Here is a 144,179-nt window from a genome sequence, read left to right on the forward strand (position 1 = left end):
TCCTCAACTCATCAAAGTGATAATGCACTGAGCCTTTGAGGGCAACCAAAGGTAGAGAGAAATATTTCCCTCCGGAAACAATGCTGGGAGGGGAGAATAGAGGTCCACACCCTGTAGGGGAGCATCCAAGGAAGGCAGCAAGATACCAGGGGTCTTGAAGGTACATTTAAGGAAGTGAAACCACAAAGATGGATACCTTAAAAGTGGCAGCAGGAAGAGACCTTCAAAATGGAGGAGGAGTAAGACGTGGAGATCATTTTCCTTCCCACAAATACATCAGAAATACATCGACGTGTGAAACAACTCCTACATAAACACCTACTGAACGCTGGCAGAAGACCTCAGACTTCCCAAAAGATGCCCTCAGGCGGCCTACATGCAGAGGCGGGGCCCATGAAAGCTGAACCCCAGGAGCTGTGCAAACAAAGAAGAGAAAGGGAAATTTCTCCCAGCAGCCTCAGGAGCAGCGGAATAAACCTCCACAATCAACTTGATGTACGCTGCATCTGTGGAATACCTGAATAGACAACGAATCATCCCAAAATTGAAGCAGTGGACTTTGGGAGCAACTGTAGACTTGGGGTTGGCTGTATGTGACCAACTGGTTTCTGGTTTTATGTTTATCTTAGTTTAGTATTTAGAGTTTATGATCATTGGTAGATTTCTTTATTGACTTGGTTGCTCTCTTCCTTTTCTTTCTTTTCTTTTATATATAGATTTTTTTTTCCTTTTTTTCTTTTTGTGAGTGCTGTATGTGTATGCTCCTTTGTGTGATTTTGTCTGTATAGCTTTGCTTTTACCATTTGTCCTAGGGATCTGTCTGTCCTTTTTGTTGTTGTTGTTAGTATAGTATTTAGCACTTGTTATCATTGGGGGATTTGTTTTTCAGTCTGGTTGCTATCACCTTTCTTCCTTTTTTCTTTTTTTTTTATTACTTTTTAAAAAATTTTTAATAATTTTTTTATTTTAATAATTTTATTTCCTTTTTTTTTTCTTTTTATTTTATTTAATAACTTTTTTCTTTCTATTTTCTTTTTATTTTCTTTCTCCCTTTTCCTCTGAGCCATGTGGCTGACAGGGTCTTGGTGCTCCGGCCAGGTGTCAGGCCTCTTCCTCTGAGGTGGGAGAGCCGAGTTCAGGCCACTGGTCCACCAGAGACCTCCTGGCTCCACGTAATATCAAATGGCAAAAGTACTCCCAGAGAGCTCCATCTGAACACTAAGACCCAGCTCCACTCAACGACCAGCAAGCTACAGTGCTAGACACCCTATGCCAAACAACTAGCAAGACAGAAATACAACCCCACCCATTAGCAGACAGGCTGCCTAAAATCATAATAAGGTCACAAACACCCCAAAACACACAACCAGATGCAGACCTGCCCACCAAAAAGACAAGATCCAGGCTCATCCACCAGAACACAGGCACCAGTCCCCTCCACCAGGAAGCCTACACAACCCACTGAACAAACCTTAGCTACAGGGATCAGACACAAAAAACAAATGGAACTACGAAACTGCAGCCTGTGAAAAGGAGACCCCAAACACAATAAGTTAATAAGCAAAATGAGAACACAGAGAAACATACAGCAGATGAAGGAGCAAGGTAAAAACCCACCAGACCAAACAAATGAAGAGGAAATAGGCAGTCTACCTGAAAAAGACTTCAGAGTAATTATAGTAAAGATGATCCAAAATCTTGGAAATAGAATGGAGAAAATACAAGAAACATTTAACAAGGACCTAGAAGAACTAAAGAGCAAACAAACAATGATGAATAACACCATTAATAAAATTAAAAATTCTCCAGAAGGAATCAATATCAGAATAACTGAGACAGAAGAACTGATAAGTGACCTGGAAGATAAAATAGTGGAAATAACTACTGCAGAGAAGAATAAAGAAAAAAGAATGAAAAGAATTGAGGACAGTCTTAGAGACCTCTGGGACAATATTAAACACACCAACATTCGAATTATAGGGGTCCCAGAAGAAGAAGAGGAAAGAAAAGGTTTGAGAAAATATTTGAAGAGATTATTGTAGAAAACTTCCCTAATACGGGAAAGGAAAAAGTCAATCAAGTGCAGGAAGCACAGAGAGACCCATACAGGATAAATCCAAGGAGAAATATGCCAAGACACATATTAATGAAACTATCAAAAATTAAATACAAACAAAAACTATTAAAAACAGCAAGGGAAAAACAACAAATAACATACAAGGGAATCCCCATAAGGTTAAGAGCTGATCTTTCAGCAGAAACTCTGCAAGCCAGAAGGGACTGGCAGGGCACATTTAAAGTGATGAAAGGGAAAAACCTACAACCAAGACTACCCAGAAAGGATTTCATTCAGATCGGATGGAGAAATTAAAACTTTTACAGACAAGCAAAAGCTAAGAGAATTCAGCACCACCGAATCAGCTTTACAAAAATGCTAAAGGAACTTCTCTAGGCAGGAAACACAAGAGAAGGAAAAGACTTATAATAACAAACCGAAAACAATTAAGGAAATGGTAATAGGAATATACATATCAATAATTACCTTAAATGTAAATGGATTAAATGCTCCAACCAAAAGACACAGACTGGCTGAATGGATGCAAAAACAAGAACAGTATATATGCTCTCTACGAGAGACCCACTTCAGACCTAAGGACACATACAGACTGAAAGTGAGGGGGTGGAAAAAGATATTCCATGCAAATGGAAATCAAAAGAAAGCTGGAGTAGCAATTCTCACATCAGACAAAATAAACTTTAAACAGAGTATTACAAGAGACAAAGAAGGACACTACATAATGATCAAGGGATCAATCCAAGAAGAAGATATAACAATTGTAAATATTTATGCATCCAACATAGAAGCACCTCAAAACAAAAGGTAAATGCTAACAGCCATAAAAGGGGAAATCGACAGTAACACAATCATAGTAGGGGGCTTTAACACCTCACTTTCACCAGTGGACAGATCATCTAAAATGAAAATAAATAAGGAAACACAAGCTTTAAAAGATACATTAAACAAGATGGAATTAATTGATATTTATATGACATTCCATCCAAAAACAACAGAATACACTTTCTTCTCAAGTGCTCATGGAACATTCTCCAGGATAGATCATATCTTGGGTCACAAATCAAGCCTTGGTAAGTTTAAGAAATTTGAAATAGTATCAAGTATCTTTTCTGACCACAATGCTATGAGACTAGATATCAATTACAGGAAAAAATCTGTAACAAATACAAACACATGGAGGCTAAACAATACACTACTTAATAACCAAGAGATCAGTGAAGAAATCAAAGAGGAAATCAAAAAATACCTAGAAACAAATGACAATGAAAAAAAGACGACCCAAAACCTATGGGATGCAGCAAAAGCAGTTCTAAGAGGGAAGTTTATAGCAATACAACCCTACCTCAAGAAACAAGAAACACCTCAAATAAACAACCTAACCTTTCACCTACAGTAATTAGAGAAAGAACAAAAAACCCTCAAAGTTAGCAGAAGGAAAGAAATCATAAAGATCAGATAAGAAATAAATGAAAAAAAAATGAAGGAAATGATAGCAAAGAGCAATAAAACTAAAAGCTGGTTCTTTGAGAAGGTAAACAAAATTGATAAATCATTAGCCAGACTCACCAAGAAAAAAAGGGAGAAGACTCAAATCAATAGAATTAGAAGTGAAAAAGAAGTAACAACAGACACTGCAGAAATACAAAGGATCATGAGAGATTACTACAAGCAACTATATGCCAATAAAATGGACAACCTGGAAGAAATGGACACATTCTTAGAAAAGCACACCCTTCCAAGACTGAACCAGGAAGAAACAGAAAATATAGACAGACCAATCACAAGCACTGAAATCGAGACTGTGATTAAAAATCATCCGACAAACAAAAGGCCAGGAACAGATGGTTTCACAGCCGAATTCTATCAAACATTTACAGAAGAGCTAACACCTATCCTCCTCAAATTCTTCCAAAATATAGCAGAGGAAGAAACATTCCCAAACTCATTCTACGGGGCCACCAAAACCCTGATACCGAACCAGACAAAGATGTCACAAAGAAAGAAAACTACAGGCCAGTATCACTGATAAACATAGATGCAAAAATCCTCAACAAAATACTAACAAACAGAATCCAACAGCACATTAAAAGGATCATACACCATGATTAAGTGGGGTTTATCCCAGGAATGTAAGGATTCTTTAATATACGCAAATCAATCAATGTGATAAACCATATTAACAAATTGAAGGAGAAATACCACAGGATCATCTCAATAGACACAGAGAAAGCTTTTAACAAAATTCTACACCCATTTATGATAAAAACCCTCCAGAAAGTAGGCATAGAGGGAACCTACCTCAACATAATAAAGGCCATATATGACAAACCCACAGCCAACATTATTCTCAATGGTGAACAACTGAAACCATTTCCTCTATGATCAGGAACAATACAAGGTTGTCCACTCTCACCATTATTATCCAACATAGTTTTGGAAGTTTTAGACACAGCAGTCAGAGAAGAAAAAGAAATAAAAGGAATCCAAATAGGAAAAGAAGAAGTAAAGCTGTCACTGTTTGCAGATGACATGATACTATACATAGAGAATCCTAAAGACACTACCAGAAAACTACTAGAGCTAATCAATGAATTTGGTGAAGTAGCAGGATACAAAATTAATGCACAGAAATCTCTTACATTCCTATACACTAGTGAGGAAAAATCTGAAAGAGAAATTAAGGAAACACTCCCATTCACCACTGCAACGGAAAGAATAAAATACCTAGGAATAAATCTACCTAGGGAGACAAAAGACCCGAATGCAGAAAACTATAAGAAACTGATGAAAGAAATTAAGGATGATACAAACACATAGAGAGATGTACCATGTTCTTGGATTGGAAGAATCAACATTGTGAAAATGACTATACTACCCAAAGCAATCTACAGATTCAGTGCAATCCCTAACAAACTACCAATGGCATTTTTCACAGAACTAGGACAAAAAATTTCACAATTTGTATGGAAACACAAAAGACCCTGCATAGCCAAAACAATCTTGAAAAAGAAAAATGGAGATGGAGGAATCAGGCTCCCTGACTTCAGACTACACTACAAAGCTACAATCATCCAGACTATGGTACTGGCACAAAAACAGAAATATAGTTAAATGGAACAGGATAGAAAGCCCAGAGATAAACCCACGCACCTATGGTCACCTTATTTTTGCAAAAGGAGGCAAGAATATACAATGGAGAAAAGACAGCCTCTTCAATAAGTGGTGCTGGGAGAACTGGACAGCCACATGTAAAAGAATGAAATGAGAACACTCCCTAACACCATACACAAAAATAAACTCAATGGATTAAAGACCTAAATGTAAGGCCAGACACTATAAAACTCTTAGAGGAATACATAGGCAGAACACTCTTTGACATAAATCACACGGACACGCGGAGGGGAAGGGTAAGCTGGGACGAAGTGAGAGTGGCAAGGCCTTTATATACTACCAAATGTAAAACCGATAGCTAGTGGAAAGCAGCCGCATAGCACAGGGAGATCAGCTAGTTGCTTTGTGACCACCTAGAGGGGTGGGATAGGGAGGGTGGGAGGGAGGCGCAAGAGGGAGGAGATATGGGGATATATGTATATGTATAGCTGATTCACTTTGTTATAAAGCAGGAACTAACACACCATTGTAAAGCAGTTATACTCCAATAAAGATGTTAAAAAAAAAAAAAAGTACAGTGAAGCAGACCCTCCTGGCTTCAAGGTTTATCCACTGAGGGGCTCAGTGACAATGAGGATGGGCTGGACGTAAAAGACCCTGGCAATATTTCCCAGGTAACACATAGCCTTCTGGGTTACTTAGAGAGGGGAGAGTTCCAGGTAATGATTAGGGATGAATTTTCCAGCAGCCTATCCAGATGGATGTTCTGAGGCTGATTTCAAGAAAATTAAGAAGTGGTCATTTTCTTTCATGCCAGAAGTATGGACTGAGGCTCTGACCTGCTACAAAGGCCTCCACTGATCAGTGTGGCCTGAGCCAGGAATATACAGCCTTCCTTTTATCTTTGCAAGGGAGAAACTGGCTGATACAGGGTTCTTCAGCTTGATTTTTCCTTATGGAAAAGCAGACTTTATAGATACACACAGAGTGCCGCAAGTCTAGGATTTAGGGTTTGAATCCTGAAGTTATGTGGCCTTGGGCAACTCGCTATATCTCTCTGAGCCCCAAGTCACTAAAATGCCATCACCTCACAGGGCTGTGCAGAAAATGAAATAATTTCAAGTGTAAGAAAATGCTATGTGAAATGAAAAGTCATAACATTAACACTTTTTTCCCCATGAAATGGAGAAAAGAGTCAAAATTAATTTCAATTTTACTTTCTAGATCTGCCTATAAAGCCAGTTTAGAGTGAGCCATAAAGATATCTGTTTATCAATGTATATGCTCAATATCATGCAGAGGATGGAAGGTCTCTCTGTTCATCCCTGTAGTTTTTGCAGTAATGAAGGCAACTTGATGCAAAGCACCGGGGGCAAACCAGCTCCAAACTACATCCCCATGCTCCCACTCCCACTACTTCGTTATATGGACTATATTATTTAAGGTAGGCCAACATCTGGGACATACAAATCCCAAAGTTTCAGTGCATTAACACTGCAGAAGCTTATTTCTTGATCACGTAGTCATTTAACATAGGTCCAGGTGGGAGGAGGATGGAGGGATGGGTGCTGTGCTCTATGCAGTCATTCACGAACGCAGGCTGCCAATGAGACTCCACCATCTTCAACATGTAGCTTCCAAGCTACATGACATTGACATCCAGTCGGTAGACAGGAAGAGACAGTGAGTGCATAAGATACATACTCAATTCTTAAACATCTCAACCTGGAAGTGATACATACATTACTTCTACTAACATTCTGTAGGTGAGAGCTAATCACATGGTCCCACATAGATGGCCAGGAGGGTGCAGGGACCAAGATATGTAGTCCTTGATTTCCCAACCACTTCCCAGGAGCAATTTTATATTATGAAAGGAGATTAAGGAGCAAAAAGTTTCAGTGGGTAGCTAACCATCTCTGCCACATACTCAAAAATCTGATCTACTGACTTGACACTTCAGATTCTCCTTGACATTCTCCAAAGATACAATATTCTCCCTCCCATTTTCCCATTCTTGTACCTTTGATTTTACTACTTCATCTATGTGGAGTGCCTTTTCCTCCCTGTACCTATCAATATAAATCCTTCAAGCCCAGCTCAGTTCTGACCTCCTCCATGAAGTCCTCCCGATCCATTCTGTAGGAAGTAATTTCTCCCATCTCTGACTTTCATATCTTTCTGTACCTTCCATTATGGTACTGGTGGTCTACTTCACATTTTGTATCTATTTATCCAAATCAGCCCCTTTACTGAATCACGAGCTCTTAGAGAATGAGGTCTGTCTCCTTCATCTGTCTGTCCTTTGCAGGATTCAGTATCATGCATGGCATGTAGTGGGTGCTCCATATATGATGGCTAAAGTGATCCTTCATGGGCCTGAAGCCACTCTTATACTTCACTTGCTTGAGGGAAGATCCCTGCCTGTGAAAAAATGAGGGCAAGAATGGCTATGGCTATCCCTTCACCATTCAAAGGGGGAAAAAAAAAAAAAAAAAAAAAACCTTGTAAATTCCATCTCAGCTATTTCTACTTTGTCCACTCAAGGCAGCAGGTACTTCCTGACATGCAATTCAAAGCTGCCTTTTATGCAGTATAATTAGAGCATTTTGAGTGACTGGGCTTCTATTTTACTCCATCACAGATACCCAGGTAGCTAAAAGACAACCTCAAGACCACCAAACAATCAGAACCAGGGTCAGCAGCCTGTGCAGGAAGAATGAATGAGTCATTCTCCAGAGCACAGCTCCCCACATGTTTGGCCAAGAAAATAAGATTTGTTTTATTTGTTCAGATAAGTCATTTGGGAAGCCCTGATTAGTCATACTTTTAGCATTTAAATAAATGCTCTAAATCAAGAGAGAATTTGGTAAATAAATAATTGTGGTATATCCCCATGATAGAATTTTCTATTTTTATTTTAACAGATGATGTATTTACACCTCAAGGAACTAAAATAAGAAGAACAAACTAAACCCAAAGTTGGCAGATGGAAGGAAATAATAAAGATTAGAACAGAAAAAAATTAGATAGAAAATTAAAAAACAACAGAAAAAAAAATCAACTTAAGAGATGGTTTTTTTGAAAAGTTCAGTAAAATTGACAAATCCTTAGCTAGACTACCTAAGAAAAAAGAGAAGAAACTCATAATAAAAATCAGAAATGAAAAAGAGACATTTTAACTGATGCCACAGAAATAAAAAGAATTATAAGAGACTTCTATAAACATTTATATACCAACAAATTGGACAACCTAAAAGAAATGGATAAATTCCTAGAAATATACAAGCTAACAAGAATGAATCATAAAGAAACAGAAAATCTGAACAGACCAAAAATGAGTAAAAAGACTGAATCAGTACTTAAACCCCACCCCCAAAATAATAAAAGTCCAAGACCAGACAGCTTCACTGGTGAATTCTACCAAACATCTAAAGAAGAATTAATACCATTCTTCTCAAGCTCTTCCAAAAAACTGAATAGAAGGGAACACTCCCAAACTAATTTTATAAGACCAGCATTACCCTGATACCAAAGCCAGAAAAAGACACCACAAGAAAAAAACTTACAAGCCAGTATCCCTGATGAACATAGATGAAAAAATCCTCAATACTAGCAAGATGAATTCAGCAACACCCTCACACCCATTAGGATGGCTGCTATCAAAAAAACAAACAAAAAATCCAGAAAATAACAAATGTTGGCAAGAATGCAGAGAAATTGGAAAACTTGCATACTTGATGGGAATGAAAATGGTGTGGCTCCTATGGAAAACAATATAGAGGTTTCTCAAAAAATTAAAAATAGAGTTACCATATGATCTAGGAATCCCACTTCTTTTATATACCCAAAAGAATTGAAGACAAGATCTTGAAGAGATATTTGCACACGTATATTCATTGTAACACTATTCACAATACCCAAGAGGTGAAAGTAATCTAAATGTCCACTGACAGTTGACTGGATAAAGAAAATGTGGTGTACACCTACAGTGGAATATTATTCAGCCTTAAAAAAGAAGGAAATCCTGCCACAGGCTACAACATGGGTGAATCTTGAGGACATTATTCTAAGTGAAATAAACTAGTTGCAAGAAGTCCAAAACTGCATGATTCCTCTTAGGTGAGGTGTCTAAAATAGTCAAACTCTTAGAAATAGAAAGTAGAATGGTGGTTATTAGGGGCTTAGAGGAGGGAGAAAAGGGAATGTGTTATTCAATGGGTAATTCTTCAAGATGAAAAAGTTCTAAAGATCTGTTACACAACAAAGTGTATGTAGTTACCACTACTTTACTGTACATTTAAAAATGGTTAAGATGGTAAGAAAAAAAATAGTGATGTATATTTATTGAGATACTGATGATACATTATTATGAAAAGAAAGTTACAAAATAGGATATGTAATACAATCCCACTTTTGTAAATATATGTATATATGATATATGTATACTTATATTTCATGCATATATATTTATAATACATATATTGTATGTATGCTTATGTATTTTATACATATATGTACATATGTGTATTTTATATTTATATATTTATATATATATATATCTTTATATGTTATATACAATAGAGTATCAGCACAATCTGACAGATTTCATGTGTATCTGATCTGTCATTTTATCCCTAGTGCTCAGCACTTAGATGGCTAGAAATATTTGATAAATGAATAAGAGTATGTGCTATAAAAAAAAAAGACTGGAAAGTTATACATCAAAATATTAACAATGGTCATCTCTGTGTTGCAAGATATTTTGTATTTACCAATCTGTATTTCTAGAATCTTTTCTAATGAACAGTATTGTTTGTACTCAAAAAAAAGTAAGGTAATGGATGGAGAGGAAATGGTCTGAGTCCAGATGCATACATAGTGAAATGGTGAATTTTTAGTCCAAATACGTTTTACTTAAAATTCCCTGATAAAGTGTTTAAATTTCCTTTTTTTACTCAGAGGGAGAAGGAGAGCCCTAGAGACATAAAGTATGATGATAAGAGAGGGAGGTTATGTCTACATGGTAAGGTCAGGAGAGACCTTGAAGAAGAGGTGTTGCCAGAGACAAGTCTAGAAGGACATGTGGACTTTCAATGAGTAAACAGTAAGGAAATTCATTTCAAAAGGGAGACAAGACCAATAATGGCATGAACACTGGGATGTATGAGGTGGGCTTTCAGTGACAGATAGTTGGGGTAGACTTGGGTCTTTAAAAGAAATGAGATTAGAAGAAGGGTACTGTCTGATTGTAGATGGTTCTGCCTTTGGAAAGTTAGATTTTTGGACTTTGTTCTGTGGGTGGTAGACAGCTATCCGTAATTTGTTAACAGAGGTGTGGCTTGGTCAGAGGGCTGTTTTGCAAAGATTTACCTGCCAGCTATTTACAAGTGGCCTAAAATTGGAGAGACTGGTTAGAAAGCTCAGGCAATATCCCAGGTTTCAGGTGATAGAGACCTGGACCAGGGGAAGAGGAGAGGAGCAGAAATAGACAGCAAAGACAGATGTAAAAGACTGTGAAGAAAGAATCAATCAGACTTAGAGATCAGCTGTGGCAGCCCAGGAGGTTACAGGCCCAAAGAAAGCACTATGTACCCTCGCCTCCCCACCCCCACCCCCCACCCCGACCTGAGGTAAAATTATGTTAAAACAAACATCCGGAGCATCTTTTAAGGTGGAAAACAATTTCAAAAGGAGGTCTGTGTAAGCAGAAAGACCAGTCCAGGACTTTGGGTTTGTGGGGGGGGGTGGTTTGGAGAGGGGGGTGGGTAGGGAAGTTACTTTTTGTTTTCCAACTTTTTGGAGGGAGTGCTGTGGGGATCTGAAGGTAGAAAAGAATCAGACAATGGGGAGAGAAAGACTGAAGACTAAGAAGGGGCGGGATGCCTGAGATGGATCTCCCAGGCAGGAGCAGAGGAGGGGATCCAGAGTAAGGCAGAGAAAAGGGAAGACACCCCATCTCTTGAGTCTGAAAGAAAGATGAGAGGGTACAATTTTCTGAGACAGAAAAAAGTGGGGACTCTGAGCTCACATGCCATCAGATCATCTCCAGTTTTGCTGTAAAGGAGTTACAGAGGTTTCCCACCTTGCATGGAGGGGGTAAAAACTGAGCAGAAAAGAACGCATCTAAAGCACTAATGTGGAAAGGGCCTCGGAGAAGCACAAGATGAATAGAGTCAGACAGCTAGATTTGGCTGTAGAGTCAGGCTCACAGGACTCACCAACTTGAGTGGGTGCCATGGAGCCCAGGTCCCTTAGCAAGGATGGGCCAGGGCTGGGAAATGCTTGACAAGCCAGGAGAAAGTCATGGAAGGTTCAGGACACACAGAGGGCTGTTTAGGCTGAGATGGACAGATAGGAGGGGACCCAAGACTCGGGTGAAGAGAGAGGCTGACCGATAGAAAGTTGATCTGTTTTCAAACCCCAATCATAACCTTTACTGATTTAGGATGACAATGCTTCTTGCACAAGTCCTTAAACAGGATCATGGGGGAAGACAGGTCTCTGCAAAAATGGTAAAAAGGCCCCTTTGGCTGGGCATACTGAAGAGAGCAATGGTCTCATCAGAAATAGGAAATAGCATTGCATTGCTTATTAGAGCTTATTCTCCTCTGCCTTCAAGGAGACTGAAGAAACACCAGTAAACATATATGACAGTGGGGCCCCAGAGCGGCAAGAAATGTGGTAATCAGAAATATGTTTAGGCAAAGCCTATACGAAGTGATGAAATAAAAGAAGGCACTGGATGACTTACTACCAAAGAGCTGAGTGTCAAGCCAGAGATCTGAGCACACAGACTGACAGAGGCTCAGCACAAGAAGGAATCCCTATGTTTCACCCACAGTCCACGAGTGGTCTTAGGAGGGACATGTGAGGCATGTGCGATTCTCAGATTCATTCGATCTCAAATCTCATGATAGCTAAGACTAACTAGATACATTAAACTCAAGTTGATATTTTTAATAATAATAACAACATGTGTTAACATCTCTTGAGTGCTTTCTATTTGCCAGGATCTTTAAAGGCATTATCACATTAAATTCTCACAACAACCCATTTTCTGGGTAAGGAAATTGAGACTTAGAAAAATTAAAATTAACTTTCACAAGATCACAGAACTAATAAGTAGGAAGTCAGGATTTGAGTCCATGTCTTTGTAGAGCCAGAGCCCAAACTCTGAAACAGAAGGCTTTTCTGTGGTGACTGCAAGAAGGAAACACCGGTGAGGCCAAGAGGTGAGGGCTTTCCAGATAATTATGTGATAATTCAGGAGCCTCCTTGCCAGGGGCATCTGCAACACTCAGGTTACCCAGATATAGACCTAAAAGCAGTTTCTAAATCAGCTACAACTAAAAAGAAAAATTGATCGAAAAGCCTGTTTGGTAGAATAACTCTGGCAACATACCTAGCATCAAAGACAGCCCAGATTAAAAGGAGACAATGTTTAAAGAGCTTCCCAGACACACACCAGCAACCCTCACAAAGCCAGTCAGGACACACTTCAAGGTGATTCCATTTATCACCCTTCTCAAGAGATCCCAGTGTAGACCTCCTAATATCATCATATCCTCAGGACTACAGGTTCCCAGGTCACCGGCCTTTAATATTGGTCGTGACTGCGAGTTATTTGGAGTGTATGACACCTTGTATCAGCTGGGACTGGAGGAAACCAGGAGAGACAGATATGGGTTCAAACAGCATTTTTCCAGCAGCTTCTTACATATGTGTATTCTCCACCTGTGTGGAGAATCTTCCTGCTCCCCCCACCAATGTAGAGGAACAGGCCCAATCCACAGACCTCTTTTTAGGATCAAGAGGCCAGGTTTTTAGGAATGGATGCAAGCCAACATTTCATAACAATCAACAGACTAAGAATACTATGTGCCAAGGTCTGAGCTTGAGCCAGTGTGTCTCCATCTATGTAAGTAAGGAGGTAAGTAGAGATGGGCAACGATAATGGGATGAAACAAGGCAACAAGGCTCTGACATCGTTATGTAAATTTTTTATGGATCAGTTCTGCATTTAGTGTACATTAATTAAATATGTCCAATAATTTCCATTTTCATATACAACATTTTTTCTCCTAAATTCAGCTAAATAGATCTGTGAAGACAGAATTCTAGTCTGATTCATCATTCCCTCCCTCACCTACTGAGCTCAATACCTGGCACACAAGTATTGATAAATGTTAGTGTTTCTAAATGTAGCCTATTGCCTACTTTTTTCTTTTTTTTTTTTAACCAGAAATTGAAGTGTGGCAATCAAACCTCACATCTGAATCATACACAATCTAATCTACCTCAGTCTTTCTCCATGGTGCCATGAGTTGTTTGGACCAGGACCCAGGCCATCATTTTTAGGACCATAGTAAGAAGCCATGGTAAATAACACTATCTGTTTTAACATGACTGGCTCCACTGAGATTTTATACATTAAAAACTCTGAATTCTTTTGCAAATCATCTGAATCACACCTGAGAAAGCTATTTCTAACGGGCATAGCTTTCATGTAAATGGACCCTTTTAAAGAGTCATAATACTTCAGAGCCAAAAGCTTCATGTGAATTATCTAGTCCAGCCCCCTTATTCAGCAGATGGAGAAGCACAGGCCCAGGAAGACAGGGGTCTTGCCTGTGGTCACACATCTGGTTGGAGACAGGACCAGGATGAGAGGCCCTGCCCAGATCCGCATATTCTCCACTCTAACTCTTTTTCCTTCTTCAGGTCTCAACTTAAAGCCTTCACTGACCTCCACCTCTATCTAAATTAGATCCTCCTCCTACTCCCCTCATAGTGTTCTACATGTTTGTACATTTGTTTTTAAGATTCTGTGTTGAATGCCTGCCCTCTACCAGGACTATCCACTATCAGTAGCCTGCCAGGCACAGAATAGTCAATAAACATTTGTAGAATAAATGAATGAATGAATGAGTAAATAAATCCTCTCCAATGCTTTTCCCATTATACCATACAGCCTTCGTTTATTTATGTATCTAATGTATCCCTTTTACTTTTTCTGCCTATCCCCCAAAATTGCCTTTTCTGGCTATCCAGAAACATTGATAAGAAAACCTCAAAAATTAAAACAAAATAATTGAGAGCTTCTAGGCGTACTTGAAACAGAAGTTTTATAAATCATTTTCATGAACCCCCTCATTTCTCAAGAATTCAGACCATACTTTCTTGATCTTTTGGCACGCTGCCTAGCACATTGGAATGGCAAGTAGTAGGAAATCAAAAGGCATTTATTGAATAAAAGAATGAAGAAATTAACAAGACATGTACATTGTACATATGGCCAAATATTGGTAAATTATCTGAATGATAAGCTGAAATATCACCCAGAATTTTTTTATTTTACATATTCTCCAGGATGAGCCATCCGTGCCCTCCGGATGGAGCCACATTCTGAGAACTAGGCAGGAGGTTGATGGCACAGAGTTTGAACCGAAAGTGAGTACTCGGTCTCTGTTACAAGAGGTTAGGGGCCCTGTGTCCTCAAAAGTGAGAATAAGTTGGGGGTCACAGAAAGGACAAGGAGTACAACATCCCCTGCCTACCGCAGTAGCAGGGACTCTGAAGCCAGGCTGCTCCCCTCTCTTTGTCGAAACCCAGCCAACGCTGCAGCCCACTGGCCAAGCAGCAGCTGAAGAGAAGCCACCCACCGCTCCAACAGAGGCGCTGCACAGCCAATAGGGCAGCAGTGCGGTCCCCCGCACAGCCCAGCAGGCCTGACCTCAATGCCCTCCAAACAGAAAGCACTTTTCTGAATTTGAGAGAGAACGACTGCAACCACCCCTGTGGTAGCTTTAGGTTAAGTCCACGAAAGCAAGGGTTAACATAAAGTGCTGTGCCGTGAAAGCACTGCCTGTATTATGTTAAACCCCCTTTATAAAAGGAAAATCCAACTGTTGTGCAGAAAATCCCTACCCTTTCCGATCGATGCTTCCTACCACTAGGGCATCTAGTAATTTCTGATTCAGTCTCCTGTAGCCTTTACTTCAATGACAGGGCACAGCAGGCCAGGGGCAGACAGCAGCCAGGCTCCAAGGGGCAAACCCTCAGCCCTGCCAAAAGGTGTGAGTGTTGGGGGATGATGCACAAAGCAGAGGGGATGTCACTGTGGGTCGCCCTGGGACTCTTTTAAGCCATGCCCGGGTCCTCAATCATAGGCTCAAGAGTTCAAAGGGCTATTAGGCTGTTGGTCACTGATCTCATCTCAAGGTGATAGTCACCTCTGGCCTTTCGGCGGACAGCAAGCCCACTGTCCATCCATCTTGGAGCAGCTTGACACTGGATTCTCTACCCATTTTACAGCCAGTGAACATTCCCTATTGATTTATTGACCTGTGTCTGCCTGTGGAGGGAACTCGGAACAGACCCTGTGTGCACTCATAGCCTCCCGCATGGATTTTTTTCCCTCCTTTCTTTTCTCCTTTTTATCAAGGCATGTTAGCAGTCCAGGGTACAGCAGGAATTAGAGCGTGCAGGAGCACAATTTACTGGATGTGAATGTGCCCAGCTCCAGTAGGTTGGTCAAGTCTGCTTGTCTTTTCTTTCCTTTTCCCATTTTTAAAATTTTGTCTCAAACTCTGAAATACCCACCCCTCACTCATTCTTATTTTGTCCTGTGAGTCCCTCCTTTCCCTTACCTTTATTTGAAATAGTTCTTAAATCCAACACAGAACAAGCAGTGAGAAGGGGGTTAGGAGAACCAACAAATTCTTTTTCCCTATTGTCTGTTTGCTGTCACATCCCATTACAGGCGAGTACCTTATTTCCAAAAACGAAAGAGTTCCTCCTCACCCTTGGCTTTTGAATAAGCAATATTCAATTGCTTTGGATCATTTATAATTCAATTCTGAGTCATTCTGATTGTACCAGTTTCTCTTCTAGAAAAATTAAATTTTTCCAGCACACTCTTCCTTACTGGAATTTCATGAATGAGCACTGTGAAGTCATAAAATCTGTGTGGTCCTTAAGCTTTTTAATCAGCACAGCAAGGTTAAGAAATTGCCTATGAAGCAAATCTCTTTATTCAAAGGAGAGACAGAAAGTGCAAAATCCTTATAAACACCAAACATCTACAAGGTATAAGCTGCAACAACAGAAATCATTGGAACAACAGCTAGTGTGTCTTAAGCAGAGCACATGGCTATGCTTAGCAGTAATTACTTCCAAGCCATCTCAGATGGGATCTACAAATCACACCTCCAGATCCCACAGTTCTTACTGTCTTTGGAGTTTTCCGTGAAAGGAATCATTTATCTCCTGATAGTAATTAGATGGGAAGATGACTATGGTATTTTATAAGCAAAATATTGCATTGATCAGGACACTGGTTATCCAGGTCACGTTTACTCACAAATATATTTTCTCAAAAAATAATAACTTGTTTTGCTTGAAATAAACAAATTGTTACTCACCAAAGCAAAATTTCCCAAATAGACACACTTGAGGGTAAGGCTCCTTTAAATGCCTGCTATCCAGCTTCAGAGTTCTAGAAATTTCTGAACATGTATTGACTGATTTCAGACCCAGTAGCCCCATTTTAATTCTCCTCCCCCCAAAAAACCTCCTCATTTCACTTACAGCTATCAATTGTCCAAGACACCTAATGTGACCAATATAAGCTAGTTTCCTGTTTCTGTCTGCTTATTTAATCATATAGGTGTGTTACAAATTTTTGTCTTTTTTAATTACCTGTGTTTAATCTTTTTAAAATTTAATTGAACTCAAGATTCCAGTGACAATCAAAGTAAGCAAAGAATTAAAAACAAATCAAAAATGCAAATTAAAACAGGTTACCATTTTTTACCTATCAATTAGCAAAAAAATTTAATAATAATTCATAAGGCTGGTAAAATATGGTAAATAAAAATCATGTAGGTAGTATAAGTTGGTAAAACCATTTTAAAAAATAATTCAACAGCATATATCAATAGTCTTTAGAATGAATACATCCTTTTGATCTAATCTAAGAGACAACTTTAAACAATGAAAAATATTTATGCTAGAAGAGGTTTAAGCAGTAGCACATGAAAATAGCATAAAAAAGAGGAAAAAATTTCAAAAATATGGAATGATTAAGTTGTGGTATGGTCACTCAATGTAATGAACCATTACAAAGCATGAATGGCTGTGAAGAATGTAATAAAGAAAAATTCCTCTACTTTAATAATAAGTGTAGAGGACTACCAAATATCATCAACAACGTAATTATAACTAGATGAATGGAAGTGGGTACAGAAAAAAATACATTGGAAAGTAATTCCCTAAATGCCAGAAATAATGTTAGGTTGGAACTATAAGATAAATAATTATTTTCTCACCCCAATGTTCTTTCAACTTGCATATATAATATTTCTAATAAAAATAAGCATAAAGGGACTTCCCTGGTGGCTCAGTGGTTAAGTATCCCCCTGCCAATGCAGGGGACACGGGTTCATGCCCTGGTCCAGGAAGATCCCACATGCCGCGGAGCAACTAAGCCCGTGCGCCACAACTACTGAGCCCACGTGCCAAAACTACTGAAGCCCATGCACCTAGAGCCCATGCTCTGCAATGAAGACAAGCCACCTCAATGAGAAGCCCGTGTACCACAACGAAGAGGAGCCCCTGCTCGCTGCAACTAGAGAAACGAAGCAACGAAGACCCAACGCAGCCAAAAATGAATAAATAAATTTTAAAATATATATATATATAAGCATAAAAACTTGTAAAAAGTGTAATGACCACTTGCCTTTGAAATAATTTGGGATGGTTTTCAAACATGTAATGAAAGTTTCACATTTTGATTTGCCTAACGTATGGAACAGAGGTAGGGAACTGGGCTATTTGCTTTGGTAAAATGGTTTTGAAAGTTACTGGACTTTTTTCCCATAAGCAGTAGAAAACTTTTCACCAGTGGGCAGCCAGCAAACCAACAATAACACAGGGCTGACTAGGTATCTTGAGATTGTGTGGTGCAGTAAGAAAAGGCTTGTGGTCAAATATTCTGGATTCTAGACCCAATACTGCTATCAACTAATTGAGTAAAATATCACTCAGCTTCACACTTCAGTATTTTTTTTCCATTCAAACAGATAAAATCACTTTTAGTACATAAACCTAGAAGGTTATGATTGATCATTGGATAAAATACCTGACATTGGGTAAAATATCTGACATCACTCAGTTCCAGCTCTCACTTCTCCCCTCTAGAATAATAATTATTGATTTTTTCCACTCTTATTCTTGTTGGACTGGCCACTTTAAGTAGCCCCTCAGTTTCATCATCTAGAATGGTGCCAGTGTAGATGTCATTCACCCTTGTGGCAGGGTGGTTGTCCAGATTTCCACTACACATATCCAGACTGATGGCAAGCCCACCTCCTTCAGAGCGAAGTGCTGACCAATGGCACAGGCCCTAAGGGGGGTGTGACAGGAGGACAGGCTGAGTCAGTCCACTGACCTGCATATATCTGGAAACTGGGCTGCAAGAACAAACAAAAGTGAACTGTAAGCCGAGATGTCCCAGCAAGAAAACAAAGGTTAAAGCTAGGCATATCTTTAACAAGATGAAGTCAACAGTTGGACAGAACTTTCTACCTGGGATTCTCTTATGAGGAAGAGTCACAGTCATCAGACCCAAGTATCACATGAACATATTGTCCACAAAAATGACCAGAAGTCTAAGTGCACGTCCTCCTTGCCGAGAACAAATACCAATGCTTTTCCCTGAGCCCCCCTAAGAGTCCAGATGGTAAAGTAGCTTGTAAGAGCTACAGAGGCAAGTCTTAAACTGATTTCTTTATTCAACTAGCATTGATCAAACTCCACAAAGTGCTAAACAAAGAGGATGCAAAGAAGAATAGGCACAGTCCTGGTCTCTAAAGGTCTGCGGTCCATGGAAATATCCAAATGTTACACACTTAGCATCCTGTACAAGATCTAGTGCTTTCAATGCAGCGCTGCATTTAAACTTCCAGCAGCCGTTTGAGGTTTTGATTGGCATAGGCTGCCAGACTGAGAAAAGGACACAATTAAGACTAAAATAGCCTCCTCTGTTCATATTTGGGATAGGCAAATATTCAAAGAGCAAGAAGAAAATGGGCACAGAATGTGGCAAGTCCACAAAGTTGAAAGAGTATAAGAATTAGAGTGAATAAATCCCAGCATACTTTTCTCTTGTGCAAAGGAGGAAAGAAATGCATTTGCATGTTCCCCACCACAGTGTGTCCTGAGGGTCCCAAGTAAGAGTGCTAAGGAGAAGCAAAGTCCCTTGAGACTCTCAGTTCAGAAGGGAGGGTGTTTGCAATTCCTAAGTACTTCTTGTCCCAATTCCTCTGGCTGCAGGGTTCCAGCACCATCAGTCCCAGCCTTGAGGTCCAAAGAACCTAGAGTTAATAAGAGGAAGCTCCAGGAAGAGTCCTGAAGTTGACCCACTCAGCTGCAAATTTAGCACTTTTTTTTTTATCAAGTAGTCCAGCAATCACAAACCAGGAAACTTTTCCCAGGAGGCAGAGAGCCCTTTACCACCTCCATTCTGCTCAAACCAACTCCCTATCCTGCATCTTGTTGCCCTTGAGTAAAACCTATGGAAAAAAAAATCTTAAAACGTCAAAACTGGCATGGACTTTAGAAATCATTTTGTTCAGTCTCTCATTTTATAAGTAGAAAATGGAGGTCCACAAAGAGATCACACCTTGCCTAAAAGGCCACACTTTTTGTGACATGGGCCAAGGTAGACCTATCTACTCATACACATCCATGCATCCATTTGTACATGCCATCTCAGAGCAAGTGAGTGAGACACTAAGTCACTTGTCTAGACTGTATGTTTGTCATTTTAAGGACCACCTGTACTAAATATAAGTATTGTTTGTGCTGCAAAGGAAATGCAGTTGGGCATGTACTTCTCTTCCTTATTTGTATTGCAAATAAGATCGTGAAGACAAAAAGCAAACACTAATGTTATCTTAAAATGATTTCACCAGTGTTGGTATTGGTATTCCTCATTGATTAGAACTTGCTTTTGACTTATTCATGGATTAATGTTGCTTGTTAAAGAAAATAAAGCAGACTCCTAACCATCCAACATACCTGAGGTGCAATACTTACAGCTTTCAACGTTGTACTGGTTAGACAAGCTGGCCATGATACAAAGTCATTCAATCTTGCCACCTTTCTGCCAGACTCTTCCTGCATACACACACACACACACACACACACACACATATATATACAAACACACTTCTGGTCCCCTCTGTCCTGCCACTTGCTGATGCTATTTGCCAGGGAGTAAAGGTGTCAGTGAGCTCTGAAAATTGGATCACAGGGACAGCTCCACACTGGCCACAGTCATGCTGACGGCAAGACCGATCAATCAATACCCTGTGTGACACTTTCAGAATTCACTGGAAATGATGCCCTTTTCAAATGACACCCACATTTTATCCAGAGCAGCTCTAGTGGGGAAAAACACCATATCAATGTGTTTTTCTTAGATGTATTTGGTTCCAGTAAACTTTGTTGGTTAGGACCAGTAAGTGTATCTTCAACCTCCCTGCTCCTATCCCAGAGCCTTTGAACCAGGAGGAGATAAAATGTTAGGCAGCACGGCAAGCTGACATTTTTCTGAGCTGCTAAATCTCACATATAGCATAGAAGATGGCCACACTTTTTTCAGTGCAATAGGTCTTTAAAATTCTAGGTCTGTTGTGGACTTCCAGCACACCAGGCTCATAAAGAAAACATGGAAATTTCTTCCAGAATGAAAGCTTAAATTGCCAGGCTGCTGTTCTATATACTACTTTGAGGGAGTTGACCCTTACCTCTCCCCTACGATGCCAGGGGTGGGGGGCCAGGAGGGGTGGGGAGCACAAAGGCAATAGTTTGCTTTCTTTGCAGTAGGTGAGCAGCTAGCTAGGCCAGCCTAGAAAGTTAGCAATGCTGCCTAACCATACCATATGGGAAGCTCTGGTTTAACTGCTAAGTTCTAGTGAGCTGACAGATCATGCTCCCAACACATCCTAACATCAAGCAGCCCATTCAGGCCCTCAAGAGGAGAGGTTCCAAAGGGCCTTGAGGGACTGAAGAATTAGACAAGTGACTCTTCTGACTCTGGAGGACTCGGGAGGAAAGGGTGAGAGAAGAGAACAGACAGAAATAGGATTCCAGCTGCCACCATTTCAATAAAATTCCAGATAATAAGAGTTAATAGCAGTTATTCTCAACTTGAGCATGCTCCAAGATGACCTGGAGGGCTTGTTCAAACACAGGTTGCTGGGCCCCTTCCCCAGAGGTCTAGATTTAGTAGGTCTGGGGTGGGGCCTCCGACTTTGCATTTTTAACAGGCTTCCATGTGATACTGCTGCTGTTGCTCTGAGGACCACATTTTGAAGAGTACTGGTTTAGAGTACCTTTAAATTACCTACAAACCAAATAAACCCAGCTGTGTAAAGAGCACTTGCATTTTTTTATTTTATTGTGTTTATCAGGGTACATATGATAAAGCATCTCTTTAATGGAACCAATTTCTCAAAACGTTCTGGGAGTATTTGGTTGGTTGTTTTTTATTTTTGTTTCTTGTTTTGTCTTTTGTACTCGGCATTATGGAAGAACAAATGTGGACTGTGAATTTTCTTCTCTGACCATGACAATTCTGCAAACAAAACAGGCATGTGACTAGTCCTTGGCAGTTCAAGTTCCCCTTAAGGTTCAGGGAACAATCACTGGGACCTTTGGTATCCAGGTCAACTGAGTTAACCAGACGCTAGTCAATCACAGGGCTTTGGACTGTCACAATGAATGCGCAATCAATGGGCCATCCTGTTCAGTTGTTGAAACACAAAATCTAATGGCTGGTCATTTCAGGATCTGGTTATCATGAAATCTGAGTGAGCTTTCTTTAAATGGCCAAGTTCTCAAATATGAAGCAATTTGATTGGTCTCTCAGCCATTTTCTCCCTCAACCAATCAGGTTAATTATCAAGAACTACCAAAAAGTCCCTAAAATAAAACAATTAAGATAAATAATCCCCACCTTTCTAACAGGAGTTCAAAAATATTTTATAAGGAACCACTATTTTCTTTTTTTAGGAAATCAAATCTATGAGCACACAAATATTAAAACTGAATATAGAGTAACCCTCTCTAGTCATGAGTGTCCCTTTATAAAGAATTCCAATACCTGTGGATTTGCTTCTCAGCAGCTCTGCAGCAACTAGGAGAATTCAGTTACAATGTATGAGACTTATGATTCCCTCCAACTGGGGATAATTAGAAGAGAAAGTGTTGTAGGGAATAGGAAAAGGAGCACAAAAGACAGTAGAACATGGGCAGGAGTTTTTGCAATGTTTTTCTCTCTCTCTGAGGATATTGAGAGAAGGTAAAACCTATCTCAGAACTGCTCTCCTGTGCCCATTCAAAGGAAGGAAGCAAAGATACGAGTATGGGGGCTGAGCATAAAGCTAGCTGAGCAGAGGGACGCTCTAAGTCTCTGTGCCTCTATGTATTAGGGAGAGGAGGTGAGAAATAATTGGTTAATGAGAATGAGTTAAATAAAATTTTCCCTAAGGCTCAGAGTTTATTTGTTAGTTTATCTCTCTCCTCCATTTTTAACAACAAAGTCACTATACATTCCTAAATATAAATAGGACCTGAGATGAGACAGGCAAGAACTCTAAGCCACTATATCAGAAAAGACACTATATATCTGGATAGTGGGGAAGACACAAAGAAAAGCCCAAGAGGAAGGAGGTGATATCAATTTTTTAAAAGTGTTAAAACAATGGTAGAGGAAATCCTAAAATATTTTGCAGTAACCAAAGAGTGGCAAAAAAAATTAACTATGATGTAACTTTTATAACCAATTAATGATAAGCAGTATGTCATTGGTGTTCTCTTTACTTAATGGATTAATCTTACTATTTTATTTTCATCTCAAAATAGTTAAAATGATTTTGTGTGTGTCCACCCACTTTCTCAGTTCCCCGACTCTTTTTTTTCTTTTCCAGTTTTATTAAATACACCTAAGAATGATACTCATTTATTTATATGTTTTATTCCTTGATTAACACAGGTATATTTCTCACATTAGTGAGAAATTTTATGTGATTAAAATAATAAGATGTTAAAAAGTTGATGCTTAAATTGCTTAAAACTAAATTAAGATAATGTTTTAGACATGTATAAAATATTCAGCATTTCTAGAAGGACAAATATCTAATCTAAGATAAATAAGCTGGCATATTTCAAAATTTTAGTAGATGTACATTTTGGTCCATTCTAATGAATATTGACCAAACTCCCTTATTTTTTGTTTTATCATTTTTTAATCATTTGATATTTTTATAGATTATACTCCATATAAAATGCAGCCCTTTTGCCTATAAGATCATCTGATTCTCAACCATGAATCCTCCTACCTGGGGGCTTTCAATAACCTAATCCTTATGAATTTGGAAGCAACTCCTATGTTGTATAGGCAAGTCAACAAGGTCGATTACTGGAGCTTTGCACAGCACTGTATGAGGCAGGAGGTGGAGGAACAGGGAAGGACAGAAAAGACAGTAAGACATGCTCCTGGACCTTAAAGAGCTCACAATCTAGTGGTGAAGACAGATTAACAAACACCAAACTATAATTCCAGTAAGAAGTAAAGAAAAAGTGTCCAAAGTATTTTAGGACCACTTTTTGTGTGAGATTGGCAAGGAGGAAGGTTCCAGAAGTTTTCACAATGGAAGACACACTTAAACTGAACCTTGAAAAACAAACAAGACTTCCCCATGCTAGAAATAGGAGTAAGAGAAGGGAATATTCTAGTCAAAGTTTGTGACCTATTCAAAAAACCCCGCTGTATCAATTAGGGTTCACAGCCACCATGAGCATTATGGGCATAAGGAATTTGCTTTGAGAATCAGACCCTACACAAATGTGGGAGGAGCTGGGAACGTGAAGTCTGGTAGGGGCAGCCAGAAGATCAGAGAAAAAGTCATTAAACAGTCCACCTGAAGCACTGGCAAGGGAAGACAGCCAGAGCTTGCAGGGAAATGCAAGAAACCAATCCAGCCAGCCACCAAAGTGAAATGACAAAGGAGGAGCTTGTGGGCAGTACCAGGGAAAGCTACTGCCTTTTAAAAAGCCAAAATCTCCGTGCATCCACAGTCAGAAGTATGATAGCGGGCTTGAGGCCATTATGTGTCAGCAGGGCAGCAACTGGGAAAATGAGCTAGACATAGAGTGGAGGACCAGCAGAACCCATCAGGTTTTGCAACTGACCATGATCTGCTACTTCTCTCCTACCTCCCAAAGTTCATTCAAGCTCTTCTTTTGAACAACTGTAACCAGGAACTATACAGAGAGGGAGTTCTAGGAAATACAGTTCTTAGATTAACCAAGTTGATATAGCCTAATCCCAAAGTAGTTGTAAGAAGAAAAACTGGAAAGAGTGCTTTGAGACCAAATAACTTGTCCTCCGATTTGAAGAAACTGGGCAGTCCTTAAAAGTTTTAACAGTAGATTGCACATCCAATTTCTCTTTATAAAATATAACTTGAGCGGCTGTATGCCATATATCACAAATGGGGAATAGAGAGTGGATTCTTTCTTTTTCTTCCCAAAAAAGCAATCTATAAAAAGCAACAATGAAGCAACTTACTGCCACATTTCTTTGAGAGCAGGTTCTTTCACATCTCTGAGTTTACTCAAGTTATTTCCTCTCCCTGAATTTCAGTTCTTCTTGCCCATCCAGTGAAAAATTCTTCCTCCTCACAGATTTCTCTCAAACATCACCACTTCTGTGAAGTCTTCTCTGACTCCCCACTCAGAATTCTTTATTTCCCCCTCTGGTTTCCCATAACATCTTGTATATACTTCTATTGAAGCACTTTTCAAATTATGCTATAAGTTTCTGTTTTCATGTTTCTTTTTCTTCAGTTAAACATAAGGTCCTTGAGAAGAGGGACCATGTTTTATTAGTCATTGTATACCCAAGATCTGGTTCATAGCAAATGTTCAATAAACATGGAGTGAATAAATGAATGAATGTAACCCAGTGATGACATTAATGTAATAGTCTAGGTTAAAGATCCAGAAGGTTTGGATAAAAAGAGTGGCAATGGGGAGGCAGAGAGTGAGGAGTATCCATATAACATTTTAAAAACAAAATGGCAAAAATTTGGTACCAACTAGTGCAAGATGTAGGAGACAGACTCTGATAAATGCTATAAATGAAATAAAGTGTAAGGTTGTAGAGGGGATCATGGTTAAGTTTCAGCAAAGGGATGGAACTGTTATAACATTAAGAAAACTATAAGTCCATAAAGTAAAATATAGTCAAAGCACTATCCAACAAATGGGTCCTACTTATCAGGTAGTCAGACAACTAAGAGAAGTAAATAATACTATATATTAGAATTTTCTATAGGAAACATGAATTTCTAAATTTCCACCTCTATTCTCATTTTGTTTCACTTGGCAGCTATCAGCAGGCAACTTTAATGGAATCAAAAGAACTATAAAAATACATAATAACTTTTGTTGAAATTTTAGCATGAAGCATCTGGCATTGTTGGTTCACTACAGGTTTCCAAAATGGCTCCACACTGAACTGAGCAAGACAGCGGGCTCCTATTTATTTATTTACTTGTTTAGTTATTTATAGGCTGAATCTCTTTTCTCACAGGCTTGGGATTATATTCCAGCTCTGCTCCATATTAACTGAATGACAGATAATACCAAATTGCTTTCCAAAGTGATCATACCAATATACAATTTAGTGTATATGAGTTCCATTGCTCCATATCTCAAATAACACTAGGCATGTGCCAGTCCTATTAATTTTAGCCATTCAGGAAGAAGGCTATTAGTATCTTATGGTCTTAATTTACATTTCCCTGACTTTTAAGGAAATTGAGAAAACTTCACATATGTTTTGGCCATTTAAATTTTATATTTTATGGAATGCCTGTTCAAGTCTCCTACTTATATGTTTATTAGGTTGTTTTCCAGTTTCCTTTTCTTTTTCCTTTTCTTTTTTTTTTATATTTTGAATATAAGTCCTTCATCCATAATATTTGTTGCAAATACATCCTTATCTTTTAACTCTCTTATGATGGAAAAAAGTTTTAAATTTTAAAACAGCCATATTTGTCTTTTTTCTTTTATAATTAACACTTTTCCTACCTAGACCATATTCTCCTACATTATCTTCTAGACTGTTACTGTTTTACCTCTTACATTTACCTCTAAAATCTATCAGGAATGATGTTTTATATGGTATGATACAGGGGTCATTTCCTTTTTTTCCATGACTTTTTTATCCATATATCCCAGCCTAATTTATTGATAAGACTGAGCTTCCCAACTATTTTGGAGCATCACCTTCATAATAAATTTAATGATCATAAATGTGTAGTCTATTCCTGAACTTTCTGTTATATTCCACTATTTTATGTGCTTATAGCACATTGGCTTCTAACTTGTTCTTCATCAAGAGTGTTCTAGACTATTCTTGACTCTTTGAGTTTTCATATAAATTTTTTAATCAGCTTGTTTATTTCCAAAAAAAAAAAAAAAAAGTCTTTTTATTGAGATTGTTTTTTTGTTTTTTTTGCGGTACGTGGGCCTCTCACCGCCGTGGCCTCTCCCGTTGCGGAGCACAGGCTCCGGACGCGCAGGCTCAGCGGCCATGGCTCACGGGCCCAGCCGCTCCGCGGCATGTGGGATCTTCCCGGACTGGGGTACGAATCCGTGTCCCCTGCATTGGCAGGTGGACTCTCAACCACTGCGCCACCAGGGAAGCCCTCCTTTCATTTATTTGTATCTTCTTTTTAATTTTTGTCACTCATATTTTGAAGTTTTCTGTATAGATGTATTACACATAATTCTCACATTTTTTCCTAGATAATTAACATTTTAATGCTATTGTAAATAATATATTTTTATTCATTTTCTGTTTATTGCAGGTATATACAAGTATAAAATTGATTTTTCAACTTTGACCTTACATCCAGTAGCCTTGCTAAGGTCATTTATTAATTATAATAATTTATGTAGATTTTTCTGGATTTTTTTACATACAATCATTTCATCTTTGAACAACACCTTTGTTTCTCCCTTTCCAAACTGTATACTCTTTTTTCCCTTGTTCTTCCTGACTTTTTGCACTGGAGGGCATTTCCAATACAATACTGAAGAGAAGTAGTGATATGAGGGATCTTTATATTATTCCTGATTTCAAAGGGAAAACTTCTAACCATAAAGAATAGGTATTTTTATAGTTACCTTTGATAACATTAGGGAATTCTTCCTCTATTTCCTATTTGCTAAAATTTTTTGTTATCAACCAATATTAAATTTTATCAGATGTAATTTCTGAATCTATTGAAATGGTCACTTTTTTATCACTTATTCTAAGTGAATGATTCTTATTTCAAACGCTAAACCAATCTTTCCTTCCTTTTTATATATTTCTGGGTTTGGTTTGCTAATATTTTGATTGGGTCTTTTCTTAATTTCTATGAATCAGTGAGATAGGCCTTATGATCAACTTTAAAAATATGTCAGGAATGTTCTCTCTTTTGTGTAAGATTGGAGTTATTTTGTGCCTAAATATTTGATATAATTTACTGACTAGCCATCTGGTTTGGAGTTTTCTTTGTGGGAAAAGTTTTAATTATGAATTTTATTTCTTAATAGTTAAAAGACTATCCAGATTTTTTTCTGTCTTCTGATATCTTTTTAAATAAATTATAGTTTTTTAACAATATGTCTACTGTGCCCAAAGTTTCAAAAATATTGCTATAAAGTTATTCATAATAGGTTCTTGTTATCATTTTATTATCTGTAGGATCTGAGATAATCACTTTTTTATACTTGACCTTGATATCCCCCCCTCCCTCCCACCCTCCCTCCCTTCCTCTCTGCCTCACCAGGGACTTCTCAGTTTTATTAACCTCTTCTAAAACCAACTTTTGCCCATGCTGATCCTCTCTATTGTATGTTTGGTTTTTTGTTGTCTTCCTCTTCATTACTTTCTATTCTTATCTTATTATGTCATTCCTACTGCTTTCTTTGGTTTAATTTGCTGTTATTTCCCAACTTCTTAAGATGGATGCTTAACTCATTGATTTCAGCCTCCCACCTTTTCTAACATATGCACTTAAAGCTATAAATTTCCCAATAAGCAAAGCATAGGCTAATATCCTAAGTTTGGGTGTGTAAAATTTTCAAAGTCATTCAGTTCAAAATATTTTCAAACTTCCATCATGATTTCTTCTTAAACCCGTGGGTTATTACTTAGAAGCATATGCCTTAACTTCCTAAATATTGGGGAATTTTCTAGTTTCATTTTTGTTATTGATTTCTAGCTCTGATTTTTTTTCTTGTTTCACTCAGTGAGCTGATTCCAGTCCAGAACAAGTTTTTGTACTTCCAAGCTTACTGTCCAAATAATTCATGAGTGGATCCAGGTCACAGGTGAAATTCAAGTTCACAAACACATTTCAAAGCTGACCCTGAAGCCAGTATATCTCCCTAGCTTGAAGTTGCCTTAATAAATGGTGACTCCCAATGTGCAGGATTCTGGTGCTCAGAAGAGAAACTATTTTCCCACTCTAACTCCACCCACAAATGATTTCCTGGGCCAAAACCCCCAACATATAGGTGCTAGAATAGTGTCCTAATACCAGGCCCCTAGTACAGGGCCTCTGTGTGGCACAACTCCACAGGCAACCACCATAGGCATCATCTATATAGATGGTGCCCCCTGGAGTTGTGCAGGCACTCTCTATGCAGCCATCCACAGGAACCTACTCCTTTACCATGCTGTGCCTCAGCCAGAGGTACTCATATTTCTTAGCCAGAATGTCAGCTGTTCTAGGTCAGAAACTATGTGTAGTCAGGGTTCCAGATCTACAGGTTCAGCATCCATGGATATGGAGGGCTGACTGTACTTCACTATTTTATATATGGGACTTGAGGTCTTTGGATTTTGGTATCCTCGGGGATCGTGGGACCAATCAATCCTCAGTGGGTACCGAGGGACGGCTGATATATATATTAGCCCTTGTGTCAGCTGTGATATTTAGCTCAGTGCCTCGCACCTGTGTTCATAAAGTCTGTTGATGGATGAAGTAAAGGATGAATATCTGGACAGAGAGATTAATGATAGAAAAAAACTGGGCAATTTTATTTTCTCCTACAAAGACTGGGGCAGAAATTCAGTGGAACTTAAGGACCAAGATAATTTTTAAATAGAGGTGGAATAAATACAAATTTAAACCAAGTTTCAAGTATCATAGAAAGCCAGCATCTATGAAAAGGACAATAACAGTATAGTCACTGTCTGAAATAATAGTGCTTAAACCTATAAAAGCAAACATGTAAGCAAAACTAAGCTTTGGTTGAAAAGGCAGTTGGATTCAAATGAATTTAAAATGATGACATTTGGGACCGCAACCCTGATTACACAAACAATCATTTGGGCAACTCAGTTGTATAAATATCAGCCTGCTTGTTTAAAAATTAGACTGTTCCTAACCACTTTGACATGTTTCTTCATAGTAGGAAGTTTTGAAAAAAGAAAAAAAGTTAGGCATAACTGAATTCAAACTCAAGAAGATTGAGTTTGGTAAATCTGGGTAAGTAGCCTCACTTCTCTGAGTTTTTATCTTATCCTCGAAATATGAGGTTGTTCAGTCAATATTTCCTCTAGAATATTCTATAGAACCTCAGGCCAATAAAATGTTAACATGACAAAATAGGTTTGATGGCCCAATAAGTTTAGAAAATGCTAGCTTAAATAAAGTTAATTTGCTACAACATTTCTCAGTTATTAATACACTGTGAATCTCCAAAACTGGGATATGCTATACAGTGCTCTTTGGGTTTTTTTGTCTTGTTTTGTCTTGTTTTTCTCTATGGTATGACTTTGATTGATATAATAATAAATTTACAGATGAGGAAATGGAGGTAGAGAGAGGTCAAGGCCAACAGTTGGATAATACATTATCACATAGGATTTTTGCTATACACTGTAATGCCTACTAAATTTTGTATTAGTTCAGCTATGTAACTCATTTTATTTTATTTTTTTTGCTAGATCACCATTTATTTATTTTAATATCTTTATTGAAGTATAATTGCTTTACAATGTTGCTTTAGTTTCTGCTGTATAACAAAGTGAATCAGCTATATGTTTACATATATCCCCATATCCCCTCGCTCTTGCATCTCCCTCCCACCCTCCCTATCCCACCCCTCTAGGTGGTCAAAAAGCACCCAGCTGATCTCCCTGTGCTATGCAGCTTCTTAGCCTATCAGAACCTCAGAAATTATCTCCAGAAAAGAATGAGGGTCCTTTCTCAGGACATCTGAGGACTTTCCGAGTAGGGCATCAATGTTAATATTCCTTCCAAGGTTCCTCAAAGTGTGTGTGTGTATACATGCATACATGCATGTGCATATGCACACACATATGTGTATGTGCTATAAGAGATGTTAATAGGTTTAAAAAGTGATTCCCAAATAAGTCTGGGAAACACTGGGATCAAACACAGTTAAAGAATTTCTTTATCATTCTAAAGTGCATTGTAACTCTATAAGAGGCAAACATGCTATGTGGTATTTATGTGACCATTAGACTGTATAATATCTTGTAGAACTTGTGTTCCACAGAACACACTTTGGGAAATAGCAGTCCACTCCATAGAATTTAGGGTTTCCGTTAAGTGTAAGTCCTGAGAATGGAAGAAGAAAATATTTCTGAATCTGAGGGTAAACAAACTAAAGATCCTAGAATAATGGTTAGCAGAAACCAAGGTTGGAACATTTAAAAGCAGATGTAGGGCTTCCCTGGTGGCGCAGTGGTTGAGAGCCCGCCTGTCGATGCAGGGGACACGGGTTCGTGCCCCGGTCCGGGAAGATTCCACGTGCCGCAAAGCGGCTGGGCCCGTGAGCCATGGCCACTGAGCCTGCGCATCCGGAGACTGTGCTCCGCAACAGGAGAGGCCACAACAGTGAGAAGCCCGCGTACAGCAAAAAAAAAAAAAAAAAAAGCATATGTAAATTGTCATATATTACTGATGGGGGTATTCTATGAAAGGCAATTTGGCAAGTTATTCTACACATATACATGTACTTGTATTAAGTGATGTTTACACATGGTTATTAAATTCAGCATTGTTTGAAATAGCTAAAGATGAGAAAGTACCCATGTGTGTACATGATAGTTGTTAAACTATGGTACATACTTAGAATGAATTCTATGCAGCTGAAAATGTCAGTTAAGATATAGGTTAATAAGCTAGTGGGAAGCAGCCGCACAGCACAGGGAGAGCAGCTCGGTGCTTTGTGACCACCTAGAGGGGTGGGATAGGGAGGGTGGAAGGGAAGGAGATGCAAGAGGGAAGAGATATGGGGATATATGTATATGTATAGCTGATTCACTTTGTTATAAAGCAGAAACTAACACACCATTGTAAAGCAATTATGCTCCAAAAAAGATGTTTAAAAAAAAAGATATAGGTTAATAAATGTGACATCCTCAAAGACTGGACATGTCTTGCTAATTTTTTTAACTCAAGGACCTAACACAGGTCCTAAAATATTACAGGTGTTTCATAAATATTTGATGAATTTAAAAGTAAATAAAATGACTGAATAGATGACACTTCTAAAATTACAGCCCTCCATACCAATGAACTTACTTTCCAAATTTTCTTTTCTTGGGACCCAAATAATTGATCATTCAAAAAATTTATTGAGTACCTCTTATGTAGCATACATTACACTGGATATACAGAGATAAATCGGATAAACAGATCCTGCCCTTCAAGAACCCAACTCTCTTGTAAAAGAAGTTAATAGAAATAATAAAAGATAATAGAAAATAAAGCACAATGACTGGAGAAAACCATAATTCAAAAAGATACATGCACCCCAATGTTCACTGCAGCACTATTTACAATAGCCGAAACATGGAAGGAACCTAAATGTCCATCAACAGAGGAATGGATAAAGAAGATGTGGTACATATATACAATGGAATATTACTCAGCCATAAAAAAGAACAAAATAATACCATTTGCAGCAATATGGATGGACCTACAGATTGTCATACTGAGTGTAGTAAGACACAGAAAGACAAATATCATATGATACTGCTTATATGTGTGCAATCTAAAAAAAAGGGGGTACAAATGAACTTATTTACAAAACAGAATTAGAGTCATGGATGTAGAAAACTAACTTATGATTACCAAGGGATAAGGCAGGGAGGGATAAATTGGGAGATTGGGATTAACATATACACACTGCTATATATAAAATAGATAACTAATAAGAACCTGCTGTATATAGCACAGGGAACTCTACTCAGTACTCTGTAATGGCCTATAAAGGAAAAGAATCTTAAAAGAAAAAGAGTGGTTATACGTATAAACTGATTCACTTACCTGTACACCAGAAACTAACACAACATTGTAAATCAACTGTAATCCAACAAAAAAAAATTTTTTTAATTTTATTTACTTTTGGCTGCGTTGGGTCTTCATTGCTGAAGACCGCGGGCTTTCTCTAGTTGAAGTGAGCGGGGGCTACTCTTCGTTGCGGTGCACGGGCTTCTCATTGTGGTGGCTTCTCTTATTGCAGAGCACAGGACCTAGAGCTAGAGGGCTTCAGTAGTTGCGGCACGTGGGCTCAGTAGTTGTGGCTTGCAGGTTCTAGAGCACAGGCTCAGTAGTTGTGGCGCATGGGCTTAGCTGCTCTGCGGTATGTGGGACCTTCCCAGACCAGGGATCGAACCCAGGTGCCCTGCACTGGCAGGCAGATTCTTAACCACACTGCGCCACCAGGGAAGTCCCTCCAACAAATTTTTTTTAAAAAAAAGAAAGCACAATGAGAATCTGAGAAAAGAAGCCATTACCTGATCTTTTCAATCATTACCAAATTTCTAAAATACAAATATACAATGAAAGAATTAGGGAAGTTTCTAAAGAAGCACTATCTTCTTGAAATACTTTTGTCTACTTCTAAGTGACTAACTATAGCCCCTACCATCCTGCACAAGAAGTAGTGTCCAGTTATCAGAATGCTGTCCAGGGATCCAGAAGTGGAAAAGGAAGTCTAACTTCCAGTAGTATTCTTTTGCGGTGTGACTACTTTTATCTTTTTTGTCTCCCTTATCCCATCAACCCCTCCACAAAAACAAGCAACTGAACTGTTTTATGTTTATTGTCTCAGAGTAAATTTTATAAAAAGGGGTTTTCCTAACTCTAAACTCTAAAAACCTAAACTTGTAGGGAGGTGGAGAGGACTCCGGGCATGAAAAGCAATGTTGGAGAGAAGTGGGATCTGTGGAATGTGGGGGCTTCTGAGAGAGACCATAAAAAGTTTCCCCAGAGGAAGAGAAGGTAATGAAATTTAATGTTGGTCCCTGCTAGAGCCAGAGCCCTAACAGAGCTCAGGGAGCAGAGAGGGGAGGAATCATAATGAGTCCAAGCAGCCAACACTTTAGGGAGCCTCAAAGAGATCTCTGTGCTCCAGGACAGCAAAAATGAGTAGAATAGTAACAACACATAGGAGTAGCAGAGAGCCTCTAGGCTTGAAGGAGACATGAAAGAAAAAAAGAAAATCTCATGGGTGTCATGTGGTTCAATGTCAGTCAACCAGATGAAAAAATGGATATCTCAGCAGATAAATGTGTTGAACAGTATCGAAGTCCACAGGCCATCCTGCCATGCCCAGGTACCACATAACTATGCCCACAAAAATCTTAGACCCCATCACAAAACAAGGGAGGGGGATTATATTTCTGCCAAACAGCAAAATGGAGGCTCGAAAAAGATATTAAGCTGAGTTACAAGGAAAAAAATGAACAAAATTATGTGTCCACCTCGGTTGTGGACTGTCATAGAATCTGGCTACAGCTAGCTATACATGCCTGAGGATTCCTGCAGTGACCATGCCTCACATTCACACAAAGACTCCAAAAGTTCTGGTTTCAAACCAGTCCCAGGGGTCCCTCTGTGAATAGTCTCAGACATCACCTGGGCCTCAATATTATGGCCTTACTAAAGCTGACCTGCTTTCAACCAGGGGGTTCTCCTCCTTCAGAACAGCTCAGACACAATGAGTTGAGAACCAAAGTCACTCCCTCTCCAAGAATGTGGTCATTAGAGCTGTAACATCTGTCACCTTTGGGTGGTAATTAGAAAGGGGAAGTCAATAACAATAGTACATAACACTACTTTACCAAGATCTAAACAAGTTGCAGTATTGTTGAACACCTACTGATGAGTCCAAATATGCTACAGGCTACTGAGCACAAGGAGGGCTTTGATGGGAGGCTTTTCATTATTAATTTGATGGGGTGAGGTTTATAGACATCACCGCATACATTTTCATCTGTTACACGAGACCCAGCCTCTCGCAGCCATCAAATCTAATCAGCATCTTGTGGTGTGACAACCAAGGCTGGGGAGGATCCCTCAGAGGTCTGGGTCTGGGACTTGTAACTCCATGAATGGAAAAGAGCCAAGGCTTGTTTACTTTGCATAGCTCTTTTCCAAGTGTAGGAAATATTCTAGAAAAGCAAAAAAAAAAAAAAAAAAAAAAAAGAAATCTGTGATCTTTGGTAAAAAGAATCTCTGAGCTGGGAATCAAGAAGCCTAGGTTTTAGTTAAGCTCTGCTAGTAACTAGTTCTGTTCCTTGGGTACAGGCCTAATGTCACTTTACCTCTTTGGGCTGGAGTTTTTACATCTATAAATTGATAATCTCTTATGGTGAGCTTCAGGCACAATATTCTACGAATTTTCTCTCTTGGGGCATCTCTTCCAGTGTCAGTTTAAATAGCATCTATATGCTAGAATTTCCTATTTTATCTTCATCCCCAACCTCTCTCCTGAACTCCAAACTTATATGTACAACTGCCCCCTTGACAAGTTCATTTGGATGATATCTCAAACTTCACATATGCAAAACCAAACTCTTGCCTTCTCCCTAAAGCCTGCTTCTCCCCACCTCATCCCAATTTTACCCCAGTCTTTCTCATCGCAGTAAATGGCAAGTGCATTCAGGAGCTTTCCTTTGAATCCCCTTCCTCTCACACTCCAAATCTAATCCTTTAGCAAATTTTGTGGGCTCTACCTTTGAAATATGTCCATAATCTGACGCCCTCCACCTCAATATCCTAGTCTAAGTGCCCATCTTCTCTCAACCTGACTGGTGTCTGCTCCTCCACTCGTGTCCCTCCCTGGACTGTTCTCCACACACCAGCAAGAATGGTCACTCCTCTGTTCTTCCTTCAAATATCATTACAGTTTGCTCCTCACTTCCTTCAAGTTTTCAATCAATCAATCAAGCAAACTCACCTTATCAGAGAGGCCTTTCCTAATCATCCCATTAAAAATAGTATTTGTATTAATTTTTTATGCTGTGTAACAATTACCACAAACTAGTGGCTTAAAACAACATGCATTAATTTTCTCACAGTTTCTGTGGGTCAGGAGTGTGGGCACAGCTTACTCTCTCAAGGCTGCAATCAAGTATGGCTGGGCTACATCCTCATCAGAAGGTTTAACTGGGAAAGAAATCACTTTCAATTCATTTCCTGTGGCTCTATGGCTGAGATTCCTATTTTCTTACTTGCTGAAAGCTGGAGGCTGCTCTCAGCTCTAAGAGACTACCCTCAGTTCTTTGGCATGTGGTCCTTCCATAGGCAGTTCTTCTTCAAGGCCAGTCTGAGAATTTCTTCCTAACCTCTGGTAGGGCCAAGCTCCTCTTTTAAGGGTTTTTACCTGATTAAGTCAGTCCTGTACAGGATAATCTCCCTTCTGATAACTCAAAATCAACTGATTTGGGACCTTAATTACATCTTTAAAATGTGTCCTCCTTTGCCATAGAACATAATCTAATTATCCAAGTGGTACTCCATCATATTCATAGGTTCCAGCACACCTAAGTTGGGGGTGTGGGTGAGGAGTTATTATACAGTGTAACCAGAGGCAGGAATCTTGGGGACCATCTTATAATTCTGCCTATCGCAGCATTTCACCATAACCTTTATCCTATCTCTTTTTGTATCCTTTGCCCCCAGTATGTGATTTGCTTGTTCAGCTATTACTCTATTTCCCCTGAATAAATGAAAGACTCCTGTGAGCAAGAACTTTATACTGCTCACCGTCATTTCTCTGGCAACTAGAACAATATCTGGCATATAATCTGAGCTCAGTGAATATTTGTTGAATGAAAACATGAATGAATTAATTTAAACATAAATCTCTTTGACCCCTTCTCATCCCCAGAAGTCCAGTATATTATCTCCAATAGCTCATTATTCCTCTAACAGACACTGGTCAAAGCAAGTCAGTTTTAGTGAATACTTATTGAGCACTTACTCTTTACCAGCCACTTGAACACGCTACAGTTAATCCTCACAATAATCCTCTCTAAATCACACAATCTCTTCTGAGCCTGGCTGGTGGGAAATTGAATTTTAGGCATACTTTTGGGAGTCCTATATTCCTGTAGTGGGTACTAAGTATTTATCTTTTCCCTCCTTCTTCTGTTTACTAAAAAAACTCCTCAGTTTTAGCTGGGTACATGGTGACCTGATTACAGACCCCCTAACAGTTTTTCTTGAAGCTAGGTGTGGCTATAAACTAGGCTCAAGCCACTGCAATGTGAGACTGATGAGCACAACTTCATCTCCATAAAGACAAGGTCCCTTGCCCTGGACTTCTCTTTTTCCTTTTTGTTAGGGCTGGATCATAGACATGGAGGTGAGCTAGCTTCAACACTCCAGGACAAGGTCCTTAACCTGGGGTTGACAGATCTCCAAAGGGCCCATGGAAGGAATTCAGAAGGTCCAAGAATTTGGATGGGAAGTTACAACTTTATTTTCAATAACCTCTAATTGAAATTCAGTATTTTCTTTAATTATGAATGTAGGTAACAAACTACAGTAGTATTCACAAAATCTGTGACCTTGTCACCATCAGAACCCATAGATATTTCCATATCACACTACATTTATTCAGATATCATGAAATAATATGTTCATCATATTACTGAGCATCAATTATGCTCATCAATATTTTGAAACTAAAGTACTTACTGGACACCCCACTGGCTCTTGTTAATAATGAATAAGCATATGCATTAGTCTTTTCAAATTTGTCTTTTCTAATATCTTTATAATTGCATTTTATGATAATTTACTCCCTTTATAATCTTTCTACATATTTTTTATACAACTAAAACCATTTTTTTTGAGACAGAGCCCACACACTTCACCAGATTTCCCAAAAGGGCCATGGCATAAGATTTTAATATCCTGTTCTAAGGGATGGTGAGGTAATAAAATGGAAGGAATATGGACTTCTAAATGTCCTTGTAATACAGATCTCCTTATCAGACTTGAACAACTCACTTACTTCCAGATTATTTATTATAACAGAGAAAAAAATTTTTCTAATTTGTTTGAGCCTCTGTATTTTGAGGTCTCTGCATTATAGCAGCTGAGCTTATACCTTAGTTAACATCTCTCTCCTAAAGTCAAGATAGAGTCCTGGGGTGCCCTATGCTATACAAAGCACTTAGAAAAGGTTTTTCCAGTCTTCAGAATGTCGTGTTATAACTGATAAGCTCACTGTCTAAGTCTGTATAGTTCCTAGAAGACAGCAACAATGTACACTGGGACATTTTAATGCCTGCTGGTCCTAGAGTAATAGCTTTTAAGGTGTGGCCCATCCATCACCCCAGCCTTACTCATCAGAGGCCCCAGCAACTCCACTGAAAGGGAACACAGTAGTGTTCTTGACCTCAAGGAACTCACCAAACTCCACATTCTTCTTCGTCTCAAAAGGAACTCTCTAAAAGCCCTCCCTCCTCTTTAGCTTGGCCCACTTCTACCTCCCATATTTAATCATTGACCTCTATCTCCCCTACCCTTCTGCAATAATCCAAAACAATTCTCCTCAATGAGCTTAGGCTTCTGCAAACAAAATCCTGGTTGGGTACTGCCTGGAAACTTCTCTTTTTGCTGTATCCATCCCCCTTCACAAAATTTCCAGAGGCAGAGAACATAAAAGCTAGGTTGCCATCTTGTCATGGGGAAAGAAAAACTCCTAGAGCAGTGAGGAAAAGGTTATTATCTCATTATGTTACATGATAGCTACGGCAACAATCCAAATGCGAGGTCTTAAAAACTGATTCTGAGAAGTGATGAGAGTGGAAAGTGAAAGGAGGGTAGAGACTGAAGAGAATTTACGGAGGTGACTGGTTAGATATGGATGGATCATGGAAAAAGAGAAACCAGCGTTGGCTGCAGAGACTGAAGTTTAGGTGAGCAAAGAAGGATAAGTGAAAGAGAAACATAGGAAGGAAGACCAGTTTGAAGAAGACAACAGCTTTTAGATAAGTTGAGCTTGAAAATCCAAGTGAAAATTCCCAAGAGGTGTGGAATAAGAGCCCTGAGATCAGTATCTAGAGATGGTGAAAGAGGCCAAGAGAATGAAGGAGCTCTCTGAGGCAGATAATTAAGAAGGGGAAAAGAAGGCAACCTCTGATCCTTGAGCAACACTCACATTTAGTGAACAGAAGAAACCATTCAAAGAGACAGAAAAGAAACAATTAGAAAAGGAGGAATAAAGTTAGAATAGTGCAGTGTCACAGATAGCATGGACTTCAAGCAAAATGCATAGAGAAACTAAGGAAAGAACTGAGCAAAGGCCAGCGGATTTTGCAATGAAAAGATGGTTGATTAGCAGATAGCTTACTAATAATAGGTATCCATATAAATAAGACACCCAACTCTTAGAGGAAAACATAGGCAGAACACTCTATGACATAAATCACAGCAAGATCCTTTTTGACCCACCTCCTAAAGAAATGGAAATAAAAACAAAAATAAACAAATGGGACCTAATGAAACTTAAAAGCTTTTGCACAGCAAAGGAAACCATAAACAAGATGAAAAGACAACCCTCAGAATGGGAGAAGATATTTTCAAATGAAACAACTGACAAAGGATTAATCTCCAAAATTTACAAGCAGCTCATGCAGCTCAATACCAAAACAACAAACAACCCAATCCAAAAATGGGCAGAAGACCTAAATAGACATTTCTCTAAAGAAGATATACAGATTGCCAACAAACACATGAAAGAATGCTCAACAACATTAATCATTAGAGAAATGCAAATCAAAACTACAATGAGATATCATCTCACACCAGTAAAATGGCCCTCATCAAAAAATCTACAAACAATAAATGCTGGAGAGGGTGTGGAGAAAAGGGAACCCTCTTGCACTGTTGGTGGCAATATAAATTGATACAGACACTATGGAGAACAGTATGGAGGTTCCTTAAAAAACTAAAAATAGAACCACCATACAACCCACCAATCCCATCACTGAGCATATGCCCTGAGAAAACCATAATTCAAAAAGAGTCATGTACCACAATATTCATTGCAGCTCTATTTACAATATCCAGGACATAGAAGCAACCTAAGTGTCCATCGACAGATGAATGGATAAAGAAGATGTGGCACATATATACAATGGAATATTACTCAGCCATAAAAAGAAATGAAATTGAGTTATTTGTAGTGAGGTGGATGGAACTAGAGTCTGTCATACAGAGTGAAGTAAGTCAGAAAGAGAAAAACAAATACCGTGTGCTAACACATATATATGGAATCTAAAAAAAAAAAATGGTCATGCAGGATGAGAATAAAGACACAGACCTACTAGAGAATGGACATGAGGACACGGGAAGGGGGAAAAGGTAAGCTGGGACAAAGTGAGAGAGTGTCATGGACATATATGCACTACCAAATGTAAAACCTATAGCTAGTGGGAAGCAGCCGCATAGCACAGGGAGATCAGCTCGGTGCTTTGTGACCACCTAGAGGGGTGGGATCGGGAGGGTGGGAGGGAGATGCAAGAGGGAAGAGATATGGGGATATATCAGCATATGTATAGCTGATTCACTTTGTTATAAAGCAGAAACTAACACACCATTGTAAAGCAATTATGCTCCAATAAAGATGTTAAAAAAAAAATAAGACGTCCTGAGGTACAGATATTTCCAGGGACAGAGGCTGTCAAGATTCTTTTCAGAGATATAATGGAGCCACAATCTTCCTTTAACAACTTTTTCATTATTTCTGGCAAACTCACTACAAAAAATGTCTACTTGCTATTTATAATCATAAAATGTCCCTGTTTTGAAAAATATCTGCATCCCACAAGGCATCATTCAAAGGCAAATGGGCTTAGAATTATTAAATGTATTCCATTGGATCAATATCATGGAGAAAAGTTATTTTCATTTCACTTATCAGAAAACTGCACGTATTACATATAGCAGCTCTTAATATACGAAACATTTTCCCCCAAGCTGTTCAGATGAAGATATTTCCCCCCATTTTCATCCTATATTGAAGGAATAATGTAAGTCCTATTTAGGACACTAGCTAGTGCTTGCCTAAACCCTGCAAATGTTCACCCGCGATGGAATCAATAGATGGAATATAGAATTCATCTCACAGATGAATGACGCCTATTGGACCCTAGATTTTAATTCTGAGACAAGAGCCCAAACTGAAAAGCTAAAAGAAAAAGGGAAAAGGCGGGAAAAAGAGGAAAGAAAGAATTAAGTCCCTCTCTAGGTCAGAAACAAATAGAAGTATACATGTTTAGACAAAGGAAAAATTATGCAATTAACAATGCCCTCATAACCTTTCTGGTGAGCATGAATAAAACATTCACAGAAATTATACAGATTAAATATTGAGGTGCTGGATGCTGACACTCAGCACAAATAATGAAAGCTTTTACACTGATCCGTTATTTCCTTATTAAAAGATTTACAAAACTCAGAAAGAACGATGATCAGAGAAATTGAAGAAGCCTCTTTTCCCTACCATTAGCTCTGAAAGAAAAGGAAAATGACAAATTTAGGTTATGCTCAACTTGCCTAACATCTGGTCACTCAAAGCATTCTTATGGTTGCATGAATTTTTCAGTTTTCCTCCAGATATCTGGCAGCATTTGGATGCAGGCTTGTGTTCGGTCTCCACGTTCTGTTTTCATTAAAATCAATTGTGTTGTAGCTGGCTATGGGATCAGACCCTCAGCAGTAAATGGCACTGGGCAAGCTATGATCTGATACAAGTTTCTGGAAACTGAAATGAAGGAATCTTGTGATGTCCCTAATCACAGCGCCCATAGTGGTTATTGCACACTTTTCAACTTCCAGTCCCAAGATCTACTCTACCCTTTCAGCCATTGATATACATTGCTGAGATGGGAACTACCCAGCACTCACTTCCTCACCAACCCTTGACCTCCATATGTCTTTGCACCAATCCTTTCTTCCAGTCTCATAAAATGAGCCTCCCTTTCCCCTACCACAAATCCTCCCACCACTCAGCTTCTAGTTTTTCCTTTATCCATTCCTAAGGGATGATCATCATAGAGTCATCAATCTTTTTCAAGCATCTTTACTGGCTCCTTACCCTCTACTGCAAACATCCACTGGCTTCTCCCATTTTGGTTTTGGGGAAGGAAAGACCCTCCTTAATTTGCAGGGAGGCCTCAGTTACCTATGTATATTTCCAAATATTTCCATAGACCTCCTTTTCTTCTCTGTCAATATTTTCTAATAAGTAAACTACAATAGAAAGTAAGATAAATATCAGCATTAACAGTTCGAAAATAAAAAGAAAAAATCCCATTCATAAAATCAAGAAGAGCATTTAATATAAAGAAAAATTAACAAGAAAATATGCCTACAGGAAAAATATCACTTACTGACAGACATTTTTTAAATAAATGGACATGTATTCTGCGTGGGAAAAATGATTATCAAAAAATGTCCTCCAAATTGATGGAATTTAAATTGGAGAAGTTGTACTGGAGTGCATTTTGCTTATGCCCATCAAGAACCTTAAAAAGTTGACCATCTCTTTTTGACTCAGTAATACCATTTCTTGGAATCTATTTGACAGAATTACAGATCAAAATGTATGCGCATTTTGTATGTTCATGTGTATGTTTATTTCAGTCTTATTTATGACAGTAAAAAAAAAACTGGACACATCCTAAAATTCCAACAAAAGATGAATGATTAAGAAAATTTATGGCACATCTAAGCAATAAAATATTTGCCACTATTAAAACTCAAGTTGACTAAGTATACAGGGAAACACAGATATGAACTAGAATAAATTCAACTACATGAAACACTGTACAAAGTAATAGATAAATGTAGGCTAACATCTTAATAGAAATGGCCTCTGAGGAAAGGATTTATGATAACAAACTTTTTCTGTTTCTTGATACTTTTCCAGACTTCCCAACTTGTCTAAAATGAGCATATCTTATTTTTTAAATATAAAGTTAAGAAATTGGAAGAAAAATAAAAAGGAGAGGGTGAGGAGCTCCCAAAACAGTAGAGCTTTGTGTTAGGTACATGGTTTTGGCATCAAGCAAACCTGGTGTGAAGTCCTATTTCTGCCCTTTTCAGTTTTGTGACTTCGGGTAAGATACATCACCCTCTGGATCTCAGTTTCCTCCTTGGAAAAGGGAGGATAACAGTACTAACCCAAAGGTTATGATTAAATTACATCATTCATACCCTGGCTGTGTATAGTAAGTCCTCAAATTAGGCTGTTATTACTGCTAATTCCCTAATTCCCCTGCTGTTGGAACAGTCTCTTCCCTGCACGGATCCATCCCCTTCCCCCACTGCCAAACCCCCACCATTCCTTTTCTGAAAAAAAAAAAAAAAAAAAACTCTCATAAAGGGCAGGAGAGTAGATTATCTTTACAGAAGGAAAAAGACAGATGCACTTCCCATACTGACATGAGGTAGGCTTCTGGGGTTTGAGTGGTGGGTATCAAAGGACTGAGAAGGCAAGCAAAGAGGACTGAACTGTAAAATTCACCATCATTTCACATGGCTGCATGGGCCTGACCCTTCAAGGGAGAGCACAGAGACAGAATCTATAGTCGGCCTGGATGGGAATCCAGATTGACGGTTACTGAAACAGCCGTGGACCTACACTCTCATTTTTCGAAGGGAAAAGTGGTTCCTGTTCATATGACCTACCTTAGCCCTTCCACCCTCTGAGTGTTTATTCACAGACTTCCTCCTGCCCGGAGGAACCTCCCTTTACTCTCTACCTGATGCCATCATCCTTTAAGGACCAGCTCCAAACCATCTTTGCCCAGCAATCCTTCCCAGTCACCCAGCTCACTGGACTCCAACTTCCTTCACCTCTGCTTCCCACTGTGGGGACTATGGCCCCACCCTCAGGCCCTGACTGGCTCCCTGCTCTTGCCTGTTAATAAGCTGTTCCTTATGGCCTGTATCATTTCCCTGCTGGATCACAAGAAGTGATCTTCACTGTCAGTGCAACAGTGGGACACACAAAACAGGTGTTCAGGAAGACTTTGAATGAATAAACTAGGTTCCTGTTCAGGCTGAGATTAATAAAACATGTTCCGTGGGTAACCTCCCTTTTCTTCAATTTCCCACTTACAAGAGAATACAGAAGTAAGCCACCTTCTCCTCCATTTTTCATTCCAACAAAGAATCAGGACGCTGGTGGAGGTAAAACGTTCCTTCTTTTTTGTGACCTACAGCCCTGCAGTAGCTGCCTTGAATCATAGCCGACTATATGGATTTTTATTTTTGAATCTGCAGTACATACAAGTCTCCTCTCTCAGAAACCAGATATTGATCCCTGTCTCACTGGGTCTACACAAACTGGATAGCCTGAATCCAGGGATTGTCTCTTAAGGAACAAATTCAGTAAATTAAATAGAGTAGGTTGTTTTTTCCCCTACGCTATACCAAATAGCAAATTTGACTGTGTCTTTTGCTTTGTATCTAGTTTTTCTGGTGACGCAAAAATCAACAATACACAATGGTTGTAGGGAAGCCATTTTTTCATGGCTCACCAAAAAATGAGCCATAGGTGTAATTTTGCCAACTTTGCCATAGGTGTAATTGTGCCCCAAGGAAGCCCTATAATTGGGAGTATATATATAAAGAGAAGAGATAAAGAGAAAGAAGGCCAATCCAGTGACTGGTACACAGATCGGGAACAAACATCACAGATGTTGCCACCATGATAAGCAAGCCACAGTGCCTGCAAATATTTTTTGCACACCTCAGGATTTGCCAGATGCAGGGAACAAGACAGACATAGTACCTATCCTCAGAAGCTTTCAGTCTAGTGGGAAAGCTGAACCTTACATCTTCGTCACTATGACTATGATTTGGAGAGCCTAGGTGAAATAAAAAAAAAACTGTAGATATTCAGCCAGACCTAGCCTAGCCTGGAGAATAGTCTTTAAGGACTTACCATTTAAACATAACCCTGAAAGATGACTATAAGTCAGCTAGGTTAACTGGGACCAGAATGTGGGTGGGTGTTCAAAGGAAGAAAGATCATTCCTAAACAAGGAGCAGCATATACCAGGGTCCTGGGATAAAAGAAAGCATGACCTGTTTAAGAAACTGAGAGATGTCCTCAGGGGTCAAATGATACAAAAGCAAGGGAGAATTATTTTTCATTAAACCTGGGGAAAGAGAGGGAAGTGAGCCATGAGAGTCAAAACTAGAAAGGTAAGTAATTTAGAGACTACAGGATCAGGTAAAGAGTCTAAACTTTTTCCAAAATGCAAGAAGAAGGCACTTACGAGTTTTATGTTTGGCTGCTTTGGCTGCAATAAAGAGAACTGTTTAGAAAGGGAAAGGTATGGTTAAGGAGATGACTTAAGAGACTGTTGCTGTAGCCCAAGCAAGAGATAGTGGTGGCCTGGGTGGTATAGTGAGAGCAGACATGGAGAATGGACAGATTTGAGGAAGAGTTCTAAAACAGAGTCAATCCTCAGAATCACATTGCTCCCTCCTTTTACTGAGTTAACTTCCCAACTCGTCCCCACCCCCAGCCTCCTAAATCCCACTATTCACTAATACCCTGAGAATATGAAAGTGGGGAGAAAAGGTGTCCTTCCCTTCAGCCATGAAGCATTTTTGAGAACTTATCTATCACATTTCCAATATCAATTGGAAAGAGGCCCTCTGACATGAAACATGCATATCCCCACTTCCATATCAAATTAACCAATGGAGACCCTCAGTCTTTTAAAAGGAAATAAGTCAGTACCAGAACAGCTACAAGGTACCAGAAGTGAGCCTGAAAATTGAGTCCTCATTCCTCCAAGCCCAGGGTTATGTCTGCTTGACCGTCCAAAGGGAACGTGGTTGCCAGTGTCAGGCTGCCCTGAGGAGGTGGGAGGCTAACTGCCCTTCCCCTCTGCTTCTATAAAGCTCGAACCACTTCAGGACTAAAATAGACATTGATCATGGATTCTTAAGAGGACTTTTAAAAGAAAACAAGTAAGATGCTCCCTCCTATATTGTGTATTTTCCCTAAAAACCCTCTATGAAAGGTTTTTATTATCCAAGGTAGCTTTTTAGATATCACTCCAGCCCTAAGTGTATTTGTATTAAGATGCAGCTTATTTCTTGAGTCCCCCAGAACCTTGCCCTCTTGCTATTAGTACATTTACAACTCCTCACACTCACAACAGAACAAGGGAAGTCAAAGTAGATGAAAGGGACCAGATCCATTTGCTCCTAACCAGGCTCCTTAAGAGCCTCTTAGAGGATCCCAGGTTACAAAAATGTTCATCTTTTTCATTCACGAATACCTTTTTGAAGGCAGAGATGGGTCTATAAAATGAGACAAGAATAAAGTCTGTTTTTCCCACTGCCCCTTCTAGAATCCTTTCTTCAAAACGTTTTTATCTGCCAGCCACGAGAATGTATACATTTGTTCCCTGATGTATTTTAAACATACACCTGTTTCCCTGGAGAATATGGGTTTCTGTGGAAATCAACCTACTAAAAGGTGTGAACAGGGAAAGAACTTGATACTCTTGTTTTGAGGGACAGAGAGAAAAACAAGAGCTTTATGATCACATCTCTACCAGCAGAATTGCATGTACTTTCTCAGAAACTTTGTATTGGCTTCAAAGCCTTTTCAGGGACAATTGCTGGTTTCCATGACAACCACATCTATGCATCTAGCTCTCCCCCTGCACATTGGTGACACAGGACAGAGGAAGGCCACATGTGATGGATTGAGTTATGCATCAGTTACAATTATGGTTATTCAAGAAAGACCACAATTTACCCCATATCTTAAGACTTTAAGATGTTATGTAGTTGACATGATGCTATGGACAAAGCAGGAAGGCATGTAAAAATACAGATCTACTATAAGCTTGACTGTGAGCCTTATGTGACTTGATCTGTTTCTCACATCAAAATGCATTTTTTAGTGAGCCCCAGTGCCTGAATGCAAAATACATGAGTATTTAATTTCCCTTGATTTTTTTCCTTCTTTTTCTCAAAGGACTTTTTTCATTTTTAGAATGAAGCAATAATGAAAAATACATGAAACATGAGGATGACAGTCCTAATTCTGAGCTATTCTTCCAGTCATTCTAATGGAAATACTCTCTGAATTAGAGGATTCCTCATGAAAAACAGCTTTATGAGAAACATAAAATAGATTCTGGGAAAATTATTCTCTCCCAGGAATTTGACTGTTGATTTTTGTCCTGGTCATACAGAAAGAGCTACACAGTGGTGAAGCGTAGACACTCTTGTGTAGGGCAGAAGAGCTGGGCTCCATCCAGCTCTGTCACTTATGACTGTGAGGTCTTTGCAAGTTACTTAACATTTAAGTTCCAATTTCTCTTCTGTAAACTGGGAATAACAACTACTTCATAGGATTGCTGGGCTTAATCTAGTGTGCATAAAGAGCTTAGCATTGTGTCTCACAGATGTATTATTCATATTCATATTAACTTATCTTACTTATTATACTTCAGTGCAAGGAAGAATCTTCATGTACTTTTAGACTAGTATGATGAAATGCTGAAAGTTTTAATTATTATACCCATAATCCAGTTTTAAAGGATCCAGTTTTTCAGGATACCCTGTTAGTAAGTGAATGAAATACTTTATAAAATTCAATTCAAAAATATTATTTCAATTAAATTCTCAGAATAACTCCCCAAAATCATATTAAATTACCCAAATAATGGCTTCAGTTATCCACATTCCATTGCAAGAGACTTTAGATCTGTCAATGACATCTTAAAGTGTTGCTCTAAATTAGCATTTTAAAAATTTGTCTATTTGGACAAACTTTAACAGAGCAATACCAAGACTTTTGTTAATCCTGGGGAAATTTTGACTATCCAGCCCTTGAAGTCCCTTTATATTTCCTTTATGAATTTTGAAATATTTTAAAATGCCATAAAAGTAAAATAAGAGTCTGATTTAACAGTTTATTTTCTTAAAATCTAAACTTGTTATTGAAAGAGAATTCCATCATCCCTCCCAAACACCCTAAACCATATTTTGCTAAATTCAATTACTGAGGAAATTTCACTAGACTAAATCTGAATGCAAACTAAACAGAATTAACTATGGCCTATTCTCTCTGGCTAGAGTTAAGACTGAACAACTGGGCAGATTTATCACTAGATCTCAACCCTTGTTTAATGCAGTACCCACCACCAAACCAATTGCTTGTGTTTGTTTGTTTAGAATTATCTGGGCTTCAGTTGATTTGCTTTGACCACCAAAGCTGCCTTTTAATGCCTGCCAAGTTTCATCTGATAGACATCATGCAAGCTGTACCTCAACTCTGTCTTTTGGTTGTCCTGGAATATCCTGAAGTCCCTTCTGCCCTGTGTCTGGAGTACTTGGGTGCTCTGACCTCGTTGAGAGACTCACCACTTCTTTAACAGTCAAAACGGGATAACTGGAAAAATTCAATAAAGAGACTATTTACATGGGTGTGTACAGCATAAGGGAAACCATCAGGGATTGGTAAAGCATCCAAGGGATTGACCATTAATAGACCAAGGCCTGATGGAACAAGGAGAGGGGGCCATTTCCAGAACAGAAATTGTATCTGTAGCTTTGGAATGCCTCCCTGATCGAAGATATGGATTTCAATAAAAACAAGGACTGTCAACCCGTGGTCTCGACAGAGATAGCAGAGTAATACCCCGACCTTTCCCTTTCTCTTCCCACTCTCTCCTCTCCAGCCAGTGTCTTTATTAGCCAAATCCAGCCAGAAGCCACAGCACAAGAGAATCAGATGCATGCAGCCCATGGAGGTCAACATTTCGGAGCAAAATCCGGGGTTAAGAAAGGTCAAGAGTTGATCTGGAACGGCAAATGGAAATACTCAGCACAAAATTTTAGGATCCTCTCTGGTTGTCCACTTTCCCATGAGAACATCATTTGCAAGTAAGCCACTTTTTCAGAATCCAAACCAATTTTGCAAGCATCTATAAGGCAGATGTAATAGGGCACAGTTACCTTGCCTCCACATTTGTGAAGATCACCTTCTCCAATTTAGTGCTTGAAACAAGGTACAGAGACACTGAAAGTTAATTATTTCTTTAGTCAATCTACCTTCCTATTCTTTACATTAATTAGACACATGAGCACATACAAATGCATCAATGCAGGAGAAATGATCTCATCCGGTAAGAGTTTAAGCAACTTTCTGCAGAGATCTTTCTACTTTCTGCCTCCCTAAGAAGCGTGCAGAGAACATTCACATCTCCCTAGAAATTCTGAGTCAGCAGCCCAAAGCTTTACCCCATTTCCTATGAAAGTTTAGAAAGTACTTAGGAAAGCAATGCACATATGCTACTAGACCTGGGGAACATATATTGTGATCCAGAATTAAATGCAGTGAAAGATTTAGGACAAAATGCAAAAAAAAAAGGAAACTAGAATAAAACCTTTGTATATGAATCCCCCAAGGAACACTCAGGCCTGCTCTGAAGAGGACTGAGATCACTACACATAAGCAAAAAGGTTTCTAAGAGAACACAGGTATTTTTCCTATTGAGAGAGCCAAACTGATGTGACCTTTTATTTTTCCCTTGGAACTAAGATTTAAATGGCTTTAATTTAGACCTAACCCACTGGATATGTGTAATATGATTGACAGACAGGACCAATCATGCCCCAACAGCCCCTTGTAGAGAGAAGCAATGGCTGCTCAAAAGTAGTTCAAATTTTAGGGCTTCCCTGGTGGCGCAGTGGTTGAGAGTCCGCCTGCCGATGCGGGGGACACGGGTTCGTGCCCGGGTCCGGGAAGATCCCACATGTCGCAGAGCGGCTGGGCCCATGAGCCATGGCCGCTGAGCCTGTGCGTCCAGAACCTGTGCCCCACAATGGGAGAGGCCACAACAGTGAGAGGCCCGCGTACCGCAAAAAAAAAAAAAAAAAGTAGCTCAAATTTTATTTGTATCTAGCTCCAAGCTCAGAACTCTTTTTCTCCATCCCACTCCCACTCCACCCCAGATAGCTTCTTGGTATATCATTGCTTAATTCAGGGCCCTGGAAAGTATGAGACCTAAGTTAAAATATTTGCAGGTATCTTCCCCAATTTAAAAAACTGTATTTGTCCCTGAAAAGGCAGCCCCATAAGATGAGGCCCAAAGAAAGTCTTTGGTTAAAAGGAGAGAGTGTATGTGTCAATGTAGGCTCAACATGGGAGGCCATATATAATTTAATTTTTTCTTTCATTCAGAATCATGGTTAAATCATCATCACACCACTACCATGTAGAATTAGAGGACTTACCAGTCATGTGAGCATTTTGTTCATGGAAAAAAGATCTACCATCTGCTCAGATGATCTTTAAGCATATGAATTGTTCTTAATCAGCAACTCATAATACATGCACACCTGGCTCCTGCCAAAGCAACTAACTGTGAACTTCTAACCACTAGACTTTTACAACAAGCCCAATTATGAGATATTACACTTACTTCTCTTTTAGTATTGTGTCACTTCCACTGAATTATAATCCATCTGACCATCTAGCTGTTCAGTATTGCATCCCTGGGTAAATCACACAATTTAAAAGTTACCTTTCTTATCTTCTTAACCTCTCACAGAATAGTTTTCACTGAATTATGCCTTTGCCTTTTGCTTAAATAAAGACACTCTGTAGGTGAGGATGTGGAGAAAAGGGAACACTTGTGCACTGCTGGTGGGAATATAAATTGGTGCAGCCACTATGGAAAACAGTATGAAAGTTCCTCAAAAAATTAAAAATACAACTACCATATGATCCAGCAATTCTACTTCTGTGTGTTTATCCAGAGAAAATGAAAATGCTAATGTGAAAAGACATATGCACCCCCATGTTCACTGCAGCATCATTTACAATAGCCAAGATATGCAAACAACCTAAGAATCCATCAATGGACGGATGGATAAAGAAAATGTGCTGTGTATATATAAAATGGAATATTATTCAGCCATTAAAAAAAGATTGAAATCTTGCCATCTGTGACAATATGGATGGACCTTGAGGGCATTATGCATAGTGGAATCAGTCAGACAGAGAAAGACATACTGTATGATCTCACTTATATATGGAATCTTAAGAGAGAGAGCAAGAGAGAGAGAGAGCAGATTGGAGATTGCTAGAGGTGAGAGGGTGGGGTAGGGAGGTGAAATGGGTGAAGTAGGTCAAAAGGTAGAAACTTTCAGTTATAAAATAAATAAGTTGTGGGTAGCATGGTGACTATGGTTAATAATACTACATTGTATATCTGAAAGTTGCTAATAGATCTTAAAGGTTCTCATCACAAGAAAAAAATTTTTGTAACTGTGTCATAATGGTTGTTAACTAGACTCACTGTGGTGATCATTTTGTAATATATACAAATATCAAATCATTATGTTGTACACCTGAAACTAATATAATGTTATGTGTCAATTATACTTCAATTTAAAAAGACACAGTATCAAAAGCAAGTTTATGAAATCTATTACTTTTTTTCCAGAAAGTCATTAAGGACATTATCTATTTAATCACTCTGTGACTCCTATATGTAGACAAGGATGAGAACTATCTTTGAGACGTAAAGTAAGAAAAAGTTTTGTTTCCCCTAAAGAACAAGTATGCTCCATCCTCCCCACTCTCAATACTTTCTCTCCATGTGCAATGAGAGCATGTAACTGATGAGGAATCATTTTACTTTGGCTGCCAGGAAGCTTAGCACCAACTTCAGTGAACAAGTATAATATTTATATAGAACTCTAAGATCTGCATGTTTGTGCCCTAACTTTTACTCAGTCTTTATTTTCTATTATATTTATATATGGGGTAATTCTAATTTTAATTAAATTTTGTTGTATATATATTTTATAAGCCAATAAAATCTCTGAAAAGTGAGCTTCCCTGGTGGCGCAGTGGTTGAGAATCCGCCTGCTGATGCGGGGGACATGGGTTCGTGCCCCGGTCTGGGAAGATCCCACATGCCGCGGAGCAGCTGGGCCCGTGAGCCATGGCCGCTGAGCCTGGGCGTCCAGAACCTGTGCTCCACAATGGGAGAGGCCACAACAGTGAGAGGCCCGCGTACCGCGAAAAAAAAAAAAAAATCTCTGAGAAGTGAAGTAAGAGGTAGGAAAGTCAGGAAAAAATGGAAAATTAACCAAGCTTTATCAAACACATTTAGTGTAAAGGCAAGTGTTATGAGCTTATACCAACAGAAGACTTGTCATTCTTGTTCTCCACAGCCTGTTCACATAACCCTAAGAGTGAGACACCCTGATTCTGAACATCAGACTACTCAACTCTTCCTATTCCTTAATCTTTACAGTTGTAAAGGCATAGGCCAAGGTTTGCTGGCAGACACCTTCATTCAGCAACATTTACTGAGCAAATACTATGAGCAGGTGCAAGTACTGCAAAGAATAAGAAGTCAGTAGCATATTTCAGAACACAAACTCTGGAGCTGGTCTGCGTGGATACAAATCCTGTATCCACCACTAACAAGGTCTGAGAGTGTGAGCAAGTTATTCAATCTCTGTGCTTCATTTTCTTCATCTGTATGATAGGCTTAACAACAGTACTCATCTAATAGGGTTGTTGGGAGAGTCAAGAGAGTTGATGCTACAGAATGATGCCTAGCGGTAGCAGGTACTCTGTTAGCTCCTATTATTATCAAGAACAAAAAAATAAGACACATCTTGGCCCCAAGAACCTCAGTGTCTAGTAGGAAGACAGACACATAAACAGGATTTTTTTTTGTAAAAAGCAGTAAGTGCTTCACAAAGACAAGGACAAACTGTCAAGGTGCAAAAGACAGTGTCATTGTTACTGTGTCTGACAACCAGCTCATTCAAAAACTGTGCACAGCCCTTTTATTTACATTCTTGTCATTTTCTATATGCAATGTACATCCAAGAGAATTCTCTCCCTCAAATTCCAATCTAACAACATGTGGTAGTTAATATTTCATTGACATTTAATCTAATTGCCCATATGTAATAGCAACAATTATAATATTTTGCCCCTGACAGTTATGTTACCTGAATGTTATATAGCTTAAATTGGCCCACAAGCTATAACTGTCTTCAATTGCTGTCTATCTTCAATTTTCCTGAGTTGAGAACAAAATTTCAGCACCAGAGTCCACATTCTTTCACATGCAGACAAACCCACATGCACAAGGACATGTGTACACACAAAGCGGGTATCTGGGTGCCATAACTGAATCCACCCCTGCCCAGTAAATCTGCTATTATTATTTTTCATCATTTCAATCAACTGTGCAGCAATCAACTGGACTGCTCATGTGGCAGCCCAACCTGGTCATTAAGACAGATGTGATAATCAGGTCAACTGGGAGATATTCAGTTATTTTGCTCATTTAGAGATGACAGGAATCTCCAATGTCAAAAACTTTGCATCCCCTAGATAGACTTTACTCTTTTAAACCAGTATTCATTTTTCAGGCCATTCACATAATTGGGATCTAATTATCAAGTTCACTTAAAGCATCACTTTTTGAATTGAGCATACAGGATGTGCAATCAAAACTTGGAATGTGCGTGCTACATCTGCAGAGGCTCTCCTGTTAAATAATGCATTTGGAAAGAGGCGCCACTGAGACAAGGCTTTTTGGCTCCTGCATAAAGGGCTGAATTCTTATGGTGTTTAATTTCCCAATTCATGATTCCAAAGTCTGTGCAGCAGCAATGTCTAGTTAGCTGCATCTTCATGTCCTGCAAGGTAGTGGGTGCAGCTGGACAGCAGCAGGCTGCTGGTTCAGTTTGATTGTGTGGCCCAGCCTGAAGAGCCTCCTGGGACCAGCAGTGTTCTGCAAATTAAAGTCGGCCTGGCCTGAAGGTCAGCAGCCATCCCCCAGTAGTCACTCATTGTCCCAGCCCACTGCCCTTGAGAAATTGGTGCGCTGCAAAACATATTTGCTCAGATACAGAGAGAAAGCAATTCTTCACCTAATTACATCCATTTGGCTCTGAACAGATAGATCAGGTCTCTTTGTGGGGGGAACAAAGCAAAAAGAAAAGGGATGTTTATGTTTATTTGTTTGCTAAATCTCTCCAAAATTTTTGTAAGGAAGCTGTGTAGCTAAAATTAAATAATGAATGTTTATGCTTTGTGAATTGTACACACTACATAAACAAAGGAAAGGGAGAGTGAGAGAAGGATGGGGAAGGGAGAGGTGCCTAGAGAGTATGCACCCTGCTGTAGGACTGCCTTATAGAAATGGCCACAGTGAATCCCCATTTACAAATAGCTCCCAACCACAAATGCCTTTCTCTAGTCTCTGCCAAAATAACAGTGCTTCTCTATCATTCAAGGGCCTTTTGAGTGCTGCTATCCAATCTTTCTCAGCTCTTTACAATGTCTTTAATCATTTGCAAAGAAAACTGAGTTTAAGCCAGGCATTTCACATCTAAATCACTTTGCCAACTAAGGGTTAAATCAGTGGACAAAGGAGCCCAAAGGAATGTTCTGAAAGGACCCATGCAGCAGCTTGAGAAACACACAACAGTGCTATGCCAGCCAATGAAGGTAGGGCCAATTGACCTCAGGTCTATTTGGGCAAAATTCCAAGTAGGTAACATTCTCTTTCACCAAAAAGGTTTCCAAAGCCTTTCCACTATCTTTTCTTTCAGCTAGTGTCCAGAATGAGTTCCCTCATTCTTTGTCTATTCCTTCCCCACCACATTCCTCACTGTCCTTACTCCCTCAATTTTGTCCTCTTAGACCATTCATTCACACTGAAATATTTGACAGTTCTCCTGGGTTTGGTTATATTTTAATTGGGGTCAACACCAAAGAGATGAAATGGATGGAATTTCAGGCCTTGATCAGGGAAGGATTTAGGGTCATAAGAGTCTTTCTAACATTCCTAAACATCTCACCCTGTTGGAAATCACCACTTTCTCTGCTCTGTGCTGTGCCCCCAGAATCAACCGCTCATGACTGCCTGCATGCACAGCCATGCAAGAGGGCTGACTTGGAAATTATCCTGAGCATAATATTTGGTCTAGGAGCGCTGTGAAAATATGGCTTTGGTGAAATAAGGCAGATAAAACAGCTGGGAGTGAGAGACAACTTTCACCCCCAACTCAACCAAATGCATCTGAGAAATGAGGATCTTCATTACCATCTCTTTACCACACTGTACCCTGTAGAAGGCAGTGGAAGCCTGTCTCATAAAGGCTTTGAAACGCTCAGATTAAAGGGATTGTACAGTTTAAGAACAAAGGGATACAAAGCCCTAATGTACAGCTTAAAATATTATTACTGTACTGGTTTCTGGTCTTTAAGAGAAAGCCACAGCTTTTCTAGTTATTTTATCTTAATTTGCAAGCAGTCCTAGATGAATTGTTCAGTTATTTCCAAGATCATACCGTTAGTTACAAGGTTAAGATTCAAATGGGCAGGGGAGAAGAAAAAGAAGCAAACTGGTGGTAAGAAATACGGACTGCTTGATCTTTAGTAAGTACTTTGTTTGCAGAGCACACATTTCATTCCAGCTAATGGTGAAAACAAACAGATGTGGGGAATGGTCTCTTCACTTTCAGCTCTGCAGCACTCCAAAATTTAGGCTCTGTCCAATTCTCCCATCCTGGGTTGGGCTGAACATCTTTGAGGCCCCTTTTTTGGAAGCACTGTCTCTGTTAGACTGACTATGTGGAATGCACTGTTCTTGGTGAGTCCATAGTAAACCCTGAAAATGAGGTTTGTTTTGGTAATGCATGAATTTGGCATTAAGAAAAAAAAAATTTTGTTCAAAACACAGTTATATTCAGTGCAGAAAACTCCATGAAAAAAAAGAAGTAAAAATGATAAACAACATGAAGATGTGTTATGCACATCAATGCTTAATATATTTAGTTGAAGCATATTAACCAATCTTCTCTGCTAAGTTCTATTGGTGGATCCATTCCCAACTCTATCCAAAACTATATTAAATTTTTAAAAAGAAAGAAAAGAACAAGACTGACTTCTTTGATTCTGTCATTAACTATGATGCAGGGATGGTTTTTCAGCCCCTAGACAGCTAAGGGCACTTCATAATAGAATCCAGCGCCTTTCACCCCTAAATCACTGATTTGAATCCAACCCAGGTCACTATTGACAGAATGTTATTACCTCTAGGTGCTGTCTGGTGGCCCATGTGGAATGAGTTGATGGTCTCTGTCCTGTTCCATGTGGACAGTTGCCCATGTCACCTCGTTGTCAGTTTCAAACGAGAAGCCAAGGAGTTAATGGATGTGGAGCCTGAGCCCCCCTCGCTCTGCAAGGTGGTGCCCTCTGGGTCGGAGTGGAGGGTGCTGACTGCAATGTGTGAAGCTGGGCGTCGATCTCCCTCAACACTTACCAGGACATCAATCCTTCTAGTTGTTCTACAACCACCTTTGCTGGGGGGCAAAGAATAAAACACATGGCTGGGGTTTTAGCCAGGATTTGTTTCCATTTTCCTGGCATAGGAGGTTCCTAGCAATGAATGCTGTTTATATCAACTTTCAGTTCACCATCCTAATTAGAAAAACAGGAATTTGTAACACCAAAGCAAAACCCTATGAATATTCAGTTTGCAAATCAAATATTACTGGATTGTGTTTTCTACTTCCTTTGATGTAACAGATTTTGCTGCAGAATAAATGATCTGAATTTAACCAGAGCCACAGGCACAATACTAGGATTTCTATTCTCGAAGACAAGACACACATGCTTGAGAAAGAATGGCCATTTAAGTATACCCCATACTCTGTATATATTCCTACCTGCATAAAACTTTAGAGGTCATGTCATCCAACCGCCCTTTTATTTCAATGAAAAAACTGATGCCCACATAGGCAAAGTGTCTTGTTTAAGGTCACACACTGTAAAAATTAACATGACTAAAACCGATGAGGAAGTCCCTGAACTTGTACTCCAGTGCTATTTTACAGAGGCATTTCATTTTGTTTCATTTAACAGGTGCTATTGAGCACTTCCTGTGAGCCAGGCACTCTGCTTGGTCCTGTGGTGGTGGCAGTAGTAGCAGTGGTGACGGAAGTCTGGGGTAGGGACAAGAAGAAAGAAACTCTCCCAGCTCAGCATCTAGCACAGAGTCTGGCATAGTGAGATGTCATTAACAAAAATGTATGTACAAACAAAAGTTTACACTAAAGGGCCATTTTCTGTTAGGTTTTGCTAGAAACTTCCTGAGACAAAGATTTGAGTGTACATAGTTTATTTTGGAGGTAATGCCAGGAAGCAGTGGTAGAGGAGAGGGGAAGTGAGAGAGGGCAGGGAAAGAATGGCACACAGAGTGCGTTAGTGAGCAGGTTGCTACTGGGGGCAGCTGGGGCTTTACCCCCCCCCCCAGGGACTCGTGAGAAGTAACGATAACACGCCTCAGAGTGGCCCACTAAGAGGTGAGGAAGCTGGGCTATCCATCCACTAACTCCCTTCCGTCATTAGTTGAGGACCATGCATGCAGAGTGTTCACTCCTTCGCACCTCTAGCCTACCTGTATGGCAACCAAGCACACTCCTGCAGCCACAGATAGCTCGCAGATGTAGAGGGTCACGGGTCCTGACAGCAGGAGGCCATCAGCCTTTCCAGAAACTGTAAGTGTGGAGGGTCTGTGAGTGGGGCATCAACAGCTTCTGCTATAAGGATTTATGATTTATGATTGTTAAGACAATATCTAACATTTAGAAGATAGTCAGTGCTACAGAACAAAGATGGCGAGTTCACAGAAGAAATACAACATGGGAAGTGGCTGCTCTGTGTGCTCAGTACAGAGGCAGGTACAGAAGAAGGTGCTGCTCCCTGTGGTGCAAGGCCTGTCTCTACCTCCGCTTCCCATTCACAACCAGCAATTCAACACCCTCCACCCGCCCGCCTCTTCACCTCTCTGCTCTGCCATAATGGCTCCTCTACAGAATTTCTCCCTTCTAAAGCCCCTGCCTGGTCCTTAACACCCACCTTCCAGCTCCCACCAAAGCAGCTCCCTCCATCTTATTGTCTCAGTCTCAGAGCCTCCTAGCAAGAGGAGTTTCTCCCTCACATCTCATCCTTCAGATATCTTTCTATATTTCCATTTCCTCCTCAACATTCATGGAAATAAGTTATAATATGTTTCTGAATAATAAACCACAGTTGCTCAAGAAATGCAATAAATAAATGAATCACCAGATTACTAAGTCAAGCTGCCAGAAGCACTCATAGGACAGAAAACCAGACACTGAACTGAGAAGTTCATAGCAACTTTCAGTCCAATTCCTGAAGAAAACTACACAGATCCCCACAGCCCTCAGGAATCATCAAAGTTCCAATGATGTTTGCTGTTAAAACCAGAAGAAGAAAAAAAAAGCCCCTTGGAATTCTTGTGTCCAAGCACTGTGCAATTCCCAGAACCTTCCTCCAGCTGCAATTTCCCTCCAAGAAACTAGCTCAGTAATGTACACAGTGTAGCAAGATTGCTCAAGTGCACAGCTGCGCAGCCAGTGAAATAAGGTGGAGGGAGAGAAATCTGTCTCAGAAGATGTCAGGGGAAATGAGGAATCATCTTCTGTTTCCCTCTTGGGCAAATCATAAGGATTTTGGAAAGGAAAGGTCATACAGAAATGGTTACAAAATTTTTTTTAAGTATCTTTTCTTGGTGGGGATGTGGAGTCTGCATACTAGTTAAGATGTGCCTATTGTGTGAGAGAAGCTATACCAGGTGCTCTCAACAGTATCTCATTTAATTCTAATAAAACTTTATGAATAATAATAATAAGTGGCAATATTTATTAAGGCAGTATTCTGAGCACTATGCTAACAACTTTAATATATTATCTTGCTCAATCCTCACAATACCCTATGAGATAGGTACGATTACTATCCTCATTTTACTTATGCATAGACTGAGGCTTTCAAATGTTCTATAATCTGCCCCAAATCACAAAGCTCACCTGGAACCACTAGTTCTTGGATCTACACACCAGCTATCTGACCCTTTGAGGCATTCTCTTTCTACTGCACCATATTTTCATGGTGCAGGAATCTTCCTCATATGGTGGCTCCACTGTCATGAGTTAAGGCGACATATGATTACCTTCAGGGATGTCAACTTCAAAAAGTTTGGGACACATATCCCAAAGAACTTGCTCCTATATTAATCCATGGATCTGGCAACCATGAATACCCCAGGCTTTGAGACTGTACACACAGGAAGGTCACTTCTGGTCTTCACTGTCACTCTTGCAATCCCACTAGGGCCAAGAATCAGTGAGAAGAAATAATGTCCTCCACTTCTTCAAACCGAGCTGAGGTCTGCAGAATCAGAAGTGACTTTATGCCTAGTTCCCAACACTGGGCCCAAGTCGGCAGGGCCTGGGAAATAAGAGCAACACAAGAAGGTCCAAGGTGCACATCCATCTCAGGAGAGACATGCTCATCTGAGGGACAGATGGCTAAGACTGTTTTGTGTTGACCCCTAAGAAAGTCCTGACTATATTATCTAGAACCCACAAATGACAGAAGGTATAAAGGTAAGCAAACAATTTAAGAAAGAATGATCCAAAAGGGCATTTGGGGATCAAAAATTCAAACACAAAGCTTTCTGGTTCCTTACTAGACTCAACCAGAGTGGTCATTACCAGCACACAACCCTAGCCACTTGAACCATTCTCTGGTTCGTAATTTAATGCAGACCCCAAGTTATAATCTGGCTGAATCCTCAAGCAGCTTAAGAAGTGGTTCAGAACTTACATTTCCCTGGAACACAAAATTTCTAAGAGTAAGAGTTTCCAAGGCAGTCCATGAAAGCCACCTTAACCCATCATGTATTGTGCTTCCATTGGGATGTTGAGAACATGCCTTCTGCTGATCTCTCCCTTAGAGCAGAGATGCAATGAACAGATGCAGAGGAAGAGGAGTGGGATGGGACTTGGGCACTGTAGTTAGGAGCCTTGTGGGATACCACTCTGAGGAGACCAGCCCTGGACTGAGGGTTCACATTTGGGTCTGTCAGCAGCACCTCCTGCAAGAGCAGATGCTGGAAGCGAAGCAGTGCATGCGGAGCAACTGTCCTTGGCATGTGGTGAGGAGACTCCTTGAGGAGCCATAGAAAGAGTTCTGAACTCGGAAACGAATGCTGGGAGCTGGGTGACATCAGCTCTCATCCACAAATTGTAGGCAACGACTAATACCTTACACACAGGCTGCTGTGAGGATTCAATGCGAAAATGGAGCTCAAAGTGGCATAGCACGTGGCACTTGGTAGATGGCAAACATGTTTGTTAAGAGCATTTTTGCATTATAAAAAGGAAATTTTATGTTATAATCATAATCACAGTACTTTAGATTTGCACAGTATTTCTCATTTCATAAAGCAGTTTAGAATATCTGAACTCCAAACCTTGCAACAGTCTTAAGGGTGAGCATTAATATGGTTCTCAGTTTGCAAATGAGGAAACAGAGGCTCAAGACGATTCAAGGACTTGCCCACAGTCACACACAGAGAAAGTGGTAGAATGCAGCCCCAAGTTCTTCTGACTCTACTCTGAGGGGAGTGGGTCCTAGACTTCTTGGCTCACTACTCTTAGGGACTAGGAACAGTGACATGTGACATCTCAGCATCAAAGTGAGGATAGGGTGGGCAATCACCATCCTCCCGAGTTCCACAATTTGTCTTCTGGAAAAAAGTAGATTAAGTAAGAACAATGATAAAGTGGAAGAAAGACATCTGCTAGAACCTGGCCCTCTGACTTCTATTTTGCGTCTAACCCAGTTCCCTACATAGGGGTAAAACAACTGGCTCAGACACTCCGCTCACTGGCCTCCTGTTTGTTCCAGGGACCACCCACTCACTATCTGAGCACCTACACCCCTTCCTTCCATTTTTCAGCAACCTAAATCTTCAGAAAAGGGGCCATTTGTGAGTCCAACCCCTCCCGGCTTTCTGAGTCAGCAAAGTCTGCCAAAGTTCTTCAAGAGCAGACTCCCATTTTTACTTTTACCAGTGCTTTCCTGGTCATGCCACAAGACAAACGTGATTATGGCAGGTGTCAGGGATAAGCAGGGTCTGCAGTCATTATTCCAGTCCAGACTACACAGCATGGTCACTTCCTCTAGTCATGCACACATCTTAAAGCCAAGGCTCTTCTTTATCTGTTGACCTTTCCTTTCCCATCAGCCTCTGACCATTACCACGCCTAGCCACACATTTACGGAAGAGGGAAGCAGGAACCTCTTTTGTCTATTTGCTTTATCAAACTGCAGTCACAAAAAGTCCACTCAGAACAAAGATGTTCTCTGTATCCTTTGCCTGGCACATGGCCCTGGCAAGAAAAAGTGTATTTAATGGTGAGATAGGAAGAAACAGAACTGAAAAGTGTAGCCCCCACATGAACACCTTGCCACTTCCCCTTCCAGCTCCTTCCCACAGCCTCCCTGTAACAATTGACAACATGTACAAAGGGGAAAAATTATTTCTGGGGCTAAACATTAAAACAAAGGCAGCCCAGAGCTAGTTAATTCTTCGAATGAGACAAACATAAATGGTGCATGGATGTGCAATAAGGTGTAAAAGAGGAAGTAAGATGCATTAGAACCAAGAGTGCATAATGTATTATCAACAGCTCTGCGGCTTTGATGGGCAAAGGCTTTTATACAGACGCTGTGTTGATAGGTATTTCAACCAGCAGTAAAAAACCATTCTTGACATTCATCTACAGGGAAAAATACTCATGTACTCTTGGCCGTAGGACCAATTAGTCTGTGAAAGCAGCAGGGAGGGGGGACAGAATATAAATGCAGGATGCATCTGCACTTGATTACTCTAATGAAATGTCCATTGATTCCTATAGATTAATGTGAGAAGAACAGCAGCTGCAGAGTGGCTAACACCTCTAGGTCAGCAGCTGTGTGGAGGGGTGGGGTGTGCGTGCGTGTATGAACACCACCACGAGTCTTGTGCACGGAGAAGAGAGAAATCAGAAGAGAGGACTCGTGTGTGTGTGTGTGTGTGTGTGTGTGTGTGTGTCGGGGTGAGACTGATTATGCTGGACAGAATCAAGGAAAGGAAGAGTCTGGCTCCTTTAGTCATTGAGGACTGGCTGTGTACAGTAGTGGACAATAGGAATACTGCTCAACCACTTGCAGGGGCCAGGACTGAGCGCTCCACTTCCCTTTCCTTTCCCCTCTCTCCACCCACATTTGACTTTGCTGTGAGGGGGACAGAGACCTCACAGGTCACCTAGTTTGGTTCAATTAATTTCATACAGGCTTTAGCCGCCCAGAGCAAATGTGGAGTGCACAGATGGCTCTCTGACTCCTCACTGGTGCCCATCCTCCCCCACTCCCACCCAAAGCTGACATTGACTTGCCCACGCTAGTACTGTGCCTTGGGGTCAATGTGCCAAACTAAGCGAAACACATGCCAAACTTAAAGGATGTGCCCCAGCTCATGTAATTACTGTGGAACTATTCTCTGCCTCTTGGACCTGGCATCAACTTAAATTCTCCAACTCAAGAACAAGAATGTTTAAAGGATGTTCCCTTCACTGCCAAGGAAACAGCTCTCTTATTGCTACAAGGTCTTCCTTTAGAAAATGCTATCTACATAGCCCTGTAACAGAAGGCCTGGGATCTGCTTGGGTTTCACCTGAAGTCTTTCCTGGTAGCACAGACAAAATCATTCACATAAAAATTCCAATTAGCTAGTATTATATTTGGTCCACCTGGTTCACAATAATTTCTACTTACAGAAAAGGAAGTGGCGGGAAATCTGGGAACCAGGAGAACCCCATGCATGCAAGCATCCAATGGCTGCAGAGGTATGCTGAGAAAGAGCGAGTCCACCACTTCTGCCCCAGAAAGAACTCAGAGGTTCCTGGGGATGTTGGCAGCATGGTCTGCAGAAGCACAAAGACAGAAAAGCTAGCAAGAAGCAGCCAGGCCTGGAAATCTTTTCACACTCAGAAAAGAACTTCTGTTTCAGCAGGAAAATTCAGCACCCAACAAACATGAACCCCACCTGAGCTCAAAAAGAAAGGAAATGTCAGCCTCAATGTTCAAATTCACTTCCCTCTTACTTCCTCTGAGGACCCTAACGGCTAATCAAAACATGCTGATCACTCCTAGTTCTGTTGCTCTGAATCACTGTTTGTTACAGGCCAGCTAGAAAGGGACCCTTCACTGGAGAGTCAAGAAAATGGATAAGGATAGAATGCATTTTTAACGCTGCTAGTTAGGTACTTAGTATGGAGAAAGAACCCTGTGCACTTTTATTGCAAAATACATTCAGCATCCATGTGTTTGCTCAGCTCATTATCATTAACCTGGTTTTAGATATGGTTAGAGACAGAACCCTGAACTAGAATTTTATGGACCGATATATAGATATAGATACAGATTAGATATAGATATAGATAGGTAGGTGCTAAAATTCTGTGTGTGTCAAATCATACATAGACAGACAGACAGTTGCCTAATTTTAAATGTAATAGGCCAGATTCTCCTGATTGCTCTCCAGCTAAGACAAGGCTTTCCAGTTCTCCAACTCTCTTTCACCTGCCGGCACCATATGAATCTGTGTTTTAAAGACTATCGGCCCAACACTCTTTTTTTATTGAGAAGCTGCAGAACTCTAACCAGTGGTTCAATAAATTGTATTACATCCCCTTCGCACTGAATGCCCTACACACTTTGGCTTTCCATGTGTAATTGCAAGCTGTTATTAGCCCTGAGCTGTGTCCGTTACTGGCCACATTCTTGCTGAGCGGTCAATTTTTTCCCCTGCCATTTCCTTTGCTCACACCATGCTGACCACGTTGGCCAGAGGCGGCCCAAGGTTTATAGTGCAGCATTGATTTTTCTTTTCTCTCAATACTGACAGAATCATAGATCCAAGGCAAATAAAGAAATGCATTCTGGGGTGATGAAATGTCTTTCATTCAGGCTGGATTGAATCAAAGCCCATCACAGAAATGTAGGGCTCTGAAATGCTAGGGAGGCTCATACCTCAAATTGTGGAAAAATAAATTTTATGTTTTCTCCACTTTCCTTGGGATTTGTAAATCACGGGGGACTTGGACAAGCCAGCCAGTAACCAACTTGGGCAACGGGGCCATTGTAAACAGAGCAGCTGTTACCATGTTTATTAATTGGGGCATTGCTTATAATTCTGCTTGAAGGATAGTCATTTATTAGCTTACGCAACACCCAGAGTCTTCCAAAGAACTGTTCTACTGTAAAAATATTAACTGAATCTCAGCCTTTGCTAAGAAATGCAAGATAGCAACTCACACAGACTAGTGGAATTCAAGCACACTGCCTATTACCAAGGGGCAGCAGTGACTGACTGCAATAAATTGAGGAAATCTTCACTCAAACAAATAGCTCAAGTTGACACCTAGTGAAATGTAAATATGACCTTCACTAATTAATTTGGTGATATTCATACCTTGTTTATAGACATTAATCCAAGTTTGATCTTTGGCACACACAAGAGTACATGTTCACAGATACCGTGGGATATTCGATGGAAAAACTCTTGGAGTGGGAAGTCAGGATTTTCATCCTCACTCTTCCATTAACAATAAACCATAAGCGCCAAACACGTTACCATACCGCTCTGGCTTTGATTGTTCAGTGGGATGATATATGTGAAGTGTCTGACACAGAGCCCAGCACATGTCATTTCTTTGTGCATAACGAATGGTTGAGCACTAACCTACTATGTGGAGGCACCCAGTTAGGCACTAAGGACACAGCAGGAATCAAATATCTGGTCCCTGCCTTTGTGGAGACTACAGCCTGGTACACGTCACACAAGTAGCAAATGCTCAAGATGACTGATATATTATGATAATTATTATTAGTTGTAGTAGTATGGAAGGGTTGGGCTTTAGAAATGGAAGGGTTGAGCAGCATGAATTTAGGTCCTTTCCAGCTCTCAGACTCTTTAATCCATGATCAATAATAACTATCTGTGTGTGCATGTTTTATGTGTATCTGATTATACGTGTAATTAGTATGCAGTAGAGGTTTGCACTTAAGCAGATCTGTCTGCCAAACAGTTCATCTGTATCAAAGTTGGGGACCATTCAAAACTCATATGTATGTTTATTTGTTTTCAATTTAGTCTAATTCCAAAAAAATAATTTGAAATAGTGTATCGTTTTAAATGTATATTTAAGCCCCTTGGAATGCACAAAAAATAACTCACATTGTTCTTTGGCTGAAACATCAAATTCAGGTCCCCAAAACCTGAAAATATTACAAGTACATCCAATAAGTGTGACTTTTTATAGGTATACAAAGATACCAAGTAGTACAAGGGCATCTCTTGGATTTCTGATTATCTTAAAGACTAGACACCTCTCTAGCTCTATGATATTTAAGTTTCTGGAAAAGAGAAACCTTCTCTTATTTTTCATTCATCCCAAGTGCCTGACACATAATAGGTGCTTAACGAATGTCAGTTAACCAATTAGCACCCCAATCAGTCAGACAGTCAGCTCTGCTCCAGGTCCTTCCATAAGCAATCTGCAAAGGCATCTGTTTTCCTCTGTGAATGACCATAGCTAAAAGCCAGGTAGTCATGACACATTTTGGTTTACAGTGCCCAAGTGTATCTATAATTTGAAATTCAAAGCAACTTTGAAAGACATGACTGCAGAAACCTATGGGAGAGGAGTAACTCCATAAGTCAGAAATGCATGGTATCTTCTCCCTGTACCAACTGGGAGTGGAGAAGGAAGGGAGACTTTTCTTGCTTCTCACTGATCCTCTGTCCCAAATTGTCCTCCAGGAAGGATGGCCTCTTCATCTTGTTTGCTTGACTTTTTTAAAATCTCAGAATACTTCTTTCAATGTTTATTGACACTTAAGTTGGTTTTGAATGGCCCTTTCCATTTTTCTGCATTTGGGCAGCAGCAACAAGTCACCTTTTTGAACTTCTGTTTGACTTTCAGCATATGACATAATTCCAATGGCTGAGCCAGAAGTATAAGCTTAAATGGCAATACTTATAAAATGCTAATATGTATAAAATGCACTCCTGCTGCTTTTTAGAAAAGGGTCAAGTCAATTTGTAAAAGCCATTACTCACATAAGGAACATATGCCAGTTTATTCTTTTTTCTTTTTTAAAGAGTGTTGCCTGGATAATCCAGTGAACATCAGAGGAAAGTGAGTAAGCCATTAGGGGTCTGGAACTTTTTTTTTTTTCTTTGCGGTACGCGGGCCTCTCACTGTCGCAGCCTCTCCCGTTGCGGAGCAGAGGCTCCGGACGCGCAGGCCCAGCGGCCATGGCTCATGGGCCCAGCCGCTCCGCAGCACGTGGGATCCTCCTGGACCAGGGCAGGAACCCGTGTCCCCTGCATCGGCAGGCGGGCTCCCAACCACTGCGCCACCAGGAAAGCCCTAGATTATTCTTAATTCCAGAGTCTACTAATCTTAGATTTACGTAAAATGGGTATTATAACTACTTGGCATGAAATATTTTGCTCAGTTCTACCTTTGCCCTGAGGAATTGCATTCAACAAGCATTTTCTAACCATCCACAACATATCAGGTATAGGGTCTCTACCTTCCTGGAGATCCTTGTGAAAACAAATGCAAGCAAATAGTCAAGATTCAGCAGACAGGGGCCATGATAGAGGATGTACCTGATGCTAGAGAATGGGGCTAGAGGATGGTTTGCGTTTCAGGTATGAGGCACAGGCCAGAAAATGCTTTGCAGACATTTCTGGGCTTAGTTTTGAAAGACGCAGAAGACTAAGGGCAAAGGAAGTTGAAGCCAAGAAAGCAGCATATGCAAAGACTCCGGGAATCAAGGAAATTTGTTCCTAAATTTCCAGGGGGCATTCTCTTGGATTCACTCCCTAGGTTATCCTTGAGCTATTCAGAGGAACATCCAAAAATGTTACAGTGCTGGGAGGGGGACTCTTGCAGGCCCAGGCAAAAGGGGCAGAGAGTGGAGGGGAGGGAGGAAAAAGGCCACAGACCTTGTGTTTTCTCCCCAGCTCAACACAGCTTGCACGTGGGGTGTCACACACCCACGGGTCAGAATCTCAGGATTTTAAATCCCTATAAATTTTTCACATAGACTTAGCCTTGCTCAGCAGGCTCCTGGGATTTTGACCATGGCCTAATGGGGTATCTGAAAAGACAAGGCCCACCAGTGACTGCTCATGCTGACCTGGACTCAAGGTTGGCATGGCAAAGCTCAGCCTCTGCCTCATTGACTAGAGGTGGGAATGCGGTGGGAAATGAGGCAGAGGGAGAGCAAGTCAGCTCTGGTGAGGAGAGAAAGGCAGCCCCAGAGACAGCCTGAAGCCAAGAGGACAAAGAAAATCACCCTGAGAACTCACCCAGCCCTCTCCCAGGAGGCGGTCTGACAGTGCACGTTTATCATTTACTTTAATTCAAATCAATTCTGATTTGCAGGAACATCAGCTGTTTGAAGAGATAGGTGACTTTGCCAATACATTCTTGCTTATCTTTCTCGCTGACTAAATTAGTAAATTTAACAAAACAAAAAAAAACTTCAGGGATTTGGTGAGGAAAAATGTTTGGGTGGAATCATTTGGGTTGATTGAAATATTCCTCGTGTGTGTAGGGCCACACACATACAGCATTTTCTGACTTCACAGGAAACTTCATGTCATTTAATGAACCAACTGTGCCAGGCATATTAGGTGCCAAAATGTGATACATTAAATGTGAATAAAAGAATATTATTACTACAACATAAATATTTTGGAGCAAGATAGATCTAAATTTTTTAATTGTACAGCATTACTCTTGTACAGGTTACTTCTAGAAAACATCAGAGGTAAGAACTGCCCAGATGCTACCCAGCATCTGGAAGGGTAAACATACCCAGGTTTGGGTGGATTTTATATGAATTCTAGGCCTCGATTATCTCCTCAAGCTCTAAGGGGCTCTTTTAAGAAAAGAGCCTCTGATGCCTTCCTCTGGAATGGAGAATTCCACATACAGATGAAAACAAGCTTTGAGAGACAGACCAGTGTGGAAATGATGTGTTCCCAACACCTAGAACAGTGCCTGGCACATCAGAGCTACTCAACAAATGTCTGTTGAATGAATGAATGAGTGAGTGAATGAAAGAAAGAACAAAAGCCTTGTTTATGGTAAACTCATACATCACCAACATAGCACCCTGGACAGAGCCCTGCAAACCATGTGATGTTTCCTCTGCCTAGAACACTCTTTTCCCAGATTTCCACTTGGCTGGCTCCTCATCATTTAGGTTTCTGCCAATTGTCACCTCCTCAGAGTGGCCCTTCCTGACCATGGTATTAGGGGGAAATAAAATACCATCCCACTAGCAGTCACCAGCTATCTCATTCTCCTGTATTATTTTCTCTGGAGTAATTATTACTCTCATAAAATACATTAGCATAAGGTATTAGTTTTCTATGGCTGCTGTAACCACAGTCTTAAGTAACTTAAAACAACACAAATTTATTATCATATAATTCTGTAGTTCAGAAGTCTGACACAGGTCTCATTGGCTAAAATCAAGATGTCGTCAGAGCTGTGTTCCTTTCTGGGGACTCTAAGGGAGAATCTGTTTCCTCGCATTTTACAGCTTCTACAGCCCAGCCACGGTTCCTTGGAGCATAGCCCCTTCCCCCAACTTAAAAGCCAGCAACATTGCAAGTCTCTGACCATTCTTCCAAAATCACATCTCCTGACCTCAACCGGGAAACATTTTCCACTTTTAAGAACTTCTGTGATGAAATTGGGCTCACCCGAATAATAGAGGATAATCTCCCCATATCAAGGTCCTTAATTTAATCATATTTGTAACGCCTCTGCTACGTAAGGCAACATATTCTCAGGTTCCTGGAATTAGGATGCAGACATCTTCAGAGGGCCATTATTCTGCCTACCACATGAGACATTCATTTATTTTTTTCTTGTTTGTTATCTGATTCCCAGAGGCTGTAAGCATCATGGCTGCCAGGACTTTGTATCGTTTGCTACTGTATCTGCAGCACCTAGAACAGTGCCCTACACATGTTGGGTACTTAGTATATATTTATCAAATGAATGAATAAATGCATGTTCCCCTGTGTATGGAATAAGTTGTTTGTTCTGATCTTCTGCTGCCCCACAGTTTTCATCCCGCTGTAAAGTATTTATGATCCACCTAAGTCATCCTTTATACACTTGTAATGCTGTAATTACTCAGAATTCTCCAACAGCTAAAATAGGACATGAGTGTTTTTGTTAATGTTTGAATATCTCACATCCACTATTCACTCTCAGTGAAAAAGCAATTGTAGAATTTACTGGAATCAAGCTTTATTAGTATACCCCTTCCTTTAGCAATTTCTTGCTACATGGACTGAAACTGGCTTAAGCAAAATTGCATGTACATTATGAGAGATGGAAAGATTTACATCTGTATTTCCAATTAAGGACTTTATGCGGTTTGGTCCAAAGAGAGAAGGGTTAGCAAATTGCAGTGCTTCCAACTCACTGATGGCAGCATAGTATCATATAAAGGATACCAGAGTCAAAAAGACTTCGGTTTGAGTCCTGGCTCCACCACCTTCTAATTGTATACATCTGGGCCATCTCTTTAATTACGAACCTCAGCATTCTCACCCACAAAAACAGGGGAACAGTACCTCTCAAAGTGCAGTTATCAGGGACTAGATGAGAAGACAGATGTCAAACACATGTATGGCACACATAGGGCACTGGGTAATTATCAGTTCCTTTCCCCTCCTCAATGCTCTCACATACTAAAAGTTCAGAGGATGAGAGAAAGGAAGCTGAGAACAAGCAAAAAGGAGAATAACGACAACTGGGCAAAACTGAGGAATGAGAGACTGCTGGCAGAAAAAGTTGCTGTTTTAGGACTTCCCTGGTGGCGCAGTGTTTAAGAACCCTCCTGCCAATCCAGGGTACATGGGTTCGAGCCCTGGTCTGGGAAGATCTCACATGCCGTGGAGCAGCTGAGCCCATGCATCACAACTACTGAGCCTGCGCTCTAGAGCCCAAGCCCACGAGTCAGAACTACTGAAGCCCACATGCCTAGAGCCTGTGCTCCGCAACAAGAGAAACCACCACAATGAGAGACCCATGCACCACAACGAAGAGTAGCCCCCACTCGCCACGTGCAGCAATGAAGACCCAACACAGCCAAAAATAAATAAATAAACTTAAAAAAAGAAGAGGTTGCTGTTTTAGGAACAGGAAAAGGACCAAATGGAAGGAGCTGGGGAAGTGTAATCTTCTCAAGTGGCAAGAAGAAGAAGAAAATAGGATACAGATGGTCTCTTTCACACCTAAAGTCCTTTTTAAAAATACAGAGTCCCAGGAATACATCACAGACTTATCCAATCCAAACCTCTGGGAGTGGGTCCCAAAAATCTCACTTTTAGGCCCCATTTGAAGAATCTTTTACTCATACCACCCATTCTGACCTACCATTTATTTCCCAGTATTTTATCTTTTCATGCTTATATAAGCAAGGTCCTTGAAGACCTTTCACTTAATTCAGGAAATATTTATTTGTTATCGTGACAGAATCTGAACATTTGTCTGCCATTCAAAAAACATGGGTACTTGCCACATTTCTGCCACTGGGTAAGACACTGGTAAAAACTCTTCTATTTTTAATTAAGGTATAATTCACCATATGATTCATTTTTAAAGTGTACACTTTCATGTTTTTTAACATATTTAACATATTCACATTTGTATTTAGTTTTTTAACATATTTAACATATTCACATTTGTATTTAGTACTACAACCAACACCACTATTTAATTCCAGAACATTCTCACCACCCCAAAAATGAAACTCCATACCTATTAGTAGTCATTCCCAAGTCCCCACCTCTACCCCAGCCCCTGGCAATCACCAATCTATCTACTTTCTATCTCTATGGATTTGCCTATTCTGGATATTTCACATAAAATTGAATCATACAATGACTGGCCTTTTGTGCCTATATTCATTCACATAGAATAATGTTGTCAAAGTTCATCCATGTTAAAGCATGTATCAGTAATTCTTTCCTTTTTATTGCTCAATATTATTCCATTGTATAGGTATACCACATTTTGTTTATCCATTCACCCACTGATGGTCATTTGGGTTGTTTCCACTTTTAGGCTATTATGTATAATGCTGCTATGAACACGCACTTACCAATTTTTTTGTAGTTACGTATTCAATTATTTTGGGTATATGCCTAGAAGTGGAATTGCTGAGTCATATGGCAACTCTGTTTCACAGAATTTTGTTAAGTTTATTTATCTGTAAAATGTGGTGAATAGTCCCGTGACCTGTGAATTCCAGGAAGATGTTATGAGGATCAAACATAAAAGTATTTTATAAACACTAAAATACTAAAAAGCTCTAGGTATTATCATATTTCAAAAGCACTATGCACAACACCTTATACATAGTAGATGCTTTATAAAGATGTGTGTGCTGACTGATTTGTGTAATTAACAAATGAGGAAAAAAATAGATAATTAATCCTGGGTATTGTCCCAATCAAGCAGAAGAAAGTTACTCAGTGAATACCATAAGTCTTCATTTGATTTGTCTTCCTAAAGCAGTAAAAATGAATAAATGTGTTCTTGAAACAAAATAAAATTTCCCTGATGTCTTTAAAGGGTTTCCATCTATTCTGGCAATCTATTTTTCCAGACAGGCTCTGGAATGAACTGCTTGTGCTTACAACAGTGGTGTCCACTAAGGATGTGCAGTATTTGGGAAACCTGCTCCACCTTAGCTCTTTTGAAGAGACTATGCCAAGTCTCATTTTTTTTTCAGGAGTTAAAGGTGGAATCACACTCCTCCCCAATAACTCTAAGGATGAAGCAGCAGTTTTTTTTAATAAACTGCACATTGGCATCCATCACAGCTGACACATTGCTACCATTTCAACTGTGTGTTCATTCAGGTGTCCTGTCTAAATTGAGACTTTTAGGCACTAATAATAATTAACTACTTTCTTAGCAATGAAAAAAGTCTTAAATGCCTATTTACTTAATGGTCCCCTAGGGTGTCTTTGTTTTGAATAGGATAAAAAAAAAAAATCTTAGCTGCAAAATAAGCAGGTGATTCTAATCAATAAAGCCAGAGGACTATATTGATTACAAGAACTCCATTCTTTAGTCATTAACCCTGTGAATTCTCTACCAAAGCCAGGTAGGACTATTTCTACCCGTTAGAACATAGAAAGACTCACTGAGAAACTGGAATCTCATTTCACTTTCAGGTCTTCCACTTAGCCTACAGGGTCAGTTTAAAGGAGTCAATTCCACAGGCTGCACATGTGGGAAGATTACTTTCATGACTGTCTCTCAGAAGGGTTGTGTTCAAAGACATTTGGGTTTTTTCCCCCATTGGTAGTGATGGATTTGATGACAAAGCATTAAGCCTTGCCTGGGAATTTCTTCTGCAGGGGCAGGAAGTTTCTTCTCCTCCTGATGATTGCCAACATTTCTGTATTTCAAAGAGAGTATAGAGATGAGACGCAGCATTGATTTTATTAGTGACAAACAGTTAATGTGATCCATGGAATGTACAACAGGCTAAACCACGCTGGAACCCCCGACCTGACTTGGGCTGCAAAGTTTAGGTTCATTGGTGTATGTTGTAAATGAGCTGAGCATAGTTTCCAATCATTGCTTTTCTTTGGAGTCCCGTAGCACCTCATGACAAGGGAAAACACACTGTAGACATATCACACCAAAAATCAGGGGCTGTAGGTTCAAGTCCTGACTCTCCCACTAAACCAGCCAAGTTATTTCATCCTTCAGGGCCTGTTTGTTCATCTGTAAAATGATGGCTATGGAGTGCTTACGTTTCACCTGGGGATCTGGTTAAAATGCAGATTCTGGTTCAGTGGGTCTAAAGTAAGGCTCAAAATCGTACACAAGTAAAGCTGAAGCTGATGGCTCATGGACATACTTTGAGAAGCAGAGACCAAATGATACCTGAGGTTTCCTTATTCTAAGGAAATGGCTTATTTCCTATGGCTCTTATTTCCTATGGCTCTATGATCTGTGGGTTTCTGGTAGCATCAAGACATCTCTACCTTGTTTATGTAAATCCCTAGTTAAACTTCAGGCTCTGTGATGGCAGAATAATTGTTTCTTGAACTCTGCGTCTTTTCTGCATCCCATAGGCTGCACAGTGTTTGGCATACAATAGGTGCTCAGTAAATATTTGCTAATGAATGAATGAAAAAGGAGAACTGGTATTTTCGCTTATTCTAAGAACATTTCATTTAGATTCAGAGAGCTGGAAGGATGGTTTGAGATAATCCAGTCTAACACATTTTATCCAGAAGTCTTAAGACGCAAATTACTCAGGATTATGTGGCTAGTTATTCCAGAGAATATGAAAAAAAATAATTCCAGTTGAACTATAATATGTAAACCTATCTTGCTTCTACCCAGAAGAAGGTGACAGAATGTTTTACGGAGGAAATGAGGTTGATAGGGAGCCATTTATGCTCTCAGTTCCCTCCTGGGTTTTTGTTTTTTTTTAAAAGATCTTTATTGGAGTATAATTGCTTTACAATGGTGTGTTAGTTTCTGCTTTATAACAAAGTGAATCAGCTATACATATATATATATATATATATATATATATATATATATCCCCATATCTCCTCCCTCTTGCGTCTCCCTCTCCCCCTCCCCCTATCCCACCCCTCTAGGTGGTCACAAAGCACAGAGCTGATCTCCCTGTACTATGCAGCTACTTCCCACTAGCTATCTATTTTACATTTGGTAGTGTATATATGTCCATGCTACTCTTTCACTTCGTCCCAGCTTACCCTTCCCCCTCACCGTGTCATCATGTTCATTCTCTACATCTTCACATTTATTTCTATACTGTTCCTATGTTCTTCATAACCTTGTTTTTTTAGATTCCATGTAAATGTGTTAACATATGGTATTTGTTTTTCTCTTTCTGACTTACTTCACTCTGTATGACAGACTCTAGGTCCATCCACCTCACTACAAATAACTCAATTTCGTTTCTTTTTATGGCTGAGTAATATTCCATTGTATATATGTGCCACATTTTCTTTATCCATTCATTTGTCAATGGACCCTGAGGTTGCTTCCATGTACTGGCTATTATAAATAGAGCTGCAGTGAACATTGTGGTACATGACTCTTTTTGAATTATGGTTTTCTCAGGGTATATGCCCAGTAGTGGGATAGCTGGGTCATATGGTAGTTCTATTTGTAGTTTTTTAAGGAACCTCCATACTGTTCTCCATAGTGGCTGTATCAATTTACATTCCCTCCAACAGGTTCCCTCTTCTCCACACCCTCTCCAGCATTTGTTGCTTGTAGATTTTTGATTATGGTCATTCTGACTGGTGTAAGGTGATACCTCATTGTAGTTTTGATTTTCATTTCTCTAATGATCAGTGATGTTGAGCATTCTTTCATGTGCTTGTTGGCAAACTGTATATCTTCTTTGGAGAAATGTCGATTTAGGTCTTCTGCCCGTTTTTGGATTGTGTTGCTTGTTTTTTGATATTAAGCTCATAAGCTGCTTGTAAATTTTGGAGATTAATCCTTTGTCAGTTGTTTCATTTGCAAATATTTTCTCCCATTCTGAGGGTTGTCTTTTCATCTTGTTTATGGTTTCCTTTGCTGTGCAAAAGCTTTTAAGTTTCACTAGGTCCCATTTGTTTATTTTTGTTTTTATTTCCATTTCTCTAGGAGGTGGGTCAAAAAGGATCTTGCTGTGATTTATGTCGTAGAGTGTTCTACCTATGTTTTCCTCTAGGAGTTTTATAGTGTCTGGCCTTACATTTAGTTCTTCAATCCATTTTGAGTTTATTTTTGTGGATGGTGTTCGAGTGTTCTAATTTCATTCTTTTACATGTGGCTGTCCAGTTTTCCCAGCACCATTTATTGAAGAGGCTGTCTTTTCTTCATTGTACATTCTTGCCTCCTTTTGCAAAAATAAGTTGACTATAGGTGTGTGGGTTTACCTCTGAGCTTTCTATCCTGTTCCATTGATCTATATTTGTTTTTGTGCCAGTACCATACTGTCTTGATTACTGTAGCTTTGTAGTATAGTCTGAAGTCAGGGAGCCTGATTCCTCCAGCTCTATTTTCTTTCTCAAGATTGCTTTAGCTATTCGAGGTCTTTTGTGTTTCCATACAAGTTGTGAAATTTTTTGTTCTAGTTCTTTGAAAAATGCCATTAGTAGTTTGATAGGGATTGCATCGAATCTGTAGATTGCTTTGGGTCGTATAGTCATTTTCACAATGTTGATTCTTCCAATCCTAGAACATGGTATATCTCTCCATCTGTTTGTATCTTCTTTAATTTCTTTCATCAGTGTCTTATAGTTTTCTGCATATAGGTCTTTTGTCTCCTTAGTAGGTTTATTCCTAGGTATTTTATTCTTTCTGTTGCTATGGTAAATGGGAGTGTTTCCTTAATTTCTCTTTCTGATTTTTCATCACTAGTGTATAGGAATGCAAGAGATTTCTGTGCATTAAGTTTGTATCCTGCTACTTTACCAAATTCATTGATTAGCTCTAGTAGTTTTCTGGTAGCGTCTTTAGGATTCTCTATGTATAGTATCATGTCATTTGCAAACAGTGACAGCTTTACTTCTTCTTTTCCTATTTGGATTCCTTGTATTTCTTTTTCTTCTCTGATTGCTGCGGCTAAAACTTCCAAAATTATGTTGAATAACTGTGGTTAAGAGTGGGCAACCTTGTCTTGTTCCTGGTCTTAGCAGAAATGGTTTCAGTTTTTCACAGTTGAGAACGATGTTGGCTGTGGGTTTGTCATATATGGCCTTTATGATGTTGAGGAAAGTTCCCTCTATGCCTACTTTCTGGAGGGTTTTTATCATAAATGGTGTTGAATTTTGTTGAAAGCTTTTTCTGCATCTATTGAGATGATCATATGGTTTTTCTCCTTCAATTTGTTAGTGTGGTGTATCACATTGATTGATTTGTGTATAGTTAAGAATCCTTGCATTCCTGGGATAAACCCCACTTGATCATGGTGTATGATCCTTTTAATGTGCTGTTGGATTCTGTTTGCTAGTATTTTGTTGAGGATTTTTGCATCTATGTTCATCAGTGATATTGGCCTGTAGTTTTCTTTCTTTGTGACATCTTTGTCTGGTTTTGGTGTCAGGGTGATGGTGGCCTCGTAGAATGAGTTTGGGAGTGTTCCTCCCTCTGCTATATTTTGGAAGAGTTTGAGAAGGATAGGTGTTAGCTCTTCTCTAAATGTTTGATAGAATTGGCCTGCGAAGCCATCTGGTCCTGGGCTGTAGTTTGTTGGAAGATTTTTAATCACATTCTCAATTTCAGTGCTTGTGACTCGTCTGTTTATATTTTCTATTTCTTCCTGGTTCAGTCTTGGAAGGTTGTGCTTTTCTAAGAATTTGTTCATTTCTTCCAGGTTGTCCATTTTATTGGCATATAGCTGCTTGTAGTAATCTCTCATGATCCTTTGTATTTCTGCAGTGTCAGTTGTTACTTCTCCTTTTTCATTTCTAATTCTATTGATTTGAGTCTTCTCCCCTTTTTTCTTGATAAGTCTGGCTAGTGATTTATCAATTTTGTTTATATCTTCTCAAAGAAACAGCTTTAGTTTTAATGATCTTTGCTATTGTTTCCTTCATTTCTGTTTCATTTATTTGTGATCTGATGTTGATGATTTCTTTCCTTCTGCTAACTTTGGGGATTTTCTGTTCTTCTTTCTCTAATTGCTTTAGGTGTAATGTTACATTGTTTACTTGAGATGTTTCTTGTGTCTTGAGGTAGGATTGTATTGCTATAAACTTCCCTCTTAGAACTGCTTTTGCTGCATCCCATAGGTTTTGGGTCATCGTGTTTTCATTGTCATTTGTTTCTAGGTATTTTTTGATTTCCTCTTTGATTTCTTCACTGATCTCTTGGTTATTAAGTAGTGTATTGTTTAGCCTCCATGTGTGTATTTTTGTTTTTTTTTTACAGATTTTTTCCTGTAATTGACATCTAGTCTCATAGAGCTTCGGTGCTTTGTGACCACCTAGAGGCGTGAGATAGGGATGGTGGGAGGGAGATGCAAAAGGGAGGAGATATGGTGATATATGTATGTGTATAGCTGATTCACTTTGTTATAAAGCAGAAACTGACACACCACTGTAAAGCAATTATACTCCAAAAACATATGTAAAAAAAAGAAAAAGAGGGAGCTTGAGGGAAGAGTCTAGAAAATATTTAGAAGCAAATTTGCAGAATAGTAAATTAGTTTCTGGAGATCACTAAATTGCCAGACTGTTACCATGTATTCTCAGCAGACCAATAATCTTCCCATCCTTCAATCCTTTGTTTATCCCTTTCACCTCAGGTTGATCGATGTGGTACTCATCGACTATTTGATAAAGGATTTGCTAAATTACCACGCTACCCTGTGCAAAAATTACAGCTACAGTGAAAATTATAATAATTATGTTATTACCATTTAGCAAAATTTATAGAAGTATGGAGTATATGAAAGGGAGCTTATATTAAGAAGAGCCATAAGTAAGGGCAGATCATAGATAGCTTGGTCTGCCCACAGAGAGAGGGGAGTCCTGGCAGTGTTTTAAGAATTGGACCATCATGCTTAGCTCTGAGCTCTCTGGAGAGAAATCTAGCGGAGTGGATAGAGGAGAAACAAGGCAAGAGGATGTGAGCTGAAATGGGAGTCTGCTGCAGAAACTCTGCTGAGAGATATGAGAACCTGAGTTCAGCTAATGCTAATTTGGATAGAAAAACAGAAATTTCACAAAGGATTTGAGGCTATGCCCTATGAAATTATAGCAACTTGATACAGTGTATGTGTGGGAAGGGTAAAAAAAATCCAGACCAGAAATAAAATATAAATAAGAGTAGGAAGCAAGACCAAGGATGGCGGGTCGATACCAACATGCAAGCCATAAGGATATACATAGGTGTTAGAGGTTGAATCTCAAGTTTTTCCCTGTGCATCCAGGAAACTAAAGGGAAATACAGGCATAAATACAGGCATAAATACATTTATTTATTTATTTATCTATCTATCTATTTATTTATTTATTTATGGCTGCATTGGGCCTTTGTTACTGCTGCATCGGGCCTTTGTTACTGCATGTGGGCTTTCTCTACTTGTGGCAAGTGAGGGCTACTCTTCATTGTGGTGTATGGGCTTCTCATTGCAGTGGCTTCTCTTTTTGTGGAGCACAGGCTCTAGGCATGTAGGCTTCAGTAGTTGTGGCACACGGGATCAGTCGTTGTGGCATGCAGGCTCTAGAGGGCAGGCTCAGTAGTTGTGGCTCACGGGCTCAGTAATTGTGGCACATGGGCTTAGTTGCTCCATGGCATGTGGGATCTTCATGGACCAGGGCTCAAACCCACGTCCCCTGCATTGGGACCTTAACCTTAACCACTGCATCAGCAGGGAAGTCCAGCATAGTAATTCTTATTGTCCAAAGAGACCAAAACTGTAAGCCATCTGAAAACGGCTCTTTAAAAGAAAAAAAGCCTTGGGGACTCAGCCAGGGGTGGACAAGATAGCAGAGCAGGAAGACCCTGAGCTTACTTCCTCCAACAGACACAGCAAAATTACAGCTATTTACAGAGCAACTATTGAATGACAAAGACCTGAGTACTCGTAGAAAGGGTCTTCTAAACTAAAGATATAAAGAAGGAACCACAACAAGACAGGTAGGATGGGCGAAGACATGGTACATCAAGAACCATACCGCAGGGGGGCAACCCACATATGGGAAGACAATTACAATTGCAGAGGTTCTCTCCAAGAAGGGGTCTGAGCCCCACATCAGGATCCCCAGCATGGGAGTCCTACACCAGGAAGATGAGCCTCCAGAACATTTGATTTGGAAGCTAGCAGGGCTTACTTTAGGGAGAACCAGAGTACTGTACGAAACAGAGATTTTACTCATAAAGGGCACACACAAAATCTCACCCACTCTGAGACCCAGGGTAGAAGCAGTAATTTGATAGGAGCCTGGATCAGACCAGCCTGCTGATTTTGGAGAGCCTCCCAGAGAGGCAGGAAGCAACTGGAGCTCACCCTGGGAACATAGACACTGGCTGCAGCCATTTGGGGAATAGTCTACCATAGGACACTGGTACTGGCAAGCATCATTTTTGGAATCCTCCCTCTAGTTTATTAGCACCAGGACCTAGCCCATCCACCAGCCTGTCAGCACCAGTACTGGGACACCTCAAGCCAAGCAGCAGGCCAGCTTCCTTGCGACCCCCTAAGCATTCAACTACCCTGGAACCCAGCCTTGTCCACTAGAGGGACCAGAACCTGGCCCCACCTACAAAAGGGCCTACAAGTCTGGAATCCCCAGGGCCCTGCAGCCAGAGACTCTGTGACCTGGCTCTGCCCACCAGTGAGCCAGCACTAGTCCCAGGACTCCCTGGGCCCTGGCCTCACCCACCAAGAGGCCAACATGAGCTCCAAGACCCCCAGATCACCACAGCCAGACATCCCAGGACCTCACTCCACCCACCAATGAATGGACAACAGTCCTAGGACTCTCCTGGCCCCAGCCCCACCCACCAGCAGGCCAACACCAACTCTGGGACCCCCAGGGACCAGCACCTAGAGACCTCAGAACCCAACTCCACCCACTAGTGAGCCGGCACCAGTAGCGGAAGCCCCTGGGTCCCTGGCCCACCCACAAGCAGGCTTATACCAGCTCTAAGACACTGTGAGCCCCCCAGCCAGCACCCTAGGATCTGACCCTACTCATTAGCAAACAAAAACCAGCTCTGGGACATAACCAGGCACCACGGCCAGCATGTCATGAACCAGCCCTGTCCACCAACAGGCCAGCCCCACAACCAACCACCCTAAACCCAGCTCTGACCATCAGTGGGCCAGCACTAGCACTGGGACTTCCTGGGGCTCCACAGCCAATGGTCTCATGACCCAGCCCCACCCACCTGTGGCTGGCTGCCTCCCCACAAAGAAGGGCCTGGCAACCAACAAGACTGGGGGCCAGCTTTGCCTACCAGTCTGCCAAGAGTAGTCCCCTACTCCACAGAAAGGCTCAGGAAGTCTACATAGGAGGTACCCCTAGACCATATTGCTCTGGTGACCAGAGGGAGTGTGCTGCTGGGATGCATAGGATGTTTCCTACATAAGGCCACTACTGCAGATCCAGAAATGTAACCAACCTACCAAATACACAGAAATAAAAACAATGAATTAGGCACAGAGGAATATGTTCCAAATGAAGAAACAAGATAAAACCCCAGAAGAAGAACTAACTGAAATGGAAATAAAGAGTTCAATGTAATAGTCATAAAGATGCTGAAAGAACTCAGGAGAAGAATGTACAAACAGTGAGAACTTTAACAAAGAGTTACAAAATATAAAGACTAAAATCATATTAAGCATATTTTCTGACCACAGTGCTAAGACACTAGAAATCAACCACCAGAAAAAACTGCAAAAGACACAAACATATAGAGGCTAAACAATATGCTACTAAACAATGAATAGTTCACTGAAGAAATCAAAGAGGAAATCATATGTGGAGAAAATGAAAACAGAAACACAACAATCCAAAAATCTATGAGATGCTGCAAAAGCAGTTCTAAGAGAGAAGTTTATAGCAATAAAAACTTACCTCAGGAAATAAGAACATCTCATATAAACAACCTAACCTTTCACCTAAAGGAATTAGAAATGGAAGAACAAACAAAACCCCAAGTTAGTAGAAGGAAAGAAATCATAAAGATCAGAGCAGAAATAAATGAAATAGAAACTAAAAAACAATAGAAAAGATCAGTGAAGATTAGTGCTGGTTCTTCGAAAAGATAAAAAAATTGTTAAAACTTTAGCCAGATTCATCAAGAAAAAGAGAGGGCCAATTCAATAAAATCAGAAATGAAAAAAAGTTACAACTGACACCATACATGGATCGTAAGATATTACTATGAACAATGATACACCAATAAAATGGACAACTTAGAAGAAATGGACAAATTCCTAGAAATGTACAATATCCCAAGATTGAATCAGAAAGAAATGAAAATATGCACAAACCAATTACCAATAACAAAACTGAATCCGTAGCTTTATAAAAAGAATCCCAACAAACAAACAAATTTCTAGGACCAGATGGCTTCACAGGTGAATTCTGTCAAACATTTAGAGAAGAGTTAACACCTATCCTTCTCAAACTATTCCAAAAAATTAAAAAGGAAGGAATGCTTTCTAATTTATTCTATAAGACCAGCATCATCCTGATGTCAAAGACAGACAAATACACCACAAAATAAAATAAAATTACAGGCCAATATCACTGATGAACATGAATGCAAAAATTCTCAACAAAATATTAGCAAACTGAATTTGACAATACATTAAAAGGCTCATACACCATGATCAAGTGAGATTTATCTCAGGGATGCAAGGATGGTTCAATATCTGTAAATCAATCAATGTGATACAACATATTAACAAATTAAAGAATAAAAATCCTACAATTATCTCAGTAGTTGCAGAAAAGGATTTTGACAAAATTTAACATCCATTTATGATAAAAACTCAACAAAATGGGTATAGAGGGAACATACCTCAACATAATAAAGGTCATATATGATAAGCCCACAGCTAACATCATACTCAATGGTAAAAACTGAAAGCATTTCCTCTAAGATCAGGAACAAGACAGGGATGTGCACTCTTGCCACTTTTATTCAACATACTATTGGAATTCCTAGCTACAGTTGAGCAAAAAAAGAAAGAGAAGGAAACCAAACTGGAAAGGAAGAAATAAAACTGTCACTGTTTGCAGATAACAAGATACTATACAAAGAAAATCCTAAAGACACCACCAAAAAACTACTAGATCTCATCAGTGTATTTAGTAAAGTTTCAGGATACAAAATTAATATACAGAAACCTGATGCATTTCTATACACTAATAACGAAGTATCAGGACAAGAAATTATGAAAAAATCCCATTTACAACCCCATCAAAAAGAATAAAATACCTGGGAATAAATCTAACTAAGGAGGTAAAAGACTCACACTCAGAAAACTATAAGACACTGATGAAAAAATGTGAAGATGATACAAACAGATGGAAAGATATTCCATGCTCATGGATTAAAAAAACTAATATAGTTACAATGACCATACTACCCAAGGCAATCTACAGATTCAAGGCAATCCCTATCACAATACCAATGGCATTTTTCACAGAACTATAACTAATTATTCTAAAATTTGTATGAAAACACAAAAGACACCAAATAGTCAAAACAATCTTGAAAAAGAAGAACAAAGCTGGGGATATCATGCTCCCTGATTTTAAACTATACTACAAAGTTATACTTATCAAAACAGTGTGGTATTGGTACAAAAACAGACATATAGATCAATGGAACAGAATAGAGAGCCCAGAAATGAACCCACACTTATATGGACAATTAATCTATAACAAAGGAGGCAGGAATATATAATGGGGAAAAGACAGCCTCTTCAATTTATGGTGCTGGGATAACTGGATAGCTACATGCAAAAGAATCTAACAGGACTACTTTCTCTCACCATGCACAAAACAAATTTAAAATGGATTAAAGACTTAAATGTAAGACCTGAACCATAATACTTCTATAAAAAACATAGGCAGTATGCCCTTTGACATCAGTCTTAGAAATATTTTTTTGGATATGTCTCTTTAGACAAGGGAAACAAAAGCAAAAATAAACAAGCGGGACTACATCAAGCTAAAAATCTTTGCAGAGCAAAGGAAACTATCAACAAAATGAAAAGGCCACCTACTGAATGGGAGAAGATATTTACAAATAATATACCCAATAAGGAATTAATATCAAAAATATACAAAGAACCCATACAAAACTCAACATCAAAAAACAAACAAACTGATTTTAAAAATGGGCAGAGGATCTGAATAAACATTTCTCCAAAGAAGACATACAGATGGCCAACAGGCATATGAAAAGATACTCAGCATCACTAATCATCAGGGAAATTCAAATCAAAACCACAGAGATATCACCTTACACCTGTCAGAATGGCTATTATCAAAAACACAACAAATAACAAGTGTTGGTAAGGATGTGGACAAAAGGGAACCCATGTGCACTGCTGGTGGGTATGTAAATCAATGCAGCCACTATGGAAAACAGCAAGAAAATTCTTCAAAAAATTAAAAATAAAACTACTGTATGATCCAGCAATCTCACTCCTGGGTATTTATCTGAAGAAAACAAAAACACTAATTCAGAAAGATATATGCACCCCTATGTTCACTGCAGCATTATTTACAATAGTCAAGATATGGAAGCAACCTAAGTATCCATCAACAGATGGATTGATAAAGATACAGTATATGTTATAGACACACAATGGAATATTACTCAGCCAAAACACAGAATGAAATCTTGCCATTTGTGACAACATGGATGAAACTAGAGGGTATTATGTTAAGTGAAATAAGTAAGACAGAGAGACAAATACTGTATGACTTCACTTACATGTGGAATCTAAAAAATGAAACAAATGAACAAACATAACCAAACAGAAACAGAGTCATAGATATACAGAGAACAACAGGTGGTTGTCAGAAGGGAGGGGGTGGGACAGAGGAGAGAAATAGGTGAGGGAGAATAAGAGATACAAACTTCCAATTGCAAAATAAATGAGACACAGGTATAAAATGTACAGTGTGAGGAATATAGTTAATAATTATGTAATGTAATATCTTTGTATGATGACCGATGGTAATTAGACATAGTGATGATCATTTTGAAATGTATAGAAATATCAACTCACTATGCTGTGTAACAGGAACTAACACAGTGTTGTAGGTCAATTGTACTTCAAAAACAAAAAACTCATAGAAAAAGAATTCAGATTTGTGGTTACCAGATGCAGGGGTTGGGGGAAGGGGGAACTGGATGAAGACAGTCAAAAGGTACAAACTCCCAGTTATAAGGTAAATGAGTACTAGGGATGTAATGTACAACATGATAAATATAATTAGTGCTGCTGTACGTTATATAAGAAAGTTGTTCAGAGAGTATATCCTAAGAGTTCTCATCATAAGAAGACATTTTTCTCTATTTCTTTATTTTCGTATCTATGTGAGCTGATGGATGTTCACTAAACTTATTGTGGTAATAAAAAAAAAGTCTTTCTCAAACAACACACTCCATAAGAAGAGAAATTCTTTTCACATGAGATTTCATACAGAAGGCACTGAAGAATGTAGTCACAACGTTCTCAGCAGCATCTATAGGAGTGACTTTAAGCAGGACATTTTAGGTAGCAGGCCTCAATGAAATAAATATATATAAGCATAGAGATTTTGTCAAGGCAACTGCACGCCAACAGTTAAGATGGAAAAGAGAATCTGATTGACTCACCTCAGAGATCTTAACCAAGTGGCTGCCATTTCTTGATTATAGTTTCTGCTCAAACTCCTGACAATTAATCTGAGTAATTTTTTCTTATTTTTGTTGTGGTTGTTCTCTAATCACTTGACAATGGGCCATTAAGACAGCCCCAGTGGCTCTCACGATTGGTCCATTTCCAGAGGGTAGTTACTTATCTTAGCTTTAAACAGGGATTGGCCTTGTTTAAACCAACACAAGAATGTATGTCAGCTCTTTTTCGAAGCATCTGAATTTAGAAAAGCAGATGTATTTTTTGTTTTTAGAAAAGTAGATGTGATGCCCAGGTCCCTTTTATGTCAAGACTGCCTTGGCTTTGTTTTCTTGGGGGTCTTCAGAAAAGTTATCTTTTAAGTTCCTGATAGGAGTATTAATTTATCACTGATACTTTTCATCATTCTCTACATAATTGAAGAAGGAGGAGGGAGGAGGAGAAAGAGGCGAAAGAAAAGAAAAGGGAAAAGAGGCAAGAAATAAGGAAGAGGAGAAGGAAAGAGGAGAAAGACTAGAATGAGATAAATGTTTCCAAAGTATTTCAAAGGCAAAGAACCAAGGAAAATAAGGACACCTTCAAAGCAAGAGTATGGACAGGCTATTTTCACCAAGGAAAGTTGCTTTGCCAAGCTTTCTTGAAAAGGAGAGAATGGACATCTTTAAAGGAAATCAGCCAGAAATGTAATACTACTGATTTTTGTGATTTGGCCAGTTTCAGCTTACAGATGTGGTTACCCACATGACCATTTTATCCCTCATCCTGACTCATCTGTCTGCCACGCTCAATGTGAAATACTGCCTGGGCCTGATGCTAGTGGTCCTTCTGTGAATGGTGGCATCTTATAAACACCATCAAATAACAAATCAATTCATAAAACTGGTGTCTCAGATCTCCCAATCAACCTCACTCACAAACCCAAATAAGTTAATGTGAAAACTTTTTTTTAATTCCTGTATGCCACTGAGAATGCCTTCTTTCCCTAATACTTATATGGCTCCCTAATGAGTATCAGAGTTCATTTATCCAGGTAATAATAGATATTAAACAAGGAGGAAAGATTATCTCTGATGGAACCACAGGAATGTGAGCTCAGTGAGGGCAAAGATTTTGTCTGTTTTGCTAACTGCTCAGTGCCTAGAACAATGTCTGGTACTCCACAGGCCTTCAATAAATACATGTTGAATGAATGAACACATGCTGGCAATGAGAACACAATGCCTGACTTTGGAGAGTGGTGCTTCTATGAAAACATACATGCATGTTTATAGGAGTGTTTCTAGAACCACAGAATGTTAGAATTGGGAAAGAATTTAGAGGTCTTCTAATCTAGCCTGAGATTTAGGAAATACTAATAATGATGACAGTAGTAATAGTAGCAGTAGTAGTACTAGTAGTAGTAGTAGTAAATATTTGGTGAGTACAGCAAAGTTAAGCGACTTTCTGGAAGTCACAGAGTGAATCTGAACAAAGACAAAGCCCTACCCCTGCCTCCTGATTCCCAAATCATGTCTTCTTCACTTCCCCCACAGTCCCCAGACAATTAACACGTCCACGTCCGTGTCCCTAACTTGACCAACATGCTCACGAAGCTGAATGGTCTCAGAAGGAAATGGGCAGGAAGTCCAATTTTGATTCTGGACCCTGTGCGTCATAGAGAGGAGGGCTAGAAAAATCCACGGGAAAAGGGATGAGGATGAAAAAAGTTGTCCCTGAGACATACCGTCAGCCATCCATATCCATGGCTTCTGCAACCGGGAATTCAACCAACTCATTTTCCACTGGAAAATATTCAGGAAAAAAAATTCCAGAAAGTTCCAAAAAGCAAAACTTGAATTTGCCATGCACTGGCAACTATTTACATAGCATTTACATTGTATTTACAACACACTTACATTGTATTAGGTATTACACCAAATCTAGAGATGATTTAAAGTATACAGGAGGATGTGCATAGTTATATGCAAATACTTCAACATTTTATAAAAGGAACTTGAGCATCCTCAGATTTTGGTATCTGCAGGGGAAGGAGGGTGGGGGAGGGGGGACGGTCCTGGAACCAATCCCTCATGGATATCAAGAAATGACTGTATAAACACACCCCACCCTGCACCCTGAAAGGCCTGGAATAATAACCCCATAGCTTGTTCAGCACGCTAACATTTTTACAGTACTTTTGCAGCCATTCTTCATTGAATGCCACTAACTAGCATCCTGCCGGCCAAATCTACTCCACAGACATGTTTTATGTTGGTTCAAAATTGATACGCCAATCCCTATTAGGGACTTCTATTCATTCCTTAAAATCAGGCTGCAAACTGAAAAGCCATTAAATTTAAAACTTTTTCCTCTCATTTGAATGGAAAAATTGTAATGTATTCCATCCCAAATCAATATACCCAAACTATTTTCTCAGGTTAAAAAAAAAAAGGTATAGCAATTGAACAATGAAAACAACTATATAGGAAATAAACAATTTAAAAGCGAATAAATACAGTTTGCACATAAAATATAATGTGAATGTGATGAAGGTTTATTGTGCTCATTTTTTCCCTTCTTTCTGCATCATTTTCTTCATCAATTTATCAACCTTTTGGGGGTGCATGGTTATCTTGCATTCAAACTGCACTTGAAAATAAAGTTGTAACACAGAAAAACACCCTCTGGGCAAAATAAAGCTAAATAAGAGAGCACTTCAAAATGTGGAAATAGCACACACATGCTATCGCTGGAGAGTTATAAGAAGGTGCTACCTCTTCATTCCATGGCACTTGGCATTTGTACACAAAACAAAACATTTGGGGTTCATTCAAATATGGTGAGCAGGGCTTCCCTGGTGGCGCAGTGGTTGAGAGTCCGCCTGCTGATGCAGAAGACACGGGTTCATGCCCTGGTTCGGGAAGATCCCACATGCTGCAGAGCGGCTGGGCCTGTGAGCCATGGCCGATAAGCCTGCGCGTACGGAGCCTGTGCTCCGCAATGGGAGAGGCCACAACAGTGACAGGCTCGCGTACCGCAAAAAAAAAAAAAAAATATATGGTGAGCAATTCAAACTCACTCCATATAATAATCTCTGACTAGAAAAACTGTGTCAAATACATTGGTAAGAATTTTTCCCTAAAACAATAATGGAAAAATATCACTTCGTATAATGCATTTGTATAGTGTGTATGTAGGAGGAAAAGTCATGATACACACGCCAAAGAAAGGAGGCCAAAAGGTGGTATAATTTTTCAAAAGCCTTTAACCGAGCAATTGTTTTATGTCTGTATTTTAAAATTAGAGTTAGTTGGAAACATTTAAAAATAAAAAATATCACACAGAAATACAAAATTCTGGCTTCCCTTGAGAAAGTGGACTATCTGAGCACCCTGGTCTCAACATTCTTGCACAGCAACAATAAGCTGGAGTAGCGGCCATTCAGAGCTCCACACAGTCCCATACAACAGAGACCACCTGGCCCACTTCATTCATTTATACTCCTTCCTTGCCTGGGCCCTGTAGAAAACTTCAGTCTGCAGATCCTATTTCATTTGGTCATTTATTGCAACACTCCTACATGTGCAGGCTACCTTCCCATGTAAACTGCTTTCCATGAGGAGACTTGGGCTCCAGTAACTGAGTTCCTCCAGAATAGATTCCTTGCAGGGCACCATGCCTAAGTGAGAGAAAACTGGGCAGTTCAGGGGCAGTTGTGATAACAGGTTACTGCCTGGACCAGGAGAACATAGAAGATTTGGAATCTGAATGCTCTGAATGCCCCCTGCTTCTCTCATCACTCCATACATTGTACTATAGATATTCTTATGCATGCCTTTTCTCCCCTATTAAACTCTTGGTTTCTTTTCTCTCTCTCTCTCTCTCTCTTTCTCTTTCTCTCTCTCACACACACAGAAATGCTCTAGTACAGTGCTATAGGTTCAAGGTAGAATTAGGGTAATTCTATCATTAGTCCCTATTCCCTTGGTGTTGCTTCCAGAATTTATAACACAGGAACAGTAGTTAAATGGAAAACAAAGTACAGTATTCCAAAGTTGTGTGAGAACTCCTCAAATTACTGCCCATCAGTTAGGAACGTCAGGACTGGAGAGAGATACACCCTCTCTGTTGGCACATAAGCTCTTCCCATCTGGGAGAAGGAAGTGCTAAAGAAAAGGGGAAGTTTAGGTTCCTGCCTCTATAGCTCTTGCCTCTCCCAGGTAAAACATGACCCAATAAAAACCTTAGACTGATCAATTGTCTTATCTTTCTTCCTGGGACAGAATCTAGATACTGGATAACAGAAGGGTGGAAGTATCCCCTCCCCAATGATAGGTACTCAAGAAGCATAACTAATATTTGTTTAAGAAGCCTGAGCATCATCATTCCCATCATATTGGAGAAAATGAGTCTCCAAGATGTCATGTGGGATCAAAATTGGTTCAGGATGGCAGAGTAGAAGGATGTGCACTCACTCCCTCTTGCAAGAGCATTGGAACCACAACTAACTGCTGAACAATCATCGATGGGAAGACACTGGAACTCACCAAAAAAGACACCCCACATCCAAAGACAAAAGGGAAGCCGCAATGAGATGGTAGGAGGGATGCAATCACGATAAAATCAAATCCCATAACCGCTGGGTGGGTGACTCACAAGCTGGAGAACAATTATACCACAGAAGTCCACCCACTGGACCAAATGTTCTGAGCCCCACGTCAGGTTTCCCACTCTGGGGGTCTGGCAATGGGAGGAGGAATGCCCAGAGAATCAGACTTTGAAGGCTACTGGGATTTGATTGCAGGACTTTGACAGGACTGGGGGAAACAGAGATTCCACGCTTAGAGGGCACACATAAAGTACTGTGCACATCAGGACCCGGGGGGAAGGAGCAATGACCCCACAGGAGACTGAACCAGACCTACCTGCTAGTGTTGGAGGGTCTCCCGCAGAGGCTGGGGGTGCCTGTGGCTCACCACAGGAACAAGGACACTGGCAGCAGAAGTTCTGGGAAGTACTCCTTGGCTTGAGCCTTCCTGGAGTCCACCATTAGCCCTACCAAAGAGACTGTAGGCTCCGGTCCTGGGTCTCCACAGACCAAACAACCAACAGGGAGGGAACTCAGCCCCACCCATCAGCAGACAAGCAGATTAAAGTTTTACTGACCTCTGCCCACCAGAGCAACACCCAGGTCTACCTACCACCAGTTGCTCCTATCAGGAAGCTTGCACAAGGCTCTTAAATTAGCCTCATCCACCAGAGGGCAGACAGCAGAAGGAAGAACAACTACAATCCTGCACCCTGTGGAACAAAAACCACATTCACAGAAAGACAGACAAAATGAAAACACAGAGGACTATATACCAGATGAAGGAACAAGATGAAACCCTAGAAAAGGAACTACACGAACTGGAGATAGGCAATCTTCCAGAAAAAGAATTCAGAATAATGATAGTAAAGATGATCCAGGACCTCAGAAAAAGAATGGAGGCAAAGATCAAGAAGATGCAAGAAATGTTTAACAAAGACCTAGAAGAATTAAAGAACAAACAAACAGAGATGAACAATACAATAACTGAAATGAAAAATACACTAGAAGGAATCAATAGCAGAATAACTCAGGCAGAAGAACAGATAAGTGAGCTGGAAGAAAGAATGGTGGAAATCACTGACACAGAACAGAATAAAGAAAAAAGAATGAAAAGAAATGAAGACCAAAAAAAAAAAAAAAAAAGAAATGAAGACAGCCTAACAGACCTCTGGGACAACATTAAATGCACTAACACTCACATTATAGGGGTCCCAGAAGAAGAAGAGAGAGAGAAACGACCCAAGAAATTATTTGAAGAGATTAGAGTCGAAAACTTCCCTAACATGGGAAACGAAATAGCCGCCCAAGTCCAGGGAGCACAGAGAGTCCCAGGCAGGATAAACCCAAGGAGAAACATGCCGAGACATAATAATAATCAAATTAACAAAAATTAAAGACAAAGAAAAATTATTAAAAGCAACAAGGGAAAAACGGCAAATAACATACAAGGGTACTCCCATAAGTTTAACAGCTGATTTCTCAGCAGAAACTCTACAATCCATGAAGGGAGTGGCATGATATATTCAAAGTGATGAAAGGGAAGAACCTACAACCATGATTACTCTACCCAGCAAGGATCTCATTCAGATTTGATGGAGAAATCTAAACCTTTACAGACAAGCAAAAGCTAAGAGAATTCAGCACCACCAAACCAGCTCTACAACAAATGCTAAAGGAACTTCTCTAAGTAGGAAACACAAGAGAAGAAAAGGACCTACAAAAAAAAAAGCCCAAAACAATTAAGAAAACGGTCATAGGAACATACATATCGATAATTACCTTAAACGTGAACGGATTAAATGCTCCAACCAAAAGACACAGGCTCGCTGAATGAACACAAAAACAAGACCCATATATATGCTGTCTAGAAAAGACCCACTTCAGACCTACAGACACATACAGACTGAAAGTGAGGGGATGGAAAAAGATATTCCATGCAAATGGAAATCAAAAGAAAGCTGGAGTAGCAATACTCATATCAGATAAAATAGACTTTAAAATAAAGAATGTTACAAGAGACAAGGAGGGACACCATATAATGATCAAGGGATCAATCCAAGAAGATATAATAATTATACATATATATGCACACAACATAGGAGCACCTCAATACAGAAGGCAAATGCTAAGAGGTCTAAAAGAGGAAATCGACAGTAACACAATAATAGTGGGGGACTTTAACATCTCACGTACACCAGTGGACAGATCAGCCAGACAGAAAATTAATAAGGGAACAAGAGCTTTAAATGACACAACAAACCAGATAGATTTAATTGATATTTATAGGACATTCCATTCGAAAACAGCAGATTACACTTTCTTCTCAAGTGTACACGGAACATTCTCCAGGATAGATCATATGTTGTGTCACAAATCACGCCTCGGAAAATTTAACAAAATTAAAATCATATCAAGCATCTTTTCCAACCACGACATTATAAGATTAGAAATAAATTACAGGGGAAAAAAATTTTAAACACAAACACATGGAGCCTAAATAATATGTTACTAAATAACCAAGAGATCACTGAAGAAATCAAAGAGGAAATCAAAAAATACCTAGAGACAAATGACAATGAAAACATGACGATCCAAAACCTATGAGATGCAGCCAAAGCAGTTCTAAGAGGAAAGTTTATAGCAATACAATCCTACCTCAAGAAACAAGAAAAATCTCAAATAAATAATCTAACCTTACACCTAAAGGAACTAGAGAAAGAAGAACAAAACATAAAGTTAGTAAAATGAAAGAAATCATAAAGATCAGAGCAGAAATAAGTGAAATAAAAACAAAGAAAACAATAGCAAAGTTCAATAAAACTAAAAGCTGGTTCTTTGAGCTTTAGCTCAATATTGATAAACGTTTAGCAAGACTCATCAGGAAAAAGAGAGAGAGGACTCAAATCAATAATATTAGAAATGAAAAAGGAGTAGTTACAGTGGACACTGCAGAAATATGAAGCATCATAAGAGACTACTACAAGCAACTCTATGCCAATAAAATGGACAACCTGGAAGAAATGAACAAATTCTTAGAAAAGCACAACCTTCCGAGACTGAACTAGGAAGAAATAGAAAATATAAACAGACCAATCACAAGCACTGAAGTTGAGAATGTGATTAAAAATCTTCCAACAGGGCTTCCCTGGTGGCGCAGTGGTCGAGAGTCCGCCTGCCAATGCAAGGGACACGGGTTCGTGCCCCGGTCCAGGAAGATCCCATATGCTGTGGAGCACCCAGGCCCGTGAGCCACGGCCACTGAGCCTGCACGTCCGAAGCCTGTGCTCCGCAACGGAAGAGTCCACAACAGAGAGAGGCCCACGTACTGCAAAAAAAAAAACTTCCAACAAACTACACCCCAGGACCAGGTGGCTTCACAGGTGAATTTGATCAAACATTTAGAGAAGAGCTAACACCCATCCTCCTCAAACTCTTCCCAAAAATTGCAGAGGAAGGAACACTCCCAAACTCATTCTATGAGGCCACCATCACCCTGATACCAAAACCAGACAAGGATACTACAAAAAAAATTATAGACCAATATCACTGGTGAATACAGATGCAAAAATCCTCAACAAAATACTAGGAAACAGAATCCAACAACACATTAAAAAGATCATACACCATGATCAAGTGGGATTTTTCCCATGGATGCAAGGATTCTTCAATATATGTAAATCAATCAATGTGATACACCATATTCACAAATTGAAAAATAAAAACCATATGATCATCTTCAATAGATGCAGAAAAAGCTTTTGACAAAATTCAACACCCATTTATGATAAAAACTCTCCAAAAAGTGGCCATAGAGGGAACCTACCTCAACATAATAAAAGCCATATATGACAAACCCAGAGCAAACATCATTCTCAATGGTGAAAAACTGAAGGCATTTCCTCTATGATCAGGAACAAGAAAAGGATGCCCACTCTCACCACTATTACTCAACATAGTTTTGGAAGTCCTAGCCATGGCAATCAGAGAAGAAAAAGAAATAAAAGGAATACACATTGGAAAAGAAGAAGTAAAACTGTCACTGTTTGCAGATGACATGATGCTATACATAGATAATCCAAAAAATGCCACCAGAAAACTACTAGAGCTAATCAATGAATTTGGTAAAGTTGCAGGATACAAAACTAATGCACAGAAATCTCTTGCATTCCTATATACTAACAACAAAAGATCAGAAAGAGAAATTAAGGAAATAATCCCATTCAGCATTGCAACAAAAAGAATAAAATACCTAGGAATAAACCTACCTAAGAAGGTGAAAGACCTGTACTCAGAAAACTATAAGACACTGATGAAAGAAATCAAAGATGACACAGATGGAGACATATACCATGCTCTTGGATTGGAACAATCAATATTGTAAAAATGACTATACTACCCAAAGCAATCTACAGATTCAATGCAATCCCTATCAAATTACCAATGGCATTTTTTACAGAAGTAGAACCAAAAAATCTTAAAATTTTTATGGAGACACAAAACACCACGTATAGCCAAAGCAATCTTGAGGGAAAAAAATGGAGCTGAAGGACTCAGACTCCCTAAATTCAGACTATACTACAAAGCTACAGTAATCAAGACAATATGGCACAAAACTGGCACAAAAATAGAAATACAGATCGATGGAACAGGTTAGAAAGCCCAGAGATAAACCCACGCACCTATGGTTAACTAATCTATGTCAAAGGAGGCAAGGATAAACAATGGAGAAAAGACAGCCTCTTCAATAAGTGGTGCTGGGAAAACTGGACAGCTACATGTAAAAGGATAAAATTAGAACTGTCCCTAACACCATACACAAAAATAAACTCAAGATGGATTAAAGACCTAAATGTAAGACCGGACACTGTAAAACTCTCAGAGGAAAACATAGGAAGAACATTCTTTGACATAAATCACAGCAAGATCTTTTTTGACCCACCTCCTAGAATAATGAAAATAAAAACAAAAATAAACAAATGAGACCTAATGAAACTTAAAAGCTTTTGCACAGCAAAGGAAGCTATCACCAAAACGAAAGACAACCCTTAGAATGGGAGAAAATATTTGCAAACGCATCAACGGACAAAGGATTAATCTCCAAAATATATAAACAGCTCATGCAGCTCAATATTGAAAAAACAAACATCCCAATCAAAAAATGGGCAGAAGACCTAAATAGACATTTCTTTAAAGAAGACATACAAATGGCCAAGAGGCACATAAAAAGCTGCTCAACATCACTAATTACCAGAGAAATGCAAATCAAAACTACAATGAGGGGCTTCCCTGGTGGCGCAGTGGTTGAGAGTCCACCTGCCGATGCAGGGGACGCGGGTTCGTGCCCCGGTCCGGGAAGATCCCACATGCCATGGAGCGGCTGGGCCCGTGAGCCATGGCCGCTGAGCCTGCGCGTTCAGAGCCTGTGCTCCGCAACGGGAGAGGCCACAGCAGTGAGAGGCCCGCGTACCGCAAAAAGAAAAAAAACAAAAAAAAACTACGAGGTATCACCTTACCCCAGTTAGAATGGGCATCATCAGAAAATCTACAAACAACAAATGCTGGAGAGGGTGTGGAGAAAAGGGAAACCTCTTGCACTTGTTGGTGGGAATGTAAATTGTTACAACCACTATGGAGAACAGTATGGAGGTTCCTTAAAAAACTAAAAATAGAATTACAATATGACCCAGCAATCCCACTACTGGGCATATACCCATAGAAAACTGTAATTCAAAAAGACACATGTACCACAATGTTCATTGCAGCACTATTTACAATAGCCAGGTCATGTAAGCTACCTAAGTGTCCATGGACAGATGAATGGATAAAGAAGATGTGGTACATATAAACAATGTAATATCACTCAGCCATATAACGGAATGAATTGGGTCATTTGAAGAGATGTGGATGGACCTAGAGACTGTCATACAGAGTGAAGTCAGAAAGAGAAAAACAAATATCGTATATTAACACATATATGTGGAATCTAGAAAAATGGTACAGATGAACCAGTTTGCAAGGCAGAAATAGAGACACAGATGTAGAGAACAAACATATGGACACCAAGGGGGGAAAGCAGGGAGGGGGTGGTGGTGGGATGAATTGGGAGATTGGGATTGACACATATACATTAATTTGTATAAAATAGATAACTAATAAGAACCTGCTATATAAAAAATATAAAATAGGGCTTCCCTGGTGGCACAGTGGTTGGGAGTCCGCCTGTCAATGCAGGGGACACAGGTTCGATCCCTGGTCCGGGAAGATCCCACATGCCATGGATCAACTAAGCCCATATGCCACAACTATTGAGCCTGCCCTCTAGAGCCCACAAGCCACAACTGCTGAGGCCTGCATGCCTAGAGCCCGTGCTCCACAGCAGGAGAAGCCACTGCAATGAGAAGCCCATGCAGCGCAATGAAGAGTAGCCCCTGCTTGCCACAACTAGAGAGAGCCCGCGTGCAGCAACGAAGACCCAATGAAGCCAAAAATATAATATATATAAAATAAAGTAAAATTCAAATCAGCAAAAAAATAGATGTCATGTGGTATGTTCAAGTTTAGAAATATAGAATTGGGCTAAAATCTAGGTGTTTTTATTCAAATCCTCCATCCAGAGCACACTACTAAGTGGTGCCACTTCTGTGAGATCTGTCCAGGAGATTTGGACTATCTCACTAAACGTGTCAGGAGGTAGTATGTGGACAGCCGAGAAACAGGTATAATTTTATCAGCCTCTGACTCCTGCACCTCCCAGGTGTGTAGTGCTTTTTGCTTCTGAAGAACAGCATCTGGAAATCATATTTCAGTCATCAAAAATGGTTCTTAACTTTGCACATTGGATTCCCCTGGGGAGATTTAACATTCACTGATGTCATGGTCCCTCCCGCTAGAGATTCAGATTTAATCAGCCAGGCATCAGGAGTTTTCAAAACTCCCAGGTAATTCTAATGTGGAGCCAGCCTGTTGAGCACCACAGCTGCAAACTCCCCCTGAGGCTGAACCTGAGCCTTTTACTGAGAAAAACCCTGGCTTTGCTGGGGCAGAGAGAGCGAATGCCCCTTTCCTACCACCTGGGCCACACAGGAAACTTGGATCTGAATCCTGTTCCTGGATGCTAACGCTTCACTTGCCAAATCCAAAGAATCTATTAGTAATAATAATAATTACTCTTAGAAAGCACTGACTTTGTACCAGACACTGTACTAAATGCTTTGTGTACATTATCTCATTTGAACCTCAGCAGCACCTGTGATACGGGCACCATTATTTTCTTCCCCATTTCCCGGTTGAAGGCTCAGAAAGTTTACATAACTTAGTCAAGTTTATCCAGCTCCGAAAAGGCAGAACTGGATTCCATCATGGCCTGATCCCAAAGCCTGAGCTCTTAATCATGCCACTCTGTCCAACCTATAACTTGCCAGCAGCCCACACATAGTTTTATTTCTACAAAACAGATAATACAATTTCAATACTGTTAGCAAAAATAGAATTATGTTGACTAGTGGTTAAGAGCAAGGGCTCTGGATCCAGGCAGTCAGGGTTCCAGTCCCATCCCCTCACTCACGACCTGGGTGATTTTGGGCAAGGCACTTGTCCTTCATCGATCTCAATTTATTTTCTCCAGAGGAGGGCTAATAATAGTACTAGACCATAGAGCTTTAGTGATGAGTAAATGACATTAGCAGATTAAGAGCACACAGCACAGTGCTTGACTCACAGTATTTAATAAACAGCATATTAAATTTATTTTTTATCATAATAATAATTATTATTACTATGCAACATTCAGGAAGACAGGTGAGTCCTTAGACCTTGTTTGCACAGATGAGTATGTGCTTAGTTTCACTTTTGTTTGTGATACTTAAGGACCCACTAGGCTTCAAAATGTATCTAAAACTTGCTACTAAATACAGGCCTCTGATTCAATATGTATATAGAGAATTAGAACAAGTACCAAGGGGCAGAACCCTCCTTTCTGATGGCTCAGTGATCTGCCATCAAATTTGTACATACCCTGCAACATCAGAAAGCTCAAGCCAAGGGAACTAATTCTATTCTCTTGCTGAAGCAGAGAGCTGAGGTCTTGGAGCAAGTTTACTTTGGAGGAATTTATAATCCAGATCAGATAGCTGTCTAAGATACAAAGACTACCAAACAAGGCTCAGTAAAGAGTTTCAATACTCATGAAAATAAATAAAGTTGGTATTATAACTATGTAATAATCAGGGTTAAACATATTCTCTGGAAGGGGAAAGGAAGGTAATGTGTTGTTTGAAATTCCAGGGATTGGGGCAGTATATATAGAAGACACACAACATTTAGCACATTGACACGGACAAGTAGGCACTTCATAAATGTTTTATTATCATAGTAATTAAAATCCAGAACTACTTATTTATAGTTTAACCTTCTAAATTATTTTTGAAGCCCTTTCTCCAAAGGCTTTCTTATTATAATCTCACCTCTGAGTATAATTTCAAGTCTGAAAAGAAAGTGGGGAAGGATAAGAAGATTATCTGAATATTTAGAACGTTCAAGAGCCCACATATTCTACCTGGGATTCTCTGACCTGGTGGTTCTAAATTGGCTGTTGGACAAGCTTCATTCTCTGTGGTCTGTCAGCTGTGTTCCCAGTTTGCTGTTTTATCAATACATGCATGTAGATGTGTGTCTGTGTGTTAGGATACTTTGCATTTTAGGGGAAAAAAAGACAAGAGGTCTTAGCAGTGTGTCTGATCCAATTACACGAGCCCACAGAAAAGCACAGAAAGGTTCAAAGGATCCCACAGTGGGAGAGGATTCCAGGATGACTTTATTGGTGGTCTTGAAGAGTTGGGCTAATATACCTCAATGAGCCATTAAAGGAGGAAGGGGAAAGAAAGAGGGTGACAAAGATGCATCTTAGTCCCAAATGTACTCATCACAAAAAGCCCACTTTTTCCATATGGACAATACCCAACCGCTGTTCATTTTTAAGTAATGATAAGAGCTATTGAAGCAGATAGGACCCTTACCTGGAATACTATTAACAAAAACTCTTAACCAGAGGTGGGCAAGGGCTTATGACCACACATTTATCTTCTCAGCTAAGTGCATATATTCAGAAAGCAATTCTATTCAAGGGTTATCTTCAGAAAACAAATATACACATACTGCTCTTAAGCTAAATACATGGCACAAGATGTTCATCTATATGGCAAAGCCCACATGCAAAACACAGCCCTTTTTCAAAGAGTGTGGCCTTTCTGAAAATCTGTAGGTAGAACCTATCTGTGTATGGAGAAATATTTTTATTCAGGATGCAAATAAAAACAAGGTAATAGTATAGCATTTTCACTGTACTGAAAAGTCAACAAGTTATTTTAATGAAGTGAATTCTCATTTGTAATGTATTCAATAACTGGCTTTTAATTAGATAAACAATATTTTTATCCAAAAAGTTGGTTTTTGGCTTCTTAGTCATTTTCCTCTGTTCTTTAGGCATTTGTCAAGGAAGAGGCATTGTTCCTTCTCTGCTGTTTCTCTTACAACATAGGACTCCAGAAGTTTATCCAAAGCCACAAGTCAAAGAATTATTCACGGGCTGGCTTAAAGTTCTAAGATCCTTGAGAACAGCACCAACAGTCAATGAGAACATCAAAGAAGTCCATAACAGAAGATGTCTTAGTCCATTTGGGCTAACAGATGAAACAAAATATAACAAAATATCATAGGCTGGGTAACTTTTAACAACAGGAATTTATTTCTCACAGTTCTGCAGGCTGGGAAGTCCAAGAACAAGACGCTGGAGGATTTAGTATCTCATGAGAGCCTGCTTCCTGGTTTATAGACAGCTGTCTTTCTGCTGTGCCCTTACATGATGGAAGAGGTGAAGGAGCTCTCTGGAGTCTCTTTTATAAGAGCACTAATCTTATTCTACCCTCATGACCTAATGACCTCCCAAAGGTTCCACCTCCAAACACCATCACATTGGCGATTAGGTTTCAACATGTGAATTTGGGAGACACAAAAATTCAGTCTATAGCAGAATAAAATAAAAAGAAAACTAGAATCAGGATTAAGGATGTCTGAGTTCTGGGCCCAGGTGCTTCCTGACCTTGGTCAAATCATCTTTTCCCATAAAATCAATAAGTTGGACTGAGGTCTCTTCCTGGACTTTATAAAGTAGGACAATTATAGGAGCTAAAACCACTGTTGAGGTGGGGGAAAGGGCATATAGAGTCAACAGCAGGCCCAAAACAGAGCTACAAAGTGGTAAGGAAGAACAGAAGAGGTAGGGACTAATTCTGACTGAAGAAGAGCAAGGGCCTCAGAAGATCTGAGCTTCAGTAACTTGGTATGCAGGGTCATCAGAGAAAAGGGGCATTATTTTCTATCTATTATGGAAGATCTCTTTAAATATGTCCAAGAGATTATGACTACTTTATTAAAAGTGCTTGGAACCTATTTTTGGAACTAGTCTTCATTGCATGGTCCTGAGTTTATTCTAAGGTATGATTAGATCAATGATTTTTCCCTCTTGACAGGGCCCCCTTTCCTGTTCAGAACCCAGGCACAAACTCAAAGATATAACCTCAGAAGCTGAGCTTCTAAAAATGAAGATAATACCATTCCTTACAAACTAGCCTTACCACTATCCCCAGGATCAACTCCACAACAATTCTAGGGCTTCCAGGTCTTATAAACACCCAGTCAAAAACAGAAGATGTGCTCAACCGTCCAACAGAGGCACCAAAGGATCTCAGCAGACCCTTGGATCCTGACTACCTTTATTTACATTCATTCTGACAAACATTAAGTGCCCACGATGTATAAAACACTATGAAGAAGAAAAATATTAAGAATCTTGTTCCTTTTCTCAAGGAGTTTATGACCCACTGGGGAAGAGACTGAGTTGAAGCTGAAATATCTTATGATATCTTACGATTGAGGCACAAAATTCTATGATATCACAAAGACTGTGGTCCCATGAAGAAGGATGGGGAGGCCCCTTAAGAGGAACTGCATTCTCACTAGTCTAACTGAGGTTCTTCATGTTCCCCTCCCCCTGGCCTACCTTGAGCCCTATTAACCTGATCTGTGGGACTAAGCTATTGGCTGACCTTAGATAATCCTTAGACCTAGCAAGTAAAACATGCCTTGTTCACTGCCCAACTGAGTGTTGGGGATTTTGACACAAAATTTGTCACATTGTGAAATTGCCTACAATTGAGCCAATGGGGTGATCCTAGCATTTCCAGCCAGATTACCAAGTTGGAATACCAGGACAAACTTCCCAGAGGAAGTGGATTTCAAGCTATCTCTTGAAAAAATAAATACAATTTCAATGACTGTTTGTATATCTCTGCTGGAGTTCAGAGGAAAGGAGAGAAAAAGGGCATGATTAAAAAAAAAGAGAGAGAGATGATAATAACAAAGGCACAAGGATGGGTACATGTATTCTCAAAAGGAACATAGGTTAACCTTATGCCAGTGGGGAATACAGAGGTGGATACACCAAGTTACAGCAGGCTTTGGGGCTCCTGTACTGACTGAGCGTATTCATGGATACTAATGTTCCTACCACAGTGTTAGACACATATAATAGGTAAGGAAAACAAAAACTCATGGATTAATTTGATTACCTCAGCCATTGGGATGTATCATCCAAATGCTATGGTCTTAAAGTACCAGAGACTCATAATCTGTTAAAATAAATTTGCATGATAGAACCTTTGACTGCTTATACATACAGTGAAGAGATATTGGTTAAATTATCCTTGAATAATATCCTCTTGTTATCATATGTGAAGACCAAATTTAACTGATGAGTGACAGTAGAATGAGTCCAACAAAGGGCTAGAAACGAGAGTTGTGTAAATCTCAAGAACAGACTCTTGCCAGGTTTTAGGGAGGGATGGAGGCAAAAGGGAGAATAAGAATGCCAGCACTTACTTTCCATCAACTCTTGTGTAATGATGCTAAGGAAGGCTCATCATGACTGAGACCTTAAATCCCAACTCAATGTGTCTGGGTGGGCTAACGAGGTTGGGTACACTGCAGCTGTCAGGTACTTCCTGCCCACACCTCTAAGGCTTCCTCAATAGCTACAAAGCCACTTAGTCAGTCATGTGGCTTGGCAGCTATGGAAGCCACCAGCTAAGAACTGAATGGCTATCTACTGGAACCAAGCAGAGAATGAGAAAGGAGGACAGAATTTGGGTGATTCCTTTTCATCTGTAGCTCTGTCAGGTATGAATGGCAGAGAGATGAAGTATATTTGTCTTTACAAACCTGTTTTCCATCCTGCTTTTATTTCTGTCAACTCCCTCCACACTATCCCTGGGGCTTCAATTCTTCTCCATCAACCACCCAACTTGGTGTGCAGTGCATAAGGAAAGTTGTCAGAAGTGACAACTTGACATTTTCTACCAGAATGATTTTTAAAAGTATTAAAAATTTTTACAATAAAAAGGTAAATCATTCATCTTCTGCAGATGCTGCTGGTATAAGAAGACTAAGGCTAATCTGACATTCCACTTTGCTTTCAGTGACCTCCACCCCTAAAATTAACTGTATGGAGGGGTTAACCCAGCAATAATTTGGCAACAGTCTGCTCAGTGCCCACTTATCCATATTCAGAGGGAACCCAGGCCAAAAGCCAGGCAGCATGCATGCCAGCATCAAGGAATTCAAGCTTTCTTATGCCAAATTCTATGCAACAGATGTACCCTTCTATTGATGTTAAACTTGGGCTCTATTGAATTATTTTGCTTTCCCTGAACCCATATAATCAAAGCTATTCAATTAATTCAACAAATATCTATTAAGTACTGCTGTGTGTGAGGCACAGTTCTAGATGCTAGGGATATGGCAGTTCACAAGAGAGACAAAACCATGTTCTTATAAAGCTTTACCCTAGTTGGGGAGGCTATACAATGAAGGAAGAAAGGAAGGAAGGAAGGAAGGAAAGGAGGGTGGGGAGGAGGTATGGGGAAGGGAGGCGAGGGAGGGGAGGAGGAAAGATAGTGATAAATTAAATGAAGATAAATAAGACAGAGAGTAACAGGGAGATGGAAATGAGAAACTGCTATTTTAAATAAGGTGATCAAGGAAGACTCTAAAAAGGAAATATTTGAGCCAAGCCCTAAATGAAGTGAGGGAGCAAGCCATGCAGATATCTGGGGAAACAGCACAAAAGAAAGAAGAGACTATCACTGCAAAGGCAGTAAGGAATGTACTTGGGGTATACAATAAACAGCAGGGACTATAGTGCTGAAACACAGCACGCAAGAGGGAAGAGGTAACAGAGGAAGTTGGAGTAGTAAGATGTGATGGAGGGTTGCCCCTAAGTCATGTAGGGCCTTGTGGACCACTGTTAAATCCCAGCTTTTATTCTGAGAAAGCCATTGCAGGGTTTTGCACAGAAATATAGCATCATTAAACTTGTGTTTTGGAAGGATAACTCTGGCCGCTGGATAGAAAGCAATGTGTAAGGGTATTACTGCCTCAGCAGCAACTTCCAAGTCTCCCAATGGAGCAGACCTGAGCCAGGGGGCCTCTTGCCTCCCTCGGCTCTCACCCCAGTGGCATTGCTCTCTTCATTCTATAAAACAGTTTTAACATATTCACTATGCAGCTTTAGAGAAGCATTTGATCTCTTAATGCACTTCTCCCTCAACATTACTGTTCAGAGATGAGCAAGAAAAGCTACAATCCATATCCTTAGGCAAGGCAAATGCTGCCAACAGACAATTCTCATCACCCACTTATCATTCTCCAGGTACCCAGGCAATAAGTGATCCAACCTCTTTGGATACAGCCTAAATTATACTAGGTGCTATTCTGCGCATGCAGACCCCATTCCAAGTAAATTTCTTGAAAGGAAAACAAAAGAAAGGACCCTTAAATCAGAAAAGTTATTCCTGGTCTCAACTCTACCACCAACTCATTCTGTGTCTTTGGGAAGGACTTAGTGTCTGCACATGAAAGTAAGAAGATCAGGCCCATCTATCTTCATTCCACCCACATTTAATGAACACGTTTCATGGGCCAGGCCCCTGTCCAAAGTGCTAAAGATAAAAAAGATAAGATTTGGTCCTTGTTCTCAAGAAGCTTTCAATAAATTGGGAGAGACGGCTCTGACAATTACATATAATATGATATGATAATTACAATAATAAAGATGAGAACAAAAGTTCTGGAGCTTATAAAAAAGGAAGCCATGCCTAAGTATCTTTGCAGCTCTAGTACTCTATGACCTCTGAATCTACTCCAGGGAGTCTGCCAGTCAATGGCCTTAGGAAAGCCTGCCCATAGACAGTAATATCCCAACTTTGGCTCATGGAGTCAGTTCTTCAGTACAATGCTCACTTCACTCTTAGCAGCTAATAGGAAAGAGTCATCAAGAAAATCAGGCCTTTCTGCTAAATTTAGAAAAATTGGCATTCATCCCAATCTTAAAAAATACACATCTCTAAAAAATTATCTCCTGAAACTTGGTAATGTGTCTCAAAGTGGCTTTCCTGGGAGCACGTGGACCTTGGCTTAGCAGCTGGAAGAGAGGGCATCCCCTTGGGAGTGGGGGGAAGGGGTGGCTGACACCAGTGGCTCCTCCACCTGACTGGCACCAATCCCTGAAACCACACCTTGACAACTTTCTTCACTAGCCCCCTGACTGATGATAGGCCCAATGTGAAACATAGAGGGACTCTGACCCAGACAGCTGTCTTCATTTACCCAAATACTCATTCTCCAAGAATGGCTGCAGTAGTCAGTATATGCTTATCTCCACACCAGGTATGTATATAAGAAATCCCTCTGTCCCTCAGATAGCTAATCTTGATCCAACCTTAGTCCCTGACTTTCTGATGTCCTAAGCCCTCCTTGTGGATTCAGGGAGCAAGCCGGACTTTCTGCCCAAGCATCACTCTGTCCCTGTGGACCAGCAGCAGCACATGCTGCCTCAGTTCTCACTTTTGTGTTGATTTTGGTGTAATTCTCAGCACAGAGGTAAGTTTTCACAAAGCTAATTTACATACCTTCTCACACAAACACACACACACACAAACACAAAATATTCACTTGAACCCAAGCATTTGGTAAATTAATTTTACTAAAGATTTTGGAGTTAGGGTCAGAGGAAGAGTTGACATCAGAGAATTTGCAACCTTCCAGCCATTCTTTCATAGCCTCCACCCTGTTTTCTTTTCCTTCTCTATCTCCATTATCTCCGCAGAGCAACAGACAGGATATATCCTCTCTTCTCATGCAGAACAGACATGCTAACCTTCAGGGCCCCTCTAGGGGGTCTCTTTTTTACCCCAAGCTTTCATCAAAGCATTTTCTTCAAACAAATAAGGCACAGTTCCTAAGAAGAATTCTGGTTAATAAAATATTCTTTTGCTGCATAAAGAATTATGCAAATAGAGAAATTTCAGAAAACCAGACAGATGTCACCCAGACCAGTGTTATTGGAAAACTACAACAGAAGGGAATATATGGAAATTCTAAAGGTTAACTAATAACTAGATACAACCTACTCTCAAGTATTTGACATCATTTAATATAACCTTATTCCTTTAACAAATATGTATTGAATGTCAACTATGTACCAGGCATTATATTTAAAAGTTATGATACTTTTAAAAAGAATGCTTAAGTACCAGTCCCTGCTTCACTGAACTCCATATTTACCAAAACAAGATTGATAGATGGAGAATAATACAACGTCTGAGAGTGATAAGTAGTATGTTTAAAAAAATAAATCTTAATGAAACTTTGCTAAGGAGCTTGTGTAACCCACCTGAATGTAGGCAAGCAAAGGTTAAACAGGAATCCACCAGCAAGAACTTCCTAAGCAACTGTGAGAAACTATGCCATGTAACACTTCTTTTCCATCTTAAAGTCAAGAAAATCTATAAAACCCCTCATCCCTAGTCCTTGAAGAGAGTCACCAACAACTGTTCATTAACACTGAAGGAAAGTCACACCTCTCACAATCACATGGATTTTACAGTTAGCAATTAAGCACATAAATAGCTTGGAGTCTAAGAATGCAGTTTACAAGCCTGTGTAGCACAAGCCAAAAGTCTGTCCCTTAGAAAAGTAACTTGGAGTAATTACCAATGTAGATACTGAGTGTTCTCCATCATTGGTGTGCTAGCTCTGACACAAGAAGTGACTACTCTAACAAGGATGGTGTGAGGCTAAAGTCATCTGGATCAGGGAGATGCCAGGGTGAGGCTGAGACATTAAGATATATAAACAGAAGAACAAAAGCTAGACTAAACAGAAGTTCCCTGGATACTCCTGTCTAAAAACCTCACCAATACCCTGGTGAGATGGTGTAAGAATTAACACCAAAACACACTGAAATTCCATGTGTATTTGGTATTTAGTGTTCCATGTATGTGCACATGGAATAGAAGCCTTCTCGCCATTGCAATAATCCCATGGTTGATCAGCTACTTGAAAAAATTGGTTAGGAAAAAAATTAAAATAGTGATGGATTTATACCTTAAACTTTGTTAGTTAATCTTAAAACATATGTATATATTCATTTGTTAATCATCCGAAGTAGGGCAGAGGCCGGAGTGTGGGTTCTCTGATTGGGGTTCTGTAAAGTCTTGCTTATATGTACTACACTCATAATGCCTTCACTACAACTTCCAGTTTCCGTTTCTTTAAAATAGAATGATAACCTAAAGGTACTTAAAAAGTATCTGATTTGTAGGTTTTTCTAATTTATTTCAATCACATACAGTCATCTCATCCATACCTTATACAACAGCAAAAATTTTAGACACTTGATGTTATCAAGCCTTTCCAAAGTACTCAGATTAGTTTTAGGAGAAACAATTCTTCATTTTTACATTCACTTCACAGATTATGTAAAGTTTATGCAATATTTAGCTAAATTATGTAATTACAATATAAGTACAAGTGGCATAAACAGGTTTGGGAACAAACAAAATTGTCTCTTGATAACAATTAACTAACCTGGCATGAGTGTCCTGAGTGCCAGCCTACTGGCTGCAGCAGTTCAACGTGTCTTGGGCTCAGTCAGTATGCTCCCCAGAGGGCTTGGGAAGCCGGTTAAGTGAAGGCTGGATAAGAGAGAATTTGTGGTACAAACTTGTGCATATACACACATATTCAAAGTCAAAATAACCCCTTCTGTTTGAGTGTTCCACCTCTTTTCCCTTCAACTCAGAAAAAATGCCTTCTCATTCCCTTCTTAACTGAACTTCATGAATACAAAAGGAAAGGTCATAGGATATTCTAGTGTCCCCTTGCTGTAACTCCAAAATAATTGGGTAAGTGAAATAATGAGGTAAGAAATGCAATGAGAATAGCTTAGATATTGAAGGAGGAGTAACAGGGCCAGCTTTCAGCTCAGTGCAATGGGATATCCCACAACACCCTCTTGCCTCATGTATCATATCTACAAGTACTGAAATCATTTATATCCATGTTTATTGACTGAGGCTTACTGTAAGACAAAGAGAGCATTAATTTGCTCTATGTAATAAAATAACCAAGTTTTTCTTTTCTGATTTTCTGGCGCATCCAAGTCAGAAGGCTGAGAGCCCTGGACCTGGGAAAATAGGAGAGAGGAAATATGTGGCCCAGAATTATAAGCTATCTAGCAGCAGTCAGGGAACGAAAGGAAAGATGGCCAAGGAAATGCTCCCAGCTACAGAGAAGACTGGGAAACTTCAGGTCAATTATGCTGACCACGTTTATTTAACATATTTACTTGTCTGTGCAGTGATGAACCACTCCTCAGATTCCCCAAAACCTCCCATTAAAGACTATGACTTGTAATACCTTTTCTTGATGGTACTTTGGTGCAACACTTCTGTTCCCTGCTTAGAGTAATGTGGGCTTGACAAAAAACAGAAGCTTCAGGATGCAAAACACTGGATGGGGACGGAGAGTCAAGTAGAGGCAGGAATTTGAAGCAAGAAGTGACAGAAATCCCTTGGGATAGTCCTAGGAATATGAGGCGCTGTTTGAGACAGCAAAGGTAGACTGTGTCATCAAGAAGCTTACTGTCCTACCAAGGAAACTGTAATGCGTCCATGTGAAATATTATAGTAACAAAAGAAAAGAGGATATCAGGTACTAATGTAAATGGCAAGTTGCTGGTGTAGTGGAAGTTGTACACTAAGCAGGTTGGCAGTACTGACTGAAAAGTATTTAGTAGGTTAGAAAAGTGGGGATGTGCTTCAGATTCATGATATCCTTATCAGAAACTACTGTTTACAACTAAAGTGAACAACAGCACTAAAAAAGCAGTATACTTCCTCAGACACTGTCCCCACCATTGTTATCTCTCTATGAGAGGCATGATGTGCATGGATAATTACTACTGTCACAAATTTAGACACATTTTCCACATTGATTTTTGCTGAAAGTTTAGTTTACCAATATTTGAAATGTATATACATAAGGAATAGGCAAATGTTCCAATATGTATGAATAGAGAAGGTGCAGTTCCAGGGGCTCAAGAGGCACATGGTCATTACTCATATTCCTTGGATTCTATGATGCATGTCCTGACAGGAAGCACAGCTTTCTTTGTCACTGTCCACTCTCTCTGCAGTGGCCCGTGGTGGCCCTTTCCATGGTGCTATGGCTTCAGTGCCCAGTAGGGCAGAGATACATGTAAAGTGGATATACATGAAGCCTGCCTGACATGGCCCAGAAATATACCTGAAAACACCTGTGGAACTGAATAGTTCTCAAGCTTCACAGATTTCTAAAAAGATAAAATTTAAACATTCTATTCTGCACAAATGTGTTGACAAAGAATGAAGTGAGAGTCAAAGGAAGTTTCTAGTACAGGTCCTTGGGAAAGTGTACCCACTCCATCGTTGTCACACACTTCAAGTAATTAGTACTGCAGGAAAGTAAAATGCTTTTCTCAAACCATTTTTCCCCCACCCATCTGCTGTCAGAAAGATCATTATGATGGAAGACTTGTCTACAGAATTGCATAGGACCAAACAAAACACAGCACTACTAACAAAGGCAATCGTGCATCCACATAACAGAATATGAAGTCCCTGTTTGCCATCCCAGTAATATGCCTTAGGTTATGATACACACGTTTGTAAGATGGAATAAGAGATAAACTGTACAGACACATGCTGTGTCCTTCACGTACATGCACACATTTGATTTTAAACGAAAAGGTCTTAAAGTCATGTTTTAGCCCATATTTCCCTGCACCCTTCACAGTTGGTTTTGAACTTTACCTTCAACATGCTGTGTTTATCATTCTTAAAAGGTAGGGGATATAGAACTGGCAATAACACTAAGTCATTTGAAGCATGCATTATAAGTTACAGAGAAAATAGAGGCTCTGGTTTATTATGCTGAAGCTGTAAAGCCACGAATACAAAATATGACTAGCTGTCACCTTGCTTTATTCTTCTTTTAACAACTTACTAACAGTGTGTAAATATAAAAGCAAACTTTGATTTTTCCATCAGAGCTCTCTGAAATGGATACTAGAGTGCATTTAACATTGTGACCAGAAATATTGAAATTTGACAGCTGAGAGGTTAAAGGTCTCAAATTTATACACTGAGGTGTTTGTTCCTGTCATTGTCCCAGCAGCTTGCTCAGAATAACCACTTTTGCTTACTGAACCTTTGAGAAACAGAGAACATTAAGTAATACATCTTGGCAGACGTCCTGGGATTCTACTTCTATCAGGAAGCAAGCCATCCTAAGCTCACTGAAAGAATTCTAGGAATATTAAAGGATATCTGTGCAACCTTGATATTTAACTATATTGGGTGGAAAAAACTCCTATTGTTTGGGTCCCCACTCTAAATACGTTAGCCTAAAATTCTGGGCTTTGTGCTTAGTTTTCTACATACCTCTCATCTGACACCTCCTTCTGCCAAAATTGTATTTGCTGATAACACAGAAAAATGACTGCTTGAATTCTTCCTGAAAAGGCAGGAATATCACCTCACTCAGGCAAAAATTACCTTCAGCACAAACATTTCCTTTCATTTCACTGCCCATTTCAGTGCCTACCTCCCCTTTTAGGTAACATCCCATCCTCCATGCCCACTCCCCAGGTACCCCAACTGCCCTGTCCTCCCCGCTGCCCAAACTAAGCAGTTAATCAGAATGCAAACTGTTAGTATCAAGATTTGGATCCACGTCAAAATCTAGGTCCTTCAAATGTGTAAATCCAGTAACCAAGTTGCAAAATCTACAGCAGTAATTTCTCCAATTAGAACAGTAAAAAACCATAACAAGAGTTCATTCTAAAGGAACAAGGAGACGATTGTCACAATATCTCACACGTTTTAAGTATTTATCTGGCCTTATTCTAAACCCATGTATTAATTCATTTAATCTTCATAACAATCCCATTAGTCTTATGCCATTTTATTGCCCCTCCCCACTTTTTTACAATAAACAACAAAATGGCAAAGATTCTTTTTCAAAAGCTGCCTTAAGATAAAGATTCTGGGTAGTCTTCCAGGGTTACACATCAGTTACTATATTATGAATCCTCAGGATCACTAGTGTATCGTTGGAGCTTAGAACGGTAAACCCTGGAATACCAAGATTCTGCCACAAACCAATTCTTAATAAAATATATTTCAGTAAGTGGTTAACGTGTTATCCCTCCCAGGGATACCTGCCGTCTAGTAATATCTTAAACCACAGGGAATAATAGTCAAAGGCTGAACATTAGACATGACCTTCCTGCAAAAAAAAGAGAGATTTTTGTACCCTTTCAAATTATGCTAAACCAAATAACCACTTCTTCATCTATATACAAGGCCTTACTTGGTTGAAGTAAAATAAAACAGGCCACACTCAACACTGCTGTACCCCTGCTTCCAGGTTTTTCAGAGGGAAAGGACATAAAAACTATAACTGAACAGTTAAGAAGTGAAATATAATTATTTATTTTTCATGCATTGATAATACTTGTGAATTGCCCCATTAATGCTGTGCTGACAAGAAAACACTTGAAACATTCCCTTCGAACTTGAGTTTGCATCAGAATGATCTGGAGGGATTGTTCATTTCTGGGCCCCAAATCAGAGTTTCTGATTAACAAGTTCCCAAGTAATGCTGATGCTGCTGATACAGGGACCACACTTTGAGATTCAATGCTCCTTGCCAGGGCAGGAAAAGAATGTTCTGAGTTTCCCTAGGTGTTTTGGGATGGATGAGGGAGCTAATATAGGTGTATTTCCAGCAGTGACTCTCAAGGTAGCTCTCAGCATCAAATAGGCACTGAGCTCTTGTAATGTACCAAACACTGTATTAGGCATTGAGGGAGACATAGTGAGGGAGCCAGACATCAGTACATTGTGCTCAGGGAGGTAAGCAAGTGAGGCTGGAGCTGAGATCTGCAGGATAGATGGGAGTCAGTGCAACCAAGTGGTCTTGGGAAGAGCTTTCCACCAAGAAAGTGTCAGACTGACTGACGCTGCGGAGTCAGACTGGGCGAGCCTCACCCAGGAGGCTGAGCTGGAGGCCCCCAAGGATGTGGACAATCAGATCAGCATCATGACAGGGAGAGAACTCTGCTGCTCAGAAACATGACCTCCATCAGGGTACTCAAGGCTGAGTGGAGGGAGCAGTGCACACAGGCACACGAACGCACACACACACACGCACACACAGACACACACACGTACACACACCCCTCAAAAACTACACAAAGCAGAGAAGGTAGATGAAAATGATCACTTTGGGTAAGCCCAGACCAAGGGTGGTCAGTTTACTTCTGTCCAAAGAAATTGATATTGATATGAACTCCCCTAAACCTAAGCAGAAGCATAGAGTTAAAAGGGAAAAAAACACTACAAACAAATAGGTATTTTATGTCTGTCATGAAACACCTGCGTAAAAGAGAAAAGGGAGAAAAATCTATTTTACACCTCAAATCTGAAGATTTTACATTCCCTTCCAGTTTTTATATTAGGGCCTGGACTTGGCATGTATACATGAATCCCACTCTTTATAGCTCTGATAGAATAAATGTGAGGGGAAAAAACAGGCTAAACAAGTTAACCACATTGCCCCTTCCTCATATTTTGTGAAAATTATCTTTTCTAAGACTCACAAAAGCCTCAAACTCTGCATGATTTACTAGGAAGGTTTTAGAAGCCAAAGCTTTTGTAGACTGTTCAGCCATAGCATATAGGCCCCAGTTTTTCTTAACTCATCGTCAGGTACCAGATTTATCACCTCTCACAGTCAGAAAAACACAGCTATGCTATGTGAAGTTTTGAATGACCTGAGATCACTCTTTTGCCCCAGTTATGTCCTCTAAAGTTTGAATTAAACTGCACAAACTGTTTCAGCAGCCATGAAACCTATTTCTTAGTTCCCATCTAAGAACAACAAGCCAATAAGCTCACATCAGCTGTTGCCGATTCCTGGCATGAAAGCTCATCGGCTAAGCCCCAGCATCCCCTCCCAAAACGGAACATTCTCTGCTGATGCCCACATATCACAGCTTCTTTGAGTAATGCATTCTCCCTCAAGCTTTAAAACTTGTTATTAAGGCACCTACAGCACCATTAAGTGGCTTGGAAGCAAGCCTCTCACTAATGAATATTAAATCTCTTGGGTCAATGAGGTCCTCCTGCCCCTTCGCAGACAGAGTTAGAAAAGATGCCATTTTTTTCCTTGGCTACCTAATGAATCTCTAACTGCTGATTTGTTTCCATTTTCAGTCTGGCATAAAGAAAAAGGCCTGCAGCCCCCTTTTGTGGTCGCCTGACTCACCAACCACTATGCAAAGGCAGCAATTTTTCATTATTGATAAAATGTAATGTCATAATGTCATGGCCTCTCAGGTCATCATCTTGGTAAGTCAGCAACGACATTATCACGCTTTATAATGATAACAAATGGCCATAATGTTTGCATGTAATTTTCATTGGCTCCTTCAGAATTCTAATTCGACCCCATCAACAAACAGAACTCAATAGCAACTTCAGATGTCTACTTCCTTAGATCTGCTCAAGGCTAATAGCAAAGTCTGCATGAATCAAAGCTCATTAAAGATACAGGGGCCATTCCCCCCCCCCAACTCTTTGACTAAATGTTTTACTTTTAGAAAGAAGAATTTTCACAGAATGTATTTGCACTGTTGAATTTGGGCATGTAAATGCATTAAATACATCTACTTGCTATTCATTCATGAACTCTCACTAACCCCTTTCTGTCCTGTTCATGCCTGTATTTCTCTAATCTGTCTAGTGATTTTTGAGTGCTGTGTCCTGCCTGTTTCACAGTAATCATAGAACACTAATTGGTCTAAATGATAAGAATCATTCATGGGGCACTTATTTCCATATATTAGCCTTCTCACTTCTCTCTTCCCTGAGAAAGTGGAAATGTTTCACTGTCTAAGCCCAGAACTAAACCCAGCATTCTTTTTTTATTGAAGTACAGTGGATTTACAATATCATGTTAGTTTCATGTGTACAGCACAGTGATTCAGTTATATATATTTATAAATATTCCTTTTCAGATTCTTTTCCCTTGTAGTTTATTACAAAATATTGAGTATAGCGCCCTGTGCTATACAGTAGGTCCTTGTTGGTTATTTATTTTATATATAATGTGTATATTTTAACACCAACCTCCTAACTTATCCCTCCCCCAACCTCCTTTCCCCTTGGGTAACCAGGAGTTTGTTTTCTATGTCTGTGAGTCTGTTTCTGTTTTGTAAATAAGTTCATTTGTATCACTTTTTTAGATACCACATACAAGCGATATCATATGATATTTGTCTTTGTCTGACTTACTTCACTTAGTATGATAATCTGTAGGTCCATCCATGTTGCTATAAATGGCATTATTTCATTCTTTTTATGGCTGAGTAATATTCCATTGTATATACGTACCACATCTTTATGCACTCCTCTGCTGATGCACATTTAGGTCGCTTCCATGTCCTGGCTATTGTAAACAGTGCTTCTATGAATACTGGGGTGCATGTATCTTTTTGAATTATGGTTTTCTCCAGATATATGCCCAGGAGTGGGGTTGCAGGATCATACTGTAGCTCTATTTGTATTTTTTTAAGGAAACTCCATACTGTTTTCCATAGTGGCTGTACCAATTTACATTCCCACCAACAGTGTAGGAGGGCTCCCTTTTCTCCACACCCTCTCCAGCATTTATTGTTTGTAGATTTTTTGATGATGGCCATTCTGACTGGTGTGAAGTGATACCTCATTGTAGTTTTGATTTGCATTTCTCTAAACCCAACATTCTTTAGAAAGCCTTTTTTTAATTCATTGACAACAGAGAGTAAAAAAAATAAAAAGAGTAGAGCTAGAACAGATTCACACTTCAGTCCTAAAAACATTAAGTCTAAACTACACTTGGTAGATCTCCAGAAATATTTTACAACTTATTTAGCACTTCATGAAGAGGGAAGGAAAGGAGGGGTGAAGGAGAATTGTCATCCACTGAGCTCTATGCTAGGATATGCCTACATGTATCAACTCATCTAATCTTCACAACCACCCCCAAAAGATAAGACTCATCCTCTGCTTCTAACAGAAGAGGAAACTGAGGTTCAGGGAGTTTAAACAGCTAAGGAGTCACTCAGACTTAGCAGTTCTGATGCCAAAACCCATGTATGTTCCATTGCCCAAAACTCCCAAAGCAGGTATTCCACTATAGAAGGAAGACTCAAATTGTCAAGCCAGCCCAAATAAAATCATCATACATTCAGAGAACCAAGAAATTATGAGTAGATTTCAGATGCAGAAACTCTTTATCTTGGCATAATTACATCCATTTATACTGTTATTGGTACCACATTCTCGGAGCAGGCACATATAATTGAGTTAATGGTTTCAATGCATCTGTGTGATTCTTCATTGATGTTCTTTCCACATTATTCAGTAGATTTCACTATTGTCATTGGAAATGGGGCCAAATTAGGTAGTTTCATCAGATTTGTAGATCAGCAGCCCTTTAGTTGACACAATAAAACCATGTAAAGAGTATATAATGATGTTGGTATGAGAACTTCCCGAGCCTGCTCTAGTTGATCAGAGGAGGCACTCATTACCACTTCCACTTAAAATAGCAAACATTTCAGAAGACTTCACCACTCAAAAAGCACTATCCATTACACTATCGTAATTATTTTCTCAGCAAGGAAACAGTAAGGAAACAGATTACTTGATTTGTCTAAGTTCATAGAGACACCAAATGGCAAAAATAAGATCCAAACAAAGGTCTTCTGGATCAACTGTCCATGCTTTTCACTCTACCAAGGACTTTAGTGCATTCAGGGAAAGTGACTTCTAAAAGCAATGCACCAGTATTCAGGGAAAGATTACCCCTCCATCTGAGGAGAAGGCCAGGCAAGGGTCAGGAACACAAAGAAATTGAACGCTTCTGGAAATGAAACGCTGCTATGGCGGAATGTAGAGAAAGGACTTCCAGAGACTGAGTTTAACAAGCTATTATGTCCAATAAATTATAAGCACATATTGGAGAAGGGGAAAGTCTTCCTTTCACTCCTTTTTATTCATTCAACAGATCCTGGGGGTGTCCTCTTTATTCATTCATTTGTTCATTCATTCAACATGCATTACTGAGCACCTCTTCTAGGCCAACATTATGCCAAGAACTGAACTACAACAGTGAACAAAATACACATGGACCTGCCCTCACCTGTGGATCTGTGGAGCTCACATTTGTGCAGATGAGATGGTCATTAAACAGCTGATGTCATGACAACCCATCTCACTACCACTGATATAGGTGAAGACCAGTTGTGAGGATGGAGTGTTAGGAGGATTTGACCAATCCTATGGAGGTAAAGAAGACCTCTCTAAGGATGAGATGTTTACATTGAGATTTGAAGTGTGACTGAGTAGGAATCACAAGACAAAACACTAGGGAACCAAGGGAATTTTCCATTCTTGCCTCCCTTCTTTAGGCTCCTTCCTGCTTGATTTCCCTTGCTTTCTTAGCCACATTCCATGACTACCATAATGACTTACCTGGTTTAACTCATTGAGAATTTGGAGATCTGTATATGTATAATTTTGACAGGTCACAGGCAGTCTTACTGATATGCCTGATGATTTTCTGCAAAGTTTGATTTTAAATCATAGTTAGCCTGGCAGTTGCTACACTGACCATCCCTCTTCTCCTTTGTTCTCTCTGTACAGCTCCTCACACTGAGCCAGACACACCCCTCTGCACACTAAACCACTCAAAACTCCACATTCCCTTATTTCTGGGCCCTCTCTTTCCTTTTACCATTTTTATGTACTTGGATATTGCTATGGACTGATTTGTATTCCCCCAACATTCATATGATGAAAGTTTAACCCCCAATGTGGTTTGATTTGGAGATTGGGCCTTTTGGGAGGTAATTACGGTTAAATGAGGTCATAAGAGTAAGACCTTAATCCAACAGTATTGGTGTCCTTAAAAGAAGAAGAAGAGATGCCAGAAAGCTCTCTCTTTCTCCCTCCGTGAACCCACAAAGGAAATACCATAGGAGGACACACCAAGATGGCAACCATCAACCATCTCCAAGCCAGAGAGGCCTCACCAGAAACCAACCCTGCCAGCATCTTAATCTTGGACTTCAAGTCTCCAGAATTGTGATAAAATTAATTTCTGTTGTTTAAGTCACCCAGTCTTCAGTATTGTGTGAAGGCACCTAAAACTGACTAATACAGATGTGAAAACAGAAATCTGCAGGGTGTAACACATGCATAAGTAGTGTTAATGGGGCTGTATATGAGTATTGAAAAGGTAATAACTGCACAACTTATGCTCCTAGCTCTGGCACCTAGAAAGAGGAAATGACAGTGACTTGGGGGAAAAAATCATTGTGGGGATTGTCCAAGTAGGAAGGCTATGAGCTTGCAAAGGCAAAATGTAGTGCTATTAGAATGTTTCTGAGCATAAATATATCCTGAAATGTGGTTGGGGGATTATCAGTGGATGTATACCCCATCCTTGTTTTTTCTAACTCCCATTTACCATAGACAATTGGAAATTGACAAAATCAGATGGACAATAAATAGGCTGGCAATTTCTTTCTAATAAAAGTAAATCAACCCCTTATACTCCTCTCTTTCTCCATCCTTCCTTACACTGTTAGCTAAAATATGACTTACATATATACATATATATGTAAATATAACACTTAAACAGCCAGAATTATAAAGTTAAATTACAAATCAATAAGAAAAGCCTCTATCTTTTGACGCTTCGAGAACCAGCCTCACTGCACCCTCTCAGATGTGCCAGCACTAGAGGGGCAGCACCCTTTTCTCAGAGAGCTCAGCCCCCATGGCTACATGGTTCTCAAAATGCACCAGTAACACAGCATCACCTTTGTATGTTAGAAGTGCAACTTCTCACCACAGGAGACAAGACGGCAAAGTAGAAGGACTTGAGCTCACATCCTCTCATGAAAACACCAAAATCACAACTAATAGTTGAACAACCATCAACATAGAAGACTAGAACCTACCAAAAAAGATATTCTACATCCAAAGACAAAGAAGAAGCCACAACGAGACAGTAGGAGAGGCGCTTTTGCAATATAATCAAATCCCATATCCACTGGGTAGACAACCTACAAACTGGAAAATAATTATATTGCAGAGGTTCTCCCATAAGAGTGAGAGTTCTGAGCCCCACATCAGTCTCCACAGCCTGGGGGTCTGGCATTGGGAGTAGGAGCCCCCAGAGCATTTAGCTTTGAAGGCCAGTAGGCTTGAGTACAGGAGCTGCACAGGACTGGGGGAAATAGAGACTCCATTCTTGGTGGGTGCAAACAAGATTTCGCATGCACTTGGACCCAGAGGAAAGCAGTGACTCCATAGGAGCCTGGGCCAGACCTACCTCTGGGTCTTGGAGGCTCTCCTGGGGAGGTGAGTGTCAGCTGTGGCTCACTGGGAGGAGGCAAGGACACTGGTGGCCCTAGGGAATACTCAGCAACATAAGCTCTCCCAGAGGTCACCATTTTGGCACCAAAACCTGGCCCCACCCACCAGCCTGCAGGCTCCAGTGCTGGGTCACCTTAGGCCAAACAACCAACAGGGTGGGAACACAGCCTTTCCCATCCACAGACAGGCTGCCTAAAGTTGTCCTGAGCACACAGCACCTTTAAACACACCCCTTGACATGGCCCTGCCCACCAGAGGGACAAGACCCAGCTCCACCCACCAGTGGGCAAGCACCAGTCCCTCCCACCAGGAAGCCCACACAAGCCCCTGGACTAACCTCACCCACCACGGGGGCAGACACCAGAAGCAAGAGGAGCTACAAACTTGCAGCCTGAGAAACAGAGACCACAGACACAGAAGGTAAGACAAAATGAGATGGCAGAGAAATATGTCCCAGATGAAGGAACAAGATAAAATTTTGGAAGAACAACTAAGTGAAGTGGAGATAGGCAATTTGCCTGAAAAAGAATTGGGAGTAATGACAGTAAAGATGGTCCAAGATCTCAAAAAAGAATGGAGGCACAGATTGAGAAGATACAAGAAATGTTTAACAAAGAGCTAGAAGATTTAAAGAACAAACAAACAGAGATGAACAATACAATAATTGAAATGAAAAATACGCTGGAAGAAATTAATAGCAGAATAAATGAGGCAGAAGAACAAGTAAGTGAGCTGGGAGAAAGATTGCTGGAAATCACTGCTGCAGAACCAAATAACGAAAAAAGAATGAAAAGAAATGAGGACAGTCTAAGAGACCTCTGGGACAACATTAAACACACAAACATTCACATTATAGAGGTCCCAGAAGGAGAAGAGAGAGAGAAAAGGCCTGAGAAAATATTTGTAGAGATAATAGTCAAAAACTTCCCTAACGTGGGAAAGGATACACTCACTCAAGTCCAGGAAGTACAGAGAGTCCCATACAGGATAAACCCAAAGAGGAACAAGCCAAGACAAAGAGAAATTTAATCGAATTGACAAAAATTAAAGACAAAGAGAAAAAATTAAAAGCAATGAGGGAAAAGCAACAAATAATATATAAGGTAATCCCCATACAGTTATCAGCTGATTTTTCAGCAGAAACTCTGCAGGCCAGAAGAGAGTGACACAGTATATTTAAAGTCATGATTGGGAAAAACCTACAACCAAGAATACTCTACCAAGCAAGGCTCTCATAGAAATTCAATGGAGAAACTGAAAAGATTTAAGCAAAAGCTAAGAGACAAGCAAAAGCTAAGAGAATTCAGCACCACCAAACCAGCTTTATAACAAATGCTAAAGGAAATTCACTAGGTGGAAAAGAAAAGGCCAAAACTGGAAACAAGAAAATTACGAATGGGAAAGCTCACCGATAAAGGCAAACATACAGTAAAGGTAGGAAATCATCCACACACAAATATGATATCAAAAACAGCAATTGTGAGAAGAGGAAAGCATAAATGCGGGTATTGGAAATGCATTTGAAATTAAGAGACCCAGCAACTTAAAACAATCTTTTATATATATAGACTGCTATATCAAACTCTCATGGGAAATGCAAACCAAAAATCTACAAGAGATACACACACAAAAAAAGAAAAAGCAATACAAGCACAACTCTAAAGATAGTCATCAAATCACAAGAGAACAAAAGAGGAAGGGAAGAAAAAAGGCCTACAAAAACTAATCTTAAAAAATTAACAAAATGGCAATAAGAACATACATATTGATAATTACCTTAAATGCAAATGGATTAAATGCTCCAACCAAAACACATAGACTGGCTGAATGGATACAAACACAAGACCCATATATACAAGAGACCCACTTCAGATGTAGGGACACATACAGACTGAAAGTGAGGGAATGAAAGAAGGTATTCCATGCAAATGGAAATCAAAAGAAAGCTGGAGTAGCAATACTCATATCAGACAAAATAGACTTTAAAATAAAGACTGTTACAAGAGACAAAGAAGGACACTACATAATGATCAAAGGATCAATCCAAGAAGGAGATATAACAATCGTAAATATATATGCACCCAACATAGGAGCACCTCAATATATAAAGCAAATGCTAACAGTCATAAAAGGAGAAATTGACAGTAACACAATAATAGTGGGGGACTTTAACACCCCACTTACATCAATGCACAGATCACTCAAGACAGAAAATCAATAAGGAAACATAGGTCTTAAATGACACATTACACGAGATGTACTTAATTGATCTTTATAGAACATTCCATCTAAAAGCAGCAGAATACACATTCTTCTCAAGTGCACATGGAACATTCTCCAGGATAGATCATGTGCTGGGCCACAAAGCAAACTTCGGTAAATTTAAGAAAAATGAAATCATGTCAAGCATCTTTTCCATCTGGAATGTTCTGAGGCTAGAAAACTACAAGAAAAAAAAACTGTAAAAATCACAAACACATGGAGGCTAAACAATATGTTACTAAACAACCAGTGGATCACTGAAGAAATCAAAGAGGAAATCAGAAAATACCTAGAGGTAAATGACAATGAAAACATGACAATCCAAAAGCTTTGGGACACAGAAAAAGCAGTGCTAAAAGGGAAGTTTATAAGAATAAAATCTTACCTCAGGAAACAAGAAAAATTTCAAATAAACAACCTAATCTTACAGCTAAAGCAACTACAGAAGGAAGAACAAACAAAACCCAAAGTTAGCAGAAGGAAATCTTAAAGATCAGAGCAAAAACAAATGAAATACAGATGAAGAAAACAATAGAAAATATCAATGAAACTAAAAGCTGATTCTTTGAAAAGATATGATAAACCTATAGCCAGACTCGTCAAGATAAAAAGGAAAATGGCTCAAATCAATAAAATTAGAAATGAAAAAGGAGGACTTCCCTGGTGGTACAGTGGTTAAGAATCCACCTGCCAATGCAGGGGACACAGGTTCAAGCCCTGGTCCGGGAAGGTCCCACATGCTGTGGAACTAAGCCCATGTGCCACAACTACTGAGCCTGCTCTCTAGAGCCTGCGAGCCACAACTACTGACCCTACATACCACAACTACTGAAGCCCGCGCACCTAGAGCCCGTGCTCCACAACAAGAAAACCCACTGCAATGAGAAGCCCACGCGCCACAATGAAGAGTAGCCCCTGCTCGCCACAACTAGAGAAAGCTCTCATGCAGCAAGGAAGACCCAGTGCAGCCAAGAAGGAAGGAAGGAAGAAGGAAGGAAGGAAGGAAGGAAGGAAGGAAGGAGAAAGAAAGAGAGAGAGACAGAGAGACAGAGAGACAGAAAGAGAGAGAGAGAGAGAGAGAGAGAAAGAAAGAAAGAAAGAGAAAAAAGAGAGAGAAAGAAAGAAAGAGACAGAGAAAGAAAGAATGAAAGAAAGAAAGAAAGAAAGGAGGGAGGGAGGGAGGGAAGAAAGAAAGAGAGAGAGAAAGAGAGAAAGGAAAAAGGAGAAGTTACAACAGACACTACGAAAATACAAAGGATCATAAGAGACTACTACAAGCAACTATATGCCAATAAAATGGACAACCTCGAAGAAATGGACATATTCTTAGAAAGGTACAATCTTCCAAGACTGAACCAGGAAGAAATAGAAAATATCAACAGACAAATCACAAGTAATGAAATTGAAACTGTGATTTAAAAACTTCCAACAAACAAAAGCCAGGACCAGATGGCTTTACAGGCGAATTCTATCAAACATTTAGAGAAGAGTTAACATCTATACTTCTGAAACTATTCCAAAAAATTGCAGAGGAAGGAACACTCCCACACTCATATGAGGCCACCGTCACCCTGACACCAAAACCAGACAAAGACACCAAGAAAAACGAAAGTTACAGGCCAATATCACTGATGGACATAGATGCAAAAATCCTCAACAAAATACTAGCAACCAAATCCAACTATACATTAAAACACATACACCATGATCAAGTGGGATTCATCCCAGGGATGCAAGGATTTTTCAATACCTGCAAATCAATCAGTGTAGTACACCACATTAACAAACTGAAGAATAAAAACCATATGATCATCTCAATAGATTCAGGAAAAGCTTTTGACAAAATTCAACACCAATTTATGATAAAAACTCTTCAGAAAGTGGACATAGAGAAACCTACCTGAACATAATAAAGGCCATATATGACAAACCCACAGCAAACATCATACTCAATGGTGAAAAACTGAAAGCATTTCCTCTAAGACCAGGAACAAGACAAGGGTGTCTACTCATGCCACTTTTATTCAACATAGTTTTGGAAGTCCTAGCAATGGCAATCAGAGAAGAAAAGGAAATAAAAGGAATCCAAATTGGAAAAGAAGTAAAACTGTCACTATTTGCAGATGACATGATACTATACATAGAAAATCCTAAAGATGCTGCCAGAAAACTACTAAAACTCATCAATGAATTCAGTAAGGTTACAGGATACAAAATTAATACACAGAAATCTCTTGAATTTCTATACACTAACAATGAAAGGTCAGAAAATGAAATTAAGGAAACAATCCCATTTACCATCATATCAAAAAGAATAAAATACCTAGGAATAAACCTACCTAAGGAGGCAAAAGACCTGTACTCTGAAATCTATAAGACGCTGATGAAAGAAATCAAAGATGACACAAACAGATGGAAAGATATACCATATCCTTGAATTGGAAGAATCAATATTGTCAAAATGACTATACTACCCAAGGCAATCTACAGATTCAGTGCAATCCCTATCAAATTACCAGTGGCATTTTTCACAGAACTAGAACAAAAAAATTCTTAATTTTTTATGGAAACACAAAAAACCCTGAATAGCAAAAGCAATCCCGAGAAAGAAAAACAGAGCTGGAGGAATCAGGCTCCCTGACTTCACACTATACTACAAAGCTACAGTAATCAAAACAATATGATACTGGTACAAGAACAGACACATAGATCAATGGAAGAGGATAGAAGGCCCAGAGATAAACCCATGCACCTATGGTCAATTAATATATGACTAAGGAGGCACGAATATACAATGAAGAAAAGACAGTCTTGTCAATAAATGGTGCTGGGAAAACTGGACAGCTATATGTAAAAAAAATGAAATTAGAACATTCTTTAACACCATACACAAAAATAAGCTCAAAATGAACTAAAGACTTAAATGTAAGACCAGATACTATAAAACTCTTAGAGGAAAACATAGGCAGAACACTCTTTGACATAAATCGCAACAACAACATCTATTCCTATCTGTCTCCTAGAGTAATAGAGTAATAGAAATAAAAACAAAAATAAACACATGGGACCAAATTAAGCTCAAAAGCTTCTGCACAGTAAAGCAAACCATAAACAAAATGGTTTTTCTCCCACAGAATGGGAGAAAATACTTGCAAAAGATGTGACCAACAAGGGATTAATCTCCAAAATTTACAAACAGCTCCTGTGACTCAATAACAAAAAAACAAACAACCCAATCAAAAAGTGGGCAGAAGATCTACATAGGCATTTCTTCAAAGAACACATACAGATGGCCAAGAGGCCCATGAAAAGATGCACAACATAGCTGACTATTAGAGAAATACAAATCAAAACTACAGTGAGATGATCATCTCACACCAGTCAGAATGGCCATCAGTAAAAGTCTACAAACAATAAATGCTGGAGATGGTGTGGAGAAAAGGGAACCCTCCTGTACTGCTTGTGGGAATGTAAATTGGTACAGACACTATGGAAGACAGTATGGAGGTTCCTTAAGAAACTAAAAATAGAACTACCATATGATCCAGCAATTCCATTCCTGGGCATATATCCACAGAAAAACATGGTTCAAAAGGATACATGCACCCCAGTGTTCATTGCAGCGCTGTTTACAATAGCCAAGACATGGAAGCAATCTAAATGTTCATTGACAGATGAATGGATAAAGAAGATGTGGCACATATAAACAATGGAACATTACTCAGCCATTAAAAAAATGAAATAATGCCATTTTCAGGAACATTGGATGGACCTGGAGATTATCATACTAAGTGAAGTAAGTCAGAAAGAGAAAGGCAAATATCATATGATGTTTATATGCAGAATCTAAAAAAAAAAAAAAAGAACTTAGTTACAGAACAGAACAGGCTCACAGACTTAGAGAACAAATTTATGGTTACCAGGGGGTAAGGGTAGGTGGGAGGGATAGATTGGAAGTTTGGGATTGACATGTACACACAGCTATATTTAAAATTGATAACCAACAAGGACCTACTGTATAGAACAGGGAACTCTGCTCAATACTCTGTAATAACCTAATGGGAAAAGAATTTGAAAGACACATGAATATGTATAACTGAATCACTTGCTGTACACCTGAAACTAACACAACACTGTTAATCAACTATACTCCAATATAAAATAAAAATTAAAAAATTAAAAATATACATAAAACTATAACTATTACTATATCAATGAGGAAAAAAGTCTAACATTTCTTACATATAAAGAGTTCCCACAAATCAATAAGAAAAATATGAGCACCCTGTTAAAAAAAGTAAAATCATAACAGCCAATGAACAAAAAAAGAAAATACAAAATCATGAATAAGCATATGAAAAATGTTTAAGCTCACCGATATATATATGTATATAAGAGCAAGACAACATTTCCTGCCTATTATGTTTGCAAGGTATTTTTATCCTTATACTCAATGTTGAAGGATGCAGAAAAGTAAACATGTTTATATAATGCTGCTGGAAGACAGGTGTCATCTTTCGGGAAGGTAACTGGTAATTTATACATATTCTTTTTTTATATGATAATTTCATCCTTAGTAATTTATCCTAAGGAAATAATCAGAGATTTACACAAATATTTACTTATAGTGATGTTTGTTCTCTAAACAGTTTTTTCGAAACACTCTAAATGCTTAATAACAAAGAAAGGCTAAGTAAATGATTATAGTCATACAGTAAAATACTGTGCAACCACTGAAATTATTTAATGGCAGACTGTACTTCCCCAAAATGACTGCAACAATATTTCTGGTCACATGAGCTCTTCCAGAGCCTTGCCATTTCCCACTGTGGTAGGCTGAATAACGGTCCCCCAAAGATGTCCATGTATAGTCCCTGATAATTGTGAACATGTTACCTTAAATGGTAAGAGTAACTTTGAGGATGCGATTAAGCTAAGGATCTTGAGATAGGGAGATAATCCTAGATTATACAGGTGAGCCCAGTGTAATCACAAGGGTCCTTATAAGAGGGAGGCAGAAGTATCGGAGTCTGAAGAAAAAAATGTAATGACAAGAGCACAGGGTCAGAGTCAGAGAGAGATTTGAAGATGCTAGATTCCTGGCCTTAAAGGAACCATGAAAACCAAAGAATGCAGGCAGCCTCTTGAAGCTGGAAAAGGCAACAAAATGGATTCTCCCCTAGAGCCTCCTAGGAGTGTGGCCCTGCCAACACCTTGATTTTGGCCCAGTGAAACCCATTTCAACCTTCTGACTTCCAAAACTGTAAGATAATAAATCTATGTTGTTTTGAATTTGTGACAGCAGTGATAGGAAACTAACAAATTATTCAAAAGGTCTATGTGTCCAGGGGAGAGCTTTTGTGGGCTTTTGGGTTGGCTTCTGTGACTCCCTTGGTGAATAGCATGTGGCAGAAGTCATAAAAGGTAAGTTGGCTTCAGCCTGGTCTTTCACTATGGACATGCACTCATGGGGTCCTGAGCCACCATGTAAGGAGCATGGCTACCCTGAAGCCATCATGCAAGAGAGATACATTAGAGACTGGGAGAAATGTCCAGGAAACCCAGCTGTTCCAGCCTCCAGCTGTTTGAGCCTTTCCAATCCAGGCACTTAGACGTGAGTAAGCAAAGCTCACATAATGAGCCCAAGCCACCACCTGACTACAACTGCATGAAAGATTCTGAGCAAGAACTGCTTAGCCAAGCCTAGTCAACTTCCAGAACCATGAGGAAAGGAATAAAATCCCTCCATTGTTTTATGCCATTAGGTTTTATGTGATTTATTATGCATCAGTAAGTAACTAATACATTAATAATAAAGGGAAGTGCTCAGAATATAATGTTAAGTGAAAAAATACTCTATAGCTTATGTGTGTGTGTGTGTGTGTGTGCGTGTGAGAGAGAGAGAGAGAGAGAACACAGAGAAAAAATTTGGAGTCACCAAAATATGCTGCATATAATGGTTATTGCTGTGTGCTAGGTGAGGAAATTCTTTATATTTTTCTATATTTCCAAAGTCTATATAATAAACACACATTACTTTTGTAATCGGGGAAAAACATTTTTAAGCTCTTTAGACACTATTACTTCTAAATATACCGGATTGAAAAAAACACATGAGTATATCCTGTGTGGAAGCACATGCACACAAGCATGTATGTGCATATTGAAGATAAAATAAAGAGAAAAGGGGAAGGGGTCACTCAGCTAATCTGAGTGAGAACATGAACCTTTAAATCCTACTTTTATTCCTCCCTTTCCTACAGTACAGATGGCAGCAAGTACCTTATAATATGGAGTCAAATACCTAATCCTTTTAGCCACTCCCAACTCAACTGTAGTTGACTGACGCAACTGGGTTTGGATTCTTTTCTGTGACACAGATAAAAGATTATCTATAGCTTCTCTTGGAAGAAGAAAAGTAAGCCATCCCTTTGAAAATCAACTCTTCCCCTGGGCACAGTGCCTAAAATCCACCCAGTTTTGCTGTTCCCCAACAGTACGTCCGAAAGATGAGCACCTGCAGAAGAGTCATGTGCAAAATCAGAGAGTGGAAAAAGGAGGTGGAGATCCTTGGTCTCAGGACTCTATTGCATTCCACTTAATTCTAATGATACACCTGGGGGTGGAATTAACAATCCCTGTTTTACAGATGAGACATTTAGCATCAGAAAGATTAAGTGATATACCCAAGTCAAAAGCTAATAAGTGGCAGAACTGACTTTTAATACAAAGCTTCTTATCACGGCAAGACAGCACTCACCTTCCATTTGCCTCAGTTTCCTAGTTCCCACTTTCAGAGTTGTAGTGCGAATTATATTTTTGAATGTACCTATCCTATACTATTACATGGAACAATGCCTACCACTTGAGAACGCCCTATTACCCTACATTAGCTGCCATTTCAATTGTATGAATCAAAATCGCATCAGAAGGCACACACAGGCACTGGAAATCCACAACTTCCCCCCTTTTGGAAATCCTGCACTCCGTACCTCACCATTTTAGGGGGGGGGCTGCATCCTACCCAGCAGTGGTTGTTTTTCCATGAAAACTAAAGCCAGACCTGGATCCCACAAAGCAGCAACCTAGTGACCCACCTCAGACACACATTTTCCTTGCCCTTTTTCAAACGGCACAACAGCGCTCACACCATCCAAGGGCTCTCATTAAAAGTCCGCTGCTCTCCAAATGTGTCGATTCTGGTGGCACTGACAAGTGAGGTGAGAGGCAGGGGGCCTCCCCCTGCACAAACTGGCCGGTTCTATAAAATAAATGAGCAGGGAAATGGTCTTGGGGTGGGACCTGCCTTCCAAAGGCACTGAAAACTGAGGCTCCTGTCTTTTGGCATTTCCTAAAAGGCCTCTTGAGCTTTCCTTGGCAAGCCTCGAGACTGAGGGTACTTTAGCTGTTTAACCCTTCCTCTTCTAACAGGGGTCAAAGGGCTAGAAAGATCTTCTCAAAAGGATAGAGAAGGAATCATTAAAAGGGAGGAGAGGGTAAGTGACAGAAGGTCAGCCTTTTTTTTCCTAATGGGTGCGTCCCTGAGGGGCAGGCTCAGTGGCCGTCTGCTGCACACAGACACCTAGCTTCCGGAAACCTGCAGCAATTCAATTCACACTTCCCCGCATAGGGAACCCAGAGGAAGCCCAAAAGAGCTGACTGCGGAGGGTGCGGAGATGAAAACAGTCACAATAGAAATCTGATTGTGATAAGTAAATTGCACTGATTGCATTAGCTTAAAATGACAGTGTTTCAATAAGCCAGAGAAAACAAATGCTTGAAATCTTTATGTGTTTTAAGTCTACCATAGAGCTTATTTCCTTCAAATATATATATATATACTAAGAATATCACTTATTGCACCACACAAAGCTTTATCTAATGACTGGTTTGGGATTAAAACTCACCTTTACATGCAACACAAGCACAAAAGTGGTGAAGGTTTTCACTGATTTTTAGTCAACAAGCAATAAACTGCATTTGCACCCACGCACCTATTCCTAACACCACATTGGGTAACACTTCCACATTTCAAGGAAAGAAATCAATAGCAATAATCCGTGTGGGACTCATAGGTGTATATTTTTTTATCACACTGCCATTTGAAGAAAAAATTTTCCCTATCTAATTAGAGCAAAAGATTTTTCTTTTTCTATGTTCACATGGAAATCTCAACATTATTATTAGGGGGGAGAAGGGAAAGGGAGATGAGTCAATTAAAACAAATAAGAGAAAATCTAAACACACGTTTCTAACAACACAGGTTCTATTTGAACTCCGTAAACAATAATCAGTGCACAAGCTGAAAAATCCCCAATCAACCTGCAAAATTCAAAATTACATTTTGACTCTGTTTCTAAGAAAAGGATGCTTAAAATGCATGTTGATGTAACTTAGGAAAGCCATCCTGCTTTCAACTTGCAGTGCCGGGAGAAGACACTATGCCCAAACACTGAAATTTAGAATTATGTCATTGCTGATTTTCTGTGCAAGAAGGAAATATGATTCTTTGTTACTGCTCTTATTTATTGCAGACCTTGTCTGGAATCTGGTATTGAAGCTGTGCTTGATGAGTTGCCGCCTTGAACTTTCCCACTGATCAATGCTGGCCGGTACTGCTGCTGCATGAAAGAATAGCTTTCCCAAGGAGCCACTATCACGTGGGAAACTTAGCAAGCTTTTTTAAAAATGGGCCAGAGTCTTGTATGCTTAAGCTTCGGAACACGCCCCCCACCCCAAAGAAAAACAGCAAATGGTGACTGACCATTTGAAAATTGGAATGTTACAACAGCAAGAGGTAAGGTCAAAAGCAGAAATCCTCCTTTCTGGAAAATGATCGGACACCATGGGATGAAAACGTGCAGGAAAAGGGAAGGCTAATACGAAGCAAGAGGACAGGAATCATATTTCTTCTCAGTGAGGTGACAAATAAAAAGTTGCCTTTATTTTTCTGGGCAAATAAACTTTACTTTAGGAATTGTGGCAGTGTGTTGGTCTCCCATAAAATAGGTTTTATCTGCTGTGGTGACAACCTAAGGCAGGGAGGGGTGAGAGGCAGGGTAATTGCCAGCTTTTCCATTATTTCTGTCAATATTTTTGTTATTTTGTGGCGAGATTGCAGGAGAAGTCTAGACAAATGCTATTAAGAATGAGGGCCAAGAGAAAGGGTTTAATCCAATTCTTCAGCAGTTCATGTAGAAAGCATGTGTCACTGGAGTAGGCAGGACTGAATCTTCAAACACATCCACAGGTTCTACACTTTAGGGACTTCCCTGAATGGGATACCTGTGGTATAAGCATCCACTGGGAAGAAAATAAACTTTGATAAAGAAGTACAGCAAGCCATCAGTAACTGTTGGAAGCCAATGCCTTCTGGAGGGTCCCAACCAATAAACAAAAACCATGAGAAATTGGGACAAGCCATGAACCTCCATGTAGTTTAAGAAATGGAACAAGAACCAGATCTGAGCTTTAGTAAGTTTAACCTACTACCTTCACTCATTGTCTGTCTTCCTGGGCTTTTCCTAGGCAATAAGTATTTTAAATAATTACCAATCCTATGGTGACTCAATTACATGTTACTTTTAATCTCTTCTTTCTCCAGACACTCCTAACACTTTCTATTTCCTAGGGTCATAATTTGTGTGCATGCCACACCATCCACTCTAGACTTCAAGCTGCTCAATCCAGGTCTTTCCTTCCTGTACCCTCTGTGGTTCTATCTCTGTGCTTCACAAATAATAGACACTCAAATATTTGTTGAATGACTGATTGACTGAATGAATATATGAGGACTTCATCCCTAAGTATTACTGTCAAAAAATCACAGCACAATCATTAGAGAAATGCAAATCAAAACCACAGTGAGGTATCACCTCACACCAGTCAGAATGGCCATCATCAAAAAATCTACAAACAATAAATGCTGGAGAGGGTGTAGAGAAAAGGGAACCCTCCTGCACTGTTGGTGGGAATGTAAATTGATACAGCCACTATGGAGAACAGTATAGAGGTTCCTTAAAAAACTAAAAATAGAACTACCATATGACCCAGCAATCCCACTACTGGGCATATACCCTGAGAAAACCATAATTCCAAAAGAGACATGTACCACAATGTTCACTGCAGCACTATTTAAAATAGCCAGGACATGGAAGCAACCTAAACATCCATCTACAGATGAATGGACAGAGAAGATATGGCACATATATACAATGGAATATTAGCCATAAAAAGGAACGAAGTTGAGTTATTTGTAGTGAGGTGGATGGACTTAGAGTCTGTCATACAGAGTGAAGCAAGTCAGAAAGGGAAAAACAAATACTGTATGCTAACTCATATATATGGAATCTAAAAAAAAACAGTACTGATGAACCTAGGGGCAGGACAGGAATAAAGACACAGACATAGAGAACAGACTTAAAGACACCTGGGGTGGGAAGGGGAAGCTGGGATGAAGTGAGAGAGTAGCACTGACATATATACACTACCAAATATAAAATAGATAGCTAGTGGGAAGCTGCTGCATAGCACAGGGAGATTAGCTCGGTGCTTTGTGTCCACCTAGAGAGGTGGGATAGGGAGGGTGGGAGGGAGGCTTAAGAGGGAGGGGATATGGGGATATATGTATACATATAGCTGATTCACTTTGTTGTACAGCAGAAACTAACACAATATTGTAAAGCAATTTTACTCCAATAAAGATGTGGAAAAAAAATCACAGCACAAAATCTCCTCCAGCTCCTGTCCCAATTCCACTCTGCCTGTTCCATCTCTGAGCCTCTAGACCAAGCATCAAACCTATACTCAGACACCTAGCACCCAGCAAGAAGATGCTTTGGGCTCTTGTCCCTATTCACTAAAACCATCCAGGAACTTCTTTATCCTCCACCTTTCCTGGTTCCTCTTCAAGCCCTGTTTTCCTGGCTCTGATTTTGGAATAATATTACCAGGGCTCTTCCATCCCTCTGCCCCAGGACAGAATGGAATGCCCGATTTTTAGCTCCAGGCCTACCCTGAGCATGGTTTTACACCTACCTTCCAACTCCCTCCATATATAGGTGCTATCCCTCTCCCCAGAATTACATTCCCCCTAGATCCAATTCAGGCAGCAGCCTTCTTGACTGATGATTCCCAGGTCAGACCTGGTTCTCCACAGTGGGGAGTGCCTGCTACAACCAGACCTCCAGCTCATACCCACGGGCTCAATCGTAGTTGGCACCCCCCCTCCCTGGCCACACCACCCACCCTGGACCACTGTAAGTGTCACAACCAGTCAGAGAAAACTGCTATACACCACTTCTCACTCCAAGGGTGGAGAGGCAGGTTCTCTGGCTGTTCAAGGGAGAGGAGCTGCCCCTGGGTGCTTTGGGAGCAAAGGTGGGGAGCCTTGTAACTTACAGAAAGACCATGGTCCTGTTTTCCTTTTACAAAGACACCATAATCAGCATTCGTTGGAAGTGGTCATACTTGGCACCAGCCCTGACCACGTGGCGCCCAGTACTGAAGAGAATACATTCATGGTGCAATCCCTGATTTCAATTCATAAAACCTATGCATGGGTTGTTCCTTTGTTTACAAAGTCACATCATGAATATTTCCCCATTTGATCCAAAGCCCTGTGGGGTAGGTAGGACAGCTCTACTTGTGGTCCCATGTTACCCCTTAGAATGTAAGGTACTTCCCAGAAAGTACTATTATACACACACACACACACACACACACACACACACACACACAAATGCTTGCATACACATATGCTTAGACTGAAACCAACTTCTATGTGCAGAAAGCAGAATATCTGGATGAATACTGTTGAATGAATTCTATTGAGTGAGTTCTCAGATTCAGACTGAAGCATCCAGCCCACTTCATGCTAAGCAACTGTAACCTGAGGAAAAATAATCAAGGACGGCTGTTCCCTCTACACCATTTGGCAATATCTGGGGACATTTTTGGTTGTTACACCATGGGAGGTGCTACTTGCATCTAGTGGGTAGAGGCCAGAGATGCTGCTAAGTATCCTACAATGCACAGGACAGCTCCCATGACAAAGAATCATCCTGCCCAAAATGGCAATAGTGCCGAGGTTAAGAAGCCCAGTTCTATACCCTACATTTGAACAGCCAACTTGGATGGACTTTAAGATTTCCCACCAACGCACAAAAGAAGGCTCCAGGCCATCCTTAGGAAATATCCTGACATTTTTGAAAAGAGTTTTTTTTACCATCAGTTTCTGCTCTCCTATCCTCTCTCCTATCTCCAGAGACATGAAAAGTGGCACACATCTGTCCCTTTAATTTCCAAAAAAGAAGCCAGAGAACTAATCAGAGAGTCTTCAATGCCCAGTGGGGAAAAGAGAAAGGAAGAGTCTCAGAAAAGGACACTGAGAATGAAGAGTGGCAGCCCCGAGTCTCTCTACAGAGGGAAAAGTGCTCTGTCACACTCACAGACCTTCTTTGGCCCTGGAGATGATGCATTCTGGCTCCTTTTTAAACTTCTGCAGGACAAAATCAAGTCATAAAGAGTAAGAGACGCTGTCATCTAGGCACACATTTATCCATGCAGAAACATGGATCCATTAGTGAAGACACAGAGAGTGACTTTCACTTCATCCCTCTTCCCTCATGACCCTAGCACTCCGTTCTGGAAAGCAGTCATTCAGGCTTGGATGTGCCTGTGCCCCCACACATTCTCGTGACCCCCCTCCATGAGCCCCACCTCCTAGGAGCAAAGGGTCTATGGAACCAGTCTAGGGAGAAGATAAATCAATAGGCAACTGGTGCCCTGGATAAGAGGGACAGCAACACACAAAAAACAGGCAAGATATGTGCCCTTCTTTCACTCCCATTCCAGGTGTATAGTGCACTCTCAGTCCCCATCAATCAAGGACTGATCCAATATCAATCATCTACAGTTTAGTATAAATAAATTTCCAGGTCCTGGAACTGTTGGTGGCCAACCCCAGATTCTGTCTTCTTCAGCCTATGGTATGATACTTTAATAGTAGCTAACATTTATCAGACATGTTCCATATACCAGGTTCTTGGCACTTCACAACTCTTCCCTCAGTCAAATCTCTCTATTACCTTAAGAGATAAAATTTGGCTTTAAACTGCTCCTTACCCAGGAGCACTGAGGCAAGGGAACTCTATCCAGCGATCAGGGGAGCGTAGAAGGTATGTGTAGGCTCAAAGCCTTCTTTTCCTCATCTATCAAGTGGCGAAAATAAAAAGTGCCCAACTCATAAAGTCACTGTGAGGAATAAATTAAGTAATATGTGAAATACTTATCCCAGTGCCTGACACATAGTAGGCTCTCTAAAAATGGCACATAGTTAGCCATTATCATTATTATTATTATTATTATTATCACAAAGCTAGCTAGCTTAGTGAGTGATGGAGTCAGGAAGCAATCTCAGCTTTCTTCAGCTTCAAAGTCTAGACTAGAGAACTATAAAAGGAAAAAAAGAAATACTTCAAAAATTAGTTTAACTATTTAGAAATGAGCTCCTTCCCAATTAAAGATAACTGCCAAATGTACAAATTATTTAACGCATCACAGTAATTTGGTGGTCTTATTTTTTTTATCCTAAACTGTGTTTCCTTTTGACTTCATGGGCTTATAGCTTGTGGCTCAGGCAGAAAGATCATCTGTACTTTGAGAATCTGAAGACGGGATGATAATGATTCCATAAGTCTGGGCTAAATTTAAAACTAATGTTGGAGGCTTATGGTCTGAACATTACATGAGTTTGGTCTTGAGCCAAAGAATCATTAAGCCATGGAGCTTAACCAAAGGGATTTCAAGAGGTCACACAGCCATCCCTCTATATCCAGAGGGACAGAAGCCCACTTTACTTCACTTAGCAACTTTGCATTTTCTGAAAAAAGAAATCATTACACTGCAGCTTAGTATCTTCTTCAGCACATGTTGAAAATATAAATAGAAATTGTGCTTCTTAAAAAACTATCATATATAAATTAAGCTTTTTCAAATTCATTCCTTACATTTCAATACAATTCTTATATTTTTCTGGTCATTCTTCTATTATGATTTTCCAAATCCATGAAGCAATCCAACTTGTTATAGGTTTAGTATACTACCACTACTATCACCTCAGTGAAAAATCTAAGAATGCCTAACACAGTATTTGGCACATAGCACATGATCACTCAGTAGCTGATAAAGGTCATGACACCTAGCAGCCCATTCAAGGTCCACCTTTGAGGGTAATTTCCTCTTCTTCTCATTTGAGTTCATAAGGAACATCCACATCAAGCTGATTATGGGTCATTGAAACCCTTCTACATAGCAATTAAATATTTATAAGCAGTTACCATGATCTGAACTTTGTTTTACAGTTACATTTGGCCTCCCATTCCTAAGAAGTTTATCTTCCATTTGAATCTCCATTCCATACCTTTTGCAAGGCTACCATGTTATACAACTCCAGGGGCACCATAAACATCATGATCCATGTAGTTAGACCATGGAGTTATTTAGCCCTCTTGGTGATATTCAATGTACGGCCTGTACAGCTGTACACAATAGCTTCTTACAATTCAAGAAACATTTTAGCAAAAGGAGTCAACCCTTTTGTGAGAAGGGCCTGGTTGCATTTCCCTGAACTACTTGGGCAGGAAGGAGAGAAGCAGTTTTTGGCAAAATTCCTGATAGATATGAAAAAGTGAAAGCTAAGTCTTGCTCCCTGCAGAGAATTTCAGCAAATCTCAAAGAGGTGATATAGTAGAAACCATGACCTTTGAACCCCAGTGTTTAAGCTTCAAGATCTACTCATGGTTCTAATATTCTGGCTGGAAAGCCCTGTCCTGAGACCTTGATCCAGGCAGCAGCAATTCTGATCCTGAAAAACACAAAATGATGCTTCTTCAAAGCCCAAAGAATGTATCTTTTTGTTGGAGAGCACTCCAAGCAAACAGCCTTCCCTCTTCCCTTTAGCTTCACTCTATCATTTAGCCAAACGCAAATTTTATTTACTTCCTCATATATTCTTAGACCATCAACACTAATTAACTTATAAGAGTTTCAGCTTTTCAAGTCCTTTAATTTAATTCTGCAATTGCAAATGTCTTAAACTAGCAACACTTTTGTTAAAGCACATTATGTTTAGAGCATAATGATTTCCAGCTGAAGTAGGTGTCAATCTCCTCTGAATATCTAATTTAGACACAATGTTCTAACTATAAAATTAAACCAACAAGAAGTTTTTGATTTTTAGAAATCTCATATTTTAATATATATGATGACCATTTGTTGCTACCTAAGTTGGGGTTCTTAAAAGTCATTTTACATCCAGATGTGTCATTGAACTTTATAAGTATATTAGCATCACTTAACCATAAGATTTAAACATCCCTGAGAGATTATTTAGTTCAGTGACCTGTCTTCGCTCAAGTAATTATCCTAAATAGATGAGATCTCCTGCTTCTCCGTAAGGAGTGATTACTCTAGAAGTAAAGACACTGAGTGTAGGGAAATGCTTCCAGGAGTCTGACTGGAAAGGGGGCCAAAGAGAGATAGGACATGGAGGAAAAACAGGATACAAAATGACTGGACTCTTGTTTTAAAGGTGGGAGAAATTTAATCATTATGATTTTGAGAGACAAGAGCCCACAGAGATGGAGACATTGTAAGCACAAGAGAGGAAAGATAATCACCAGGGTGCATCCCTGAGGAGGTTTCAGGGGATAGAACCCTGCACAGTGGAGGGATTAGTCTTTCACAGAAGGAGAAATGCTTTCTCTGGCTACAGTTTGTTTTGTTGAAGGGCAGAAGAAGTTCGTCTCCCTTTACTCTGACCACAGTATTATCTCAGGTCAAACCACCAAAAAGTGGAGAAAATTCTTGGATTTAACTTACCTCTGGATACCACATCTTGATCTTTGTACTTTAACCAGCAGAGTATGTTCCCTTCCTCCACAATTATGCGTTAGTGTTCATGTGCATTATTTTTACTTAACTGCTCATAGCATGCCAAAAAAATTTTATGTTCTCTGTTTCTAAGATTTTTAAAACAAATTTGAAATCCATTAGTACTTTTAATTGCTGCTCTTTCCTAACAGATGTGAACTTTTTTAAGTAGAAAGATTGCAGTGAGATGATTCAAAGCGGTAACGACATATATGTGGTTTTTAAAACCCTTGAACCAGAACAAAACTAGAATTTCAGAGCATTCTCTATCACTGCCCTGAAACTGTTCCCTTGAAAGTCACTATTCACTTATTTCTTGTGAAACCCAAGTCTTTTCTCTTGATCCCTTGCCAGACATGTCACTTTTAAATTCAACTCCACAAGCATTACTCAAGCATAAATTGGTGTGCAAAAACCTATGTGAGGCCATGGTGAGAGGCAGTGAATAAGACATAGCCCAAGCCTTCAAGTCATTTACAAACTAAAAGACCAACACACACACACACACACACACACACACACATACACACCACTAAGTATAATATAATGTAATAAGTGCTACACAAAGAATACGAACAAGGGGTTTGGAGAACCAAGGGGAGAACAACTAAGTCTGCCTGAAGAAGATCAGGAAAGCCACACAGGAGGGATTCTCCTGGGCCTTGAAGTATGAATAGGAGTCTGAGATTTCAGCTGTTGTGCAGCCCTCACAGCACTGTCTTCTTCACCACCAACTCCTCTTCCCCCCTTCTAAGGTCAGGTCTCCCCACTCTGTACCAACCCCAAGTATGTCCTCAGTTCTTCATTCTTCTCCAAATAGACTTGCTCCCTCTGTCAGCTCATCTCCTCTCTTTGCTTTTAATTATCAATATTCTGATGACGATGATGATGATGCCATCCCAAACTCTTTCCCATGGTCTTTCCCTCTGCACATGACATTTCTACCTGTAAGATGCTCCATCACTCAGAACTCAATAGTCTCAGAACTGCCCTCACTCTCTTGGCTGTGGCAGGTCTCCTGGGCCCTCTTCCTGGATGAACATGCCTTCCAAGATCTCTGAAGCCCATAAGGACCTCTCCCTTTCCCAAAATCTATCATTTTCCTATACTTGCACAGTTTAAACTTTTACTGCATACTATCTGCAACTGTTTCACCAGCTCACATCATTCCTCTCCAACTAAACTGCAAGTTCCTTTGGTTAAGAACTATATCTACTGCTTCTCTAGAGAAACTTCTCACTCCTCTCACTCATAATCACCCCATTTCCTTAGGGCCTAATCAGAGAAAGCAGACACACGCCTTCAGAGCTCCCCCTTGGCACCCTGTGCTCATGGCAGACATTACCAATTAGACACAAAATTAAAATTTGTCTCACAATTCTTTTCAACATGACATTTCAGGCAACCATTCCCAAGCCAATGGAAATGTCTCTCAGGTTAAAATCTACTACATAATACCTTAATAGACACAGACTTGCTCTTTAATCCATATTTGTTGATCGGTTGAATTTTGGCCTTCTTAACAAGGTGGCCACAAAATTCTTAAAAACAATTTAATAGTAAATGTAGGTAACCGGCACTAGGTGTGGGGTTTATAAGAGAGGGTGTGACGTTTCATTGATAATATGTGCTGAGCTCCTGCTTCCACTTAAGATGTAGAAAGCTGGAAAGAACATTTTCTCCATCCTTACAATGAGGGAAAAGCGAGATAATATTGAAAGTCATAATTTTTCTTGAACCTACATGAGATCTGAGGTTGCAGGGCAAATAAGTAGCCTGGAAACTAAGGAAAAACAAGTGCCTCCAAGAAGAACAGGACACAATCCCTGATTCGTCTGCGACAAAGGCCACCATACAAACTGGTAAGGAAAATTCAGCTAAAATTTTTAACCAATTGCTAAAGGCTGAGAGTGGGCCAGCATGAGATTATAGAATCTCTGGAAGCCACAGACACAGGGAAAACTCAACCATTCACAGGTTCTTTACAGACCTCATGGGGCACTCATAGAAGACTGAAAATAGAGTGAGGGACTGGAGAAAACCACCCTCCGTGGCACAGGCGTGGTAAAGGAGAGCAGTTGCCACCGCAGGAAAGGCACAAAGTCCTGCACAAAGTCTCCCCAAAAGGAATAAAAACTTTACATTTTTGTGGAAAGGGCAACAAACCCATTCACCCTCAGAGCATAGGTGAAGACCCATTGCAGCTGGGATAAAGAGGAAAAACCTCTATCTCTAGGGGAGCGACAGGAAACATGACGGACCCAAACCATTAAAGATCCTTAAACTTGGGAAGGTATAGACTACTGAGAAGGCCCTACCCTCAAAAACCAGGAGCACACAGCCTGCCAAAGACTGAAGCCAAATCCTGAAAACAGAACATTCCTCATCCCACCTTTCCAACACCAGGCTAGCAAGAATCAATTAGCAAGCAACAGCAGGGAAACAAGAGCATGAGAGAGAGAAAGTCTCTGAAGTGCAGACTAAATGGACAGGCTAAAACTTAAAATGGAACAAAAGCATTGGGGAAAAAGTTCCAGAAGCCTAACTCCAATCTAAGTTTAAAATCATTAGAAGAATTTGAAGCCTGTGGTGTTCTGAGGGTAACCATAGCAACGACAAAATCCTAATCAATTCCTGGCTAGATTCATACAAAAATGTACACACACACAAACACACGCTAAGGGCCTAGAAAATAAAAGAGGTATGCCCATTTTGGCCATACATATATTTACTTCAACTGCTAATGTCCTACACAAGATATCCAGCTTTCAACCAAGAATTATGACACACATAAAAAAGAAAAAAAATACACTGCCCAGGGAAAAAGCAATCAACAGAACCATAGTCAGATATGACCTGGATGTTGGAACTTTCAGACATGGAACTTAAAAAAATTATGATTAATATGTCAAAGACTCAAGTGTAAAAGGTGGAAAGTATGCATAAACAGATGGAAAATTCAACACAGAGAGAACTACTAACCAATATTCTTCATTGCATATAGATATAAAACCCTCAACAACATTCTATAAAGTTTAAATCAGCAATATATTTTTTAAAAAAAGAATATATCATGACCAAGTGGGATTTATTTTACAGAATGCAATGCTAATTCAATATTTGAAAATTAGTTGATGTAGTTTACCATACCAACAGATTAAAGGAGAAAAACCATATGATCATCTAAATAGTTGCAGAAAAACCCTCTAACAAAATCCAACATCCATTCTTGTTTAAAAAAAAAAAACACTCAGAAAATCAGGAAAGGAATAGAAGAGAATATCTACAACCTGACAAAGAGCATCTACAAAAAAATCTACAGCAAACACCATAATTAATGGTGAATGACTAAATGCTTTTCCCTTAAGACTGAGAACAACGCAAGGTTGTCAACTCCCTCCACTGATATTCAACATTATCCTGGAAGTTCTAGCCACTGCAATAAAACAAAAAACATATATATTATTAAAAGAAGAAATAAAACTCTCTCCTGTCTATGTGATTGTCTATGTAGAAAAATCCCAAAGAATCTGACAAAAGCCTACCATAACTCCACCCTGCATCTAGTAGAATGACCAAAATCTGGAACACTGACAACACTAAATGTTGTCATCCAATGATCATGTGGAGCAAGAGGAACTCTCATTCATTGCTAATGGGAATGCAGAATGGTACAGCCACTTTGGAAGACACTTTGGCTGTTTCTTACAATATTAAACATACTCTTATCATACAATCAAGCAACTGGGCTCCTTGGTATTTACCCAAAGGAGTTGCAAACTTATGTCTCCACAAAAACCTGCACACAAATGTTTATAGCAGCTTTATTCACAATGGCCAAAACTTGGAAGCAACCAAATGTCTTTTCACAGAAAAACGGATAAATAAAATGTGGTACAGCCAAACAATGGGATGTTACTCAGCACTAAAAGGAAATGAGAAACTATCAAACCAAGAAATGACATGAAGAAACTTAACTGTGTGTAACCAAATGAAAGAAGCCAGTCTGAAAATGCTGCATACTATATGAGTCCCACTATATGACATTCTGGAAAAGGCAAAGCTATGAAGACAGTAAAAAGATCAGTGGTTGCCAGGGGTTAGGGAGAGGGAAGGATAAACAGGTGGTGAACAGAGGATTTTTAGGACAGTGAAGCTACTCTGCATGATATAATGGTGGATACATGTCATTGTACATTTGTCCAAACCCATAGAATGTACAACACCAAGAATGATCCCTAATGTGAACAATAGACTTTGGGTGATAATGATGTGTCAGTGTAGGTTCATCTGTTGTAACAAACGTACCACTCTGGTGGGGGATGTTGATAGTGGGGGAGGCTATGCAAGTGTGGAGGCAGGGGTATAACAAGAAACCTCTATACTTTCCTCTCAATTTTGCTATGAATTAAAACTGCTCTAAAAAATAAAGTCTATTTTTTAAAAAGCATCTATAACCAGTAAGTGAGTTAAGCAAGGTCAATGTACAAAAAAATTAATTGTAACCATAATTCAAAAAGAGTCATGTGCCACAATGTTCACTGCAGCACTATTTACAATAGCCAGGACATGGAAGCAACCTAAGTGTCCACTGACAGATGAATGGATAAAGAAGATGTGGCACATATATACAATGGAATATTACTCAGCCATAAAAAGAAATGAAATTGAGTTATTCGTAGTGAGGTGGATGGACCTAGAGACTGTCATACAGAGTGAAGTAAGTCAGAAAGAGAAAAACAAATACCGTACGCTAACACATATATATGGAATCTAAAAAAAAAATTTTGGTTATGAAGAATTTAGGGGCAGGAAGGAATAAAGATGTGGTCGTAGAGAATGGACTTGAGGACACCATGGAGGGGGAAGGGTAAGCTGGGACAAAGTGAAAGAGTGGCATGGACTTAATATATACTACCAACTGTAAAATAGATAGCTAGTAGGAAGCAGCCGCATACTAGTTGTAAGGGGGAAGCCCCTTACAACTAGTATGAAAAAAGGAGTAGAGATATCTAACTCTGCCTCTTTACCTAGTAGGAATAGAGGGAGGAACAGAGGGAGGAAGGGAGGGAGGGTGAAATGCAGGAATTTATATGTGCATTACTGACACAGCATGCCTGTAGACAAAAGTTTTCTGCCATTAAGGCATCTAAGAATTCATGCTAACCTTAAAGTTTGTTCAATGTGGCACCTGGTAAAATCCATGTTAGTTTTGGTAATCCCTAATTTACTAATCCAAACAAACAGTCATGTCAATGAGGGATTTATTCTAGGCAGCCAAGGCACCATGCATTAGAGTCAATAAACATGAAAACATACATAATGCATTCTTTGTAACCTAAGTGAGTCTAAATGGGGAATCTTGAAAGCTTAGCAAATTTCAAAAGTATCACAAGTCACATTTATTTGTTTCATCAGTTGGAGAAATGAGGACAAAGAGTTTTTATGCTAAGGAGAAGTTATATTCATCATTTCCACTTTAGAAATTTGCCCAAGAGTTTGATGTTTCCCAGGATTCACTGAGAATAATAAAACTTTGCTAGTTTACAAATTTCACACACAACACTTATTCTTATGACTTGAAACTATTAATTAAGGCCCTACAAGCAAATGGCACTGTGAAACTTGTCAGCTACTAGAGATTACTGCACTAGAGATTACAATCTCAATAGCCTGCATTTATATGAACAAACAGCACACAATAGAACAATGGAAAACTGCAAATAATAATTTAATTAAATTACTAATTCAATATCTTCTGTATGTAGCGGTATTATGTGACAAATATTGGAGTAGTTTCGGAGCCTCAACAGATTCAGAAGGCTTTATCAACACTGAAAGAACCTGCCTTTTGAGTGGACCAGATTATTGGGTATTAGATAAAGGAGGCAGCAAGGTAGTTGAGAGACAATGAAATGAGGGGTCAGGGGAAGAAGAAGAAAGTATAAAGACAAGACTGTCTAGTCGAGGTAATTATTTTTAAGAAATTTTATTTTGAAGATGGGAGATTGTTAATAGTTTTTGGATCAAGTTAATAGTCTTGATCACCACTATGTGATTAAAATGGTGCCAGAGGAAAATTACTTTGCATGAGTGTGTTTGACAGATAATAAAGGGCAAGGGCCAGAGGCAAGGACATTAGTCTGCAAATCAGACAGAATAGATGGAGGCTATTCTGAGCTCTAGAGAAAGAGCAGATGGAGCAGAAGATGGCAAGAAGTGGAAGGTGTTGTGATCTGCTGTACAACACAGTACGTGTAGTTAACAATAGGTATGTGCACTTTAAAATATGTTAAGAGGGCAGATTTCATGTTAAGTGTTCTTACCAAAACACACACACAAGAACACAAAACATAAGGAAATTTTTGGAGGTGATGGATATGTTTAGAACCTTGGTTGTGGCAGTGGCATCACAGATATATGTATATGTCCAAACTCATCAAGATGTATATATTAAATGTGTGCAATTTTTGTCTACCAATTATGTATCAATAAAGCTTAAAAAAAGGACTACTTATATACAATAAAATACTACTCTTAAAAAAGTAGTGTGTCATTCCAGGAAATCTGCATGCTTTGCAAAAAAGGAAAACAAGATGAATCCAGGGCACAAACTAAAGGAACCTCATGATTGTGAAAATCAGTGACACTGAAGATGCCTGTGAGATGAGACTTCAGAGACCAAAGAACATGCGGAAAGAGCAGAGATTGCCAAAACTTGAAAAAGATCAGAAGGGAGATTAGAGAGATGACAAGCATTCCCTTTAATGCAAACATACCCATGGCAAACTTGGTGGAGTATATTTTTGCAAAATAAAAAGATGAAAACAATCTCCCCAGGCAAGGGAGTGACTAAGTCAGGTGTTTCCAAACTCTTTTTTTAGGCTCAGAACCTTTGTTCAAAGGATATCCTACATGAATATGCAAAGAAATACTGTGATGTGAGTCTGCTCTGGCTAAGGAAGGAGTGCAGAGCCCCACCTGGTGAATGCCCTCTTCCCATCCTAGCAGTAGCTCCTGGAGGGAGTCTGTAGGATCTCAAGAGGTCCCTAACGCAAAGTTTAAAACCACTAGAAGTCACCCCAAAGAGATGTTTCCTTTCATGCTTTTGTGAAAATTTTCTGAGAGCGCTGCTCAAATTAACCCACACAGTAAATATCCTTAAAACACTGCCTCCTCAAACACACAGGGTCTGGGCTTATCCATCAACAGGAATCCTATTCATTCTTCTTTACTTAAATTCTTCAAGTGTGCAGTAATAAAGTGAACATCAATGTACCACCACCATATCTAATGGATGTGAACATTTAACCATATTTGATTACATCATTTTTAAAGAAATAAAATATTACAGAAACAGTTGAAAACCCCTTTCCCCTCCTTTCCAATCCTTTTCTTCTTCTGCCTCTCCTATCCCAGATAACCACTCTTCTGAGGCTGCTGTTTACTCTTGCTATCAGCAACTTCCTTCCTTTAATCTACATGCATATATCCCTAAATCCATGGTGTTATTTTCTATGTTTTTATAATGACATGTATTATACTATATTCAACCTTCTGCAGCCCTGCTTTTTTCACTCAAGATAATGTTTTCAAGATTTATTCCTACTGATATACATATATACACACACACATATATACAGTAAGTCCCCTGCATACAAACCTTCAAGTTGAGAACTTTCAAAGACTTGAACGTGCGTTCCGTCAATGTCAGGCATGAGTGAAATTGCAGCTTGCCCTCCGTCTCCTATTGCTGATGATCCTTCAGCTCTACCATCTCCCACCTCCTCTCCCTCCTCCAGTAACTCTTCTTGCCTGTTCACTTGATGCCAGCCCCCGTATGCCAGCTGTTATACAGTACTACTGCACTTTTCAAGGTACTGTACTGCAGGATTTTAAATGTTTTCTTTTTGTGTGTGTTTGTTTTTTATGTATTGTTTGTGTGAAAAGTATTATAAACCTATCACAATACAGTACTATATAGCTGATTGTGTTAGCTGTGCGCCTAGGCTAACTTTGTTGGACTTACGAACATGCTCTCAGAATGGAACTTGTTCGTATGTATGGGACTTACACATGTATATGTGTGTCTATATATATATATATATATATACACACACACACACACACACACACATATATATGGTTTGCTTATTTTAAGGGCTAAATATTATTCTATTATCTAACTATCCCACATTTATTCATTTCCCTATTGTGGACATTTAGTTTGCTACCAATTTTTCACTATTACAAACAATGCTATAATGACCAGCCTGTACTTGTCGTATTGTGTGCATGTTTAAGATATTTTTTTAGGATATAACTGAAGTGGAATTACTGAACATAAACAAATGATCTTGATCTTTTAAGCCTCAGCTCAGTTGTCACCTGATTCAAGAGGCCTCTCCTGGCCTGGTTGAGCAGAGTGAAGAGCTTTCCCTTCTCTGGTCCCAAAAGATGTTGCAAATACTTCTATCTTGTCCTGCACTCACCACAGAGGTGTAAGTATCTGTTTGTGTGACTGTCTCCCCAAATGAGCCATGATCCCCCCGAGGGCAGGAATCCTGTGCCTAGCACAGAGTAGGTTCTTAGTCAGTGCTTGCTGAATAACAATTGAAGGTAACTGACAAAAGAAGATGTGGTACATATATACAATGGAATACTACTCAGCCATAAAAAAGGACCAAAAATGCCATTTGCAGCAACATGGATGGACCTAGAGATTGCCATACCGAGTGAAGTCAGTCAGACAGAGAAAGACAAATATCATATGATATCACTTCTAAAAAAAAATGGTACAAGGAACTTATTTACAAAACAGAAATAGAGTCACAGATGTAGAAAACAAAATTATGGTTACCAGGGGGGAGAAGGGGACAGGGAGAGATAAATTGGGAGATTGGGATTGACATATACACACTACTATATATAAAACAGATAACTAAGGGACTTCCCTGATGGTGTAGTTGTTAAGAATTTGCCTGCCAATGCAGGGGACACGGGTTTGAGCCCTGGTCCAGGAAGATACCACATGCCATGGAGCAACTAAGCCTGTGCGCCACAACTACTGAGCCTGCGTTCTAGAGCCCAGGTGCCACAACTACTGAGCCCACGCACCACAACTACTAAAGCCCGCGCACCCTAGAGCCTGTGTGCCACAACTACTGAGCCCATGTGCTGCAACTACTGAAGCCCATGGGCTGCAGCTACTTAAGCCCACGCACCTAGAGCCCATGCTCCACGACAAGAGAAGCCACCACAATGAGAAGCCCACGCACTGCAACAAAGAGCCCCCGCTCGCCGCAACTAGTGAAAGCCTGCAGGCAACAAAGACCCAATGCAGCCAAAATAATAATAATAAAATAAATAAAACAAAAGGCAGAGTAAAAAAAATAGATAACTAATAAGGACCTACTGTATAGCTCTACTCAATACTCTAATGACCTATATGGGA

This window comes from Delphinapterus leucas, chromosome 2 (assembly GCF_059928025.1).
Source record: "Delphinapterus leucas isolate spDelLeu-1000000601 "Yukka" chromosome 2, BTC_Dleu_Yukka2, whole genome shotgun sequence".
Classification (NCBI taxonomy): domain Eukaryota; kingdom Metazoa; phylum Chordata; class Mammalia; order Artiodactyla; family Monodontidae; genus Delphinapterus; species Delphinapterus leucas.